Below are 109,928 nucleotides of genomic sequence, written 5' to 3'. Positions count from 1 at the left end.
GGTAACTCATTTCATAAAAATAAATATAATATATTTTATAAAATAACTTTTTATGAAAATAGTTTAGAATTAATTCAGAGAAAATACACATGTTACAAACTTATTTTGTACATAACTATATTCTTTTATTGATAGTGATTATTGATGTCACTAATATGAAACAACCCAAGAGAGTAAGAGAAAAAAATACATTCATTGAATGGGTTTGTAAAAAAAAATATCAACTCAAATAAAATGTCAACGATTGATAAGAATATTATGTTACTAAAATTTACCGGCTTTTGTGACTTTATCAAACATTCTTATATAACCCAAGTGTAAGAATATTTAGGACATGAATATATAAGACATGCATAATCTGTTTCATGCAACATACATCATTACAAATGCAAAATTAGTAAGAAAGAAAAACTCACATTTTCATTTAGTTGAAGAGTAAGACTAATAACTTCAGTATTTCTTTTAGAATTTTTTTCTAGCCAAACACGAATGACCCTTCCTGCAATTTTTTGTTGACAACGTTTCGTCTGTTTTTTTTTGTCAAACCATTTCATTATCTTAAACTTCAAACATACAATAGCTAGAGGAAATTATACATCCTCTTTGATGACAACAATAAAATTTAAAAACAACAGAAATTAAAATAGATAGATTCTCCGGAGAAATTGACAGCGAAAATGGGACACTGCTTAAATGTGTCGGTAAGAGAGTCACCGTAAAACCGGATTCATAGCAACGTTTCGTCTGATTATCTTCAAAATATTTATAACCAGGTTAATGCACATAACCTTTTTTCTTCGCCATTTTAAAAAATTTATGAAAGATTTACAATAAGAAATTTATGGACATGGATTATTTATAATATATCTTGAAAAGATACATCATTAGAAAAAAAAACCATCTATGTACTTGAAAGTATTCATAAAACCAAAATTTTGTATTCCCTGACATCATCTTTTTTATAGGAAAAAAAAGTTTCAATCCAACGGACAAAATTTTCTGTTTTTATAATCCAAAGCATATAAAACTGTCTTGCCTTGAATGAATTACGTCAGCAAGGAAATTGTTTTTGCCAACTCTTCTCTAAGAGCATGTACATCAAAGGTACATGAAGGGTTCATGGGGTAAGGTCACACGTTTGCCAAGAAAAAAATATTAAAATAACCCTTCTCTCATGAACCTGGTCCTCCTGAACTCTCTGCGGTGAACTTTTCTGTGGTGAGTTCATCACTGTTTTGTGGGCTCCACGACACGTGGTGGCCTACAATTGGTCTGTTTTTTTTTTTAAATCAAACAGAAAAAAAAAGTTTTTAATAATAAAAGATTGAAAACTTGAACCCCAAATGGGGGTTCATTGATGTTCATGCTCTAAATAATTTCCTTTGAAACAGTACATCCTCTTTAAAATAACAAAATAAAATAACAAAAGTACATTTTCGTAATCTTTTATTTTATTGTTTTAGGGCAGTCTTCTTCATCTTCATCTTTACCTTTCCTTGAATCCTCCATCTTTTTCCAAATTTAAAAAAAAAAAGGAGAAGCTACCGGAGCTTTGTGTCGTTAGTGCAGTACTTTTTCATAATATTATTGTAATTTTCTTTTTGAAAACAGGAAACGGTTGAGATTAGCAACCTTTTAATCCAAGGGTTTGGTTAAGACACGACTCTATGTCGGTAGTGAAGCATTGTGTGACTTGTGTCCATTAATGAAATTGTGACTCTTGGTTCGCACCTCTTCCTACGTTTATATTTTTGATAACCAGTTTACAAATTCTCTCCATTTTTTCAATTTTCTTTTTCTAGATTCCTGATTTCTGCGTTCTATTCAACGTCTTCGTTCTTCTGCATTGTATTTTCCGTTCATCTCTTAATCATAGATTGTCTTTAGTACTTTTCAGAAGCTTAATAATGGAACTTATCTTCTCCTTCCTCCATGTGGTCATCGGCCTGTCATACGTTACAATCTCTCTATTTTCTCCCTTCCGGTTGAAATCACCGCCACATTATTGGCTTGTTGATCAGTCTTACGAATAAGAGCTTTCAATTAATCTCGGTTACAGCGGCATTGTGCATGACTTAGACAAAACCTATGATTATAGCTATGCTTGGAGCGCACTTCTTCAAGACGCCAAAAGCGCAGACGACAGGAATTATGATCGGGCATACGCTCGCGCTCATCACCGATTTCAAGTTCTGCAGCATCTCTGCATCTGAGCTCCCCCAAAATTTGACACAGAAACAACAATTATAAGACTGATAAGACATACTGGAGAGCTGAGAATGTAACAAAAAGAAATCATGTACGATCGTTATGGAGCTCAGGCTGATAGATAGCCAAGACGTTATGGTAACAAAAAGAAATCATGTACTAACCGGAAAAACTTGGCTCGGCGTGAAGGTGTCCTTCTCTTCTTTAAACGAAGTAGAATAAGATCCCATAGCAGTGGCATCACGCAGCGTCGCCGCAGCAGTTCTGCTGGAGGGCGGTCGTGACGCGACGTAAATGGACGGATTCTTCTGCCTAATAGTAGCACATATAGGCGAGAGAAGAGTTCATCAAATTACGCATTTCGCAGATCAGAAGAACACGACGACTTGACGAATCTGTAAACGTACCTTGGGAGATGAAGTTGGAGAGTTGCGCGATGGACGACGGATCACGCTGCAGAAGCAAATTATAAGAATCGATAACGATTTTTCACGAACCTCTCCAAAATTCTTTATATAGAAAACCAAAAGTTGCAACATTTAATAACCAAACATTGCAACGGTTACATAATACAACAAAATTATAGAAAGACACGAATACATTCATTATAGAAAGACACCTTAAATATTTTTAAAACCTAAATTTTCTTTTACAATAGAAATACATTATTATTTACACTAACTAATAAACAACCCTGGAAACAAATAATGTACAAAGACACTTTTTAGAATATTTTACAACTTTTGAAAACTAATATTTCATTTATGATGAAAAGACACAACCCTTATATCTAATATTTTTTAGAGTCACATGTTTTAAAACACAACCTATCAATTCATAACCTTTGAAATTATTTGGGATTCTTATTATTAGTAGATTATGGTAATAGTTATTAACACAAATTTAACTTATGTAACAAATAGATTTTCATGTATTGTTATAAAATAGATACATATTTACATGTTTCTACTTTTAATCGGTTTTGATCGGTTTATTCGGTTTAATCGGTTATATACCAAACCATATCTAAATCCTACGGTTTTTTAAAATTATATCCATTCAGTTTATATGGTATATACCAAAACCAAACCATATTGTCTATTTCGGTTCGATACGGTTCAGTTTTATCATATTGGACAGCCCTAGCCACACATTAAAAAATATTTATCTATTAATAATAGCAATCCCAATTAATGTGAAAAGTTGTGTTTTTCCATTTTTAAAGGTTGTGAAAAAATATCACTAAAAATTGCATCCTTCGAAAAAATGTCACTAATACCTGCTTGACTTTTAAAAAGTTGCATATTTTACTAATCGTACATTTTCACTTCGAAATGTTATAAAGTCCTACGGTTGCAACTTTACATTATTTTTATATACACCTATTCATTTCTAACCGTTTAATTTTCTAGATGTTGCACACTTTACCATTCGTACCTTTTCAATTTTATTTAAACAATTTTGGTCAAATTTTTTATACACAAAAAAACTAATATTCTATGTATCACATATGCCGTGATCAAGAAATTGTTTCCTTCACTGTTATGAATCTTACTGATAATAAAGTTAAAGCAAAAGCACATAATCATATCTTCCAGAGAAAACTCTACCTCCCAACCATTTTCTCTTTACTTTTTACTGTCCTTGGCTCTCTTTTTTCTCTTTGTCGAAGGTCATAAATACTATGAAAAGTGGACGCATGCATGTAAAAATTTTCCCTTCGTTTTGAACTTCTCATACAGGTGAAATTAACGAAAGATCTCTCTCACCCGAAGAGGGGCGACTGCACGTCGGCTGTACTTTTCTTCCTCGTTTTTGTTCTTCTGCTTTATTCACTTTGATTTCTCTATTTCTCCATTATTACAAAAATATCGTCATCAATGTCTATTTCATCTTAGGGAGGAATCAGTTATGATATTCACGATTTTGTTTCTCCAATCTCCAACTCGAATTTGTTTCGGGTTTCTCGGGACAATTGAATACGATTTGGATTTAGATACAGATTGCGCTTTGTCTCTCCCTCCGGGAGTGTGTTTGTCCAGCGAATATGTTTCGATCTTCTCGTTCTGCCTTCTCCTGTGTTTGTCTGTGCTTTTTGTGTCACAGTGGTCTAGCGGATGGGGTATACATCCTATCTGTCTTTGTTTCGTTTGCATCTGACGATTTGTTTCTTTTCCAGTCAGATGGATTGAAACTTCCATGGCCAGTATTAGATAAGGATAGACATATATTTCAGATAAACATACATTCGTAGTTATCTCCTATCTTTAAGGATCTTACGTCTTGTATAAATACTATCGTTGTAACCTTGAGATGAATATACAGAAACAGAGTTTATATTAGCTTGTTATGGTATCAGAGCCAACCAACTAATTTTTTACAAAGCTAATATATCTTCCGAACCACCAAAACATCTTGTTACGGTGAGATAATTTTAAACCTACCTCGGTTACCATGGCGTTGCAGACAGGAGCTACTGGAGGTGATAAGAATGCTCTTGCCTCTCCCTATTATCTTCATCCTTCAGATAATACGGGGCAAGTCTTAAAACCCATTCTTTTGAATGGAGCAAACTATGAAAGATGGGCAAAGCTAATGCTCAATTCGTTGAAAAGCAAACGAAAAATAGGGTTTGTTGATGGAGCTCTTACAAGGCCGGTGAACAAACCAGAAGAAGAAGAGAAGTGGGATATGGTGAACGCCATGATCATTGGCTGGATTTACAGCAGTGTGGAATCAAAACTGCGACCGTCAATATCTCTGGTTGACAGCGCAAAGATTATGTGGGGAAGCCTTCAACGGAGGTTTTCTATGACTGATGATACAAGAATACATCAACTGCATTCTGAGATTGCATCCTGCAAACAGAATGGTGATGCAGTAGAAGTTTATTTTGGCAAACTGAAAGTCATGTGGGATGATCTCGCTGATTTTGACAAGGGTTTCTCGTGTTGTTGTGGAAATCCTGAGTGTGAAGCTGTGATGAAGTATGAGAAGAAAGAAGAAAAAATACGTGTGCATCAATTCCTTATGGGGTTGGATAATTCACGGTTTGGTACAACACGCTCGAATCTGTTGAGTAGACAAGCTGAACTCAATCTTGAGTCGGTTTACTCGCAAATAATTCAGGAAGAGAGACACTTGAATGTTATGCGGCATGAGGATAAGTCACCTGCAATAGGTTTATCCGCGGTAACACAACCTACCTCATTGCAACAGTCTCAACAGATCATTACCAATGCTCAGGCTGCAGCTGCTCGGTTTGCAAGAAACAATTCAGTTTGTTCTCACTGTGGGAAGCAAGGACATGAAGTAAATCAATGCTTTCAAGTTATTGGATATCCAGAATGGTGGGGTGAGAACAACGCAAAACCAGGAGCAGGTCGAGGCACAGACAAAGGAGGAAGAGGACGAGGAGGAGATTCTCAACGAGGCAGAGGACGTGGTGGTCGTGGATCTGGGTTCCGTGCATACAATACTCAGGCTGACATAACATCTGAAGCTCAGGGTCAAGGCTTTCCAAACTTCACACCGGAACAATGGGCAACCTTAACTCAGTTTGTGAATTCACAAAAATCGACCACCAGTGAAAAGCTTGGTAAGAAAGATAAACTTGTTTTCTTTGGAAAAGACAGTAGATATGATATCATCATTGACTCGGGTGCCTCACACCATATGACTGGAGAAATTAATCTACTCAGTGATGTAGTCACAATCGCACCAGTTCCTATTACAATGCCTAATGGTAGTATAACTTGGGCCACACGACAAGGACAGTTGAATCTTGGTGATCGTCTCATATTGAGACGTGTCTTCTATGCTCCTCATCTCTCTGCAACTCTCATATCTATATCTCAACTGCTCCAAGATATTGCTGGATTCATCCTATTTACTAAAAAGTTTTGTGTGATACAGGACCTCGCCTCGAAGACTTTGATTGGTGCGGGTGAAGAGCATAATGGGGTTTTCAAGTGTATGGGTACCGTTTCTGTTCAAGCAAATCATGTGGAAGCTTTCCAGACACGAGATTTGTGGCACGCACGCATGGGTCATCCATCTTCTGCTGTTCTTTCAGTTTTGTCATCTTCAGCTGGTTTTACCAAAAATATTGGTGTTTTAGAGAGTTCTTGTGGTACTTGTCATCGAGCTAAACAAACTCGAGATGTTTTTCCAGTTAGCATTAATAAAGTTGATGAGTGTTTTGCCTTGATTCACTGTGATTTATGGGGACCATATCATGAACCATCCACAACTGGAGCTCGTTATTTTTTAACCATTGTGGACGATTTCTCTCGAGCCGTATGGACAATACTCTTATTAGAAAAGAAGGAAGCACCACAAGCTTTTAAAACGTTTTGTGCCTATGTTGATCGTCAATTCAACAAGAAAATAAAGATGGTTCGCAGTGACAATGGGTCTGAGTTTATAACTCTTAAAGGCTACTTTGCATCTCAAGGTATTCTTCACCAGACTTCATGTGTTGAGACCCCGCAACAGAATGCACGAGTGGAAAGAAAACATAGACACATACTGAACGTTGCTCGCGCACTTCTCTTCCAAGGACATGTACCAAGGCGTTTTTGGGGAGAAAGCATACTAACGGCGACCTATCTGATTAACCGAACACCATCACAGCTGTTACATAATAAGACGCCGTATGAGATGCTCTATGGCAAAGCACCCTCTTATGACAACCTTAGAGTATTTGGAACTTTGTGTTATGCTCGTCGAATAAAGCGTGGACAAGACAAGTTCGATGAAAGAAGTACTAGATGCGTATTTCTTGGCTACCCCATGGGAAAGAAAGGATGGACGGTCTGTGATCTCAAAACAAGTTAGCCAGCACCATTAAGATTGAGTTGGATCTCTATTGAATGTTCTACATGCGATTGCTGAGTACGAGTGAGACGTCGTTACGTTTGTGGTGGAAAATCTGTTTGGCTAGAGTTTTGAGTTTCTCACTAGTAGCTGGAAAGTCACCATGGTTGTGTTTTGTGGAGGGGCGTACGTCACATTTGCTCGAAAGTTGGTGTCTCCGGTGTATCACCGTGCACGTGTTTTTATGGGGAACAAAGTGGCATTTACCTTAGTGATTTCTCGGTTTAATGGAATTCATTGCAGACTTTTCCTGGTTTTGGACATGTATTGTGTCAACAAAACAATTTTTCAATCGAAGAGTACAAGCGACTGGGTGAAATTGAATTTTTGGGGAAATAGTGGAACATTTATGGGCCATGTTAGAGACCGGGAGGGAAACTTTAAGATAGGTGACAATCACTTGTTAATATCGACAAGGAGTCAACTTCCAGTTTCATCTTCATCAACATTTCGAATAGTTTTATTAGTCAAAGTAATGCATAATGCATTTTGGAGTTTCATCCGTAGCTAATAGAAAATATATGAAGAATGGAGATAACAGATTAATATATGAAGACTGGAGATAACAGATTTTATCTGTTAGTCTAAAAGAGTTCCGACAGAAAATCTTGGTTAGTCTCCACTTCTTCATCTAAATTATTTTAGTTTCCTTTATTTGTGTCAATGGTTGTAATGAATATGTTTATGTATGTTGTAAACTCTTTAGATACATTCTTATAATTAAAAAACAAATCTAAACATTTTCACAACCTTTTCCAATAGTTGTCTATTGAGAAGGCATATAATTATTTTAAATTAATTAAATCTCCTATATATATTATAGAATCACAAATCATTTTGTAGTTTGATAACCTTTTTAAACTAATTTTATTTCTATAAAAAAAAGACACAGCCGATTTTAATGAACAAAAACACAAAACATTTAACACTATAAAGAAAAGACACAAAAGTATAGAAACACAAAGACACAAAATATCACAACCTTTTTTATTGGTTGCATATTGGAAAGACACATAATTATTAACCATTGACACAAATAAAGGAAACTAAAATAATGATTTGATAATATTTTTAAACTAATCTTTTTTTTTGTAATGAAAAGACATAATTGTATAATGAAAAAACACAAATTTTGACATTATAATGAAGAGACACAAAAATACAATTACACAAAGACACAACCTTTCACATTAATTGGAATTGCTATTCTTAATTCCAAAAGTTGTGTACTTTTATTGGAATCTCAATTCTTGTTAAAAGTTATGTTTTTTCATTAATATGTCTTTTGATTAAAGGTTGTGTCTTTTTAATATGGAACTATTGAAAACAATTAATAATGAAAAGTTTTGTTTTTCTAAAAGTTGTGTGCTTTTATAGGAATCTCAATTCTTGTTAAAAGTTGTGTTTGTTCATTAATATGTCTTTTGATTAAAGGTTGTGTCTCTTTAATATGGAACTATTGAAAACAATTAATTATGAAAGGTTGTGTTTTTTCAAGCATGTAACTATTGAAAATAGTTTAGGAAAAATGTTTATATGTTTTGTCATCTAAAAAATATTTTTTTTGAAATCTTAATTAATGTAATAGTCACGGTAAAGACATTAGTTTTTTAAAAAGTTATTAATATGTGTTATTATTGTCTCTATACAATTGGACTGTTTTTAAATATAATGGAAAGACACCATTTTAAAAAAAAACTTAAAAAAATAGATCCTTCTAACAATGTCATGCACTGTTGTGTCCCTTTGCACAAACAATTGCATTGTTTCAGCAATTATATAAGAGACTAACTTCCCACATTTTACTTTTCATCAGAATCTCTAACAGCCGTAACCTTAATTTCTAATCTCTCCCTGCCTGTTACGTACTGATCTCTACACTTTAAATTAAGCATGCCTACTCACACACTTACAATATTTGAAATTAATTTTAAAACAAGTATTGAAAGTAATATAAACATGTACCAATCGCTATTGAAATCAAAAGAGCCAGGTCTCCGGATTGGGAGAAAGCGTAAAACGTGCTGGTAAAAGCTCATGGATTCCTCCACAGATCGACATAAAAGAGATACGTGGTTCAGCGACTTGAGATGAAGGATTTCCTGTATTTTTTTCCATTATTCCCGACAAGCAAACCAAAACCAAGAATGATCAAAAGCAAAATAGAACAGAAGAGTTTATTTCTCTTGAAGATACGTTATGAACGACGATAACTTTTGAAAATTTAAATCCGGAATAATTGGACTTATGCAGTTAATAGACGAAGGGGAGGAATGATCGATTATAACAAAGAGATTGATGTACTATACATGCGTGTGTGTATGTAATTTGTCGTGATCGAGTAACCGATGTAACTTATCTGGTTGAGGCCTATGTTTGTATCTATCAACTCCTTATCCTTCGTCGACCATATCATCATCACGTTTTAATTTACCACTTGAGATTCATAGAATAACACATCCATGATGTCATACCTTCATTCAACTTTGGACCTACAACTCCTCAAATTACTCTACCATTTAAACACGTGTCCTTGTGAATTTTTGATAAAACAACAATTCAAATAAAACATTGTTTGCCTCCTCATTTATCGTCTCAAAGTTTAATGTATTTATTCCCATAATACAAAAAATATTGTTTGATCCAACGAATTGATGTTTTTTCATCCTAAACATTGCATTTGTTTTTAAGTTGTCAAATGTCTGAACATGTTGGTCTTTTTAGTTTTTAAAAATTGCATAGATTTTTAAGGACTAATTTTTTTATGTAAGTATATGCTTTTTCATTTAAAAATTGCATATCTTTTTTAAAGGATTGAAAACATGTTTAAAGATGTGTCTTTTTATCCTATAAATTGCATAAGTTTATGAGCAATTTTCTTTTCATTCATTTACATATCTACTTTTATATACATTTAAAGAATCTTAAAATTTGTTTAATAATATTCAGGTAACTTGATTCTTGAGTAATTTAATTATTTTATAATATTATATATTTATTAATTATTGCTATTCTAAGTGATGATTTTTTTGTGATGAACCATTACAATTACGATAAATCATTGCAACTATTGGTAATGGTAGAGTTTACTGATGAACATTTACATTTTTTAGTGCTAATCCTTGCAACTTTTGGTAATGATAAGTTTTAGTGATGAACCATTGCAACTTTTGATACTAACCATTATATAACTTTTGGTTAACCATTGCAACTCTCAACCTCTTTGTAGAAGTTGTAGAGGTATTGACAAATAGTAATTAAAAACAAATAAGTTGTTGAAATAAAGAGAGAGATATCCATTTTTTTCAAACGATCAACAAAGATCTTGAATAAACATATACAAACACAAGAAATTTATTTGTTATTTATGTTCTTAGCCTAAAATACGATAATTTTATTTGTTAAATACTTTTTTGACCGTACATACATTTTTATATGATTTCAAACAAATCATGAATATGTACTAAAAGATCTCTTGATTTTATAATTGATATTATAAATTTAGAAATGATTAGACATATATCTTATTTGGTCTTGATATAATTGTAATATTCCTACAACTAACTTATAAATAAAATATAGATTTTTAATATTATCAATAAAAGAATATAGTTGTATAGTACAAGATAAAATATGGCATGTTTTTTTCATAAAATGAATTCACGTGCGACATCGCACGGGTTCTTTTCCTATTTAACTAATATAAATCTCAACTATTAATTTTAGTCGTTTGGTATTATCAATTTTAACTAATTTTAGTTTATATTTTTAATCGTATGTTCGTGGTCTTACAACAATATGTTAACGCCTTTAGTAAAACAAAAGAAAATTAATGTTCTTTCGGAATAAATACACATGCTAATTTCAGTTTATAACCCTCGAGCAGACATACTAGACGGTTGATCTTATTGAAAACAACTTGTTTAGTAGTATAATGATTTTAAAACAGAGAATGGCACCACATGAAGGCAAAGTAGTCTTTTGCATTGGATTCTTTTGAGTTTTTCTTTTAAACAGAAAATATGAAACTATTAAAAGATCGCATGTCTTTGATCTTTGCATGTTGACACGTGCGGTCATGCCCTTAGATACCTTGTGTTAATGTGTTGTGTCATGTGTGTGTGTTTTCTCACCAGAAAGATCTATTCTTTCCCGTTTTTCCTTTCGTTCTTTTTAAATTATTTTTTCTCTTTCATGATATTTAAATACACATGTTGCTCCCGAGTTTGGTAGTAGCCTTTTTTTGTGTAGTTAATAAATCATGTAGATAGTTAGATTTACATATCTAGCATGTGCTTATATACAGTATAGAGTTTTAGTAAGCGTCAATGGTACGCCTAAATAAATATTTGCAATCACGTGAACGTATATGGTATCAAAGCATAAGTGGACCGGGAAAATATGTTTCGTAGGCGTCTAGATTCGTCTTCCGCTAATATCATCTTTTGAAACACACGTGAGAAAGAACCAAAATTTAGCAAAATAAAAGATAATATTTGGTAATTTTTAGACTTAAAAGCTATGTTACGCGAAAACGGAAATTGATACGTGACAGCAAAAGCGTATGAAAGCACATAAACGAAATTTTTAATAAAACTAGAAAGCGTATACGTGTTGAAAGATAATTTATTAAAATCTAGAACTACAAAACTAGATGATTTAAATTTAAAATAAAGTATTTATTCACTTATAATAATTTTGAAATGATTTCATATTAAAACTATAAAAATACACATAAATTAAATTTAAAATAAATGATTATATTAATTATTTTTAATATTTATAATTAATTGACATAATATATTTGAATATATGATTTATCTTTAATAAAAATCTCAATGCATGAAGATACTTTATAGTATTAATTTTAATATTTTAATATTTTTATTCTTTCTATTCAATATTACTAAAATTTGGATTTTATATAAATTAAAAGCTATAATTTTATATTTTATTAATATAAAGACATTGTTTAAAAAAAAATAGAAGCGTGATTCAAAAACCGAATCATAAGTTTTCAACGTGTTTTAAAAGAAAATATTTTAAAAGTATTTTGGAAATAAAATTCTATAAGCTTTTACAAAGTTTCAATTCCAATTTTGGTTCCGAAAGAAAAACTAGACGTTTGATGAAGCTTCCGTGCAACGTAGCTTAAAATAAAAATTAAATTATTTACCTAACTACATTAAAAGCAAGAACTAGAGAACCATAAGAGTGGATAATAACGCACGTGGAATCACGTGAGGCCCTCGCGTGCCGGCGTGACTTGCCTTTTACTACAACAAAAATAAGATTGGGTCCAATGGAAAAAGTAGGACCTACGTGGACTAAATCTGAACCCTTCTGTTTTGTAATATTGGCATAATATACGTTTCTTTCTCATACAACAATTAAAAAAACATTAAAAACAATCAAAAACTACAATATGTGTTACAGTAAGAAAATATGAAATTATAAAAAGCTAGTGTCAGGACAAATTGTGTCAGAAAAACGTATTTGTCTTCACTTGGACATGTGAACACTCTCGCCTTCCTCCTTTGCCTCTTGCTTCTTATTCTCTCTGTCCTTGTTCCTCTCAAATTTATATATTACGATTTCGTTCAGATTTGATTGTACTATACTAACTCGTTATGTCAATTTTATTTGAAAAGCTACCATCAGTTTCTGAAATTATAAAAGAAGTTTCATAACGAAAGCATGACATAAACAAACGTCTCTTGCCGAACGTAAAAAGAGAAAAGCTACTCTTCCACCAACTTTTAATATGTCACGATTTGTTTTGCTCAATGAAACTTATCGGTTTGTCATATTATTATTAACTGGTTTAACAGATGGATCGTAAGAATGAGAACATGCAACAAACGCCAATGAAGATATAAAAGATTAGAAAACAAACACCAGTGAACTATGTTCCCAAATTCAAGAAAAGAAACTACGTTGGTTTTACTATGAAAGTAAGTGGGAAAATACATTTATTTGGTGAATTGGTGTGTGAGTGAAGTGTTATGAGGTCAGTAATGTAAAAAAAAGAGAAACGAGAGGGTAAATGTGAAAAAGAGGCGTACTATGAGTAGTCAAATCAAAGATGAGTCACACAAAGCTAAATAACCCTCACCACCCACTTGTTACCACTCACTTTTATGCTTTTACCACTTCTGACACAGGCCAACTGCTTCTCTTTACTCATTATTACCTCTCTCTCTCTCTCTCTCTCTCTCTCTCTCTCTCTCTCTCTCTCTCTCTCTCTCTCTCTCTCTCTCTCTCTCTCTCTCTCTCTCTCTCTCTCTCTCTCTCTCTCTCTCTCTCTCTCTCTCTCTCTCTCTCTCTCTTCACTCCATTGAGTGGTGAATTTTTATTAAACCAAAAGAACTCGAATTGTATAAAAAAATGAATAGAAAACAAATTCAAACCGTTGACATACAAAAATTAAACCAAAACTTCTGCAATTTCTTTTTTTTTTCCCTACAATGTTGGTGGTTCTAAAAATGGCAACTGCATAGAGACTAGCTGTTTTTTTGTTGGACTGCATAAAGAGTAACTCATGACATAATTCAAATAGGAGCCAACGGCTAACAAAACAAATAAGGATTTTTGTTATGATTCACTCCGAACTCAATGCTATTTTATAGGCAATGCTGTATCTTGGAGATCATATAGCGTAGTGTGAAGTATTCCTATTAATGTTCATCGATAGATAATTACAACAAAATATATCAACTTGTTAACAAGTAATTTGGTTGCCCAAATATAATTTCAGTGGCTTTACATTATGGAGATGCATGCTTGGACCCGCAGCAAAATTGTTAAGTTGGTCACGAAAACTACCATGGCCATGCAAATTTATTTATTTTGGTCATGTTGGTACTGAATATGGCCATATGTTATATACTTATATGACATGGAAAGATGGCCTAAACAAACGATCAGTTATTCTGTAAGTGGAAACTGAAAACTGGGTAACTAACACCAAGTATTTGCAGGACTTGAAAATTACATTCGTAGGTTTGCTAGCTATTCAGTATAACCAACATCTTTTATATGACACATACATTCAATCGTTCAAAAAATCCCTAAAATTTTAACATGAATACACCTGTTTCTAGTTGATTTCACAAGCCACATTTTTTTTCTACAAATTCTGTAAATTCATTTTTTTTCCAGCCAATTCTTATTGTGCATACTAAGACCATCTCCAATGGTTCACTCTATTTTTTACTCTAAAATAGAATAACTCTATAATAGAGTATGAGTTTGCTCCAATGGTACTCTATTTTAGAGTAGAAAATAGAGTGATGAACAAAAAAAAAAACAAATTATTCTATATTTGGAATAAACCTATTTTTTACTCTATTATAGAGTGAGAAATAGAGTAACATTGGAGCATTTTTTACTCTAAACTCTATTTTTTACATTGGAGCGTTCATTAAACCAAAAGTATAATTTCAGTGGCTTTACATTATGGAGATGCATGCTTGGACCCGCAGCAAAATTGTTAAGTTGGTCACGAAAACTACCATGGCCATGCAAATTTATTTATTTTGGTCATGTTGGTACTACTGAATATGGCCATATGTTATATACTTATATGACATGGAAAGATGGCCTAAACAAACGATCAGTTATTCTGTAAGTGGAAACTGAAAACTGGGTAACTAACACCAAGTATTTGCAGGACTTGAAAATTACATTCGTAGGTTTGCTAGCTATTCAGTATAACCAACATCTTTTATATGACACATACATTCAATCGTTCAAAAAATCCCTAAAATTTTAACATGAATACACCTGTTTCTAGTTGATTTCACAAGCCACATTTTTTTTCTACAAATTCTGTAAATTCATTTTTTTTCCAGCCAATTCTTATTGTGCATACTAAGACCATCTCCAATGGTTCACTCTATTTTTTACTTTAAAATAGAATAACTCTATAATAGAGTATGAGTTTGCTCCAATGGTACTCTATTTTAGAGTAAAAAATAGAGTGATGAACAAAAAAAAAACAAATTATTCTATATTTGGAATAAACCTATTTTTTACTCTATTATAGAGTGAGAAATAGAGTAACATTGGAGCATTTTTTACTCTAAACTCTATTTTAGAGTGAAAAATAGAGTGAGGTTGAAGATGCTCTAAGGGTATTTAATTTAGCTCATTAATATATTGACGGTTTGTACGTATGAATTATGTCAAAGCTGAACGTTGTATATAAGACATTATTTTGTTACTTTTTTAGCAATAAGAAAACCTGTTTACAGTTTATGTATGTTTTTAACATGCCATTGTAGTTGACAAAAAAAATGCCATTGTAGAACAGAAAACCTAACTTTTAAAGAGTTTTGTGATCTTTACTCTGCTAAAAGAAATTAGGTTTCTGACCATTCTGTGTATCTTTCCATTGGCCATTAGCCATTAGCCATGAAGTAATTATTTTATATTAAACTATGTTTTTAGAATTCTAAACTGACTCCACTTATACAGTTCAACCGATTCCATTGAAATAATGTTTACAGTCTAGAGCATAGTCTAGATAGAAATAGAAGATATGGACGACAGTACACAAGTTGAAGGTCAAACACAGAGAAATGAGAGAGAGAGTTGAAAGTACATTTCAGTTCCGTATATGATTAAATAAGAATTTAACGAACTTTACTAACTCAAATTTAAAGTAATGTTCGCTTCCGTCAAAAAAAGAAAGAAAGTAATGTTCGCTTTGTATCAGGACGTAACGCTCACTCATTAAATAATCTTTCAAACGAATCACTTCTGTAATAAGGACTCTATTATTTTGTCACTAATTAAAATATCTCCTCGCAGCAGGCTTTATGTTTTCTCAATAAACTAATTAAGAGAGTTACTAATTTAAAAAATGTTGATAGTATGCAAGTGATATTTCCAAGGCAGCTAGACAGAAAAACTCCAGGTTATTACCTCTCCACCTTCATCTTGCAGAGAGTGTTCTTTCTGGGTTTCCTGACTTTTTTAATAATATATTATTGATATTAAATTATTAATACAGAAAAGCATTCTTTTAATAATCTTGAGACTAATGAAGATTTGTGAACCCAATTAATACTAAAGTTTTTACTGTATAGTTTCCTCCCCCCATCTGTCTTGTCTCACTGTCTTTTTTCTCCCTAATAAAAACCTCTTTCCCCTTCTCTGTCTACTCTATCTCTCTGACTGCAAAGAACTAAGCTTTTCTCTAAGAGGGAAAAAAGGTTTGTTCTTTTCTTCTTTTGCTCTTCACAACCCCAACAATACTTTGTTCTTGTTTGCCATTGCTATAAAAACAAGACCCTGAAAACAAACACAAAAAGGTTCTCTCTCTCCAATGGATTTGCAACTGAAGCAATGGAGAAGCCAGCAGAAGCAGCAGACAGAGTCAGAAGACCAACCTTCTGCAGCTAAGATACCAAAACATGTCTATGATCAGATTCAGTCCCATACTGCAACTTCTACTGCTCTCCCACTCTTTTCCCCTGAGCCTACCTCTTCTAAACTATCCTCTCTGTCTCAAGATTCCTCTTCCAGGTTCCCTAGTGAGTCTTTCTGAAACTCAGAGATGAACTGTTCACTCAGTATATATATGTGTTGTTGATTTTGATGTGGGTTTTGTCTTATTGTTTTTTGTAGAGATGGGGAGCTTTTTTAGCTGGGCACAGTGGCAAGAGCTTGAACTACAAGCACTGATCTACAGGTACATGTTGGCTGGAGCTGCTGTTCCACAAGAGCTTCTTCTACCCATCAAGAAAAGTCTTCTCCATCTATCTCCTTCCTACTTTCTTCACCACCCTCTTCAACACCTCCCTCACTACCAGCCTGCTTGTGAGTCCATATCTCTCTCTCTCCTTTATTAGTTTCATTCCTTCAAGAGAATATGCTTTTTTTTTTATTGTTTAATAATTTACTTCTTCTTGTTTGAAGAGAAAGTTTAATCTATTTTATAAATGAGATGCATGGGCTCTGTGCTTGTTGTTGTTGAAGTTGTGTTCCCAAGATCCAGACTTTTGATTTAGTATTATCTTGTTTTTGCAAATTCTGAAAAAGCATGTGATGGGTTCTTGCTTTTGTCTAATTTAGTTTTAAATACTTCACTCCTTAAATGGTGTACCCTTATTTGAGTTGGAGTGAGAGTTGTATAGTTTATAGGATCTTTGTTTCTTGATGCTAATCTTTGATATGAATTGGAAAAAACATAGGGTATATGGGGAAGGGGGCGATGGATCCTGAGCCAGGGAGATGCAGGAGGACGGATGGTAAGAAGTGGAGATGTTCAAGGGACGTCTTCCCTGGCCACAAGTATTGCGAGCGCCACATGCACCGTGGCCGCAACCGTTCAAGAAAGCCTGTGGAAACTCCTACCGTCAATGCCACTACCTCAACTCCCATTGCTCCCGCTTCGGCACCCGCCACAACAGCATCTTTGTTTGCTTTTGGCGGTGGTGAGGAAGTGGGTCAGGGAGGAGGATCTTCTTGTTTCTTCTTCTCTGGTTCTGGCTCTTCCAATTCTTCATCTGAACTTCTCCACCTTAGTCAAAGGTAATTAAAAAAAGACACTTGTGTTTGTTCTTTGTCTGTTTTAGATGTTGTTCTTGTTGGTCAAAACATTAAACACATTAACTTTTCTTTCTTCAGTTTTAAGTCAATAAGACTGGTTGAGACTTGAGACGATTGTTTTTTGACTGATAATGAGACGAAATTTATCCAAATCTTCAGTTTAATTTTCACCTTAAAGATTTAGAGGAAAGCAATTCTGATATTTGATAACTATGAAACTGATGATGTACTTTGGGGTAACATAACACATAAGTGAAGCAATGTTGTGGAGAGAGGGGTAATGTTGGAAACTGAGAGACACATCCTTATCATTTTAAGGCTTCTTTTGTTTGTTTTCTTTGTGAAGAAAAATATCTACTACTGAGAGATAATAATGATAACACTGGATTTGATAGAATCTGTTTTTTTCTTCTTCTATAAACTAAGGTGTGAAATTTTTCAAACAGAGAAATAGAAGAGAGAGAGTTTGATACAGTAGTGAAATGGTAGGACCTTAGTGAAAGCTGACCCATAAATGTCTCATATCTTGCAAGAAGTTAAAGCTTTTAGATTCTTCTGCACCCACCTCCCCTATCCACACACACACATCACATGATACAGAACTCATTAATAAACAATAAACTAATCTGTCAGTTATTCAATTCTAAAAACATGCATTAAAAGGTGCTTTTAAAAGCTTAAACAGTATAAAGTGTTTCAAACTATGTTGTTGAGCCTAACTCTGGAATCTGTTTTGACTATTATTTTTTTTGCTTTGTATTCTGTTTCTCTATATGGGGTTGATTGTTTTCACCTACTGTGACTCGAATGATGAGATGTGGATTCTGTTAACAGTTCGGAGTTGAGGCAAGGAAGCAACAACAGCAACAACAAGAGGCCATACGAATCCCATAATGGATTTGGCAACAACATATCAGACGGAGGACACACTTTGAGGCACTTCTTTGACGACTGGCCTCGTTCTGAAGCCGACAATAGTACAACCCCCATGAGCTCAACCACCTGTCTCTCCATCTCCATGCCCTTAAACACTTCCTCGGACGTCTCTCTAAAGCTGTCTACAGGCAACGAAGAGGAGGAAGCTAGGAGCAACAACAATGGGAGGGACCAGCAAAACATGAGCTGGTGGAGCGGTGGAGGGTCGCTTCCCAACCACCACCACATGGGCGGACCATTAGCCGAAGTCCTGAGATCTTCCTCCTCGTCTTCCCCAACCAGTGTTCTCCATCAGCTCGGTGTCTCCACACAAGCCTTTCATTGAACAGTGTATAACCAACACATCATTGCAGTTTTTTCTACTGTTTTGTTTTTATATTCAGATTTTGAAGGTTTTTGTTGTATCTGCTACAGTTCTGAGTTCTCTGCAGATTTTCCTCTCAAATATTTATCTTTTTGGAACTAAGCAAGTGTTCATATCACTAAAGTACAATCTGTGATGAAGCATATATAAAAGCTACTTTTTAAAGTTATTATAATACTGCAAGAAACTAAAGAAGGAGATGAGAAATAAATCTTCGTAGTACAAAGAAGCTTACAATAGGCAAACTTAGACGCTATTCTCTTACTCCTAAACATCGTCAGGCACAAGGCTTATGGGCACCAGAGAAGAATCTTCATCACCATCTACTGCAGCGTAAACTACAGCGGTTCTGCACGGTGCATACACCATTAAGGAGCAAGGCCTGTCATCGTACTTTCCATCCTGCATAGCAAATTGTCAGTTTGGTTTTTATTGAAAATGAGTTTTATCTCTCGTTCTTGTTTAGTTAATGTTCTTACAGAGGTGAAGAACTCAGCGGAGTCATCTAGCCGATTGAACCCACCGAATGAAGAATCATCCGAGTCCAAAACAATCTTGTACTTCCCGGGAACAGAGCAGCCTATACGGTAGTCGGAGTAGCTGTTGGTCCAGTGGAAGTTGAAGACAAAGACCAAGTTACCCTTCTCAAACACAATGACTCTATCTCCTTCATCCTTGCGAGATATGTACTGATGCTCCGAAGTCATGAAACCGTACTTCTCCTCGAGATGTTGCATCGCCCGATCAAACTCTTGCAGTCCATGGTATCTAAGATACTCTGCATCTCCAAGATCAAACCTACGCCGGCATTTATCGTAACTACCGTTGTTCCCGGGGATGACTCTGCCATCAGGAAGGTGCTGGTCAGTCCTCGGGAAGTCGATCCATTCAGGGTGTCCGAACTCGTTTCCCATGAAGTTGAGGTATCCTTCTCCACCTAGTCCCATCGTTATGAGCCGTATCATTTTGTGTAAGGCGATCCCGCGATCTACACGCGGTGTGGCCTGTTTGTCCACCGCCATGAAATCATACATGTCCTACAAAAGACAAAAAGATTGAGTCAAAAGAGTTCCAAGACAGTAAGATAGATGTTAGTTATGGTGTTTGCCGAGTCTTATTACCTTGTCCATGAGCCAGAACGCAATCGTTTTGTCTCCAACAAGGGCTTGATCATGACTTTCCGCATAGACGACACATTTCTCTCCCCACCTTCTGTTGGTAAGCGTGAAAACTATATCACCAACCTGCCAGTCCTCGTCTCTCTTCCTACAGAATATTACAACACACGAAATCAGATCAATTTGATTCATTCCTGCAAAGAAGTCCTGAGGACATACTTGAGAAGCTCAATCCATTTATCAGCTACTGCCATGTGGAGACGGTAGTCAAAACCCACACCACCGTCTTCCACCGGAATACAAAAGGCTGGCATCCCGCTAACCTGTAACGAGAGAATGCAATGGAGGTTTCAGGGATAATTTAGTTTTCACACTAAAACGTTAGTGCATAAGACTTACATCTTCGCCGACAACAATAGCCTCAGGGTATAGCCCATGAATCATATCGTTCACCAGCATTAGATAGACCACAGCGTCAACATCAGTTGAATATCCAAAGTACTCATTGTAATTCCCAGTAAATTCCACCTGCCACAAACAAGGGCAGTTAGATTGCAGAAAGCCATACATTTAGCATCAGCATATTTGTATGACATGCAAAAGTATTACCTGCAGTCCATGATGAGTGTACATCATAGAAGTCACGCCATCAAATCTGAACCCATCGAACTTGTATTCTTCCAGCCACCATCTCGCGTTGGACAGAAGATACCGAAGCACCTTAAATTGACGAGGAAAATAAATTAAATCCGAGACAGACGTATCTATTGCCTATTGCAATATATCGAGTCTAGAGAGAGATACCTCCCAGCTTCCGTAATTGAAAAGACGAGAATCCCACATCCAATGGTAACCCCGCTCTCCAGAGTGGAAGTACTGACCATCAGTGCCATCAAACATGTTCAGACCATCCAGTGTGTTTTTTGAAGCATGGCTGGTTTAATTTAAGACAATTGTGATTATCCATTTTTAATTGATTCGACGACAAAACTAAGTATCTGATGGAAGATGATTCTGGAGAATTGTTAACGAGAGGACAATACCTGTGCACAATATCCATCAGAACAACCAGACCCAGTTCATGAGCTTTGTCTATCAACGATTTAAGGTCATCAGGTGTTCCAAAGCGGCTGCTAGGAGCGAAAAAGTTTGTCACATGATACCTGCATTGCATGTAGCAAAGTCACATTCATTAGCTGAACAAAAGGTTATAACAGGAAGGCGTTGGATGATAGGTAAATAGACGAGCTATATCTGGAATAGGAAGATACCCAAAGCTGGCATAGTAGGAATGCTCTTGAATGGCCATTATCTGAACTGCATTGTAGCCTAGCTTTTTTATACGGGGGAGTACATCATCTCTAAAGTTGGCATATGTATTTATCATTGGTTCCTGCAGATAAAAGATTACATTACCTATTACCATACTGTCAAAAGTGAACTGAAACGAAAAAGAACTCTCAAATATTAATATTTATTTTAGTACTTATTGTAGTGATCATTCCAAGAAAAGAGGAAAAGAACGGACCGTACTACTCATTCCAACATGTGATTCATATATACGCAGTGATGTGGGCTTCCTTGGACGAGGATGTTTGAATACATATTTGTCCTGAAACAATGGAGTACTCTTTAGGCCTTAGCGAAATCACAGGACCAGAATAACGAGAAATATATCAACCACATATATACACATCGTTAAAACAGTTATGAGTTAAATACTAAATATAATGTTCTTTTTTGAACATCTACAACTTGAAGAGTTTAGATCATCTCTACAAAAACACTAAAGGACATGAGAAGGGTATTGGTTTGTACCTCCTCAGCAGGGTCATAATATACTCCATCGTATGGGATCTCCCCTGGTGCCTGAACAGAGTACTTGATCCAAGCTGGAATGGAGTCTTTAATACCAGATGTGGTATCCATGCGAATCTACCAACACATGAAATAAAAAGAGTTACAAAGCTGAAAACTGTGTATGCTACTCCAAAAGGATACATGTAGCACACTACTAATTCTCTTCCAATATATATATAATCGCATGAGATCATTGGAAATGCACTAAAAGTCATCACTCTAAAAGTTCACTCTGGAATATAAGCTGTCTAGTTGTCTGTTGTAAATAAGATGTTTTTCTATATTTTCTCACAACTGCAAATAAATGTGTAGCAGCAGTAAGTTGTAATGGATCAAAAATGTTACACATCTGACCAGTGACTTAAAACTATAAACATGTTACCTTCACGCGGGAGCCATGGGGAATTGCTGGCGAGCCATCAGCATCATTCGGCAGAAATATTTCCCACACACCATACTCGTTCTGCTCAAAATTTCATTGAAAAGACTGTCTTAGATCAAAATTCCAGAAAGGAACAGACCAATAACAGAGTAAAGCATGCATCCAAAAAGACATTTTGTAGTAAAATTTAACTACTAGCTTAACTATCAGCTCAAATGGAAGTTGAAAGTAACAGCATACCCGAGTCATGACATCAGCTTTGGAATTCCAGTTATTAAAATCTCCAATCAGTGATGCTGCCTGGGAAGGAAAAATTAGCCAAACAATTTGTTAGAAACAACAGTAATTAGGGCCCTACTCTACTTTCATTCCTGAGGGGTTGCATGAGTTCCAATCCATGATTCTATTCTTTTCAGGTATGAAAAGTTGCATCTGAAACTCTAATGACCGAAAAAAAAATGTGACAAATTCTTTTACTTTGAGACTTGAGATAAAAAACAAACCTTAGCTCCTGGTGCCCATTCCCGGTAAGTGATACCAGTGGCGCTAGCAAAGCAGTGAATAATAATTAGCAACTGCAATACCAACTATCTGTAGAGTATTTACTAAACTTTTACCGTGCCTAGCGTGCTGAAAATGCAATAGTAGGAACTATTAAAGCTATTGACACAGCACTTGAATATATCAAAACGATGTCTACCTTCGAGTGAAACCAAATATTTCGTAACCACGAGAAAATGCCTCTAGTCCACCTTCATTCTTGTCGATTTCTTCACGCAGTTTTATGTACTGCCCATATCTACAACGATATGCTGTGAAATTAGAATAGAAACACAAGTTTTAAAGCTAGGAGAAGGACTAATATAAACATATGACATGAAAACATGTCCCGTCCATGAAAATTAAATTCAGTGTTTAATAGTTTGGTGAGAAGAACGATGATGGGAGACTTTTGCCCTTTGCAAACAAGTAAAGGTATATAATAGATTATTTACCGATAATCAAGATGACCATCATAACTCTTCAACATAGGATCAATGTCATAGATTTTTTTCCCATCTCCAGGAGGTGGGATCTTCCTCTGTACAACTTCTTGGTCGAGAGAATCTGGCATACTTGCAATATTTTCGTTATAACTCTGGCCTCCAGATGTTGAAAGTGTAGAAGTTTGTTCCTGTCTCTCTGTCTCAGCTTTCTGGGCATCTACATCGTCATGTACCTAATAATAAAAGGTGAGAAATGATAAATGCAAGAAACCATGTAAGTGCACTGAAAGAAGAATATCATCCAAGAGTCAGAGAGATTTTATAAGAGATTCTTGAAATAATATAAGTTATATAACAGATGAATACGTAATGGAGCAGGAAAGATCCTCCAAGTTCGTTTTTGGTTGAATACATATAGCTTCAAATGTGATAATACACAATAACTAGCAGCCAACGGAGAAACTGAAACAGAGAGGATGTTTGATTCATGATCCAGAAAAAAAAAACACAAATTTATGCATCTGAGTACAGTAAACAGAAAGCCAAGCCAAACAGAGCACCAGGACCAAAGACATTAACATCTTAATCCAGTAAAAATGTTTTTTTTTTCTCTCTCTCACACAAAAATGCCATCACCAAGCAAAAACAGAACATGAAATAGAATCTTCACCCAATCACAAATGGTTTATTCATGAAAAATTAAACAAAAGGATAACACAACTACACATAAACAACACAACATAAGTTTAATAAGTACATAGTTAGAAAACCAAGTAGACAGACAAAAACAACAAACCTGAGTTACTTCAGAGAGAGTTTCCTGAGTTTCTGCTGAAGAGCTGTCACTCTGATGGCTACCGAGATTCTCAGACGCAGTGGTAGCTATTGAAGAAGAAGATTCAGAATCATAAGATGGCTTCCGAGCAAAGATTTTACCTACACCAAATCACATTAGGATACCAAATCCACACATTGACTCCATGAAAATCACCAAATCTCGAAACGCGTGCAGTATAAGGAAATAAGAGATGTATGGATGGAGGAAGAGTACCAGAGGAGGAGCGAGTGTCTTTCCTGAGAGAGAAGGTGACGGCGTTGGTTCTCCGATCGTCGTTGAAACTCGGGAGAGACGAGTTCTTCTTGATGGATGGGAGGTGAGGGAAACGTACGCCTGAAATCGTGTAAACCATTGCATTCAACTTTGGGAGAAGAGAGAGTGAGAGGAAGCGAAGAGAAAATGCTTTAAATGGAATAAAATCTAAATAAGGATATAAATTAATTAAATTAAATAAATATCGCACGGAGTTCATTAGGGGACGGAGCGTAGTTCGCCACGTGTAGTGATGTCAGATGTTTCAGTGGGTCCCCCTTCAAGCGTTTCTCGTCCGTCTCCTTCGTATGTATCCACAAAAAGAATGTAGCATCTCTCACTCCGTTTCTCAATAATTGTATCTTTTTACCATAAGTACTCAGGAAAAAATAATACTATTAGAGATCCAAAAATTAAATAAAGGAAGATAAAGATTTTTATAAATAACTCTGTGTTGTCACGTGTCAGATTCAGACTCGAAACTGAAAAAGTTTTTTTTTCTTCTGTTGTTGGGGGATGACTCCAAAACGTTTCACAAATATCCCTTGAGAATCACTAGAGAATATTAGCATATACCAAGAGGCAAGAGTAGTTTCGTAAATGTTTATTGTTGGTGTTATATTATTGCTGCTTACTTACCAAATGAAAACAAAATAATAAGACGGTAATACATTAGAAAATTTGCATGAATACAACCTTCAACACTACTCTACAAAGATTTTCAACTCTATCTAGTCACAGATTCTTCACCTTATTTGAAAGTTGAGGAGCTTGATACAATAAGCGGAGACAAAGACAAAGACAAAAAGCAATATCCACGCGATGTGAACTGCAGCTATAACTGGTAATAAGTCTTATTCGAACCCGGATCCATCTTTGAGCAACTTTTTTAGACCCGTTCTACGAGACCAGTGTTCTGCACTATCGAATCTTGGTCTCCTACTTGAGATGTGATGCTTCCATACAATGTCCAGCTACTGGCGTTGCCTAGTAATTAATATCATCTCCACCATATCACTATTTGCTGCATCCCCCTCCATAAGAAACATAAAACATAAAAGTTAGGTAGCTCTAAAACACTTCTGATCATAACAAAAATTAAGATCTAAACCACACTTGGTGATTACGTAAGTTGGTTCCTAATTTTTTCCAATCTTTGGTATGAGGAACTTGAGAAAAGATTCCAAATAGACTGAGGAAGAAAGACATGCAGATTCAGGAGATTTGATAGTTTGGTGTCAAGGCCACAAAGCATCAAGCTTGTTAACATGTCGTAGTAGTAGAACCAGAAGAACTTGACCACAGTACGGTCGTATCCTATCATTGAGTAAAGGATTATAGTATGTAAACTCTAGTTTGTATGGTGTCATACTACATGATCTAATAACTTTGTCTATATTACCAATTTTCCCAATTAATTATTTCTAACAAAAATATAATGTATAAATATCAATGAATATATTTTGCAAGTTGAAAATAAGGGAGAAATTTTTTTTACCAAAAAGAATAATAAGGGAGAACTACAGTGAATGTTTCGAGTGGGCCTAAAGCAAATGCATTATTGCCTTGCGAAAAAATCATTATCGCCACAGACTAGAAAAAACTCCTATTTTCTTTTTATTCAAAATTAGAACCACAAGATGGCAGTCGTAGACTGATAAGATTGACTTGGAGTCTACTCTTTCAGTGCCACTCATATCTCTTCTTCCAAAGAACCTCTCTAAGCAAGTTGAAGAGCTGTTACATGAAAGGTAAATCATGTTCTTGTATCATTATTTGTCTGTTTAACTTGCTTTGATCTGTCTTTTGGACTCTGTTGTGGTTGAATCTGAATTTAAAAACGAAAATTCGTTAGATTATTACAAATCTTGTTTTACGAATTTAAAGCATTTAATCATCAAATCTTGTTATAAATTGTTTGAATAAAAGTAAGTTAAGTAAAGTTCCTCTGACATGTATCATATTTTATTAGATCAACCAAGGATTATCATAACCGGTTTTAAATCTTACTACAAGTTTGTACATATGTGTTGTGTTGATGGTGGAACAGGAGAATAGTGATGGCTGACGGAGTTGTGTCGTTTGGAGTGGAGAAACTCTGGGATCTCCTGAGTCGAGAATCAGAGAGACTGCAGGGAGTTCATGAGAAAGTTGATGATCTAAAATGTCAGATGAGAATGTTACAGTCGTTGTTGAAAGATGCAGATGCCAGGAAATATGAGAATGAAGCAGTGAGAAACTTCTTGGAAGATGTCAAAGACATTGTATTTGATGCTGAAGATATAATTGAATCCTTTCTTTTGAAAGAACTTAGTGGAAACCAAAAAGGGATCAAGGGGCGTGTGAAAAGACTTTCTTGTTTCTTAGTGGATCGCCGAGGTCTTTCTATGGACATTGAAGGCATAACTAAGAGAATGTCTAAGGTGGTTGCGCAAATGCAGAGCTTTGGTATACAGCATAGCGTTAACAAACCACCGCCTCTACAAAAGAGACAGAGGGAGATCCAACAAACATATCCAAAGAGATCTCAAAAGGATCTTGTGGGGGTGGAACAGAGTGTTAATGAATTGGTTGGTCATTTGGTGGAGAATGATAACATCCAAGTAGTTTCCATATCTGGGATGGGTGGTATTGGGAAAACCACTCTTGCCAGACAAGTTTTTCATCATGACATTGTTCGAAGTCATTTTGATGGATTCGCATGGATCTGCGTTTCGCAAGATTTTAAGCGGAAGGATATTTGGCAAAAGTTATTGCAAGACCTCAGACCACATGATAAGGGCAACAAACATATGAATGAAGAAACACTCCAGGCTGAGCTCTTTCACTTGTTGGAAACATCTAAATATTTAATTGTCATGGATGATGTATGGAAAAAAGAAGACTGGGATGTAATAAAAGACGTTTTCCCCCAAGAAAGAGGTGAGCTCTCTAATTGTACATACATTACTTAAAGTACTCCCCATAGTCACATTTCATAAATGCCTTTGAGTCCCTGAGATGAAAGCAAATACAATTGCAGGTTGGAAGATGATTCTTACTTCACGTGATGAAGGTGTTGGTTTGCATGTAAACCCAAAATCTTTCCTCTTTAAACCAAAAATCCTTACTCCTGAAGAAAGTTGGAAGCTATGTGAGAGCATAGTATTCTCTAGAAGAGAGATAACCGGTACGTTTATATATAAGAATCATATGAATCTCTTACGGCCTCCTATATAAAAAATCATTTTTATTAAATAACATATAAATCTGATATTGATATGTTTGTATTAAAGATATTGTTTTTTATATTAAATTTCTTTTGAGTTATATAAAAGGAATTTTTTTATATTAAATTACATGATATAAAAATGTTATATATTTATTAAAGATATTTCCTTTTTGATAATAAAGTGATTTGAAAACAAATATAAAAATGTTAAATTGAAATATTAATAGTGGTATTTTAACAATAAATTTTATTCATTAAGTTATCACTGTGATTTACCATTCTAAGAATCAACATAAGTGCGACACATAAAAAATTTGACTTATCAAACAATATTATAGAGATAGAGATACTATTATGTTCTACATATTTTTAGATAATTTTTCTTATTTTTTTTTACATTTTTAATGATTTTGACTGATGAGTCAGCAATTTAGATTTATACTATTATATAATATTTTATCTTATTTCGTCATCAATTATTTATTTTATCTTAATTTTAATATATAATAAAATTAATATTTAAAATTAAATAATGTAATCAAATAATAAAATCTAAAACTAATAAAATTTTATTTTAGAATAAAATTTAAATTTTAAAAATTTATTTTTGTACAAGGTGCAGAAAAACACCTATTATAAACTTCATATTGTAAGTGAACGTAAATGTTCAAGACAAAAAAGTGTCAATGATAACGTAAATTATAAATACTAAGGGCATGACAGGTTTTTCCGCTACCATTCGGAAATGCAACTTTTGCGGTTCGTAGGGGTTATTGGTGTTTTGCAACAATCACTCAAACCGATACAAATCTCTTAAATTCAAAAGATGGTTCCACCTAAGCTTCAATTGGTGACTGTGTAAAAAATGAAATGAATGAAAAAAAAGTTGAACAAAATTTCATTTACTGAATTGAATTGAAAAAAAAAAATTGAATAAATAGAAAAAAAAAGAATTGAACAAAAAGTAAACATGAATGGTAAAAAAAAAGAGATGAACATTGTGTTTTCATATTTTAAAGTGGAATATAACTAGTATTAAAATACACGCACAATGAAACCAAGTTTTAAACTTCTAATACAAGTTAACTCCACGTATTGAAAACTGACCTTTGCTCACCATACAGTAAAACACAAACGAATATTTAAACACAATAAAGAATTAACAACTATAGGCGTCGTGTACCACGTCTGTTTGCACGCCATAACTGGTCAGCTATAGAAATTCACTTTTTCTAAAAGAAAATAGAGAGCATAAATCTATTAACTCTGCTTCTGCTTTCGTCAATGAGATTTTCTAAGGAGGAAGGATACTTAAGTATTTATAGAGTTAGTAGAATAATCATAAGATTAAGAAGATAAGTTAAACTTTTTTTTGTTTCCTTCTTTTGGGGTATATGATGCAGTTAATTGATCTTGGATGACGATGAGTTAATACTTTAGTAGTGTCTTGCGCCATTTTTTGAACTATCTACATTTTTTTTTAATTTTTAAAACTTTAGTTATTGTTTTCCATTTGTTCCTCATCAAGATTAGAGGAGAAAATATTTGTTAAAGAATTCCCACGATTATGAGGAAAACAAATGAATATAATGAAACCTATGTATTAACAATTTGACAAAACATTCAACTCAATTGGTAACAATTTGAAGAAATAAAAAATTCATCATTTTTTTTTCTAAAATGGTGTCACCAATTGAAACCCTAGTGTTTGCAGTTGCAGGCGGTTGCAGGAGGCTAGGGTAATTTTTTTTTTTTTAACAATATAAATACAAAAATACAAATAAAAATTTAAATTTAAATTGAAATACTAAAATATATCTATTATATCTAAATTTATATTATGAATTTTTAAAATAAAAATATTTTCAATAATTTTTAAATTTTAAAACTATATATTTCTAATATAATTTTTATATTTATTATAACATTATGATGTTTAATATTTTTATAATTATAGAAAATATAAATATTGTTAATTTATTATTTAACCGTTGTATATTTGGTTGTTAATCTGTCATACGCATCCCGCAAACGAGCCGATTTTTAACCACAGTATCAGTCATACAAATTTCTTAAAACCGCTTAAAATTACAATCAACCGCATCCGCGAAATCTCGCAACCACAACCGCGAATCTCGCAGCCACAACCACTACGGTTACACCAGTCATGTCCTAAGTAAACTATAAAAAGGGCCATCATAAAAACTAACAATTCTCCGGATAGTTATTAAGTTAGACAATATATATAGATTCCTCTTAACTAATAAAATTAATTATTTATTAATAATATCAACGACTTTAACCGATTTTAACATTTAAGGTGAGAGCTAATAAAAAATACTAAATCATTAATAATATAAATTTATTATTTTGAACATTTAAAAGGACTAGACACATATTATTTAGGCTCTAATCTCATAGTACTGTTTTCAGAATTTATTGTTGATGAAGAACTAGAAGCCATGGGAAGGAAAATGGTCAAATATTGTGGAGGACTACCATTAGCTGTTAAAGTGTTGGGAGGTTTGTTAGCTAATAAAATCATGGTTGAAGAGTGGAAAAGAGTAGATGACAATATTAAAACTCAGATAGTTCGCAGAGATGACAAAAATCAAGATTCGGTTTACCGAGTATTGTCTATGAGCTATGAAGATTTGCCAATGCAGTTGAAGAATTGCTTCCTCTACCTAGCTCATTTTCCAGAAGATTACAAGATAGAAGCAGAGCAATTGTATTATTACTGGGAAGCAGAAGGAATAATAACGTCAAGTGTCGATGGAGAAACCACTAGGAAAATTGGAGAAGACTACATAGACGAGCTAGTAAGGAGAAATATGATTATTGGAGTAAAAGAGGATTTGAGTTGCAGATGGGAGTATTGTCAAATGCATGACATGATGAGAGAAGTATGTTTATCTAAAGCCAAAGAAGAGAACTTTCTTCAGTTTATCAAAGTCCCTACTACTTCCACCTCCACCATCAATGCTCATACTCCTACCAGATCTCGCAGACTCGTAGTACACGGTGGTGGTAATGCATTTGATATGCTGGAACGTAAAAACAATCAAAAAGCTAGATCTGTTTTGGGTTTTGGACTCGACAGCAACTTGTGGAAGCAGTCAGGTCAAGGATTCCAAAATTTACTGTTACTTAGGGTCTTAGATTTGAGTTTAGATTATAAAATAGACTCTAAAGGGTGGAGAATACCTTCGAGCATTGGAAAACTCATTCATTTGAGATATTTGAGATTAGAGATGGGTCATGCAACTCATGTACCTTCTTCTTTACGGAATCTAAAGCTTCTAATCTATTTGAGAATTTACTCCTGGAAAAGAGTTCATCTGCCAAGTATCTTTAAAGAGATGGTAGAGTTGAGGTTCCTGATTCTTCCCCGTTCTTTTGACGCTAAAACAAAGTTGGAATTGGGTAATCTAGTGAACCTGGAGTGCTTGACCGGCTTCCGATCAGAATACGGTAGCATCACAGACTTCCTCCGAATGAAAAAGCTCAGGACTCTCGAGATATTTCTCAAAGGCAGGTATACTTCTGAAACTCTAGCGTCATCTCTCTGTGAATTAAGAAACCTGGAGGTGCTTAGGTTGATCGATGAGAACCGATCCGGTGGGGCTTATGATGTGGATTTCGTTTGGAATTTCATTCATCTAAGGTCTTTAAAGCTGGGAATACGTATCAAAAAGCTTCCTGAGCACTCTCGATTTCCTCCCCACCTTGCACATGTATCTCTAAGTGGCTGTAAAATGGAGGAGGATCCACTGCAGATTCTGGAAAAGTTGCTTCATTTAAAGTCAGTTTTATTAGGAATTGATGCTTTCGTGGGGAGGAAGATGGTGTGTTCAAAAGGTGGATTCCCTCAATTATGTAAGCTACTAATATGGTCCCTAGACGACTGGGAAGAGTGGATAGTCGAAGAAGGGTCGATGCCATGTCTTCGTACCTTGTCTATATGGTTATGTGACAAGTTGAAGGAGCTACCGGAAGGGCTCAAGTATATCACTTCTTTAAAGGAACTGGAAATCACACATAAGATCAAGGAGTGGGAGACGAAACTCGTACCAGGTGGGGAAAGTTACCACAAAGTCCAACACATTCCTAGTGTTCAATTACACATTCCAGGTGGCAACGACTCTGATAGCGACGAATAAGGAGAATAAAACTGTCTCAGGTATAATATTCTTTTTGGTATAATGTCAATATTGTTCATTTTGTTTGTTATATATCCTCCTTGAAGTTTAGTGTGAAAGTCTAAACTCTCTGTTATTCGGTTTTCAGGTGAACCTACTCAGGATCAGTACCCACCACTATCGATTGTGTGATATGATAATAAGTCGTTTTTGTTGTATGAAGTTTACATATCTTGTTTGTGATATATTTCGTTTATCTGTTTACATGCTCATTCACTGTAATACTAAGTTTGAAATATATTTTGTATGTTGAACCATATCTTCTTCGATGTCTCCGTTGTGTGTGCTTCGTTGATTTGTTTAGTCCGAACTGGAGATAGAATGGTGCTTTGATAGTGTGATCACTGAACATCATTCTTAACACGATTTTATCATTTGGTTTAACGAAGGTCAAGATATCGAGGGAACCCTGAGTTTTCCAAAAATTTTAACCGGTTAATTCCAATCCAGTTCTGTAATTTGTCTGTCACTACCAAACCGGACCATATTGATGGTTTATAATGAACTCGGTCTGGATTATAATTATCAAAGATCAAACAAAGAGCTTCCTCTTCCGCGGTGATCAATCGCCAAACGTATGCATAACTGGGTTAGAGCTTCCTCATCCGATTTCACCGGAACTCCTCCACAGCCTAGGAGGTAAATTAATTACTTCTTCTCCATTCAATTTCCGATTTTAATTTCAGCTGCTGATTTTTTTAATTCTTAATCAGTGGACATACAGCTGTCAATGTCGGAAAATCCATGGTCGTGGTGTTCGGCGGTCTCGTCGACAAGAAGTTCCTCAACGACATCATTGTCTATGACATTGGTAATAATCATCAATTATATTCAGCCTAGGATTATTGATTCCTTGATCCAAAGAAGATGCTTTTTTTTTTATTAGTTACTACTGTCTTGGCTTGTTCTTCTTGTAATGACTAGTGTTTCTAGTAGAGGATGCTTATATCAAAGATAGTTTCTTTGCAAAAAGTACAGAAAGCTGAAAACTTCACGATTAGATATTCAGTTCGGTGCTGTAGAGGAATCAGATGGATACTCTCTTTTCTTATTTTACTACTTTTGTTTCTGAGCATCTTTTTTTTTTCCCTCTCATTAGCATTGTAAATCATTGTTTTAAGTATCATATATGTGCAGCTTTTTTTATCATGTGATAATCGGTTTGTCTTTGATTTGCTTCTTCTTTAATTCTGTGGACTAGAGAACAAACTCTGGTTTGAGCCAGAATGTACTGGCAGCGTTTCTGAAGGAAAAGTTGGTCCTACACCTCGCGCCTTTCATGTTGCCATCACTATTGATTGTCATATGTTCATCTTTGGTGGACGTTCTGGTGGCAAGAGGTACGCACTACTATTTATTTTCTTGCTACAAGCGTTTTTACATTCTAAAGAGCTCATTTCTATAAATCAATTTCAGGTTGGGTGACTTCTGGGTTCTAGATACTGGTAAGTGTGCAAGTTATAACAATGTCATTGAGACCTGCATAGGGAATTTTTTATACTCTGCTGCTAACATTTTCTGCAGATATATGGCAGTGGTCTGAGCTAACCAGCTTTGGCGACTTACCTACGCCTCGTGATTTTTCTGCTGCCGCTGCTATTGGCAACCAGAAAATCGTGTTGTGAGTATCATAAATTTTAGACGTTCCATCAGGTTGTTGCATGCATTGGCTTAGCCTATGATCATTGGCAGGTGTGGCGGCTGGGATGGTAAAAAATGGCTGTCAGATGTGTATGTTATGGACACAAGTAAAACTTTATCTCTCTCCTCTACTTCAGTTTTGTACTAGACTGATTTTAGTATCTGATAATGTCAGCTTTCTTGGTATCTGTTAGTGTCCCTTGAATGGATGGAGCTGTCGGTTTCGGGGTCGTTGCCACCTCCTAGATGTGGTCATACAGCCACCATGGTTGAGAAACGTTTACTTGTTTTTGGTGGCCGAGGTATAACACCTTGAACCTAAACTTTGTAGCTTCTTGCTCTTGACTTATCACCATTCTCTTAAAAAAGTTAAGGTGTTTGCATATTAAACCAACTTGGCGGACTCATATTATAGATAAAAGTAAAAGACCGAAAATTTATTTACTGTTCCACCTTTTCATTCATCAAACATGTTAAGGATGCTGATGTGTTTGGTTCCACGAATTACACATTCAAATTCAATATAAGTCCATAAAATGCAAATAAAGAAAACAAAAAAATTAGAGGGGAGGGGGGGTCGAACTTCTGTAACTTGAGTGAAATATGAATCAAATATTAATAAATAGCAATTTACACATCGTTGTAAGTTAATAACTTCCAGTCATTAATGAATTGTCCTGAACGGGATAGTATATGTAATGTAGAAACCCTCTTCCAATCTTAAGGATTCATACTTTTAAACAAATCCACTAGTTTGATAGTTCTTTGGTTCTGACATCTGAGGTATAGGTCATGATCACAATTATTTTTTGCTTGATCTGATAACAACTAAGCTAAAACTATGGTGTGTGATATGTTTATCTTTGACAGGAGGCGGTGGCCCTATCATGGGTGATCTGTGGGCTTTGAAGGGTTTAATAGATGAAGGTACATCCTTAATTAAATTACTTCAAAATTGCATTATATGTAATGTTCTGGTTGCTGATCTTATTGTGGTTAACCTTTGTTGTGGAAGAAAGAACGTGAAACACCTGGATGGACGCAACTAAAGCTTCCTGGCCAAGCACCATCAGCTCGATGTGGTCACACTGTCACATCCGGAGGACATTATGTATGTCTTTTTCAGCTTCTGTTTGTTCTTTTGTGTAAGGATAGCTTCGCATGACATACATCACTACTTTCATGTATGAAGCTTCTGTTATTTGGGGGACATGGAACGGGTGGATGGCTGAGTCGTTATGATGTATATTACAATGACACTATAATTTTGGATAGAGGTAGGTTCTTGCTCACTCATCTCATCCAAAATCCACCTAAGTAGTTTATCGAAGTATAATCTAGTGTGATAAAACTGTGATGTAATTCATAACTTTTATTGCTGTGCATTGTCTTCTACGCGCTGTTGCTAAATTTCTATTTTCACATACTAGTAACTGCGCAGTGGAAGCGCTTACCGATAAGCAATGATGAGCCTCCTCCTCCTCGAGCTTACCATACAATGACTAGTATTGGAGCTCGTCATCTTTTAATTGGTGGGTTTGATGGAAAGTCAACCTTCGGTGATCTTTGGTGGCTGGTTCCTGAAGGTATTAAACTCTTATTTGTACTGATGTTTTACTCCAACTTAGCTATCATTCTGTGTACACGCATCATTAGTTACTTATAGTTGGAAAGTCTTAGACGAACTAATCTTGGTAGTTGGTCACAGATTGTAGGCAATTAGAGACACTAAATTTCTAGCATACTCTTTTTTTTCTTCTTTATCAAGTTTGTATTGAAAGTTTTGAAGTTTTACTGAACTGTTTAGCCTTCTGAAAATGTTGTTATTCGTTTTCTTTCTTTTTTTCTTTTCTCAGGTGATCCCATAGCCAAGAGGTCTTCTGTACCTCAACTTAGAAATCCTCCTGAGACTAAAGAGTCAGAGAGAGAACTGGATATGGTAACTGGAGTTCCTGCTAATAATCTTCTGTGTTTCTCGCCAACGCAGTTAACTTAGCTTTTCAACTTGTTTTAACATTGGTCATAGCAGGAAAGGGGACAAGAGGGATCCACCATCGTTGACTTGCAAAAGAAAATGGGAATCTCTGTTTCATCAGGACCACGCCTTCAAATCCCTGAGGAGTCAGAAGATCAAGAGTTCGTTGAGTTAGGAAGCAGATTGATTGAGGGAGATGCAGTTGATAATGGAGCCTCCATGATTCAGGTGAGTTTTTCCTCTTGTCTATTTTAGAATGTGTGATTGTGTTATTCTTGTACTGAAAATGCTTCTCAATGAAAAGATGGCAGCTGAAGCACTTCGTCAACATTGGAAAGAGTCCACTCCAGAGACTTTGCAATTAAAGGAGCTTGGTTCCTTGCTTCGAGATTATCAGCGACTGGTTACCCGAAAATACACGTGAGTTCTTATCCATGCCAACTATTTCAGACTCAGTTCTTGTTTATGTAGATTATCTTTTGTTTCACTAAAAATGGTTGTTCTTTGATTGCGCTTGGAATCACCACATGGCATTAGAATAACTTAGATAAATCTCCTGAGAGTTTAGGAGTCATATAGAGTTAATATGAATATATCATTTTTGTGTCTTGAATAGCCCTCGAGACTTTTTAATCCGAGCATATTGTCAAAACTGATAATGTGTGAATGCATTGTTTTGTGCCCCTACTATTACATGTTATGAAATCTCACATCTGCTTCTTCCTTTCCTTCACACATGTTTGTTTTCATTTGTTGTGGCGGGTTTCTATCAGAGCACAGAGCAGCTTAACATCTGCTGATTTTGGAAAGAAGACCTTTACGTTTTATCATATCAAAACTTCTTCCGAGGTATTGCTGCTCTCTCCTGAATATTTGACACCAATCAATCAAAACATCAGGCTTTCCTCTCTGACATGTCAAGTTTACATTTTGCTATTCTCAGTTGCGGATGGAAGACATTCCGGAGTTGCTGGAAGAATACAAAACCCTTCTAATCTGATTGAGGAGCTCTACCATAAAACTCACAAGGAGAATACAAAAACCCTTTTAAAGTCATCAAGTAGCTGCCAAGAAGATCACCAAGATTGCCATCAGCATTACCATTGCAAACAACAAAGCTAAAAAAAGTCTCGAAGAGAATCATATCTCTGATAGACAACAAGATATGTACAACTTCTTTTTAGCAAGAATAAAAAGATAATAACGTATATGTAAGACTTCCATTATCTCAACTTAATCCATATCTCAGCGTCTGCTCTCTTCTTCTTTTTCTTGTTTAGGCTCTTACCTTTTGCTTTGAAAATAGTTTTGATAACGTACTTAGAAATGGATTACAACAAGAACGTTACTATTGATAACTTAAACCACAGAGTTTCTTTCTGCTTAGCCTCGTATTGTCTTTTCTCTATCCCCTAAAACAACTCGAACTCAAGATGATCTCCCATGGCTTTACATTCAAGATATCCATTACCATTTCCTTTAGGAGAAGTTGCTTCCGTTGCACCATTCTCATATACATCAGGCAGCTCAGGCGGAATGGCGCAGCGGATGAGAGCCCAGTTCAATCCTTCAAAGAATGGATGCCTCTTGATCTCTGCAGCTCCTTTCACTGACCCGAGACGGCTCTCTGGATCCTTCATCACCAACCTTCTGATCAAATCCTTTGCCTGGAAGCTCACAAGCGGGCTATCAGGAAACTTAAGGTTCTGAAACACAACGTTGGACAATGTCTCCTCATTGTCATAACCTTTAAACGGTGTCTTCCCGTATAAAAGCTCATAGAGAAGGACCCCAAAAGTCCACCAGTCTACCGCAGCACCATGCCCTTCTCCTTTTATAATCTCCGGCGCCAAGTACTCGTGCGTTCCTACAAAAGAGTTTGATCTTGCTTCGGTTGGTTCAGCCACAAGCTGAGGCAATGATCTGAACTGTTGGGTCAAAGGATCAGGCCTTCTCTGTTTTCTTGGTTTTGATGAGAGCCTAGGGCTGAAACATGGGACGCGGCACGATGGTTCGATACATAGAGGTTGTATGCAGTTGGATGTGTTGTAATGACCAGACACCCTTGCAGGATCTTTCCCGGCAAGAGAAGTTGTTTTGAGAAGAGTTGGGTTCACCTCACATCTGAGTGAGAGGTCAAAATCTGTAAGCATGATGTGACCATCTTCTCGGACTAGAATGTTCTCTGGTTTCAAATCACGGTATATAACTCCCAGCATGTGTAAGTACTCAAGCGCAAGGAGGACTTCTGCTACATAGAACCTGCGAACAAAATAATCATCATTGTTACACATTATCACTAGGCATGCGGTTATTACTTGAACCGAACCTGCCGAGCTGAACTGAACCAAAAAGTTTGGTTTTCGGTTAGAAGGTTCGGTTCAGTTCGGCAACTAAAAACAATTAGGTTTTTCAGTTCGATTTTCTAAAAAAAAGTTACCAAACAGTATCCCAATATTAACTAAAATTCCGAACTGAACAAACTAAAATCCGACTCAAAATAACTGAATTAACCGACTTTTTTTTTTTAATTTTACTGAATTTAAACCGAAAATTTAACCAAACTAACCGTAAAACCAAAAACTTTGATAAAACCTTATAAAGCCATACTAACCGAAAACCGAACCCAACCAAATTTCTTTTCGATTCACTTTGGTGAAATTTCGGCCGCCCGAACTAATCAAATTCCGAGCTAACCAACCCGAACTAACCAAAGAAACCAAATAAGCAGGCTTAATTATCACCATCAACTTTGCCTATCAGAGATCCTAACAATGTGAAAAGTAATCTTACCTAGCTGCAGGTTCGGAGAAGCACCTACTAAGTTGCTTTTGCCTCAAGACATGAAGATCACCACCGGGACAATACTCCATCACCAGACATGACAAATTATCTGAAATGAACTGCGCATACAAGGTAGGCAGAAAAGGATGGTCCAACATTTTCAAGATCGCACGTTCCGCTTGTGCCCTCGGCGTCTTCTTCCTCCGGGCCAAGAACTCGTTGTCCATGACCTTTATAGCAAACAAGCAACTCGTACCGACCAGCTCAGCGAGATAAACCGTTCCTATATCTCCACAGCCAAGCTTCTTCAAAAGGTTGAAATGTCTGAGTCCCAAAGAGCCACCACACTGCAACTTGACGTGCTTGATCGCTTCCCATCTCACGTCCATAGACATGTGAGGTTTGTTGCCGCAGCTGAACCTGCTCAGGTTGCTCTCCTCGCTCATGCTTGTGCTGCTGCTGTAGTTTCCTATGCTGCTGTTCTTTGAGCTCAGAGAGAATATAATCTTTTCGCTGGAAGTTGGATTCTCTCTTTGTTGTTTATTTTGAATGACAATGTCAGCTTCTATGCTATCAATAACCTCACAAGAATTGGAGGATTCTTTGCTGGTCTCTTTATTAGACTTCACAATGGGAGTGAGATGCGAGCTTGCAACTGATTCTTGATTTGCTTCAACACTGACGTTTTTTGAGATGCTGGTTAAGGAACAGTGGCATTTCTGGCACAGAGTTTGGCTTGCACTAGGCTCTAAGGAAGTATCATCATTCTCAACCGTTTTTGTAGCAGAAGAAGCTACAGCGACTCTCAACTTCTTCTTAACCAAAATCTTCCTCTTTGGTCGTGGTTTGGGACGTGGGATGTTTCTTTTTACCTTGTTTACTAGTTTGATGTTCTCTGCTCCTGAACTAGGTACGTTATCTAGCTCTGAGTGCATAGCTTTAGGCTCACTTTTCACTCTAGCTGATGAGAGGATGCTCTTGTCTAGCTCCTCTTCAGCATCAACTTTGCTGCCAGAACATGAAGGCAGAGAGGTAACATGTTTGTCTATTTCCACTAAACCATCTTCAATGACCATGTGAGGAGGAGGGGATGTGGCGTACTCATCTATCTCTATCTCAAAATCTCCACTACCAAAACTGAGAGAAGATCCAGAGTTGTTGGATTTATACAGCAACACAGTCTCTCCCATTGATCCAGACAAGAACTTAGAAGGCTTTCTCTCAAGGACATCAGGCACACTCTGGGAAGAGCTGGGTATGTCGTCTAAAGGAGTCAAAGATACTTCAACCAACCTCTTACCCTTGTCCACAGGAAGCCCAGACCTTCCCACAGACTCATTCAAAACTTGTCTGTAAAGACTCTTTATCCTGTCTGCTTCAGAAACCCTCGGAGACGCAGCTGCAGACTTTGACAACCGTTTCTGAGCAGCCATCTCTGAGGCCTTTGATATGCAAAGATCTCTCAGGGCCTGCTTTAACGAAACTGAATCAGAAGGACCAACTCTTGGTGATCTTGGGGTTCCTCCCATGGGAAATGGCTTTTTCATAGCGCTTTTCTTGGAAGGGCTTGTGCTCCTGCTCGTTCCAGCGCTTGCGCTAGTCTCAAGATGATGGAAAGAGGAAGAGCCTATGACTCTTCCGGGTGATGGTTTTATGGATATAGACTGGAAAAGCTGATCAATGTCATACTCCATAGAACCTACAGGACGCTCCATATCTTTGCTTGATCCCAATGCTGGCTTATTACAGTATCTGCTAGAATGTTTGGTTAGCCTCACCACGTCCTTCTCCTCAACAATTTCACAAGCACCAACAAACGATCCCATTAGCAATGAGTTACTGTATCAGCACAGCTTCTCATGCTGTTATGAGTCCCAGAGTTGGTCAGACACCAAAACAAGTACTGAGGAAACCAAACCAGTGCTATAGAGAGATCATGTAAGAACTTTGTTCTGAAAGGGTGTGAGAGACTCAGCTTCCTTGATTCATATTGCAACATCCTGTAATAATACAACCATTTGAATCAAACAAGAAGTAACTAGGAGAATATTCTTTTAGATGAAATCAAACAACAATATTCCAGACAAAGAGCAATGTTAAAAAGGAATATGTAACAGAAGAATGCAATGATCAAAGTAAGGAGCTTGAGAAGTAAAGGGGAATGAACAGGTAAAGTAAGTCATCATCATAGTTAATAGACTCAAATAATGAACCCTACAGAAGTAAAGGTAGCTACTTTAACCCACACTTTAATAAACAGAAAGAAGACATTTTTATTTATGGAGATGGAGATGGACCAATCAATTACAAAATCAAGAAACAAACAAACAGAGAGATGAAGAATCAAGAAAACTAAATAAAATAATATTAAACCAAATCTAGCAGTTTCAATCCCAGATCTCATGAAGCTAGAACAGAGTGGTAATAACCGTTACTGAAGTGAAGATTCAACTTCAAACATAACATGGCAAGAGACTTAAAGTGATTCACGTGAAAACCAAACTGTATAACAACAAATGAAAAAGCTCAAAGCTCACACACTATACATTGCACAAGCTCAAGTAAAGGATCTAAGAGAAGAAAGGCTTACCCAAGAAGAACATTAGGAGGCAGGATAGGTTCCAGAGACTCATGGAGACTGCCCCTCAAAAGAACCCTAGTGGCTTGAGCTTGAAGAGATTCCACAAAGAGTGTAAAAATGTAGTTTATTTGTTTTGGTGTTTAGCGTTCAGTGAAGAAAATGTTTGTTTGTGTGACTGATGATAAATTAAAGTTGAGAGGCGTAATGTGGGTCCCCAAAGCATATGTGTTTGCGGGTCTCATGTTACTATGCTGAAAATCACGTTTCTTGTTTTATTTTTTTCTTACTTGTCTTTATTTGCATTTCACATCAAAACTCTCTTTTCCATAATTATTTTTCGCATTTTTGTTTTGTTTTTTGCCGACCAAATTACCTAAAAGGAAGTTACATTTTCCCTATTTTACGTGATTTTTTAAAAAACCATCCACAAGGTTTCTTACAAAAAAAATGCCACATGGATAAACTATAGAAAAAACATGTTTCTTAAGAGCATTTTATAAGATATTATTTTACAATTAACTCTTTTTAATCTAAAACAGAAATTGCTATTTGAATTTATGCTTAAGATAAGAAATATAATTTATTTATTTCAGTTTAATTATATTTAAGATTATCTATTGGTTTTCGTGACAAAAAAAAAGATTATCTATCGGTTTTAGTAATTAAGCCAAGTGGTTACTAAGAACATGTAAATCCATAAACCAATAATAAACCTAAGTAGCAAAAGCTACAACTTCCAATCCTAAAGATGGATTAAACGACCAAACCGATGATTAACACTATTGAGTTGTTGTTATGTTATGTATTTGGCTAGGGCTCTTTTACATCCCGTCCACATTGTGTCTGATCCACACTTGGGAACTCTTTGAATTTCTTTCTTGTATCTATCTCTCCATATTCCATACACAACATCATCAACAGTACATCTATACGCGCCACACGTTAGATTTTTGTTTTATAAATGCCAAAAATCTATCAATTATTGGGGAACAAAACTGTCAGAAATTAGACGAGTGCCTGATATGTGCCTTCTTGATTTGATGTGTGTTTGTTGTTTTTATCTTTGTAATCTTTGTGGTGAGCCTAACTATACGAAGCTTTGCATTCCTTTTTGTGAAGAATCGATTCCGGTTTACAGAAAGACTGTGGTCTGAGTTGAGGCCCATCGGGAGAAAGATTAGCTTATTATAACAGTAAAGCCCAAAGCTAGTCAATGCCAAAGAGTAAAGACAAGGGAACAGAAGTTTCTTAACTTCAACTCATCTTCTTCTTGGAACTTTCTTTGATCAGTCTATACTGTGCAAGTCTGTCTGTAAAGAAGTTTCTCTATACTCTTTTATTGGTTTCATAGTATGTTCATATTCTCCCCCTTAGTCAAATACCACACATCACTTTATTGCCTTAGTATAAGAACTAAATGATCCATTACTAGCAACACACAGGGTCACTGATTAACACGAAACCAGTCACATCTTAAAGCCACAACCCTTTTCAAAAGATGGCTTGAACACAACACAATCATTACTAGCAAGAACCAAGAAACATCTAATTAACAATCATACGGCTCAAGATATGTTGTTTTAAAGGTTTTAAAACCAGCCACAACCCTTTTAAGATATGTTGTTTTAAGGTTTTGTAACGTTTTTAAACAACAAAATAAAAAAGGTCTCGAAGCCTCTCTCATTAACCTCAAAATATTACACAGTTTCCTGGAACTCTTTTATGTCTACAAAAATCCATAAATAATGTAATAACTATAATAATTCTATAAAAGACGTATTGATCTTTTATTTCTCAAATATATATTGTGACACAAGGAGTGTGTGTTCTTGGCTCTTAACTATACAAAAAAAAGTGAGGGAGGAGGATCAGAGAGAGTCTTGGTTGAAGAGGTTATACCCTGATATGAGGGAACTGCAAGCAAAGGCAAGGAAGGCCAAGAATGACATAGCAATAGAGGCACTCGCCATCTCGGTGAAATCATCTTTCCCCCAGTTAGAAACCCAATCATCAACACGAGTGACTGCAGCTGTTGATGCTGATATAAGCATATACGCAAGTACCTGAATAGCCAAACACACAAAAATAAAAAACAACCATTCTCCTTCAGAAAGCAAACCTTTTCTTGTTCATAAGTATACGTGAATAGCAATATGAATTTGAACTACATAGGAGACAGGGTAACAACACTAGCTGAAACTAAGTTAGTGATGACTCGCCTGATCTAAGATGAACTCAAAGAGAGGTCGAAGGTGGTTGTTGATAAAGTGCTTCTCTCTGACAAGATGGTATGCCAAGTCACATGCTTGAAAAGCAGAATATACAAAAGCCACCACGTTCACAGACAGACAAAACCTGTCACAACCAAGTTTGGTAATAATCAAAATCAAATGACATCAATAAGACTCATCTTGAACCAATTCAAGAACACGAGAGCATACCTGTACTCCTTGTAACGATCAAAAGAATCGCCACTCCACCCTTTAGTCTTATCAGCAGCCATAACCGAGAACGAGATCAAAGCCAACACGACCTCACTTAGCCTAAACCCTAAAGCTGAATACTTTACAACCTCTTCCCTCTTCGACCTCTTCAGAATCGCCAACACAGCTCCAGATCGCTGCCCACCACCGCCGTTTCTTCTCCCGGAGCCGACGCGAGCACTCTTCCTCGTCGTCGCCACAGGAGGAGGAACGAACTCTTTCACTGAAGGGTTGTGAACGACCACGATCGGAGACGGAGTTTGATGAGCCAGAGAAGCGAAAGGTTCTTCCTTTACCGGAGTTTTGCTTCTCCTGCTGCTACGTCTCTCTTCTTCATCTGATTCGCTGAGAGCATGTGGAGGCGAAGGAGAGGAAGAAGAGTAGTGAGTTGTGGAGTTATCGAAAGCCACTATGGCCATTGAAGTATCTGCCGGAGGTGGAGATTTCACCGTTGAGATGGAAGACGGTGACATCGACGGCGGAGATCTCATCGGAGAGACGAGTTTGAGGATGAGGAAGTGATGATGATGATCAAACAGGCAACGCAATCGAATTTAGGGGAAAAAAGGGTGAAAAGAAACAAAAGTGAAGAAGCCAGCAAAGAATCAAAGTATCGAACAAAAGAAAGCAGAAGAAGACTTTTTGAAGTCTCTTGTCTTTTTTAGTTTACTGTCCTTGGTTATGTTTTTTTCTTATTTAATAACCCGCACCAATACTTTTGGTCTTTTGTGTTCTGACCCCTATAGTTTCGATTTTGTAATTATGCCCCTTTTGGTTTGGTTCCTCTAGCTAATAAATGGATGCTGAGAATCCAACGTTAAAATGCGTCTCAAACTACAATGCGTTTCAGATTACAAAAACATGGAACAAACAACAGGAGGAAAATTATGAAGACCAAGAGGATCTACATAAGCGAGCAACCGCAAAAAAAAAGAGATTCACGACCTCTTCTTTTCAAGTTTGACGTGTTTGTTATACTTGCATGGTTTTATAAATACTGTGAAGAGAATGTGGGAGTTTCTACTAGGAGTGAAACAAGTCTGTTTTTTAATATATGTGATCAATGAATTTTGCAGAATGCTAGATTTCTTGATAAAACTACAAATTCCCCAATGAAAGTAAGGAGTCACATGAGTGTACAACAACTTAAAAATATGTTTTGGGCCTTTTGGCACACCTTCTTCTATTGGTTGTGTGGCTTGTGCCAAGAAATAAGAAGAGAAAGATATTACACAACCACAAGTTGATTATAGGCATGCAATGAAGCCTACTCCTTGAAGCTCAATATCTGTCTGCTCTCACTATTTGTCTTGAATCACTAAAGGGCACATTCATCCATTTCAGTCAGTAGGCTAATGAAACATCATTTGCGTACTATATGGAATGAGAAGACATTATGGTCAAATACTAGATATAGAGGAGCCGGAAGATAGAGAAATGCTTACAAGACATGAAACTTATCCACCTCATTGTTTTCACAAGTTAAATTTTCATATGCAAGTCTTTTTTTTTTGACAACTATGCAAGTCTTTCAAAACTGACTTCTCTACATTTTTCTTTAAAATCATAATACAAATCTACAATGAATTAAACTTTGGATGTGACTTTTACTTCCTCTACAATTTCACTTTTTTCAACAAAACTGATGGAAAAAGATTTCCATTCATTATACAGAAGAAAAATAATAGTAAAACATACTTATAAGAAAATATTTCGCTACTAGAAAGGAAAAATAATAATGGAAGAAAATTTTTCTTTTAGTATTTCATATATCATTCAATTATTTTTGATTTTTTTTTTTAATTTTATATATTCTCCACATGACAATCATTTGAAGCTAAATTTTGTATGTTTTTTCAAATTGTACAAAGGTTGAACTACAAATATTTTTTTTTCTCAATACAAAATTGTATCTCTATAATTTTATTTGACAAGTCACATTTCTATGTATCACGTTTACATTAACTCTCATGATAGTATATTACATTTACACCCTTAATAAGTGGAGTTATTAAGCAACATACCAACAGAAGAATATAGAGAATATAATACACTTAATCTTCAACATCATTTTAACAGTAACAATACTTACAAAGAGTACAGAGTTGCACAACTCATGTTTAAGCTCAAATATCTCATATGAACTTTCCAATGCTAGAAGGTATTCTCCCTCCTCTATGGCAGTTTATACCATGTAACTGTAAACTCAGATCTAAGACCCTATGTAATTGTAAATTTTGGAATCCTTGAGCTGACTTCTTCCACAAGTTGATGTCGAGTCCAAAACTCAAAACATGTATAGCTTTTTGTCAACTTATATAGTGGACATTGGCATACAAAAATATTCAAATTGATAAAAGTACAATTTATATAGAATAACTCAAGTAACCATGAAGCATCAGATCATTCAATCCATTAATCAACATATGTAAAAATCCATAATTCATATATTGACATTTTGTGCTCGGTTCAAGATTTCTGCTTTGTTATTCTCATCATCCGGTAACCACAGGATGATCCACAAGAAAGGTGGCAAGATTTGAACCTATGGTCGCCCCTCCCAAACGCTTGAATACTAATTTTCAGTTCACTTCATTCTCATCATCACCCACAACACACTACTATTTTGGATGATGTAAAACAAGTACTTAAAAACAAAATCATGCGAACTCACTGTCTTTGTAGCTATAAAGACTATAGGCCTGTTCTTTTTGGAGACACCGCGGCCGCGTCAGGTTTCAAAAATATAGAGCAAATAACTATCATCGTTGTCCTGGGTTTTGTAAAAACAACCGCATCCTCCATTTTTTCCAGTCGATGTGTCAACTTCAACCCAGCAAATACGACGCTCGAAATTTCAGCAGCAGCGGCGATTTCGTTTTCATGTCTCCAATTGTCTGTTGCAGCTGTTTTTAATCAGAACATCAAAGAATTTCCTCCTGCCTTACCTTTATTTTATGCGGCTGCCGCTAGTCGTGGTGTTTATAAAACGAACAGGCTTTATATGAACCCTCTTGGAAGCTACAAGTGTTCATTGGGTAATACACACAATCTTAGGCTAAAATAGTGTACCTCTATGGTTTTATATACTAGAAAACACTAGACTCAGATCATGAACCTCAAAGACCTAGCTCCATTTTTGATTAATGGATTAATCTCAGGCCATAAACATCTTGTCCAAACTCCATTTTGTATAAATTTGATAACCAAACTCTTTTTGATCTTATTATACACAACATTTGGACCTTATGTCATTGACTTTAATGTCCTACCAAAAGCTAACCCGTCCAATGGTGATGAAACTATCTTTTCCTTTTCTTTTATAATTTGACAACCAAACCGTCTTTCTGCTGTATAAAATTCCCAAACAAAAATAAAAATAAAAAAAAACCGAGAGACACAACTTTTTTATCTTTTTTTCCCCGAAAAGAAAATTTTATTTTTCCACAAGCAAAAAGCCACACAATTATAAAAACATAAATTCTTTCGGAAGAAAAGGAAAATAATTGAAAGGTGAATATTGTAACAACCATCTCAACCTCTAATCACGTAACACGTGTTGTCCGTATATATTTTTAATACAGTGAACGGCTGAGATACAATGTCGGAGATTGTCTCGGTAAAACGCGGGAGAGAGAAGAAAGTCAACGGCTCAGATCATATCTTCTGGAGCTTCGCGGCAATGACCAAAGGATTAGCCTTAGCGATCTCTTCGCGTCCCGCCGATTTGAAATCGAACGTGCATCCGTGAACCTCCGGATACCTGTGGGTCCCACAGAAAGTCGTCCCGCACCGGCACATGAATCCGGTCAACCCGACCCGTTTCCTGCACACGGTGCACCGGTTAGGCCGTTGCGGTGGCTGCTTCTGCTCCGTCGACGTCTGAATCAGCGGGATTTGTTTCTCCGCCGTTGATGAAGAAGATGAGATGGATTCGATCTCCAAAGACGACGGAGGAGATGCGGCGGAGAGAGAGGATTCGACGGTTGATTTGGTGGAGGCTTGTTGTTGTTGTTGGTTGAGGCAGAGATCGCCGTAGCAATTGGAGCAGAGGTTCATGGTGGCTGAGCTGCCGGAGAAACCGCAGTTGTTAACGCAGAGACGGTGGCCTTCCGGCGTTTGACATCTATGTTCTTCCGCCATTGATTATAATAATAAGCTTTGGACAGAACAGATCAAGTTTGGTCGAAAATCTGAGGAAAAAAAACAGACAATCAACGATGTTATTAATTAGTTATGTAATAACGGGTCACCGAGTTATGCAAGAATGTTTTTTTCCTGCGTTTTTTTTTTCTCGGCAACCATTATAAAAAGAAGAATGGAGAGAGAAGTTAGTTAGTTTGTTAACCTGTTTTTGGAGAAGAAGAAGGATGATGATGATGATGATGATGATTCACTGGTTCTTTTCTATAAAGGGTGAAACGCGCAGAGAGAAAGAGAATGATTTATAGATCAATACTTTACTATAGAGTATAGAGAGAAAACAACGGCGAAATGACGAAGATGATGCACACAAATTAATAGTTCTATGATGTATAGTACTGTAGCATTTTAAAATGTTTATTACTCCACATTTTGTTTAGTGGTAACAATATATATATTTATCTAAACCGTGTTGGTATATTTTCTTTCGATTGGGTCAATTAAAAAGTAATTTTGACAATTGCAGAGTTCTAAGATTTGTAAGAGATCGGATGACTGGTGGGAAGATTTCAATCATATACTTTTTTTTGTTAATTGTAAACATTATTATGAAAAATTAATCAAGAAATGAAAATGAAGTGATATCCAGACAAATATGAATGTGTGTAAACTATTTTTATATTATGAAATGTGTATGGATGATGATCACAGAAGTGAAAATACAGGTTGGAAGAGGAGCCAAATTGGCTTTCTACCTCTCCGTCCACTAGCTCACACTTGTCTCTATCTTATCCCCCTCTCTCTTTCTCTCCTTTTTCCTCACACTTTATATTATATTCAGATATACACATACCCTCCAACGGGGACGTCTCCATATGGGTACAAACAATAAATTTTCCGAAAACTGTAGTATGATATTTATTTTTGTTTATTTTCAATTCATGGAGTTATTATTATAACAGTGATAGCAACTTGCATTTTATCCAAATCTTTGTCATCGTGACTAGAATCTTTATCACTAGCTCAATCATCATTTTTAATAAACTTAATTCTTCATGTGTATTTTTCCTCCAACATTGTTAGACAACAACATAATATATGCTGCTACAAGCCTACAAGAATCTCTAGCATAATTGTTGTTGGTGAATGATTTTTGGTTTGCGTCCATGGGTTCCTTTTTTAAATCAATGGACGCATCATGGTTAGTATCACCTAAGACATTGGTATGGTGCATAATGAGAATCAGAGAACCTTACGATGCCCAAGTCCAAGTCAAAATGGATCCTGACTCCTAAGCGTCTCTTAGAAAAGGTTATTGAATGATTTACTCTGTTGGAATACTTACATTTAAAAAGCTTCGGATGATATATCTTGTCTTCTCCTTTTTTTTGTATTCATGTTGAACGGATGAGCATGCATATTTACTAAAAGTGCACACACATGTCTCATTTGAAAACCGAGATCAGATCATTATAGAAAAAAAACATGTAAAGGTGAATTACATTTTCCTGACAAGCCTTCCGTCTCTTACAAAGCAATGCTATTTTGACAGCTGAGTAGGCGAGTTCGTGTGGAACTCAGGTTCAGAGAAGAATGTTTGATTAAATGAAAATTTCCGGTTCAACGCATCAAATGATCGGAACGTTGTTTATATGTACATATATGATGATAAAATGGGTAAAATAATAATAGAGATAGTGGAGAAGGTTGGTTGGGCTAAACAATAGGCATACAACCCCATTTTCGGCCGCCAAGATTCTCTCGTCTATCCCATCCCATGTTGGCATGTTCCCACTTTACTTTCAAACTAGGTGATAACCCGCGCCTTGCGCGGGGTGAATTGACTCGGTGATTTAATGTTTGACATCCAAAATAAAGTCTGTATTTGCAATATATGATTGATAAAGTAACACCGGAAGAAAGTTTCAAGAACGGTAAAAACATATTTAAACAATAAAATAAGTCTTTTATAACTTAAAAGCTCATTTATTATTAAGATGCATAATTAAAGAATTTATCATAATAGTTCTTAAGTAAGATATTGAAAGCCAAAACAAAAATATAAATGTGAATAGAATACTAATAAAACGAAAAAATCTCCAGTGTGGAGCTGCGCACCTTAGCGAGCTTGGTCATGTCTCGGTTCTAAGATACAGAGTGTACTCTGCTTCAAAGTGTTCTCGTCGAGATGAATAGTCATGTCTCTCTTCTAAAAGAAAAGAGTGGGTTATATAGTTCATACAATATATACACGTTCAAGAACCATTATGCAGTGTGGATGAAAAATGCTTAGCGAGCTCGGTGATGTATCATTTCTAAGATTCAGAGTGTTCTCTTCTTGAAAGTGTTCATGCTGAGTTCTTCGCCGATATGAATGTTTATATCTCCCGTATAAGAGAAAAGTTAATTACGTCTTCATCTTCTCGATTCTGTGTTTCTAACTTACATGTGTTACTATCTAGTGCTTCGTGATATGCACTGACAGAGCACACCCGTATTTGTTCTGGAAAGTCTTCATGATGAGAAATAATCTTTACGATGGTACGGTGATGTCGTAGCTTAAGCTTTACGTGATAACTCATTCCACGAGTGGTTTTTTTAATTTTCTAGATCAATGAAACGTTTCCAAAAATTCTGTAATAGCAAAACTAATTAAGGCAACTAATTTGTGAGAGTCTCTGTACAATGGACACGTGTCATACATAGTGTGAAAGCATTAACTCCAATGCTCCTCTTTTAATATATAAGGGATTGTATATTGATTTATGCTTTTTCTCATTATTGATCTCTTTTGCCGGCAAGAAACCATTACATTTTATTTTTAGTAAACTATATTCTCTTATTTAATCCATCAACAAACAAGTCATTAAATCTAACGAATATTTGTAGTGTTTATCTATGATGCAAGTTGTAACAGGGAAAAGTTTGTAAAGAAAATAAATTAATACCCCTGAAAGATATGCATACACACTAATCTACTTGCAGAATTTTGAACTGATTTTCAATGAACCATGAATTAGCTAACGTCTATTTATCATGAAACTTAAATGTTAAAACCCAAAAAAGAAGCTTATGTACGTTTGAGTTTCATGTTATAGGCCCATTAAATATTGGGCTTTAGTTTACGAAATAAAAAATGGGTAAATGCATGAACAAACTGCGTTTTGGTTTTGGACTGTAGTCAATGCGTCTTCGTTGGTGACATATAATTGGCTTAGTTGGCATTTGACAAAAAAGGTTACTTCCTTCCAACTTCCAAACACAAACACCAATAATTTTCATATTTTCCAACTTATTTTTATTATTCTATGGGGATCAGTATTTTATTATTTTGATTCCTTCTAATTAATAAAACGTTTTTACCAACCAACATGTCCAAACCCACATTTTAATCAAGAAAATAACTCTTGTTAACTTTTCTAAAAATATATCATTTCATAATTCCAAAAATTCAAAAAAAAATTACAAATTACAAAATTGGCCAAATATTATATTAAAAAATAGAAAATAGTTTGTTATCCTATCAAAACCGGAAAGATAAACCGAAATAAGAAACAATTTGAAATCGGATAATTATTAAGTACAGTGTGGTAGGTTAAAAATAAAATAAAAACGTGGCTTAAAATAAGATTTAGCATAAAATAAAGTAATCTTTCTGTCACCACAAAAATAGGGAGAATAAAAATAAAAAATAAGAAAAGCTTAGCTGGACGTTTCTCCCTCTCCCTCTCTCTCCATAAATCTTGAGATTCCAGAGCTGATCCACTTCCGATTTACCAATAAGAAAAGCTTACCTGGACGTCTCTCTCTATCTTTCTCGAAAGTTTATACCTTTTTGAGGTATCTTTCTCGTGAAAGCTCACCTCTTTCTCATCTTTGTATATATACACACATCAGGAAACAAACTCTTCTTTACCACGACAAGATCGTTTCCACTCGGGTTTTAACATTTACTTTGCTGAGAAAACCAAGTTATATGGATTCTGCTATGGAGATTTGCAACGGTGGGATCTCAAACGGTGACGTTTCGGGTCTATCTTCTAAGCGTGAGAAGCTCATTATCGATACAGACCCAGGCATAGGTGAGGAGGCTTCTTTCATTTGTTTTGAGGTTTGACTTTGATCAACCAACACCCTTTGTGCTTAAGACTTCTTGAATCTGTTTATTTGAAGTCAATATGTGGTAAAGTTTTGATTTTTAAACTTTCTTAATAGCAGCTAGAAGAGGTTCTTTTTTAGTTTTTTGCTTATGGAAACAAGTTTCCTTTCAAAATGTAAAGATCAATAGGAGAATCTGATAGTTATGTATTGTTGGTTTTTTAGATGATAGCATGGCGATAATGATGGCGTTTCAAACACCTGAGCTGGATATATTAGGATTGACTACTGTCTTTGGTAATGTCCAAACACAAGACGCTACACGCAACGCCTTGCTCCTCGTATGTAACAAAACCATCACTTAACTCTGTATAGTTCTCCTTGTGTGATCTCTTTGTGTTTTGATCGTTTGTGCAAAAGAACAGTGTGAGATTGGTGGCTTCCCTGATCTCCCCGTCGCTGAAGGAAGTTCTGAACCCTTGAAGGTACATACACTCTTTCTCTCTTCTCTTCTCTGCTCCGTGGAACTCGTTGTGACATTAGCTTCTGTTGTGTTGTTGACTCTTAGGGTGGGATTCCACGAGTTGCTGATTTCGTGCACGGTAAAAATGGGCTTGGAGACGTATCTGTTCCTTCTCCTTGTAGAAAGAAATGTGACAAGAGTGCAGCTGAGTTCTTAGTTGAGAAAGTCTCTCAATACCCCGGTGAAGTCACCGTTCTCGCCCTTGGACCTCTGACCAACTTAGCAATAGTAAGAAGACTCGTAACCAATCTCAATTCTTTAAATCTTATGATCCGGTTTGTGTTTCTGACACCATGACTCGTGTGTTTAGGCCATTAAACGTGATAGTTCATTTGCGAGTAAGGTGAAGAAGATTGTTATACTTGGTGGAGCTTTCTTCTCTTTAGGGAATGTTAATCCTGCAGCTGAGGCTAATGTAAAGAAACATCCATTAAACCTCTTCTTTAATCTTCTGCTAATGAAAACAATTTATGAGTTTGTTTCTCTGTATGCAGATATATAATGACCCGGAAGCAGCTGATGTGGTGTTCACGTGTGGAGCTGATATCACTGTCGTTGGGATAAACATCACAACCCAACTTAAACTATCAGGTGAATAAACTTTTCTCCTCCCTGTTGTCTCCTTTTAACATTCATCTAAAACCATGTGTATGTGTTTTCTCAGATGATGATCTCTTAGCCCTGCGTGAGTCCAAGGGGAAACACGCTAAGTTACTAAGCGACATGTGCAAATTCTACAGAGATTGGCATGTCAAATCTGATGGTGTTTATGGTAAAAAGAAGAAACTGTGATCATACCAAGGTTATGAAGTTTGCATGTTTTTTATTCAAAATGTTTATTGTTGCTGGTTTTCAGGAGTGTACCTTCATGACCCGGTCAGCTTTGTGGCTGTAGTACGGCCTGATCTATTCACATACAAGAAAGGTGTTGTTCGTGTGGAGACTCAAGGAATATGTGTTGGCCACACACTCATGGATCAAGGCCTCAAGAGGTTTTACTAATTATAACTTTATTATTTCACTCTTTTTATATATGTAGACATTTCCTCTAAATGTTGGTTTTGATTTGATTGCAGATGGAATGGGAGCAATCCATGGGTGGGATACTCACCAGTATCAGTGGCGTGGACGGTAGATGTAGATGGAGTTTTGGAATACATCAAAGGCATGCTGATGAAGCCATAAAAAGAATGTTAATATTTCATTTGAAAATGTCATTGTCACATTCATCATGTGTTCTGGTTCTAACCTGAATCTCAATTCAACATTTGTATTTGAACTGTATAATTGCTAAAATTTGGTAAGAAAAAATAAAAGTTAATGAATGGAAACTATCTATCTTCTTCTTCTCGGTTGTCTCCATTGTTGTAAATATTAAAGATAGAAAACCGACCAGAATATTGGTTTGTAGATATATAGGTCCAAAAGCTCCAAAACGAATAATCCGACCCGAATACTCAGCCCTATTGCTAAGTTGATAGCCGGATGTTGTAGTTGAGATGATTTAATTTAAGAGTTGTCTATGGCCTTGATTGTTTGCGTTTACTTATAAGTTTACACCTAATAACTACTATTTATTTCATATGAACCCATATGTGTGATGACAAAAAGAAAAAGAAAAAAGTGAGCCCATGAAAGCGTAAATGCACTAATGACCAGTAGGGATGAGACGTAAGTTGAGATAGGGAAACAGGTGGGTCACGTAAGAATAATCATAGCCAATGATCATAACAAACAAGTAACCGAGCGATCATAGAAAAATCGTTAAAAGTCGTTCATACTACATCTTCACACGAGTGAGAGACTTGACATCTCCCCACCAGATATCTACTGTGATCTGCTAAAACACTCTTCTTCAACATACACAGACACAAACACGAAACAGCTAAACTAAACTGTAAATAGAGAACCTTTGTTGTGTAGGTAACTAACGTGATTCAAGCCCATTATGCCCAGTATGATGCGAAAAAGCATTTTGATGTTGTCAAAAAGTGCGGAACAAAAGCTTTATGATATCAGTGTATTGGCAAAAACTTGACCTTAATTTTTTTTTCTATTTTTTTTTAACTTAACCTTAATTTTGGCATGGGTTCATTACTGGTTTTTTTTTTTGAAGTTTTATTTGTCAGATTATATTTCAAATAACTGGATGTGTTTTTTGTTTTTTTATACAATGCAATCTATCAATTGTTTTTTACTATCGCTTTTGATAAACTTCACTGAATAAACGAAGTTTCATACGAAAATGATAGTGTAAATTTTTAACTCATTATCTAGCTAAATATTTTACTAAATGACATATGTTAATTTTTTTATAGAAATTGTAATCACGCTAATAGGTTTCAATACTTCTTATTATGATTAAAAGTTGAAGGGTAGAGTGGGAACATGTGAAGAGGGTAGAGTAAGGATTCAATGAGATGGTTGTAACAGGTTGGGCTCACTTTGCATAATTGTATCTACAGGCAGAAATGGTGGATGATGCTGATCATCATCATGATGAAGTTGGGAGGAGTACTCATGAGTACTTCTGCTACCACTTTTTATTCTTAACCTGTAAGTAAGAAATTATATTTTGAATTTATTTATTACATCCAAACTATATACAGTAAATGTGTGTATATAAATGCATTATCCATCAGGGGGGCATGATTTGCCAGATGTATAGAGTTGTGCAAACTGTTTTATTTAACCAAACCATTTAAAGCAAATTATTATAGTTGGACTTGGGGTCCTTTTTTTTTTTCTTATAGTTGGACATGTTTAGGCTTTGATTAGTAACAATGATATATGCAAATTAGAAAATTCAATTAGCTACTTAAAACAAATTTTAGAGATTGCAATTATATAATTTCAATTAATTGGCATAATAGGCTATTATTGTTTCTAAAATTCTAGAGTGATTTGAAGACCACATGTGTATACATAATCTTCCTCGAATTATTTTTTCCTGATTTTGAGAGGTAATTTATTTACTTTATGGGAAAACTATACACGAAAGACATTCTGCATCTTTAAACTAGTTTGTTGGGACGATTGAGTGTTAGCAATAAACATTGCAGTTTGGTTGCGTTCTATACTGATAAATATTAAATGTCAAATTGAATAAGTCTGTCCTTGTTGGCTTTTTTAATGAACTCAGTAACTTCTCTTTTTACTTTGTTGTCCATGACAATAACTTCCTTAAATCATTAGGTCAGATTATCTTTTTCTTTTCCCCTTTGCACTAATTTTCAGTAACTGGTATTTAAGATACGCTGAAAAAGTTAATATGAAAAGAACAATTGGATAATTGCACTAGCTAAAAAAGGAAAAGCAGAAAAAGATAGAATTAAAGTTTTTTTATATAATTAGAGGAGCTTGGTCATCATTGGATGTTACAGAAGAAGAGAGTTTATTATGAGACTGGCTACTCCTACTTCAAATTCGTGAGTACCCTAAGACCCATTTTGTCTCCCATCTCTTATAGGCTTTTATCTATTACTGCTGAAGTAACTCTATGTGTTACATTCCAACATTTAAAATTTTAGTCGAGCAGATTATATATGAAGTTGAAGGTTCTATTCGCTTAGATATATTAAGAACTGGACTAGAACCGTTCTCAAATTTAAGAAGTTTTCAGTTTTAGAGCCTATAGATTTTGATGATTTTTTCCCTGGTAGTCATCATATTTTCTGCTTTTCTTTATCTTTTGTGTACAAGCTTTACCTTTTTAATTTGTTCAAACATTCGGTATGATTCAGATAGACCGAGTACTAGTTAGCTAACCAAACTGAAAAAAGTCCTCTAACTTGAACTATACCGTCCACTTGACCGCTCGCTCGCTATATGCAAATCAATCTCAAATTTGTTTTGATGATTTTAACAATTTCTTAAGTTTGTTTTAACATTTAAGCATAGGGAAGCATTCTCGTTTGGTTTATTTTCAAGTTTACATTTATAACATCTCCAGTGCCTTCATGTTTTATATTCCACCTTTTCTAATTGTGAACATTATACGGAATATAACTTTAATTTCAAAGGTCTAGAAATCGTACATTTTATAACCATTTAAGATGTTTATAATACTGTTAAGAAATACGGTGTGTGCAGATTATCAAACTTGATTCTCAACTTTTAACTCACATAAAGTTGCGAACCAAATAGAGGATCATGAGAAAAAAAATATTTTTTTGGTTGCATAAACCTCATTAAAGAAAAAATATCATAACATATTTACATATTTATAAAATTACCAGTAAAATGATTTTATCATCATATAAATATGAATGGGTCTACTTTTATTTTGTAGTGAATATTATTGAACTGATATTCATTTCTTATTATTTAATGTACTTATTGATTTTCACTTGAATTAATATTTGATATATGGATCAAGATGTACTTTGGTTGGGATCAATTTGAAATATTTAGCAAAAAAATTAAATTCTATTTTCTAATATTTTAGCTCCTAATACTTTCCTCCGCCCATGTCCATTCGAACACTTTACCCACTTAGACACATCACTTGATCATACGCTTTCAGTTATCTTTTGTTTTTAACACTGGATCTTATTAAGCCATATCGGCAATCAAAGTTGTGAAGTTTCAACAACGGTCAAACTCAAAAGGAATAATGATGAAAATAAAGGGATCACAACCCAAAAGGGACAGAAAAAATGCAAACCAGGATGCTTGTAGAGGACTGAAACACATCGGTTAAAAAACCAGACTATGTGTTTCTTAGTAAAGGCAGACGGATGTTCCATACATTTTGAGTTGGATATGACGTTCGCTAAGCGAGTTTAAAACGAAAAGAATATTCATCGTGGGACAAAATTCGTTGTAATATTTATGAATCCACAAAATATGGAAATAAAGATAAAATGGTTACACCTATTGGTTTGTAAATTAATATAAAGTAGCGCATGTGCATAAAGATACAATTTTGCACGATAGTGTAACACCCAGAGAGCAAAGCTAACACGGTGCTTCCTCTTTATATAACTTTTGGTTGCCTTTTATGAGATTAAATATCAGTAACAGAAGATTTGTGTAGATAAAACAAAACAAAGCAAAACAAAACAAAGTGGAACCCCAAAATGCAGGCGAATGCATGGAAAATTAAAAACAAACTAATTTTAAGAATGAGTTAAAACTTTGATAGCTTATAATAAGTTGGCTGAGCATTTTTGTTTTTCCGAAAATTGAGTCATTGTTGCAATTTCAAGTTTTATATGAGGTAGATAATTAACTTCCGTTGTACATACTGATCGGAAGACAAAAAAAAAAGACTACATACTGTGGTTATTAATTACTTTTCTAATAATAAATATTACTCCCTCCGCTTTTTAATATAAGTCGTTTTAGAAAAAAAAATTTGTTCCAAATTATATGTCGTTTTCGGTTTTCTATGTAAAATTTATTAATAATTAATGTTGTATGACCAATGATAATATATTTTTTATTTTTCTATTGGTTGAATTGTGGTTAGGTAAATAATTAATGATATTTTTGTTTAAAAAACATAAGAAATTAATGGGTTTTTTAATCTACATGCATAGCTGTAAAATGATTTATATTAAAAAACAGAGAGAGTATATAATATATATTAAAATTTACTGCATGGAAAATCCACAACGCCATGCAAAAACATTACATAATGTGTATAACCTAACATCAACTTTAGTGGGCTAGCTAGTTGCAAACTTGCAATGATCACAATGTCTAAAAATGTGCAAGACATTAGACCATCTCCAATGGGATTCTATTTTTTCTTCTGTAATTTATGCTAAAATAGAGTAAATCTATTATAATGTAACTTTTGCTTAAATAGTGTTACTCTATAATAGAATTACTCTATTATAGAGTGAAATATAGAGGGATGTCACTTTTTCACTCTAAATATAGAGTAAAATATGACATTCCTATATATTTTACTTTATAATAGAGTAACTCTATTATAGAGTAACATCATTGGAGCAAAAGTTATAATATAATAGAATTACTCTATTTTAATGTAAATTATAAAGGAAAAAATAGAGTACTATTGGAAATGCTCTTAGATGGTGTCACAAGTTTTGGAACTACTAAACCAAAGAAGTTTAGAAACTTCACAAAGACTAGATGATTAACAAGGTACGAATTTTAGTTCAAAAAAATTAAACAAGGTTCAAATTTTAACATTTGCACAAAAAACAAAGTACGAATTACAAGAATGGTAGATTCGTCGAACAAGAACATACACAGAGATATGTACGTGGGATTATCATTATAGGAAACAAAATCTCATAAATAATTGATATTGGTTGAGTTGCTGAATAACTAAAGGAAAACAGAGTTTATGATAATTCCGTTCTTTTTTAATAAAATACAAATACATATGTAGAAGATGAGCATTTCCACCCCAATTTTCTTATAAATGAATTATATTATAGATGAGTTTTGATCCAATGTATGTCTTTATAATAGATCTTCTCTATTATAAATAGTTAAATATCTACATTGAATAGAACTCATCTATTAATATATTTTAGAAAAATATAGTACTGGATCGGAAATAGTAAACAATATTTTCATGACCATGTGTACTATTCTACAGATTACATTTTTCTTGAAAACAATTCAATTAAAAAAAATGACATCATTGAAGAAGAAAACGGAAAAACAAAGTTTTTACTTAAACAACTAAATAGATAAATCACAATGGTGGTATATCGGTCATAATATGATCTTTATCACACCAAATACGAATCTAACAACGTTCCTTATAGGGGTGGGCACTTTACCCGATATCCGAAGTGGCACCCGAACCCGATCCGAAAAAACCGAACCGAAATCCGAACCGAAGTAGCAAAATACCCGAACGGGTATTGAATAAGGAGAGATTGGATACCCGAACCCGAACGGATAATACCCGAACCCGAATGGATATCCGAATATAACCGAACATATGTATAATTAACCTTATGTTTCTAGTTTATATCTCTCATTTTATATAAAATATTTATATTGATACTACACATAATTTAAGTTCATATGATATACATACAATTACGGAAAAATGATTTGCTACTCACTTAAAATGCATGTCAAGTTTTTTATTTCAAAAATTAACAAAAAGTTATATCCAAAATTAAAAAAAATAACTAAATTAGTGTTTTTTTAGTTTTAAAATGTTATGTCCAAATCTATTAACCATTCAATCTATTAAATATAAAAAATTAGTTAACTAAAAGTTATATTTTTAAATACAATAAACTTGAGAAATGAAAATTTTAATTTTTTTTTTTTCAAAATCTAAATATCCGAACCCGATCCGAAATAACCGAATCCGAACTAAAAATACCCGAACCCGACCCGAAGTACAGAAATACCCGAACGGGTTCTAGACCTCTATACCGAAATACCCGAAAATCCGAAATACCCGATCCGAACCCGAACGGGTACCCGAACGCCCACCCCTAGTTCCTTATGAATTATATGCAATTGAGGTCTGTTTGATAGAAGTTAGAACTAGAGTGTCTCGAATTGTTTTGTTCTTCAAAATTTAAAGAAATGTCGACCCTAAATCAAGGACATTGTAAAAAACGAAGAAAATATTCATAGAGAGCGCGTTTGGTATATCTGTTGCAAGTTGGAAGGTTTTGTAAACATCATATGAAAATATAACTAGAAAGTGCATAAATTAATGGCTTCCCAGCGTGTGTATAATATGTAGTTTTATCTCTGTGATTTGTATCAGCTGCAAAAAAAACCCTTTTTTCTTAATTAATACTATATTTCAGACCCATGCATATCATTAGTGCTCCCACCCCACAAAATCTTCATTAACAATTCGTTGTATGTTTTAAAAGTTAGGAGATGTTATGATAATGTTTCCATGCAATGCAATATGGACGCACTTTATACCTTATGGAGACCCAAAACATAAAAAGAAATAAAGCTCTAAAGGGACGAAATGATGACAAATTATAATGATTAAAAGTGGGAAATATATAGTTTCATACTCACACGATCTAACATACTATAGAGCATACATTTTGATGTCCTGCATATACAACCAATCAATATAGCATTTATTCTAATATTCAAGGGTGTTTATATCACTAAGACCAACACATAAGTGATTATTGGCTAAATGCAGACTATATATTTGCTTAGAAATTTTTAAGAAAAGCAATCTGTTAAATTAGCATATAATTAAATATTTTATTATAATGAGAAAGAGACCCAAACCATTCGGGGCTGAGATATCATTTCAAATTCTCCTAACAATAACATGGATGACTCACACATACACCTCCCTACTTATTAATTATCATTGCCTTTGATGTAAGCAAGAAGTGCAACCACTATTTAATTTTCACTTCCATTTTTATTTATTTATAGTTCCATTTCAAGACACACAATAATTAATGGGTTCGAACTTGTGTGTTTGAAACTTTAAAACCGATGGCAAAAAAAAAGAAACTTTAAACCATTGTCATTTTGGAACTCTTAGCGCAACAACAGCACACCAACTAATCATTCACCCTTCACAACGTATGCATTCAACGATTTCCGAATTTATTCCGTGAATAAAATGCAAAATCCAAAAAAAAATCACAAAATTTGCTAAAGTAAACAGTAATTATAAACGTGAAAGTGTAATAATTCGTATTGTTGTGCAACCAAACGAGGTCCATGAGGGACGCTGGTTAGTGAAGCTAAACGATGAAGCGACGAAAGAGCCCATAAAAGATTAAACAAATCCAACTTGTAATGTAATCTACTTAGCTATATGTTATTTTCACACAGTGACACACGCATAAACACATAACAGAGTTATTGATTCTCTTAACCTCATTCTTCATAATTTCTCTCTTTTTCTTTTCCTTTTAATTATATCAATCTTTATCTAAATAAAGGATGGTGAAAGAAGAAAAGGGTCATGAAGAAAAATCGGACACGAACACCCTGTAACATGTGTTATTATCGCTGATGATGACTAGTGTTGACTAAACCAACATTGACCAAACCGTGTAATGAAATAAGTAAAGAGAGTAATGAAAATGGTCCAACCTAAAATTTAAATTGAATCATGAATGATGATGGTTCGAACCAATCCCAAACCATCATTGCGAATCTTTAAGGGACGACGGCCTATAGAGACCCTCCTCTTCATCATCATCATCATCATTCATCATCATCATTTTCACTCAAATACTCGTTTCAACCGTTTTGTAATATTAATTTTATACTATCTAAGTATGGAACCAAGCCGGTCTACATACTAGTACTTGTTTGAAACATTGTGATGACATCTATAAATTTCTGTTGGCCTATGATGATATCATAATAAACTGTAAACGGGAATGATTACTTGGCGGGTGAGGAAATGAACATGTTATAACGGTTATCTAATACCAAACCAAAATGTGAAGATGCAAGTAAAAGACGAGAATAACCCTATGCTATTGAGAAAATTCAAATGAAGCAAAGAAAGTAAAACCCTCCTCCAAGTACTTTTTTTCCTCTAATTTTCTTCTTTATTTCGATCATCATTCACATGACGCAACACAAATCTTTTTCTCACTTTTGCCTCGCAAGTTATTATTAAAGTATTTAGAAAAGAAACAAAAACAAAATACAGAGAGCTGCGAATTCGGCTGCCATGTAAGCATAAACACAACACAAAGCATGATTGTTGTGTCAGGAGACTAGCTTTTGTGGCTCTATATAAGAGACACTATCTTCGTTTTGTTCTCTTTGTCCCTCTCTACCTTTCATACAAATCTCTCTCTCTTACAAACATATAAACACACTTCACTTCTTCTCACCCCATTCGAACACTCTTACCTAAAGGTAATATCTCTCCCCTCACGTACAAGCAACGTGAATATCATTCACATAACCACCCAACTATTTTTTTTCGTTCTTTATTTTTATATAACACACCTTTAAATTAATGGAAAAAAACTTAAAGCTTTAAATCCTTTTCTTTCAGACAAAGCCAACCGAATAAACCCTATTTGTTTGTCTTTTTCGATTTTTTTGCTGTTTCGAAACTTCTTTTATAATAAAGATCATTTTGGCTCTGTTTTTTGCTTGTACCTGCTTGGTTTGCGTCGGTTTCATTTCTTTTATCTTCTGTAAATGTGTTTTGTATTTTCGTTTTCAAACTTCATCATTATACTTACTGCATCATCATTACTTTATTTTTGTTTTCATTGTTGTGGTGGCTTTATCTTTTCTACTCTGGAAACCAAAAAAGAGTATGATTCTTCTTCTGTTTGGGCATTGATTTTTATTTACAAGAAAATTGACATTTTTGGTTGACAACGAAATAAATGCAGTCATAATTTTTGCTTAATTTAATTCCACATAAAACGTGTGAAGCTGCACAACCCATGTGGTGCTGCAATGATTTAACCTCAACTATAATCATAGCATAGAGCTTTAATAAATCAAACCTTCATATTCTTGTTCTTTTAGCTTTCACAGAGCAAGGTTTATCGAAATGGAGAGGCTAAACTCGAAGCTATACCTGCAAAACTGTTTTATGATAAAGGAGAATGAAAGGTTGAGGAAGAAAGCTCAGATTCTGAACCAGGAGAATCAACAGCTTCTCTTGGAGCTCAAACAGAAGCTCTCCAAAACCAAGAACTCTAATGGATCAAATCAAGGAAGCAACAGCAATCTCTCTTCGTCAAGTTCTGCTTCTGGACAATCCTGATTATGCAGCAAAACTCTTAGGACAAGAATTGGATATGGTAGACCGGAAAATCATCATGACCCTCCCAGCTCAATTAGAAGAACCCATATTATCTTATTTCTTTTCTTTATTAGTGTAATATTAGAAAATGGTTAGTGGTGTTATTAAGGTTATCAACTAGTTTTATTGTTGTTTAATTTTATTTTAATTTGTGGGTTCTTCTAGTTTATTTACTACAAAAAGGACAAAAGTGTAGTGTCTCTCTGTCTATCTTCTCAGAGGGATATTTTACTTTTGTTTCCATTTATATGTTAATTAGATTTTCTTTGTTGCCTTTTTCATGTGGGGTTGGTTTTTTAGGATTTGGTGGATTCTGGGACTACATTGTACTACCTTCTGATCTTCTCTTAAACAACCAGTATCTTTATTATTTATATTATTCTACATTTTCCTTTGTTTATTCAAGAATTTTGTTCACTACTTTATACATATTAGCTAAGAGATTTTTCGCACAATAAAAAAGCTAAGAGATTTATGACCTCAACCAGGTTTGTTGTCAAAGCAATATGTAATTGATAAGGAAGTATTGATAATGTAATTTACATGAGGATAAGTATTGATAGTAACGATATAAGAAGATACTCAAGAAAAGGGTTCAGTTAAAACATACGTGGTACTTACTCGTTGCTGGTACCATTTTTAATCACGTGGTCAATAGCTCGGGCTGATGTCTCAAAGCCTTTCTATATTTTATTATTTTGGAGTTTCTTTTTAAAACTTGTACAATTGTACCGAAGCTGTCATTTTCTTCTTTTAATTATTCATAATTATATTTTGTTACACCATAAAAAAAAATCAAGTGTTTATGAGAAATTTACAGAGAGAGCTACGAATCTCGATGATACATAAATAGTCCTCTAAGTAAATCATCATCATTCATCATAAACTCAGACTTGAAAAGTCAACTTTGAGATATACTATAACTTTCAGAAAACTATTCCCATTTTATCATTATCCCGAAAATCTCTTTGGAAGATCATTGCACATCATCATCTTCTCACGTACAATTTGTTCAATTTCTATAATCATTACTCCTCTATTTTAAAAGAAAACAAAATAAAAATTCAATGCTCACTGGGCTGGCGGTGAGACCCATTGGGCCTTGACCAAAACTACTTAAAACTTATAAAGAGGCCATTATAGTAATTTCAAGTAGGTGATACACGATGCATAGTATTTTATGAATTGACGAAACTACCCTCAGGCACCTTCTTCTTTGTACGCGAAGTCGTCTAATGAAAAATTGAACCCTAATTTCGATTTCGAGATCTCGAAGATGACGAAGGACTTCGCGATTCCACCAGTGGTCTTCCCCTCCGGCGGATCCACCGCCAACCCCAACGTCCAGCAACGACGCTTCCCCGCCGCTCCCTTCCAACCTCCCCGCCCCTCCTCCTCCGCGATCCCTTTCATGTCCTTCGACATCGGATCCGCCGCCGCCTCCTCCGCCGCCCCCGCGGGACCGTTCACCGGGACCTTAAACTCATCCGCATCCTTCGGAGGAGGAGGCTCCTCCTCCTTCGAAGACGAGGAGCCGCTCCTCGACGAGCTCGGGATCCACCCCGATCAGATCTGGAAGAAGACCAGATCCATCCTCAACCCGTTCCGGATCAACCAAACCGTCCACCACGACTCGGATCTATCCGGCCCGATCTTCCTCTACCTCGCGCTCTGCCTATTCCAGCTCCTCGCGGGGAAGATCCAGTTCGGGGTGATCCTCGGGTGGATCGTGGTGTCGTCGATCTTCCTCTACGCGGTGTTCAACATGCTCGCGGGGAGGAATGGGAATCTGAATCTGCACACGTGTACGAGTTTGGTTGGGTACTGTTTGCTTCCGGTGGTGATTTTGTCTGCTGTGTCGTTGTTTGTGCCGCAGGGAGCTGGGGCGGTTAGGTTTGTGGTTGCGGGGGTGTTTGTGTTGTGGTCGACGAGGGCGTGCTCGGCGTTGGTTGTGTCTTTGGCTGATGGTGGGGAGGAGCATCGTGGGTTGATCTCTTACGCTTGTTTCTTGATCTATACGCTCTTCTCTCTTCTTGTTATATTTTGATGATTTTATGGAGTATTGATAGTTTTTTTTTTAATCTAAAGTTTGTTTGATTTTGTGGTGGGAATAGTGGAGCGATGTGTAAAGGCTTCATGTTTTAATTTTAATTCAATGTTTGTATCTTTTGACTTCAGGATTTTATATTTACAGAGTTTATTATCAATGTGTTTGTGAAAGTGTATCTGAGTGAATGATCATCGGGATTTTACATGCGGTGAACTAATGGAGAAGAAGCTGTGTATTGAGAAGAGCTTATCTGCTTCTGTTTTAGTGTTTCTTTTGCCTTTTTGATTTCCGGTTAGGATGTTGTGGAGATGTGGTTTTAGATCCGATTAGGAATGCTTGACACTGTTAGGAGAGGATTTGCCTATTTGATTATGGTTTTAGGTAAGCAAAAATAAAATAAAAATGAGTTGGTTTAAGCATTTTGGCTGTTTGGAACTAAGGCTTAGTCGAATGAAATGCTCTGATCATCCTCTGGATTGGTCTGTTCTCCGATTAGGTGTCTATAGGGAAGTAGAAGGAAAAATATTCTTGGCTTCAACATATTCTACTACTGTCAATCCCAGATTCTTGCCCTCCCTAAGAGTATTCGCTGTGTCATAAAACGAGTTTTCTACTCAATCATGTTCTTTTGATGGAAATTGCATTAAACAGCATATTGGTTAGCTTGACATCCGCGCAGAGATCAGAGTAAGGCAGGAGATCTTATCTTAACTTGTGTTTGGTCTGAACAGAGGGAGAGGGTTTAGTCGAAAACTTCATATAATATATAGATCAAAAGAGAAAGAAGGAACATAAAAAGGGTTCGAGACCCATATATATTCTTAAAGCGTCTCTTTTGTATCTCTTCCAACAAAAAAATTTTCCAGAAGAAGTCATGAGAGCTGAAGATCAGACAAATCTTAAGTAGTGAAGGATATGTCCAAATCTAATCAACAACTGATCATATTGATCATCATCGTGACACATGAATCCCTTAATCCTCCTCTTGCCACGAAGAGAAACCTGTAATATGATTAAATAACTAAGTTTAATAGATCACTGAATTAAACCCTATTAAGAAACTAAACATGTTTACAGCGTATCATCTTCTTGATTTGTTTTATTTTCAATCTTGATATACAAACATGCATGCGTTCTACATACTAGATCTTTCAAAGGATTCATTATCAATATCACAAATTTTGTTTGATTACTTCTAAGTTCTATCTCTACAGACCAGAAGCCGAGGTCATAGCTCTATTTCAAAAACACCAGAATCTACAGCTTCACCGTCGAGCACAATCTCCCATGGAAACTAAAAAGCAGAGGACGAGCAAATAAGTAAGAAAACGAGTATATGTGGGTCCAGAGAAGAGTTGTGTTCTTCACTATCGCACAAGTGAATTAGGTGACCTTACTTCTTTGCTCGGAAACATGGGGAGAAGAAGTGGAAGTGCGAGAAATACTCCAAGAGATGTTGCCTTTATTAGGCATCCAACCTAAACCTATTTTTTACTTTATTATAAAGTCAACCATCAAAACTTACTCTATAATAGAATTACACTATTTTAGTGAAAATTATAGAAAAAAAATATGTGATAACCTGTCCCGTGGATTCCACTCGTTCCGTGAATTGCATGTTGGCCCTGCAGAGCACCGACTCTAACCTTTCATCTATGAACCTTTACTGACTCCCCCAAATAAGTTATTAGTGTGCTTGACGTTACTCGAACCCAACACTTTACTCTTTAACAACTCTCCCACATGACAAGTTGTCACCAATTGATCAATTAGATTGTTGCAGATCAACTGGTGACAATTTGTCCTCTGGGAGGATTGTGAAAGGATGAAGTCTTGGTTCGAGGAACACCAAGCGCACCAATAACTTACGTGGAGAATTTGTGAGGGCTCACAAAAAAAGGGTTAGGATCAGTGTTCTGTAAGGCCAGCATGGAATCCACATAATGGGTGAGATCCACGAGATAGGTTGTTACAAAATAGGTTTGAGTTGGAAATGATCTTAGACTTGGTTTATTTTGGAGTTATTGTTATGTTTTCTACACTGAGAAAATATTAGCGGGTCTATGACATGCAGACAGAAGCTACATAACTGATTTAAGTTCCATGCTGCTAGTGTTTCTCTTTGTGAGCCAAGAAGCTGTGTAATTGATTTTAAGTTTCATACATCAAGTGTTTCTTTGTGTAATTTCAAGAAGCTGCAAGTATTCGTTTTTGCAAAATTTGTTTACTTGTGCAAAGACCCCTCAGCTTGCTTCCTAGCTAATATTATAGAGATATATTTGGTTGTGGGTAAAGGGTTTAAGTACTGACTTAATCTTCCAAAAGGGTCTAAGTCCAACAAGAGAAGTCATCCAATGGACATGTTTCACGCTCAGAAAGATACTCAACTTTTGTTGTTTGCTTAGTTGTTAATTTATCACCAATGTAGCTCTGGTCTTATACCATATTTTGGCATGGATCATTGTATTTGTAATGATTGTATTCAGTTCCATAACTATATAGGCAGGCCCTAACCTTAGAGTTTGTGGAGGAGTAAAAAGAAAGGAGCTGACTCTTTTGGAAAGTTGGTTGTGCTCTCCCAGTTTGCTGGTTTAGATGTTTTGATAATGTTCTTGGTTTCTTATAACACAACTTCACTTGTAGGTTTGAAAACTATAAAATTTCTCACTGATGATTTGAAAATAGCCGAAGAGCGTTGAATCGTCCAACATACCCAATATACTCATAGGATATAACAAAAATGAGTCCCAAGAATGGATAGTACTACTGACTCAATATAAGAAGATATCCCAAATCCAAAGATATTCATAAGGAACAAAAGAGCTATGTCTCAAACTAATACTTGTGTTTTTTTTTCACTATATGAGCTTCCCAAAGCCTAACTCGGAATGATATAATGTCAATGATTTGTATCGTTTATTCTTATATTTGTCTCCAATGCATTCATATCTCCCATGTTTCCAAGATGTGCACTTAAACTGGGCTAAGTGTACAATGTGGCTAGAAATTCAACGCTTAGATGGGAGACATGTGTTTTCATTCACTTCTTTTTGATCTAGTAACTCCATCAAGCTTTCCACTCTCAGAAAATGCTCTTATAAAAGACAAAATTGTTTGTTAGTTTTGACAAGAAATATAATAATGTAACATGCGACACGATTAGTTGAGTAAAATATGTAGTCAATCAAACATGTGTAAAATAGGTAATCATGACATGTTGAGAGATCCTTGGTAGAGATGGTAAACAATGATTAAGTAGAGTCTATTCTCGTCTTGTGTGTATCCAATTCTACACCATTTTGAGTCTTGAAAAGGCAGAGTAGGCACTCACCTTTTAGTACATTCAGTCTCATTTTCTTTGTCCTAGTACTAGAAATAAGTGGAGGCTAAGAGCTTGAATATGTATTTACTTGAAAAAATTGTCAATTTGTGATCAAACTTTGTGCAAGATTCCCAAAGGATCATTAATAGACCACGTCATCAATAGTATATAACTCATGGAAGTCAATTAGATGGAAATAATCAGAGAATTCTTGTGAGTTTCTCTATGTACTTTCTAGAAAAATTTCCCATAGTTTTTCATTGTTGCTGGATTGATTCATATCAATCTTATCTAGTGAGAAGTAGATTGTTGTTTTATGAACATTTGATCCAATTTTATCAATTCTATGAAAATATACGGTTTATATGTATTATGGTGCAATGAGTTGATCTTCCTCCTTACATCAAGTGAATGAGAATCATTGTTTTGCAAAGGAAAAGTTTAACAATATATAACATTTGATGTATTTGTCTCAACATAGGTAAGTGTGAGTCAGTCATACCTCTCAAGAACCATGTTGAAACCGCCACACATGATGATAGGCAGATCTTTTGAAGTCTCATCAATTTTTATATCCTTTTTTATAGTTTGTGAACATGGCAGAACATCACATCCTTCAACTCTTGTTCAACATCCAAACATGTGTTTGCCTGATCACAAACCAAACTAATGGTTAAATTTTAAAAGTTACAAGCAAGTAGAATAAAGAAACCAACAATGTTCCATGAGGAAGCCAAATAACTCTCACCACACATATTAGTTGGTGTGGACCAACTGGTTGCTTATTACCAGAATTTTGTTGTAAATGTACTATTTTGGCAACACTATCTTGAATGATAAGAAGAAAAAAACTGGAGTTAGCTACTCAAATCAAGAAAGTAACTTTAATATTCTCAAAATACCTTGACCAATCACTTAGTAACATCGGAATCATAATCATGCAGAGGCTTGTTGAACTCACTATGTATTTATTATACATCCAGTAAGTTAGTATGAGGGCCAAAGAAACATAATGCAGTTGGCTGTGACATGTAGAAAAGATGAAACTAAGGTAAAATGTCCCACGCATGTGGAATCTGTCCCGACTGCAAAAGGTTGCACAACCATCAATCATGTTCTCTTCTCAGCTCAGAGCCTCATTAGTCTTTCTCTTGTAGCAAACACCACATCCATACAAAATTTTCAATTTTTTTTTGTTTGTAAAAAATACAAAACTCATGGTACAAACACTATACCATCCACTCAATGTACTCATTCATGTTTCAATACATATGACTTCAAGGTTCAAGACCATCATCAACCCTTGTTCAAAAAAAAAAAGACTCTAAACAAACACTTTTTCGATGATAAGATTATAATGATTATTAGTTGTTTTTTCTAGAATATTCATTTGAGTTTTACAGTGTCTTTAGAAACCAGAATAATAGTGTTTTAACATAATTTATACTATTTATTCAATTCGAGTAACGTGTTGGTTCCCCAACCCCAACACGGCTAGATTTATATTTTAGAATTTGGTTGCTACACTTTCTAAACTGAAAATTTTAAAGATCTGAAGGTCACAAAATTTAATGAACTCAACTGAATCTGAACTAGACGAAACCTAGTTAGTCCGGATTCAACTAGTCATGAAGAATTAGTTCGAAATTAAATACGATTGCATTGAATTTCAAATGTTAAACTCCAATTCCTGGTGAAAGTGTAGCCTGTGTTATAATTCATAATTTGTCATTATCGAAACTAAATTATTAGTTATTTGGATTGTTAGTATAAAGATTTCATGGTGATGGTCGTGGAGAAGGTACACCTAACACGATTCATTGTATAAAGCATGTTCATTCGTAAAGTATGTTAATTAAATAACTAAATTTAACACTATTACTATTTTATTAGAATTTAGTTATTTTAATTATATTTAATATTTTAAATGTTTTGAACCAATTATAAACAAACACAAGAGTTATAAATCAACACTCTTCTTTTTCTAAGTCCTATATTTGTGTTACCAAAATTGTGTTTTTGTGTGTGTGAAAAAAAAGTGATTTCACCTCTTTGCTGAGAATCTAAATATTGTAAATAATTTTTCACAACAAAAATTAAATTCGAATGGTGGAGTGTCTACTAGATATTCATTTACTACTAGGCTAATGAAAATTGTTAGCTTATATATCTTAGGTACACCACACCAATAACATATAATTTATAATTTATTAGTTAATTACTATATAATCTTTTATATTATAAAAGCTGTCACGGGAACTCACACATGTATTTTTGTAAAAATATAAACGAACACTATACCACACATATTTGAAACTGATATGTACCTAACCATATTCATGTTTGAGTTTGGTAACTTTGCACATTTTTTTTACACATTTTACAGTTTTTGGGGTCTTATTTTCTATTTACAAAATTTGTTTAACTGTAGGGATGATGGTAACTATTTTTTATCTAGAATCGCGGCAATAGCAATCAACGGATGACGTGGATTAAGCAGATTCACATCTCATTCCTATTACAGTGGGTTAACCAAACAACCAAGAAACGACCAAATCTGCTAAAGTTGAAAGTAAACTTGCGTTTATTACAGGACCCAAACTACTTCTTTCACTTACCAGCTACTTTTCTCTCTCCCTCTGTTTCTCTCTGCTTCTCTCTATCTGGCCAATGGCTACTGGATCGACAGACTCCGCCAGCTCCCGCTCCTCAGGTTCGACATCTTCTTCTTCTTCCATAATATTTCGATTTTTCTACTTTGCAGCAATCAGATAAAGGTTCCAGAATAGGGTCAGGCTGATGAAATGAATTGATGATTAAGATTGTTGAATTTAAGACGATGCATTTAATGATAGCTTTTTACTTAATCTGGAAATTTCGTTTCATGAATGTTCCTCCTATACAAAAGGAAAGAATCTCTCCAAAAAAATGAAGGCAAAACATAAGCAAATAGTAAATCTAACGATGAAGATTCGTTTGATATTTTTTTACAGTGGGTCCTGCCCATTTTTGTGAATTTTGATTGATTATTATTTTTAGTTCATCATTTGCCAATTATTTACACAGGGATATTAGTTTTATATTCCAAGAATACTTGTTTAATGTGTCCTTAATAAATGCCCATGAGTGAGTTTTCAACAATTTTAGTCATAAAAAACTTTACTCTTTCCACATCATTGTTTCTTGCCCTTTAAGATTCATTGAGAAACAATTGTCTGTTTTGTCTGAATCTTTGATGTACAGGTGTTCTCTACAAGCTGTTGGTCGTGTTCTCTGTCTGTATAGCTACTTCCACTTACCAAGCACTCCAACCTCCTCCTCCAAAGCTATGCGGCTCTCCTGGTGGTCCATCTGTCACAGCACCAAGAATTAAACTTAGAGACGGAAGACACTTGGCTTACAAGGAGCACGGTGTTCCCAGAGATCAAGCTGCCCGTAAAATCGTCTTTGTCCATGGATCCGATAGTTGCAGGCACGACAATGCCTTTGCAGCTCTATTGTCACCGGTACTACTACACATCTTTTACTAGTTTCTGTTTCTTGCAATCAGTTTAAAGAGCTAAAACTTAAGAAAAACATATGAATGTTTGTAGGATATTAAGGAGGGACTAGGTGTATATATGGTTTCATTTGATAGACCTGGTTACGGAGAGAGTGATGCTGACCCAAACCGTACTCCCAAAAGCTTGGCTTTGGACATAGAGGAGCTTGCTGATCAGTTGAGTCTAGGGACTAAGTTCTATATAATAGGGTACTCTATGGGTGGACAAGCTACATGGGCATGCCTTAAATACATTCCTCACAGGTAATACACATTGTTTAATGATGGCATTATTGAAAGGGAATGATTTTGAGATGATGTGTTTGGTTCTTTAGGTTAGCTGGAGCAGCTCTTGTAACTCCAGTGGTGAACTATTGGTGGAAGAGCTTTCCATCAGACATCTCAAAGGAAGCTTATAATCTACAACCGAGAAACGACCAATGGGCGGTTCGTGTTGCACACTATGCTCCTTGGCTTACTCACTGGTGGAACTCTCAGAAGTGGTTTCTTGGGTCAAGTGTTGTGACCAGAAACCTCGGTTTGTTGTCTAACTCTGACAAAGAGATCCTCTTCAAGATTGGTGCTGCAGGGAGGCCACATGAGGTGTAATAGATATTAACATTCTTCATCACTTTTTTCTTATTCACGCAACTTGACCTAATCAAACTATCTCATGCAGGGAGAAATAAGGCAGCAAGGAACACATGAGACAGTGATCCGTGACATGATTGTTGGGTTTGGAAAATGGGAGTTCGATCCAATGGAGCTGGAGAACTTGTTCCCTAACAAGGAGGGATCAGTGCACTTGTGGCAGGGAGATGATGACGCTTTAGTACCTGTGACTCTACAACGTTACGTTGCTAAGAAGCTGCCATGGATTCATTACCATGAGATTCCTGGAGCAGGGCATATGTTTCCTCTTTTTCCGGGTATGGTTGATAACATCGTTAAGACGCTCTTAACCAACGAAGAAGTCAAGAACTAAACGAAAGATTCATCTTCTCTCTCAGAACAATGGGCTGATTTGTTTTGTGACATGAGTTGCTATGAAGTACTTTGAAACGACTAGAGAGATTCATGAATATCTCAAATTTCTTAGTAGATCTTTTGATTACTACTAATATACTTTGTTGGTGATCTTTTTACTAATTTTAGTGTGATTTATTGATGAATACTACTTACATATGTCACAATAATATTAGTCTTAAGCTATACAACGTGGAATATGACGGTAGAAAACAAGGTGCATTGATAGTAGTATTAGTTTAGTTAGAGCAGAAGCTATGTGTAATCTTTTACTTTTACAAATAGAAAAGAAGTCGTATTCATTTTTGTAAGCAAAGGTGAAAATATCAAAATAATAGTTAATTCTGTGAGCCCAAAACGAATTGGACCTTGTATCTTGATTTTTGTTTTTACTGTTAAGGGCATAGAATGTAGTGTTCACTAACGTTTAATATGGACAATGGCCCAGACTGAACTATGTTTAAGTATATGAATGGTTAAATAGGAAGTAAAATCAACATCCGACCTTAGCTCAGTTGGTAGAGCGGAAGACTGTAGTAGTTGCTGTAATCTTTAGGTCGCTGGTTCGATTCCGGCAGGTCGGATTTTTTGTCCGAAATATTTTTTTCTTAATTCTGAACAAATAATTCATGTGCGCTCGCAAGCGGATGTTCGAAATGGAAACATGTTTTTTTTTTTTGTTAATAAGCTCTTATTACGTGTTGTTGGATATATACTTTTATATCAGTTTCTTAACTCGTAATCCAGTTTCCTCACGTGCTATGCTGACAAAAGAATCAAGAGAGAGTTTTGACGTAAATCAACATTTTGTAGCAGAGAGTCACACGTGTCATGCTCTACCGAAGACACTCCAAGAAGCAGTAAGACAACACGTGTATCATACGTGTCGACGTAGCCGAACCGATTCTTTGCCTCTGATCTTGGGCCTGGACCTGGACTTCTCTATGTTTCCATCTCTTTGAAATCTCATTGGTCAAAGAGATAACTTTAGACAAAAGATGTTTAACTTCACGCCACTGCTCGTAGGTCCCACGCGCCACCCTTACTCACGGTGAATATAAATATATCATCTAACCTCTTTTACCGCCTCCCTCAACAATTTATCTCTCTCTCTCTCTCCTCTTTCCAACACCAAACACACAAGTTTCTCAGTAAAAAAAATCTCTGAAGTCTTTGAATCTATGTGAAGGAGGAGAACCTCCGAGAAACAGAAAAAAAAAGTAGTTTCTCATCTTTTTTCGGTGGTGGAGGAACAGTGAGCCACCGCTTTTGGGAGACAGATTTAATTTGCAGGTTCTCTTTCAGTTTTTGTAGTTATTTTTGTCCTCAAGATCTTGAGGAATATGTCCTGGATTAAAAAAATTAGAGAGCAATTACTTAATTAGTTTTAGCTAATTTAGCTAAATATCTTTGATTTAACAGATTATATAAGATTGTTTAGGTGTTTGTTTGCTTTACGGTTCTTCTCTGCGAATAAAAAATATTTTTTATTTATTTATAAAGTGGATAATCATGAAAGAAAGTGGTACTCACACTCAGTAATAATTGTTTCATTTTTAGGATTGTATTAGATTAAGCTCTAAACAAATATCAACGTTTTAAAAGAAATAAACCAAAACTCATGTGTTGTCTTGTTGATAAGTTGGCTTAATGATGTGGGTGTATATTTTCCTCTTTCGGAAACGGAACCTTTATTGAAATGAGAAATTATTAGTTTGTTTATTGCTAAATTTAGTAGTCGCTTGTCGCTGTCATGATGTAGACCGTTCTTCTTTATTTCACGTGGACCGTCTTCAATACCATAGAGATTCTTTTTTATATTAGACCTTTTTTCATGTAACATTGAAGTGATTCGCATCTGTATAAATCTCCACTACTTTACTAGATGTACCCGTTCAAAACTTAAAACAAATATCTCAGGAAATTAATTTTTTTTTAACTTTTTCATTAAATTGTGGTCCTTTGAGCATTAATATAGCATAAAAAGATTGTAATATCCATATGCGAAATCTTGACGTTGTTTGTCTGCAGCTGGTAGATGGTGGGCAGAGAAACAGAGATGATGTCTGAACGAGAAGTAGAAACATCGACGGCGCAAGCAAGACAAAATGGAGGAGCTGGTGGAGGAGGAGGAGAGAATCATCCATTTTCTTCTTTGGGAAGACAATCCTCCATCTACTCATTGACACTCGACGAGTTCCAACACGCTCTCTGCGAGAACGGCAAGAACTTCGGGTCCATGAACATGGACGAGTTCCTCGTCTCTATTTGGAACGCTGAGGAGAATAACAACAACAATCACCAAACAGCCGCAGCAGCTTCACATCCCGTTCCACCGAATCATAACGGTTTCAACAACAACAACAACGGTGGAACCGAGAGCGGCGTCTTTAGTGGTGGTGGTGGCTCCTCAGGTAACCAAGGGGTTAATAAGAAGCCAGGGATAGCTAAGCAGCCGAGTCTTCCACGACAAGGCTCGTTGACACTTCCAGCTCCTCTTTGTAGGAAGACTGTTGAAGAGGTTTGGTCTGAGATACATAGAGGTGGCGGTAGTGGGGGTGCAGACAACAGCAACGGACGTAGTACTAGTAGTAGTAACGGTCAAAACAATGCTAATAACGGCGGTGGTGAGAGTGCAGCTAGGCAACCAACGTTTGGGGAGATGACGCTTGAGGATTTCCTGGTGAAGGCTGGTGTAGTTAGAGAGCACCCTACTAACCCTAAACCTATGTTAAACCCGACCCCGACTAGTGTTATACCGGCATCTACTCAGCAGCAACAGCTTTACGGTGTGTTTTCAGGAGGTGGTGATCCTTCTTTCCCGGTGGGTGTAGGTGATTATGGTAAAAGGACAGGAGGAGGAGGAGGGTATCAGCAGGCACCACCGGTTCAGCCAGGTGTTTGTTACGGCGGTGGTGGCGGGTTTGGAGCAGGTGGACAGCAGATGGGGATGGTGGGACCGTTAAGCCCTGTGTCGTCTGATGGGTTAGGACATGGGCAAGTGGATAACATAGGAGGTCAGTATGGAGTTGATATGGGAGGGTTAAGAGGGAGGAAGAGAGTAGTGGATGGTCCGGTGGAGAAAGTAGTGGAGAGAAGGCAGAGGAGGATGATCAAGAACCGTGAGTCTGCTGCCAGGTCTAGAGCAAGAAAGCAGGTTAATATTGTAATCATTTATGTCTATGAATGTTCATATTAGCATAAAAGCTAATTTGTTGTTATGATTGTTATGAAGGCATATACGGTGGAGTTGGAAGCAGAACTGAACCAGTTGAAAGAAGAGAACGCTCAGCTAAAACATGCATTGGTATTTATTAATCTTTGAAACACTAATTCTTTTTTTGTGAAAGGGATTGTAACAATTGGTCTTTGTTTTGGTTTTGTTTCAACAGGGAGAGTTGGAGAGGAAGAGGAAGCAACAGGTAGTAGCTTTTGCATTTCTTGGAACCAAATATGTACTTGTGTCTGAGAAGCACTACAATCATTGTTCGTTTTATGGTTGCAGTATTTTGAAAGTTTGAAGACAAGAGCACAACCTAAAGTGCCAAAAGTGAGCGGGAGATTACGGACATTGATGAGGAACCCTAGTTGCCCTCTCTGAAACAAACAAACAAGCAGTAAAAGATGAAGACGGTGTTGGTAGGTTGGTTTGTTTTGTCCTTTTGAGGAATGAGATAATAAAATTATCTTTTACTTTGATGCTTTTATGTGTTGAGAGCTGTTCCTTTGTCAACAAGAAAGTGATTCTCTGTTTCAACATCATAAAATCTTTAGAGAATATGACAAGTGTTATGTCACTAGATTTATTACAATCCTTCCCAAGCAACTGTTTCTGTTTGTATTTTTATCTGGTTAGTACTCGAATGTGACAACTACTCTTGGTCCAAAAAATCAATGATTACTCCTTGGTCAGCACTCAAATTCCCACACGCGATACTTACATCTACTTGAAAACAACAAACACGCTCAGATACAACAGAACAAGTGCAGCAGTGGTTACTGCAGTAACTGGAACCGCAACAGTAATACTTCCGCGGGAGAGTTTCCGGGATATCACTTTGCATAACTTGTCAGCTTCTTTGTAAAGAGAAGCTTTCTCTTTCAGTGATGCCTTTTTTGTTCTGAGAAAACGTGCACAAGTGAAGATCAGAGATGAAATCAAGAGTGGAGTTAGACGACTAATAGGCATTACCTTTAGCCTGAAGCTCTTCATAGTGTGACGGAGAATGACAATATCACTCGGTGATGATGGTAGTTTAAGGGAATGATCCTTCCAACTTTTATATTCTGCTTTATAAACACTATCCCAGTGCCTCCAGCAATCAACGTTTCCCATCAGACACCAGATAGCGATTGCTCTAGCATCCTTGGCTAAAACAACAGGCATTCCTTCTCCAGCTAATAATGTCAAAGAAACCATGAACAACTGTTGAATGAATTGTTTCATTGCATCGGTTGATGATATTAATATTGAATGATCGATCCAACGGTGTACAAGCTGTTGAAGAAGATAAACACTAGCGTTTGGATTCATTTTATTGATATAGCGCCAACACTTCCAGCAAACAGCATTTTCGGTCAGAAAACCCAAAGCGATTGTTTCGGATTCCTTGGCCAGAACAGGATTTCGTGAAGCAACATATTCAAGAAATCGCTAGATGGTAGCTAGACGCTTTATTTGAGATTATTGATTAGGCTACATATAAATCATTCTGAAAAAAAAAATGTTTTATTTATGTATGATTTGCTGACTAGACTAAAAATCAAGGTTTTGTTTTTGTTACTAAAAGTAATAATACCTTTTTACCAGTTTTGAATGAATCTGTCCTTTGCATGGGTTGATGGTAGGGGGGGGGGGGGGGGGGGGGGGGGGGGGTGATATTCCTCTACAAGTGTCCTGAGAAGATCAAGACTAGCTTTCATATATTTTTTTAAGAGACAGTGCCAGTGCTGGAAGACGAAATCCTTGTTTTTGGTCAGATACCAGATAGTAGTGTCCATTACAAGTTTCCAGCAAGTTATTAATTCGCCATAACTACTATATGTTTGGCCAAAAAACCCACTAAAAAGCAACTAGAAAAAAATTGAAATTGTCAACCTATTCATTTTGGACAAGAAAGATTTTATTCAGTTCAGTTCGCATTGTTGATATTCTTCTTCGCGCAGAAAGATGACGCTTTTTCATGAGAACAATTGCGACAACGTAACCCTTGATTGCCTCACGCGAGTACCAATCCAATACCACCGGACCGACGCTTTTACTTCACGTGGTCTTGATTTCATTCTTTGATCGGAAATTATCTTCAAGAGGCGGTCAGAAGAAGGTCTGAAGGAGCTGATGGTGTACATATGTTTAGGCGACAACAACTCTACTAAGCCTACGCATAGTAGTTGGTTTTGTTCGGAGAAGAAACCTGAGAAGACCACTATTTTGTCAGGTTCTGGCTGATGAATTACTCTGGTTTGATGATGAAGCTGGTGAATGGAGAAATGTTATAGGAGGAGAAGAAATGTTTCTGCTAACATATTTGATTTCAGAGTCAAGAGGTTCCCACTAAGTGTGGTTGATTCTGGTGCTACACAGGTAGTTTTTACTCTTTGATGTTCTATAGTTTTTATAAAAGTATTGGTTTTATCATATATAGTTTGCTGCACAAATGTCGACCAACAATAAAATTGATTTATCAAATCTTCGTTTACGTTGCATATTTTCCGATTGTATATCTAATCAAGTGTATGCCTACCTTCACCTTCATTTTGACTCTCGATTTGGAGATTCCTTGTATGATGTGTCTTTTGCCATTTATATGTTTTCAATCATTTTTTTCTATATGTTTAGTTATTGTTGTCTTTAATTTTTTTCTTATTTATGTGTGTGTTTTATTTACTTATGTTTAGTTATTGTTGTTTCACTTCAAGTCTTTGGTTTTGTAACTTGCATGTGGCAATCTTATAATGTTGTAGGTTTCTACAGATAACTAAGCCATACGTTCATTCATATGACCAGTCAAGTCAACGTGAAGGTTGGAATGAGATGGGTTTGTGTATGTGTGATTTTGCTAAGAAAGACTTAATTATGCGTACGTATAAAAAAAAGGTTGGTAGTGTGTAATCCAGATGGGGTTAGCTTTATATCTATGATAGTATCTAAATAAAACAAATGCGCACATTTGCTTTCAGAACCAGCGAGACATGTCACGCCTTTTTAACCCTCTATGGCTCTATTTAGTATTTATAGTAGTGAGTTTATGTTTTCCATCACCTGAGTCCAGAAGTTGCAGCCCAAGAAATAACAGAACCAATGGGACCACAAGTTCATATATTTATATCAACCAAGCCTTTCCCTTGATCTGGATGTTCCAAGAGAAAAGTTGTGGATGCCACGGTTTGTACAATGGCTACATCTTTCTAGTTGCTATCAAAATCACGAAATACTCGGCAACCCAAATTTATCTGTAAACGACACAGCAAAAATAAAAATTGACTCAAGTGACCCAATATTTTTTTTTTAAACTGACATTGATTAGTATAGATAAGGAATCAGACAAGAGTAAAGTGAATCATTTACTAGTTTCGTGTAACTTTAAATGTTGTAGACAAAGCAAAGTAATGTCTCATATTTACATGAACAAGAAAAATTACAGTTTTTTTTTCTATTAAAAACTCTAATAAAAGGAGATTTTCTCTACAAAGCAAAAAAAAAAAAAAGAAAAAAGAGTGAGACTTTGCTTTTCGTAACAAAAGTGAGCCTCCTTGTCTGAATTGGTTTTGGCTTTTGGAGATTGTTATCGTTACAATTCATACCTAATCTCTCTCTAGTCACAATTAAATATTATGAGACCTCTACTATATAACTTGGTTTCCATTTCATATCTCATTTTCTTCAAAATCAAATGTGTTTGACATATTCCTTTGGCCGAAGAAGTCTCACTGGTTAATCTAACCGGACTTGCTTCTTTGAAAATTTTCCACCTGTGGACAAACCATCCATCAATCTATTATATGTAAAGATATCAGACAACATGTCTTTATCCAACATCTCATTCACCAAAACCTCTCCTTCCTTCCTTCTCCCTTCTTTCGAGAACCCCGAAACCAAAACACGGTACGTCGTCTCATCAGCCTCAAACCCTTTGCCTGTTGCCAACACTCTCAACCTGTTTGCATCCATCGAACGACCAGAATCACAGAGATCCCGAAGAAGCAAGTTAAACGTCACACTATCAGGAACCAAGCCTACATTCATAATCATCTTCTCCATAAACTCTGAAGCTTTCTCCGCTCTCCCTGATCTCCTCAACCCTTCGACGAGTGTAGTACAAGCAATCAAACACGGAGCTCCACCCTTATTCTTCCACACCTCCTCCACCATCTCCACCGCTCTATCCACTTTCTTATCTCTACAAAGCTTCTCAACTAAACTCCCATAATCAAACCCTTTAGGTAAAACCCTCTTCGCCGTCAGATCCATCACCAACCTTGTAGCATCATCAACCAAACCTTCTCTACACAACCCATCAACAAGAATCTCGCAAGTAGCTTCAGAGACTCCACAACCTAACTCAATCATCTCGTAAGCCATTCTAACACCTTCCTCAACCTTCCCCTTCCCTAAAAACCCTCTTATAATAGTATTGAAGCTAACCACATTAGGCTCACAACCTCTCTCCCTCATCTCCTTAAACACACCCAACGCCATCTCAAACTCACCGCTCCTGCAATAACCGTTGATGAGAATATTAAACGTACACGCATCGACCTTCACCATCCTCTTGTAAAACCCCAACGCCTTCTCCATATCACAACCCTTCTTCTTCACATACCCATTCAACACAGTGTTGTAAACTCCAACGCTTATCTTCCCATCGATCAATCTCTTCATTGTCTCAAACGCTAACAGAGCGTAATCCATCTTCCCAGCTCTGCAGAAGGCGTCGATCCCGGAACTGAATAAAGATTCGAGCTTTGGGCAAGAGAAGATCCCTGATGCGCAAGGGCAGGGGTTCGAGGCGATGAAAAGGAGGAGACGGTGGAGATCGGAGAAGCGGTGGGTGGCGGCGAGGGAACGCGACATCCAGAGGAAGGAGTCGTGGTCGTGGCGGAAGGCGTCGAGGGTGGAGGCCCAGGTGAAGACGGCGAAGTCGTGGTGGGCGAAGAGAGGGTGGTGGCGGAGGTGGGATCGGAGGAATTGGGTGAGGGATTTGGGGGTTAGGGATTGGTGGTGGGGGAGGTTGGATTCGAGGAAGGTGAGGAAGTGGGAGTGACGTGGAGATGGAGAGAGAGTGAGAGTGGGAGGGATTGGGGTGTTGTTGTTGGGAGGTTTGGGTGGAGGATGGGGTAAGCGGTAGATCTCGGGTGGCGGCGGGGATAGAGGGGCAGGGAGGTGTGTGGAGTTGGAGACGAGGTTGATGACGTTCTTCTTGTTCCACCGCATCACTCTGTTTTGTCGGAGAATTCCTAAAGATCGGAACTTTTTCGCCGAGTCCAGTTTAATCAAATCATCTCTGGTTATTGATAAAACCGGAATAAACCGAATTTCTAAGTTTGGGTATGTGATTCAGGTATTTGGTTAAGTTTAGGTCTGTTGTTTTGGCCTTTTGGGTATACATAGGATATGTTTTGATTTTGATAATAATTTAAATAAATATCGAGTTATTCATGCACAATATTAAATAATTTAAATATTTTTTTGCAAAACAGAATAATTTAAAATACAATTCTCTCATTTATGATAAAAAAATCACTGATAGTTTTTTTTAATGTTACCTTAAGAAATTTTTCTAATTTAAATTATTTTGACGAATAACTATTTTTCATATAAAATTAGATTTATAAATTGTATTTACAAAACTTGGATATTTCGATTTAGATATTTAAGATATGTAAAAATAGAAAATATTCTGTTATTTATAATTGTTCAGTTTGGTTCTGTTCCTAATATTTGAATTTGGTTAATTATTTTGGTTGGGTTAGTTTACCCATGCCACACGGCCCACACCTAATCACCAGAAGTAGAACCAGAAATTGCATAAATCTTCTTCACCTAATCCAAAGATGAGAACTTACAGCTCTCAGTTCTACTCCAATGGTGGCATCCCTTGTTTCCAGAAGAACCAGAGCTCTCTGTTCAACAAACATCCCAAACTCTCCGTACCACTGCTTTCCAAAAAGAAAAAACGTACGAACCTGGTTCTGGTTTATTTTATTTTATTTTTTTACGCAGTTTCTCAAATCTTTGATTATGTCTTGTAGGACCCTTGAGGGTGCAAGTAGTATCCGCTGTTCAGTTCAGACCTTGCATCGACATCCACAAGGTACTAAAAGCTGAATCCTTTTTTATAAAGCTCTCTGCTTGATTTTCATATCATTGTTCTTGAAGGGGAAAGTGAAACAAATAGTTGGATCCACTCTAAGTGACTCAAAAGAAGACGGTTCTGTTCTCGTTACGAACTTCGAGTCAGACAAATCCGCTGAGGAGTACGCAAAGATGTACAAAGAAGATGGGCTTACTGGTGGTCATGTTATAATGCTTGGAGCAGACCCTTTAAGCCAAGCTGCAGCTCTTGGAGCGTTACATGCTTATCCCGGTAATGCCTTTTTGGTGTGGGGTTTTGTTCTTACTGTTTGGTTTGATACAAGACGATGATGATTCTAGGCGGTTTGCAAGTTGGAGGTGGAATCAGTTCAGAGAATTGTTTGAGTTATAGAGGAAGGAGCAAGTCATGTTATTGTCACTTCGGTAATAGCTCTCTTTTTTAATTTGTTATCATAGGGGATTGTGTTAGTTGTAATAATCATGTTTACTACTGTTGATGTTTTTTTTCAGTATGTGTTTAACAATGGTAAGCTTGATCTTGAAAGACTGAAAGATCTTGTGAAGATTGTTGGGAAACAGAGATTGATATTGGACCTTAGCTGCAGAAAGAAGGTGATTGATTCTCCGGCATGTTTCATCTTCAGTTTGATGTTTTTATGACAAGTTTCATCCCGTTTTATAACAGGATGGAAGATACGCGATTGTTACTGATAGGTGGCAGAAGTTTAGCGACGTCTTGCTTGATGAGAAATCATTGGAGTTTCTTGGAGGGTTTGCAGATGAGTTTCTGGTGCATGGTGTTGATGTTGAAGGAAAGAAGTAAGCTTTTGTGTGTTTTCAGTGTCTTAAGAGTGGACTCATTTTGAATTAGTCAGTCAGTAACTGATCCTAATACTTGTTTTCTTAAGGCTGGGGATTGATGAAGAGCTTGTTGCATTGCTGGGCAACTATTCTCCGGTGAGTAACAAACACACATGGACGTGCTAGAAAGTCAGAGTCTTGATTGAAAATTTGATGTCTTTAGCTTTGGATTAGGGAGCTTAGATGTAGTTTTGACTTTATGACAGATTCCAGTAACTTATGCGGGAGGCGTGACGGTGATGGATGATGTAGAGAGGATCAAAGAAGCAGGAAAGGGACGTGTGGATGTAACAGTGGGAAGTGCCTTGGACATTTTTGGTGGTAATCTACCTTACAAAGATGTTGTTGCTTGGCATCATCAGCAACAAGAATCCTCTTCAGCACTGCATTGAAACCTCCATTTTAATCTGTTGATTTGTTTTATTTGTATAAGAGTATCAATTTTCAACTAATCTTTCTGAAAGAGTCAAGAATCCAATGATGATGAATACTTTTCATGAATTTTTCCATTGCTAATTTGACTTTGTTCAAATAGTATACTTGAAAAAAAAACTGAACTGTAATAGAAATAAATAGCCATAAATATGTGAATGGTTTTTTTCCTTGAAACATTTCAAATATCTAAAATCTTGTACAAATATCCGACTATCTAACTAGTTTGACTTTGCCTTCCAACTAGTTTGGTCTAGAGCTTAATCAATTTGGTTCTGAATATCTAAAATACAATAATATAGGTTGAAACAAAAATATAAATATAATTATATTTGAAATAATTAATTTAAATTATATGTAGATCAAATAACCTTCATCAATTTAATATTTTCTAAAAAGAATAACCCAAGACAATTTCGTTTATCTAAGAATAAATTATATGTAGATAAAAATACTTGACTGTTGCATAAATACCAAGGAAAAAAAAATCTACATTAAATACTAAACTCAAAACAAAGGCTCCCCATATAAACAATATACAAAACAGACACTTAGTTAGCACACAGTGTGGTGGGTAGGATTCACACCGCCTACGCGGTGCCGTGTTCCTGAAAAACGTTAACCACTTGCCACGTCAGCGCCAACGACTTTTCAAAACACACAACTAAAACGCTAAAACACAGGTCCCACCAAAACCAGGACAAAACAACCAATCACTAACATTACACTTGTCAACATCCACCCAACAAATCCCCTCTCCTTCCAGAAGCAAACCGGTTCATCCCACCCAAACCGGGCACCACAACCGGTTCAACCTCTTCCACCGGAAGCCGGCTCCTGATGTCGTCGCGTGCCATAATTGGCGCCGCGTGGGCCCCGTCTTTGCAGCCACCTCTGCTCCTGAAGATGGCTCTGAAACTCGCTAATAAACCGGGTTTCTTGACCCGGTTCGCCTTCTCCGGTCGAACCGATTTCTGACGGCGCATACGTCGGCTTCTTTCTCGTCTGGACCTCACCCTACCGGTGCAAGAGACTTTAGGAGAAGACGGTTCGAGCTGCGAAGGATCCGACTTCATTCTCGACCCGACCCGTTTCAAGAAGACTATGTTGTTCTTTTCCTTTTTGCCGCCGTTTCTCCGCTGCTTCGCCTCCTTTAAACAAGTGTTCTGCGGCTTCGGCAAACCGATGATGGACGCTTTGGAGCTGAGTAGAAACCGCTGAGAGCTCGGGTTCGAGTTGGGGTTGGAACTGATGTGTGCTGAGCTTCCTCTCTGTGATTCTTTGCGGTCGAAGAAGGCGTTGTCGGTGAGCCACTCGAGCTGAGCATCTTTGGTTATGTAATAAGATTCCGGTGGAAAATCAGCCGGACTCGCGGTGGAGTTTTTGTTGTAGTAAGGTTGAGTGTCCGGGTCATCGACGTAGGTGGACTCGCATGCGATCTTCCGGTCGGAACCACCGGCGCATACTGAAGAAACAAAAGCTTCGAGATCGACTTGGGGCATTGAGCTTGTAGAGACTAGAGAGAGATATATTGATTTTTAAAAGAGGTGAAGAGACAATAGATGAGTATGGGGGCCTTTTATATTTACGAACAAGACACGATAGGCTCTACTTCATATTTTTTTTTTGTATTCTTATTAAAATGATTGTTCTTTTTCTTTGAGAAACCTGGGGCCTGAAATGTCGACGGAAAAATACAATAATTAATGATAGAATTGAGTAAAGATAATTAATTGTAAATTTTCGATATATTGGAATTGTTATTTGATAGGTCAATTCAAACGTATTTAAATCCTCCAAGTGTTTATACATGACTAGATATAAAATAATTGTAAGAAAAGAATATTTAAAATACTTCTAAATATCACTATAATTCTTTCAGTAATCCATGTTTATAATTAAACATCCATGTCAAATCAGTGACAGTGTTAATCTTTTTTCTTTTATCGAAATATTATTTATGCTGTTAATATAACTGATACATATTTTTTTAAAAATAAATGTTAAATTTATTCAACCAAATTTTCTTTTTACAAATAATGCATCTTGTATCTAAATGTACTTATAATTGATCCATGTTCTTTGTCAACAAAAAAATAAATCTAACCAATTCAAGTTAAAATGTAAAAGAAACCAGCTTAATATTTTTTTTAAATGCTCACGGTTTTTATTATATATTTTCTTGCTTTTTATATGTATAGATCACGATAAAGTTATCATTAGTTTTTTTTTGGTCCCATAAGCTTTTTAAGTCTAAAAACTAATCTCACGAAATCTATAAAAATTTAGATTTTTTTGTCACTTAAATCATCTACGAGTGGTCAATACTACTACGAAACCTATAAAAAATTGAATTTTTTTTGTCACTTAAAACATCTACGAGTGGTCAATGCTATTCTAATCCAGGGCAAAAACTCCCGTTAGAGCGTCTTTATCACTAGGCCAAGGAGATTTGTTTTTTTTTGGTGCGATGATCATTGGTTGTCTTAAAAGAAGTGTGTATACATGCATAGTCTAGCATGATGAATGTTCGTACTTTTGAAGGGGTTGGATCCAGATAGCTGACGACTCCTATGATGCCCCATATCTCCTTCTTTTAGTGAATTGAAGTGGCATCAAATCATTTGGAAGCTTCTATACCAATTCCTTAATTATTTTCATATGTAATATCAGTATCAAAGTTTTAAGTGTATAAACTTAAAAAAAAACTTTTTAAATAGTGTCAATAAGAAGCAGAAACCTATCCATATTAGGAAATCATTTTACTGTAAATAAACATTTTCGTAGATATATGTGTTTTTTTCTGTTTACTAGACAGAGATATTTATAAGATAAGTAGCTAAAATCAGTAGACCAACCAAAGATCTCCGCATTGGTATCTCTTCTAGATACAACGTATGTCTTCATGTGTCTATTAGAATCATGTCTTTTCTTTTTCCATGAAATGCAGACAAGACAACCTTCAATAATATTGTATTTGTTATACATAAAACTGAGTTGATCCAATCGAACATTTTAACTTATTCTGTGCATTCCGACATATCACGTCCCATTGTATACACGTCGACTTATTTTGACATTTCATCCTTTTCATTGATATCTAGCCTAAGAAAAAATAATACTTTGTAGCATGAAAATAAATATATAGTTTAGTGCGATAGGTTTCTAGAAGATAAATTTCTCTCTTAGCTTTACCATCTTCGGCATCGCATTTGGAAAATGAAATATCCACCCACCAATGAAGTAACTTGTTGACGATTATTTTTTATATCGCATCATTTGATAAAATATAGACTAATGTAATTGGCTTTGTGGAACTTTACATAAAGCATAAGAATCAATACGCTAACTATTCTTATTGTTTTCTAGTTTTCAACTCTTGTGTTAGCTTTTAATTAACTTTTCTTTCCATTTTATCCGAAGTACTAGTCAAAGTTTAAGAATTAATTAGTGTTCCTTTCGTATGAACAGAATTAGTTAGATAGAATATTTAATGTTCTTTATTAGGATAACTATGTTATTATGATAAGGATAACTCTTGTATTAGAGATAAGTCCTATACGAGATAAGGATGACCAATGTATATCATCTCCTATAATCTCTCCTTGTAAACTCTATATATAGAGTACGTATTGTGATCAATAATACTTAAGCAATTGCAATACATCTTATATGGTATCAGAGCACCTTTCGATCCATTATTTTTTTTTACATCAACAGATGTCTTCAGAATCGTCAAACTCAGGCTTTATGCCCTCAACAGCAACACGCACGGCAGTCTATGATCCAGCCAACCCGGCAACCAACCTACTTGCCGTCAACATGTCAAACATCACACGTTTGACCAATGTCAATTACCTCATGTGGAGCAGACAAATTCAAGCTCTACTTGAAGGACATGAACTACACAGCTTCCTTGAGAAACAAACTCAACACCAGAGGCTGTCATCAACAACAATGGGCTTGTGGAACCAAACCCGGCCTACGCACCATGGCGTCGTCAAGACAGACTCTTGTACAGTGCCATTATTGGAGCCATATCTCTTCCAGTCCAACCCTTGGTCGCGAGTGCTACCACAACTCATGAGGTTTGGAGCACACTCAACCTAATCTTTGGAACACCAACTCGCGGACACATCAAACAACTCAAGTATCAAATCAAGAGTTGTACCAAAGGAACCAAAACGATCAGTGAATATATGCGCACCATCAAAACCAAATCTGATGAACTTGCGCTTCTTGGCAAACCTCTTGATGCTGAAGATCTGATCGAACAAATCCTAGCTGGACTTCCAGAAGAGTACAAATCAGAGATCGATGCTGTCAATGGCAGAGATAGCCTGATCTCATTCTCTGAACTCACAGAGAAGTTACTCAACCGAGAAGCGGTGATTGTGTGTGAAGGGATAAATATCCCACATCGGATATTGGAAGGGATCATAATCAATATATAAGATATAGATGAGTCACTCCACTTATCACCAATTGGTTTTAGGTTGGAAGCCCATCTAGTTTAACATGGTATCAGAGCCCGATCCATGCAGTCCAATCCGATCCATTATCGATTCAGCCCAAAGTCGGTCCATCGATCCTTGCCCGAACATTCCGAAATTGACGCTCAAAGAGCCATCATCTCGAGGGGCGTATTAGGGATAAATATCCCACATCGGATATTGGAAGGGATCCTAATCAATATATAAGATATAGATGAGTCACTCCACTTATCACCAATTGGTTTTAGGTTGGAAGCCCATCTAGTTTAACATTCTTTTATCTGTCTACAGATTAATATTCAGTGCTCCATAAACAATAAAGGTGAATTTTCAAAATAAAATATTTTAATTTCTTGTCAATATTTTGCCGTTTTCTTGTCATATGAAAAAGGGACATTGCTTAATCTTGGAAATTAGGTTAAGAAATACTTTAGAGGGCTGGCTATAGACGGCTAAGGGGTGATCCCATTGATCAGTCATTGACTAATCTCACGTAATCTGTGATGAGAATGTAAGGTAAGCGTCAAGGGCTTTGAAACTTTTTTTTCGGTCAAATGTCCAGCCCATAGACTAATTAAAACACATCAACAAATAATAATAAAATAATAAACGAGTATATGCTCCTTTCTACTATAATGTTTTTCCACAACGGTTTCTAGAATCTCTCTTTGTCCTTAATAACTACGAACAAGAAAATTCAGACTTGGTGAGTAGTAATTTCTTTGTTCTTCAATTTTCTGTCGATTGAATTAATCAGAAGATCTGGCAAAGATGACAGCTTCTGAGCTTCATATATCCACTTCAATCAGCTGTAGCATGTATGCTCGGTTAATTGCTAGTTACAAGATTGTTAAGCTAGATGTCATCGGTTAGGCATTCAGTTTTATATTAGATTAACAATTTTAAAGTTATAAAATTATATTACAGATCCTAAAAATATGTTCATTTCAACTCGCGACTCGGGTATCTCTCATAGGATTAAAATGTAATATGTTCTAGAAACTCAGAAATGAGAAAAAGAAGAACATTTCGAATTTTCTAGTAAAATCGTAATTTTAGGCAAGGTAGAGCTCTGCACACTCCACAACTCTAGAAGCTAAACTAGTTATTGCCTTTTGTTTTCGTCACCTCACCTCACGAATGACATATTTGACTATTTAATTTTCGGTCCCCCCTTAAAGATATTAGTTAATTTGCAACATATATCCGAATACGATCTCAATCAATTGTCTGCGTTTTTTCGTATTAAGTTTACTTCAAGAAAACTAGACATCAAATGGATAACTATCTAACCATTAGCGTTTTGAAGCGTCTATATTATTCTTGTTAATTAATAACCCCAGAAAGTATACGAGTTAATAGAAGAGAGAATATATATGGACAGTGATCTATTATTATCAACGTTCTTTTGTATCTCTACCCCATGCAATAACTTAACGTAACATAGGCTATTATAATTCATAGTCGCACTTATTCTCTTTTCTTTTCTTTTTTTTTTGCTAAACATTTTGTCAAACTTGTTGACAGTTGACGCCTTAGCCAGCTAGACGTTTAGTCGGTAGAAGTTTATTGTGATGGAATAGCCACAATCTGTCAACTATCTTGATATATTAGAAGAAATCTATGTTATCACTTATCAGTATTGATCTAGCAATGTAACGAACTAACGAATATGTCACTGTTTCACTCAAAAACGACAATAACAGTTTATATGTTATGTCCATCGCCGCGTTGATAAATATATGTATCCGGACTGAATCCAGACCTGTTTTTTAGTCGATTCAAATTCAGATTTTCGGGTCTCGATAAAATGTCTAGTCTAGCGAAAACACAAGGAAACTTGGGAAAAGTCCAAATTGCATACTCTTAAAGATAATCAACCAGGCACTAAATTTAGAATTGGCTGGGCCGGGCCTGTGAGAATGCATTGATTTTGTGGCATGATTGATTACCACAAACATTTGGTTTCCGTATCCAATCAACTATGAGATTTCATCATAATTGATGTTGATGTTCAATAAAACATGCGATGATTTTACGAGACAATATAGATGACGTGCATTTGCATCCATCGCCGAATTAGAACTCAACAGGTTGGCATGTTGAAAATAAGGCAAATAAGGTTGTACAGATACAACATTTCAAATGGTGATAATGTATATATGGAAACACACATGAAGCAATGAAATTGTGACAAATAACGTATACGTTAAAGGCGTACGTTGTTTTATAATTGACGTTTTGTTCATGCTTTACTAATCATCCCTTCTAATCTTAGTGGATCATACAGTGGCAGCTCTAAATCACTGTTTTTTTTTTGTTTCTTCTTCGCAAAGGTCTCAAAATAGTAGTATTCTTTGTTATTCATTGAATCATCACTTGTCATGTGAATATGATTTGATTGATTAATGATTACATGTTTGATGTTGCCACGCTTGCAGTGAAAGATTCATGAATAAAATGTGCACATTCCCTTGAACTATTTGATAGATTCCATCACCAGATTAACATACGTTCATGCATGTACCATTGTCAAGAATGGCGTATCTTGTTTTTCTTTTTCTTTTGCTTAAGCCATCTTCAATCAAGACACCAAAACACTAAATTTGGTGTAATTTCATCTCGAACAAAACACTAAATTTGACATTATCTCACTAAATTTGGTGAAATGTAAATACTATTACACCAAATTTAGTGTAATACTATTTATCACACCAAATATTTAAAATATATATTTTATTTAATAATATAGTTCCATTGCTATCAAATTTTTCATTAAACATAAATATATTATGTGATTTGTATTTTTAATTGATTTTCACATGATTAAATTTTTTTTTTCAAAATAAATCACTAAATGATTATTATTATTATTTATCACTTAGAAATAATGAAATGTAAATAATAATCTAATTGTGAAAAAAAAATTATTTATCCATTACAAATAAAAAAAATATAGAACTTTAAAAACTGAAAACATCAAATAATATATAATATTACATTTGGTGTAAAATTTGGTGTCTTTGTAGGAAATGACAAAAAGATCGTGACACCAAAACACTAAATTTAATGTAGTTTCTAGACCAACTTTGGTGTCATTGTTAGAGATGCCCTAAAAAACTACTTGTTTGATTCGCATATTGATATATATTGTCGGACTTGTGCACTAACACGGATAAACATGTGTTTTTTGTTTGATATATTCCGTCGATTGATCAGCCAAATGACAATAAATTTAGTAGTGACTGTAGTGTTCTAGTGTAATTTTTTTTCTCAAAAATCAGTAGATTACATAATCTAAATTTGGAATATTTTTGACTAATATCAATAGGTAACCAGATCATCTATCATAACATATCTAATTGTTTAGGCTGAAACTCAAATCTAAACTTTTCACATAATTGTAATTTTGTTTAATGAAAGTCCAAACCTCTAAGAAAATATTGTATCACATTTTCAAGTCCTGTCTACCGCTTGACTACGTACAGAAGGCAGATATAACATACAAATCATCATACTATATCAAACTCTATAAGCTCAAAACAATGTACTTATAGAAATATAAAATTATGCCATCAAGTCATATAATCATTTTTAATGATATGTGTTAGTGATCCGCATCGAAATTGTGAAGAAACCAACATTAGAATATGAATGATATATGCCTCTTTACTCAGTGACATAACATTTAGTTTTGATTTAAAGCTTATTACGGTTCTTGAAAACATTTGAACCAAATATTGTTCTATATCTATCCATATAAACAAGTGTTTCATAATGCTGAATGGTTGCTAGGACGACTCGATCGTTTACCTTGACTACAACTCTATCTATCAGTGATCATCCATTGAAAAATGGCATTTAGTAAAAATGCACGTTATAATAATAATCTCGTCTCATATTTTTAAAAAAAAAAAAAACTCAATACGATCGTAAATAAAATACATATATATCAATATTGATACAAATGATACTCATTTGTTTGACCGTACTAACTTCTTCATATTTGCTTTATCATTTGTAATTATATGTAATCTAGTATAAATAAACCCCTTCATATTTGCTTTATCATTGTAATTGTATGTAATCTAGTAATACACTTCTTCATATTTGCTTTATCATTTCTAGCTATATGTATTCTAGTAATAAACTGCTTCATATTTTCTTATCATTTGCAATTATATGTAGTCTAGTAATAACACTACAAGAAAACAGTCTATTAAGGACGAAAATTAACGACATCAACGTAAGTCGTAAATTAGTGACATCTTAATGACACACGGACGACAAAGATATACATACGTCGTTAAACGTCGGTAATTAACGACACACACAAACGTCGGTTTTTAATGACATTTTAACTACACTATAATGTCAGCAAAGAAACTTATGTCGCTAAACCATCACTAAAGCATGGCTACAGTATACGTCATTACATTGTTGTTATTTAACGACATATTAACGACATCAAAACAATGTCGTAAACTATCCGTCGTTAATTCCAGTCAAAACACACAACACAAGTGCATAACCCTGTGTAAATTACCAACGACATGTATATGACGCAAATTAGCATCCGGTTAACGACTATTCATGGTGTTCCGTCGTTAGTTCGTTAGTAATTAGCGACATAGTAACGATAATTTCAATCCCTAAACCACAAATGTTTGTCTTAAACCTCCAAATCTAAAATTCATGGTATACTATGTTTATTGTACAAAATTATTTGTTATAATATTATATAGCCTACTATTATATATCCAATATTATCACTTTTTCCTTCATTGAAAAAATCAAATATCACTAGCTATTCCAAGATTTCTATAAGACATACGATATATGATTACGTTTATTTATACGATTATTAGCAACAACTTGGTGTAAAAGATATTGCATACTATCAATATTATTAAAACAGGATCATTACTAACATTTACCCCTATAACTCCATGGAATATTACTTATTTTGCCACTGGTCCTATTCTAAATATAAATCAATTTTTATAACTGTAATTAAAGAATAACTACTTCTAAACCGTGTATTTTGTAACCTCACAGCTTTAACTTTTAAATACTAGGAACCCACTACTTTTCAATTAAAACTGTCGACTCCTTTGATTCTAAAGCTTATAAGTCCACTAAATAAAAATTATGTCGTTTAGAAACAAATATTGATACTATACTTTCATAAATAATATCTCCACTAGAAAAATTAATGGGAACTTGGACAATAAAATTATAAGAAAATATAAAAAAGTAAATATATGTTTTAAACACAATCACAACGTTGAATCGGACTGTTTGGTTATAGGGTTATTGGATTGATCATAGATAAACCATAATGAGTAATTTAATTAATTTAATATATAATAAATATATCAGTATTAAAAATACAAGAAAAAATATGTTTAAAAATGTAGTAAACTCTAGAATCTATTTTTTATTTTTTATTTTTATTTCATATACAATATAATTTGAACAATTTTTATAACGTGTTGGAGTTAAGACATTATAATGATATTAAGCGAGTGCAAAAATGTTTTTATGTGATCCCACTAAACTAATTGTATGTGATGATCCGATCTTATCTTGCCATGTAATTACTTTTAACATTTAAAGACTAATTGTAATAGCTATTGTCACTTTCTTGCATATTAGAAATTTCTGACTTGAGTTTTATAGTTAGTGACCGATCGGTCATGTACGAAGACAAAAACAGTAAAACGTAGCTAGGAAACAAATACATATTCAAAAAAGGGACGGAGCTACATAGAATAATAAATAGAGATAACCGAAGTCAACTATACATAGAAGTCGCCAATACATGTCGGAATGTAATCTGAAACTTGATTTATGTAAGGAAAACACCATAGTCCATAGATTTCTTTGAATAGATCACTTGAGTTTAATGGGGCCATTAGAAGAATTTTGAGAAGCTCTAAACCTTTGACTATGGACAAAGTCAAAAGTATGGTGGCCCAATGTATGGTCCAATGATTCTTCCACTTGTGTCCCTTCTCAACACTTCCCCTTCAAAGTTCAAACCATCCTTTTCACCTTTGTTGTCCCTTCCCACAATATTTCCATTACAAGCTGAGATTGATCGTTGAATAAAAGAAAAAAGATACAGTTATCATAGTAGGCTAATTAATATAAATACTACTCAGTAGCATATGTTTCTACACAATTAAAGCCTTTTTGGGTTTAAACTCTACACAACTAAAGCCTTGCCTTTTTTTGTTTTCCTCTTTTAAAAAAAAAGAGTGTACATGGTAAAAAAATGTGTACATGGTAAATAATATCGTTTTTTTTATAGAAATCAAAAGTTTTACTATTTCTATCAATCATCTTTTGTAATTAACGTAAACGCAAACATAAGTATCTACATGCGAACAAAAACGTATTCATTCTCATTGTAGACCTATGCTTAGCAAGTAAACGCAAACAAAAGAATTACTACATTTACTCGAGTGATCCATAAACAACGAAAATCACTTTTTCTTTACCCATTTTCTGACGAGCGGGAACTATAGCTTTTATTCTCTGTTGTCAGTTCACATCTTATAAACTTACGCTGCAGATGCCCTAACACATCTACTCGTTTCTTTCACTGTAAATAAAAAGAGATTAAACTTTTATATGAATTATAAATGTTCATAAGCAAGCAACTACAAGGTGACCTCTTTCTTATTCATCAGCGATCACCTAGTTTTCGAAGCCACCCGAAAAAAGTTTGGTGCCTAAACAAAAAGTTTATTGACAATACAAAACTCGGTCCTGAGCATAAGCTATACGGTGGTCTTCTAGTTGCTCAAAAAAAAAAAACATATACGGTGGTCTTCTAAAGCTACATGTTTATAAATCGTAACTATTTTGGTTTATTTAACATACATATTTTTCTTTAAATAACATGGAAACAAACATATATATACGAACTATGAGTCTTGATGACATGTGAAACTATCATTGAAGACCAACACAGCCGGAATTGCTTGGATCATTGAAGACCCCCCCCCCCCCCCCCCCGATCCATCGACTCGCGGGGAGCGAGGATTCATCAAAACGTCTCCTCTCCTCTTGTGGTTGAAGCTCTAGCGGTGAGGGAAGCTCTCCAGATGGCGTCCTCCTTGAACGTGACACACCTTCGGATGTTCTCCGACAACCAAACCCTGATCAGGGCCATTAACGACAAACGTTTGAAAGAGATCTATGACATCTTGAAGGATATCGAAGCTTTTTTTCTCTGTTTGTCGATCTATACTTTTTCTATCTTCCAAGGGCTGAGAATGGGCAAGCTGATGCCTTAGCCAAATACATTCTCAGAAATCCAAACCATATAATGGGCCAGCCTATGAGCTAAACCCCTATTTTTCTTTTTAGTCATGCAAATTTCGTTGACCAAAAAAAAAAAAAGGTGAAACTATCACTGGCTCATTTTTATTTTTGTTATTTAAAAGTTTACATATATAATTAAATAACAATAAATATAATAATAAAATACCTAAATGGGCATTTAACCACCAATGATGCTCTTAGGTTTCTTTACTATTTCATTATCAAGAAAATAATAGCAATACAAATACTTATGATTGTAGCAGGTTCTGCGAATAATATTTTATTTAAGTCAATAATTTTTTACAAATCAAATGATGTCTCTAATTTTTTTTTTTTTCAACGTATGTCACTCGCCCTCCGTTTTTGGTTGACCGGTCTTTAAGTTGTTTGGTTTGGTTTAATATTACTTTCTTTTTTATTAATTTTTCCTACATTTATATTAATTTCCGCTGTTTTGTATTTTTATTTTTGCTAAAAACTGATTTGTAATTTTAAAACAAAACTCAAAAAATTAATATGAAGAATTGAAGACTAAAAAAACCTATGCTAGCAGGTTGGTGTACAACATTTTCAATCCAATCATTAATTGGCTAATAACTAAAAAATAAGAAGTTATAAAACGATTTGAAAAATTGGATATAAAGTTTAATCAATTTTTTTTTCTTCGTCATGCTGACCATTGTGGTCAGCAGGATACATATTGTACTATAATTATCAATAATTACAACAAATGTTTTAATAGTTTAGAAGTCGTTATAGGCGCTCGCTGTATAGGAGCAGCCGTGATAAAGAGCCGTCTTGATAATATACTTCTTTCTTACATTAGTACAATCCCTACAAATCACACACAATTTTTTATGTTTAACACACATCATTTTCTACATATTCAAACCCTGCAAATCACAATTTCTTATTTTAAAGACATCAATACACTTCCGATATAAAACTAAAATACTTTTTTATAGTATTGATTTGATAATTATGAAATAGTTTCCATTATATACAACCACTCAAACTAGCTACTTCAAAAACTTGAATGATTTCCTATTTATTTATGAGATATTCACAAGTTAGCCAACAATTCATGCATAATTGCATATATGTCAACAAGCTATTATATTACTCCGGCTGACATTATTATATATCATTACAATATATAAATCTTATATACTACAGTACGACATTACTTATGACATCTTACCTACTACCAAATACTATATGTACATGGTTAGATGCACATGCACATATATAAGAAACATCACTTTAAAATATTAAAGTTTATGTCAAAATTTTTTTTTTATGTCAGATTACCTATTGCTTATCGGATTCGACGCTTTTTATTTTCTTTCACTAAAAAGTAATTAATATTCGTCTTATAGTTGTGTTTATATAAGGTGTTAGATGATCACCAGCTCCTTATTTGGATTTGAATATTTGGTCATTAGAAAACCATTAATTAGTCCTGATTGGTTATTTTTTGTGATTCAAGCAATCATCTAGTTGAATATAGGGCCACATTATATACAGTCCTGAATCAAGCATGACGTTTTATATATTAGTTAAATGCCACGGACCGCATGTACGAATACGAACCTCCGTGATAACCTATCGCTTGCGTAATGATCTAGGTATATAAATAATAAGTGGTGCCATATTTATTCATTTATAGACTCCAAAGACATGAATCACGTAACCACGATTTGCGACGAGATATATGCATTTTTATTATCATAATATTTAAAGTGCAATTCTCTCCGCCAAGAAATGCACCCCACTATTAGAAGTCAACACAGACAAAAAAAATCGAAAAATAATAATATAAAAGTCAATAACTCGCCAGTTCTCATCTTACTATATTCTTATATATATATATGCTAATCTAATCTTGATATAGAATCACCAACCATCTTCTTCTCCTAGTTTCTTCATCTTCACAATCTTAACTCTTGTACATATATCTTAAGAGCTTCCGTGGACAAAAAAAATTATATATGTAAAAAAATGCTGGGAAAAAGAATAGCTTCTTTCAAGAATCTAGCCAAGAAAGTGAAGAGCATTAACACGAGAGAAGGCGGCTCCGAGTCAACTCAGAGCATGTCTCTTCTGATGGGTGAGGCGGAGGACACGTCTCCGGCGGCAACAAAGACGCCTACGGGAACGTTTGCGGTGTACGTAGGGGAAGAGCGCGTGAGGCGGGTAGTGCCGACGAGCTATTTGAAGCATCCTCTCTTCAGGATGCTCCTCGACAAGTCACATGACGAGTTACACTGTCTCCAGCAGAAGGTTATGTTGGTTATCCCTTGTAGCCTCTCTGTCTTTCAAGATGTCGTTAACGCCATCGAGTCTTGTCACGGCAACTTCGATTTCGGAGATTTTGTGGAGGAGTTTCTTTGATTTTAATTAATCCAAAGAACATTTCCAAGACGTCGTTAACGTTCTTGTTGATCATTTTGTTTTCGTTTTGATATAAAAAATAGATTATTGCTTAGGTCTTTTTAGGAAAATATATAATCGTTTATAGGACTGATAGTGAAATTTGTGATTGTATACATTAATCCAACACCCCTTTCGTTGCGTGGTGTGGATTTATTTTTTATCGTGGATATAATTGTATTTATATATCAATACATAATTATCTCTTTTTTGGGCATATTTGTTTGGTTTCCTTTTAGAATGCTTGGTCAGAACATGTCGGGATGTTTGTGTGAAGACATGTTGGTGAGCTGAGTCAGAAAATTGTCTGAAAACATCGACAGACTGAGACTGCGAGCGAATCTGTGACATTGAGAGGGTAATGAGAGAGAGCAATCGCAGTCCTCTTTTAAAACATCACAGTGGTTTCTCACCAAACCTTTTAAAATTAAAAATACAAAAATAATAAAGAGAAACTGTCTCTAGACTTAACATTGTCTTCATTAAATCAGCATTAACTAATAAATTGCCTTAAATAGAAGACTTCCACTTGGTACCTTAATTTGTTTCTTTTTTTCACATATAAACATTTACATTAGCTTGATACGTTGACAACATTGACAAAGAACTGCCTGAAAAAAAAGAAGCAAAATCACACTATTATCTCGATGCGATAACAAATCTAGCTCCCTAACAAAGCAATTAATCTATATATCACTTTCTTTCTTGTAATTGTTCTTAAGATAGCAAGCAACATCATAGCCTAGGCCACATCTTTATTTCTTCTAAATATCTTGTAGTTGTAACACTGAACTCCCATATAATAGCCGTTTGGGCCTTAAATGGGCTGATTAATAACTTGTGGACCTCGATTTTGGGAGGAAGGCCACGATATAAAAAACGCAATTATTGTAATTTTCGGTAGTATGAAATTTAATTAAATTTAAAAAGAGGAGCGCGTCTTCAAAATAATTCAAATCTCAAATCCCACCACTAACGCTCTCTCTCTCTCTACACTCGTCGCCGGCGAGAAGAGGATTTGAAATCTTCCCGGAGTCAGTCGCATCAGATTTGAAATCAGCATCTCTGGATTCACCGTCCCTCCGCCGCTTAAAAATGTCAGGCCGTCACGACAAAGAGAAAGGCGTCAACGTTCAAGTCCTTCTCCGATGCAGGTATATTCAATTTCTCGAAATTGATTCTAGGGTTTAGCTTTTTTTAGGGTCTAAATCGCACTTTGCCAATTGAATTGTTTGACAGGCCATTTAGCGATGATGAGTTGAGGAACAATGCTCCTCAGGTTCTTACTTGTAACGATTTGCAGAGAGAAGTTGCTGTCTCCCAGAACATCGCTGGGAAGCATATTGATAGGGTTTTCACTTTCGATAAGGTACCGAAAAAAAAAAGATTTTCTGATTCTGGTGGCTCCTTAATAACATGTGAAGTTTGTTTGAGTGTGTGTAGCTAGTCAAAGTGTATGCTTTGGATCTAATCACTGTGTTTTAGGAGAGACTTAAGTGTACTTTGATGTATTTTAGAGTATAGTGAAAGGTGTGAAGTTCATTTGTTAGCCTTTTTGCTTTTGTGAAGGTTGATGGACTTTAGTGATTTTCAAAATGCTGAATGTGTGTTTTTATATGTTGAGCGCAGGTGTTTGGACCATCGGCACAGCAGAAGGATTTGTATGACCAGGCTGTTGTTCCCATCGTGAATGAAGTTCTTGAAGGTTTTAATTGTACTATATTTGCGTATGGTCAGACTGGTACAGGGAAAACATACACAATGGAAGGAGAGTGTAGAAGGTCCAAGGTATGTGTTTGCTTTATAAGTTTTTGCTGGTAGTGTTTTCCTAATCTTAGCTAAGCTGTTTACCTTCATTTTAATTGGCATAGGGCGGGCCTAGTGGAGGTCTTCCAGCAGAAGCAGGTGTTATCCCTAGAGCTGTGAAGCAAATCTTCGATACGCTTGAGGGTCAGCAAGCTGAGTACAGTGTTAAAGTCACGTTTTTGGAACTCTACAATGAAGAGATTACTGATTTGCTCGCTCCTGAAGATATATCCAGAGTTGTTTCCGAGGATAAACAAAAGAAACCCTTACCTCTCATGGAGGATGGCAAAGGTGGTGTTCTTGTTCGAGGATTGGAAGAGGAGATCGTGACGAGTGCCAATGAAATCTTCACTTTGCTCGAGAGAGGTTCCTCTAAACGGCGAACTGCAGAAACATTCTTGAATAAACAATCAAGGTAAGGTCTTTGATGTTTTGTGTTCATTGCAGTTTTGATGTCAAGGTCTCTGTAACATAACGGAGTTCTTTGCTTTCAGTCGGTCACATTCTCTCTTCTCAATAACGATACATATCAAAGAAGCTACTCCGGAAGGTGAAGAGTTAATCAAGTGTGGCAAGCTGAACTTGGTTGACTTGGCAGGATCAGAAAATATATCACGTTCTGGTGCTAGGGATGTAAGTAGTTTTGTTTCCTCTCAATTTCTAGATTTCATGTCTGTTTATATGTCGGATTTACTCAATAGACTTTCTCTATATAGGGCCGCGCTCGAGAAGCTGGTGAAATTAACAAAAGTCTTCTTACATTAGGGAGAGTTATCAGTGCTTTGGTAGAACATCTTGGACACATTCCTTACAGGTTTAGACTCGTTTTCTGGGGTTTTTTCTTTATGTCAGTGATCATGTAGCAGTCTTTTAAGCTATGCTGAATCCTGTAATTATATCTTGCATTGAATTTTAGGGATAGCAAGCTCACCCGCTTACTACGTGATTCACTTGGTGGGAGAACGAAGACTTGTATCATAGCCACAGTTTCACCTGCTGTTCACTGTCTCGAGGAAACCTTAAGTACTCTAGATTATGCACACAGGGCAAAGCATATTAGGAACAAACCAGAGGTATTTTTCATTCATTAATTTCAAGCCTCATTTTTATTTTCTTCTTTCCATTTAGACCAACCTTTGAAAAACCAGAACTCATCTTCGTACCCTTCTATATTTCGCTGTTGTAGGTTAATCAGAAAATGATGAAATCTACTTTGATAAAGGACCTTTATGGTGAAATAGAACGACTAAAGGCGGGTAAGACGCATTCTCATTGTAGCCGTGGATAGAAATAATTGGAGGGGTGACTGTAACTTAGCTCAATAAATTTATTCGCTACAAAGTCTTCTGCTCTGACTCCTCTATTACTCATATGTTTTCTTTGCTTATGTTTATAGAGGTCTATGCTTCCCGTGAAAAAAATGGTGTTTATATGCCAAAAGAGAGATACTATCAAGAGGAGAGTGAAAGAAAGGTACTCAGTTTCTGAGCCTAATTGTACCTCTAACTTTTCATAGAATGAAGTAACACAATCTATGAAAAGGAAATGGTAACCTCATCACCTTCTTACGCATCTACTAATGTAATCTTTTTTGCTCTTTTCGTAGGCAATGGCTGAACAGATTGAGCAGATGAGTGGTCAGATAGAGAATTATCAAAAGGTTTGTTTCTTCTTACTCAATATAGATCAAATTGTTTCTTACGTTTTACATTGGAAATTTGTTTATTTACATACTTTTCTGACCAGAAAGTTGAGGAGTTGCAAGACAAGTACACTGGTCAAGTGCGGGAGTGCTCTGATCTGACTAGCAGACTTGATAGCACCGAGGTATTGGTTACTTCCTTTTGATGGGAGATGTTGTTTATAACTATCTCAATATAGTCTAAGACTTCTATTGTGCTGTCTAGAAAAACTTGAGCCAAACGAGCAAAATGCTTGCTTCCACAAACGAGGAATTGAAGAAATCTCAATATGCCATGAAGGAGAAAGATTTCATCATTTCAGAGCAGAAACAATCTGGTACTTTCTAAATCATTACTTTGATCAAGTTCTTGAAAAGTTTTCTCTAACATGCTTATGCATTTTGCCAGAAAATGTACTGGTTCAACAAGCTTGTACCTTACAATCCAACTTGGAGAAGGCTACTAAAGAAAATGCTTCATTACACCAAAAAATTGGTATGCATTTTTACTATTCTGTCTGTCCTTTCCATTAGCAATATCATAAGAATTGTTAATATATGATCATTTGGTGATGTGCAGGTAGAGAGGATAAGCTCAGTGCGGATAACAGAAAAGTGGTAGACAATTATCAAGCAGAACTTTCTGAACAAATTTCGAGTTTGTTCAATATGGTTGCTTCATGTCTGTCCCAGCAAAACGCACACCTTCAGGGCGTTAACAAACTGTCCCAATCTCGTTTAGAGGCACACAACAAGGTATCAACTGTTTTATTCTTTGGTTTTCTAAAACTCAATAAGTAGTTTCTTGTCTTTATTATCTTTTCAAGGGCTTTGTAACAGTATTTGCAAATTTGTTTTTCCAGGCCATACTCGAAATGAAAAAGAAGGTTCGAGCGTCTAGGGATATATATAGTTCTCACTTGGAGGAATTGCAGAATGTAGTCCGCTTGCACAAGGCAAACTCGAATGCTTGTCTTGAGGAAGTTTCGGCATTGACGACTTCAAGTGCATGTTCCATTGATGAGGCAGGCCTTTGTTAATTTCTCTCATTTTCTTCTAGTTACTATGGCTTGTTCTAAATGTAGTTGTCTTGTGGATTTCAGTTTCTTGCTTCAGGAAGTGAGACAACATCATCGGTATTTGATGAACTTCACAATGCTCTTACGTCCCACCAGGGAGAAATGGCTCTCTTTGCGAGGGAACTGAGACAGGTTAGTTCTCTGAGATGTATCAACATTTTGTCAACTTACACATTGGCCTTGGAAATTACAAAAGCTGTAAGCTGGATTGTTTTCCTAATACGCAGAAGTTCCACACAACGATGGAGCAAACGCAGGAGATGTCTGAATACACAAGTACGTTCTTTCAGAAGCTTATGCAAGAGTCTAAGAATGCTGAGAATCGTGCTGCAGAGGCAAATGATAGCCAAATAAACAGCATCATCGATTTCCAGAAGACTTACGAGGTTATATTACTACATCTCTACAAGTTTGGTGCTAAACATGTTTGCTTGAGCTCATCTATAACTGGCATGTGTCGTGCAGGCTCAGTCAAAATCTGATACGGAGAAACTTATAGCGGATCTAACTAACCTAGTCTCAAGTCATGTTCGTCGCCAACACGAATTGGTTCGTTGTTTCTTCTTTCATTAGTCTCTTTTTGTCTTCCACTTCATTATATGTATAAAACTGTATCGTCTTTTTTCCTGGCAGGTGGATTCAAGACTCCATAACTTCAAAGATGCCGTCTCTTCTAACAAAACTTTCTTGGATGAACACGTCTCAGCCGTAAACAATCTGGCTAAAGACGCAAAAAGAAAGTGGGAGACATTTTCCATGCAAGCTGAGAATGATGCCAAGGAAGGTGCTGATTTCTCGGCTGCAAAGCATTGTCGAATGGAGTTACTGCTTCAGCAATCGTAAGATAATTGCTATGGTTTTTGAAATTCCTTGAGCTACCGTTGTTCAGTTAATGTATCTTAACCATCTTTATCCTTGAATGCGTTAGTGTGGGACATGCGGAATCAGCTTTTAAGCACTGCAAGACGACTCATGAATCATTAAAGGAGATGAACAGTAAGCAAGTCGCAGATGTGTCTTCACTTGTTAAGTCTGCTTGTGATAATAACGAGGAGCACGACGCCGAAGTGGATTCTGCAAGGACTGCGGCTGAGAAAGATGTAGCCAAAAACAGCGATGAGATAATCCAGCAAATTGATCGTGAGTTCTCTTTCTTACCATGACTGTTCCTCTGGTTAAAAGACATCTCTTAGGTCTAAATGGACATTATTGTGATCTTTCAGGCATGTCAGAGGACGAGAAAGTGTCTGTGTCACAAATCTTGGAGAATGTCAAGACACATGAAAAATCTCTTGAAAGTTTCCAACAGGATCATTGTTGCCAAGCCAGATGCATTGAGGATAAAGCTCAAGAAACTTTTCAACAAAGATACATGGTAAGTTGTTTTCTCATACAGCTATTGTCTTCACTTTTAGAAGATTTTTTATTCACAAGCTCTCATTTGGTTAATCGCACAGGAGTATGAGCCCACAGGGACAACTCCGTGTAAGAGTGAACCGGAGGTCCCAACCAAAGCCACTATTGAATCACTACGAGCAAAGCCAGTGGAGTCCTTGGTTGAAGCTTTCCGCGAAAACAACTCGTATGAATCCTTTGCGGCCAAAGAATCAAAACCGCAACAGCTAACACGGTCGCCTCTCTCACAAGTCAACTAAGGAACCATCTCTGTTCCATTTTATGCTCATTTAGTTTTTGAAAGCAGTGTCTGTATAACTATACTATCTGTATGCACGTTTGTGAAAGTGTGGGATCAACGAATCAAAGAAGAGTCAGAGATTCTTATGTCTTTTGACACATTGAAATATATGCTTCTTATTTCAGTTGTGGCGTTACTTACAATAGTCTAAGATCTCAAAAAGGGTTGTTCTAAAGCATCAACAAAATGCAGAATCTTCGACCCTTTTTGCTCGTCTTGTTTACCCTTTGATCACTTTCTATATATGACTCAAACAAGAAGATGCTTTCAAATCCCAACGATGGACATTTTCAGTGGGAAATCAAGTAGCATTTGTGAAATCAAAGTCATTGTGCCACTTGAAAGAGTTATCTTTCTCACAATACCATGAGATTTTCTGGATATCATGAGCAGAGGAGATTCCGATGGAATCCTCTATAACCATTTGAGAGTGTAATTATGAACATCTTTTTGTTCGTGCTAGTTTTTCAAAGTTTTATAACTGAGCAACTATTCACTTGGGGGTGGGTTTTCTTACAATCTCGTTTGCAACTATAAAGCTTAAAATAACATCTTATGATACTGGTAGTGATTTGGTCATTCATTTAGAAAGTGGAACCATCAACAAAGCATAACTAGAAGCAACACGAGACTTGGAAGTTGTAGCGTGGAAGTCCAAGGCATTTTTCCATCGATCCTTGTCTTCAGTGTTCTTCTGGTGGTCTTGTAGTCGTTATCAGGTTTGTTGTGTGGCCTTGTTCTTTGGAGTTGGTCTCTTCAAAGTAGTTGTGGCGTAGCTTCTGTTACGTAGATGTACATGATTGGGTTATGTATATTGTGGGGCATGGCTCGTCTTCATATTTATGATGAGTTATTACTGCAAGAGCATCTACTTCCTCTTCTTTGAGAATGACACTGGTATTAGGTGTTGGAGTGGTATTAGCTTCGTTTGGGATTAGTTTTACTTTCATTATTTTTCTATTTAGACGATTTCATAACATCGTTCTAAGTACAACAAGTTGGTCTACTATTGTTGGAACTAAACACCTAATGCTTATTTTGAGACGAGACCATTAGTATAGCCACGTGTTATCAATGATATTCCGGTGCCCCAAAACCCCCATTAATTTCTTATTATTGTGATGTCAAATTCTCTTCTTTTGAGACGAGACCATTAGTATAGACAGGTGTTAAATAAGATGATAAAAAGTTGGAATCTGTAAAGAAAAAAAAAAGCCAAAGACAATTCAGATTTACTACTGAAAACCTTGTAGGATTAAAATCCAATGAAACGAGTTTGTGTCAAAACACTAAAGAGATGTCTTTCAAGGAAAAACAACACACACAGATAAATAAGCTTGTTGTGAACAAACAAAACAGATCACTTGATCTTCTTCTTCGGCCTCAACTGCAAAAAGATCCAGAAATCATAAATTAATTAACTAATCACACAATAAAAAAACTCTATGAAGTAACAGAAATTAAAAGAGAAAGAAGCAAAACCTGGTTGCTGTGGCCACACTTCTTCTTCCTGCAGTTGACAGCCCTTGGGTGAAGACGAGCGTAACACCTAAACATCAAATTAAATTACTCAACATGAGACACAAAAGACACTCGTATCACATAAAGTAAAACACACACTTCATCCACAAGAACATTATTGTATAGGATTAACATAATAACATAGTGTTAATATAACAAGGACATGATAATTTGTCTTAACGCTTCTCAAATTACAATCCATGATTCGACAAAATGAACAAGTAACACATAAGAGAATGAGATGCTATAGAAACTCTAACCATTACTCTAATACTAAACTAGATTCACCAATCAAGTTCGGAAACAAAGAAGAAAAGAGACTGGAGTGAGAGAAGCTTACTTGCGGCAGATCATCTTGTCTTGATTGTACTTGCGAGCCAAAGCCATCAAAGACGGCTCGATGATACCTCCCCTAAGCCTCAGGACAAGATGCAGAGTCGACTCTGTTTCAAACCAAAAAACAGAGCACTTAATAAAATAAAATTCATTTTCGAGAGAGAGAGATTAAAAGAATCGTTTTAACCTTTCTGGATGTTGTAGTCAGCCAAGGTACGACCATCTTCAAGCTGTTTTCCGGCGAAGATCAACCTCTGCTGATCCGGAGGGATCCCTGAAACAGAGAAGAAAAACAGATTAGACCACAAGTTCACAGCTTTTAACAAGACAGAGCTGGGTGTTGTTACCTTCTTTGTCCTGGATCTTGGCCTTGACATTGTCGATGGTGTCACTGCTCTCCACCTCGAGGGTGATGGTCTTGCCCGTCAGCGTCTTCACGAATATCTGCATCTTCTTCTTCTCCGCCGCAAAAGTATCAGAAAAGGTTACGAAGAGAAGAGAAGAGAAGAGAAGAGAAGAGAAATGTATTTAAAGTCCCCTCCTCCATTTTTAGGGTTTTTGATGTGGGCTGGGCTATTGATTCTTAAGCCCACTAACTTATGTACATGTGAAATGTCAAACCATGTTGAGCGGACTCGTTTAACTCACAACAACATTTGATTATTTTTCTTTACTTTTGCCAAAATCTTTTGCTTTTTGGATATTAATCTAAAGCCCAGCTCTACACGTCGAGATGAATGGAGCATATAATGAAGAGTTCTCTATAATGAACGTCTAAAAGTAAACTGTAAACATCAACTTTGTTCAATTGTTCCACTTGATATTGAAAGTAACTATGCCTATGAATCTTTCCCTTTGTAATATGATAAAAGAAAAAACTGTTGATGTTCTTTATGTACTGGGGGTGATTGGTACGTGGTTTGAGTAATTTTCACACCTCATTTTCTTTCTAGAGCCACTTTAGTTTATAAATTGTGTGTTTAAAAGATAATAATTTAAACCTACAACCCAGCTCATAAGTTAAAATAGAAAACATCTTTATATATAAAATAGGCTTTGGATCCCTCCCAGCTATGCCACATAGGATGCCAGCGCACAAATTGAGTTCAGGAGCGTCCGACACGTGTCCATTTTAACTTATGGTCTGCGTTTCATTAATACAGCCGTATCTGTATTTGTTTTTGTATGATGGGTTGGAAAAGTGTTGGGCTACGATTTATTTAATATCGGCCCGTAACCTGATAAAAAAAACCTAAAATTTTGGCGTTGTCGTCTTCTTCTTCATTGTACAGAGACTTTTCATCTTCGTCGAATGCATCCGTTTCTTTCTTCTCCGTGTTTACTCCCCCTTAATTCAATCACCACGATATAGTCTTGAATGCGTGCTTTGATTAGGAGTCGGTGAATATGAGAGTATAAATAGGTGAGCATTCTTTCTCTTACGATCATCTTATCGGCGGCGGAGAAGGCTATGTCTGTCTGCGAGCTTAAACAGCATCACACCGACGCTGCATAGACGGTTAACAACCTCTGTAATAAGCTTAGACAGAGACGCCTCCAGCTCCTTAATACAGATGGTTTTGTGCTTCTCTTCTTCTTCTTCCCAATCTATATGTAGTGGTTTGGGATTGTTTGTTCTTAGACCTGTTTTGATTTCTGTAAAAATGAATTTTGATAGTGGCCAAAGACTCGGTGGTGCAGATTGGTACCTTCTAACTCCAACTCTTATCTGGAAAGTCTCAAAACCGAACCTGGTGAGACAGATTCATCTCAGCGTTTGGTTTCTGAGCGCGGGAGCTAGCAAGAACAATCGGTCTCGCAAGATAAAAGAGCTCGACAAGAAGGTGGGACACAAGTTGTGAGATACAAATTATGTTTTGTTGACATGTGATCAAGCCAGTGATTGATGAATCCTTGACACATATCACTAACATTATCTATAGGCTAAAAGCTCAACGAAGAAGAAGAATAAAAGCTTGGAATAGAATGAGAAGCTTTCATATGTTCATGTTAGAGCTCGAGTAACTTAGCATCCACAACTCTTTTTTTTATCTTAATCAGTTGATTAAATTGCTAATTCACTACTAATTTTCAGATTATAAGAAAAAAGGGAGAAGATTAGTGCACAGATGAAGCTGCTACAGGAACTGGTCCCAGACTGTGATAAGGTTTGTCTCTCAGATAATGACTTATGATCAATATGCCAATTAATCTTTATGTCTTCGTTTGTGCTTAACGACATAATATTTTCTGAATAGACACCCTAAAAGTAAGAATATTGGTTTGATGATATAGTTTCTTTTTGTTAATTAATCAAATTTTTTTGTGGATTTCTTAATTACTTTTTATGAAGAAGAGTGGTTTCTGGTGTGCCAAAGAGGCCTTAAAGATTTTAACTATGTTGTTTCTGTGTTAGTGTGTTGGGAGAAGTATCCTCACAGGAAAACTTCAGGCTTGAAATCAGAATGCTGCCTTCGTCAAGAAGATAGTAATAAAAGTTCTGGAAATGACTTAAGAGACAATTTGAGTAGGGAAAGATTAATCCTTTCGCACATGCTCTGTTTTTTTTTCGTAAAAAGAGAGTCCTTCTGTCTTTCTTTCTTAATCCCTTCGTTCGTGTATTTTCCTAATATGTTATCAAATTGTTCAAGAAGAGAACGTCTTTCCCATCCAGTGACCAAATATTTGATGTTTCAAGAAAGTGGCACTAGAGTATTCTCCTATGAATTTTTTTTATTGCACTCTTTTCCCCATGACAACAATGAAAATTAAAGATAAATATATGGAATATGATTAGATTATGTGTATCTGGTAATGTGATGTGCATATACCAAAACCGAAACCGGTTGCAGTTTATACACCAAAACCAAAAACGGTTGCATTTTACTTTTTTGGTGTGCGCTTTCATCCACTCCATGTGGAGTACTATTCAAAAGTAATTGTCAGTATGATCATTTGCTCATTTGTGTAATAAATTTCACAGTAAAACCAATATTAAACAAGGAAAAGCATCATCATCCATATATATGTTAGATCATTTTTATTAATTTCATTATTTATTGATATTGATACAAATAAGATTGAAATTAATATAATTTTTTTTAAGCAATTTAAGTGATCATAAAAGATATGAAAAAGATTATTTGTTATTATATACCATAAACAAAAAGAAACATTATTTATTAAAACTAATAGGATTACTAAATTTGGGAGTAATATTATATTTACATATTCATATTTTTAATGTTAATTATTTATAATTTGGTAAATAAATATTATTTAATTTCATTTCCACTATTTTATAAACCTTCACAAAAAGATACAATAGTATTTGAAAAATCTCATTCTCTTTTGATCGATTTCGATTGTTTATGTATTTTATAGTGTTATAATACTACAAAGATTATAAAATCTGCCAACTCTGAATTAAATCAGCAACAATATTAAGAATTCGGTCATATTAACTGTATAAACAAATGTTAGAAATAATATAAATTCTTAAAAAAAATAATGCTTATTAAATGTATACTATAACTGTCGAAATTATTTTTAAAGACAAATCCCGCCCGTAGGGCGGGCCGACCCTAGTATTAAATATGAAAATCAATCTAACAATACTAAAAGGGACATATCCTGTGTCCAGGGAATGCCACGTCATCAAAAAAATTCGCCCAATCAGAAAGAGTTATTCATCCACGTCAGAAGCGCGCGTCCAGAATCGACCATTTAATAAGGTGGGCTTCTATGGGCTTTCTCTGTTCTATTTTCGGTCCGGTTTGGACCATCTCGCAGGAACCCATCTCGCAGGAACCGAAGTCGAGAGATATGATTCTCCACGCCGCTTACGCTTCGTCTTCTGAGAGAGAATCAGATCAAAGAGCAAAGAAAAAAGAAACTGATAATTGATCGAGCAATTTACTTTCGCTTTGATCAATCACTACGTTCTTAATGGTTCCCTTCCATCTCCCTCATCCTCTCCTTCTTTATATACTTAGATTCTCTCCTCTCTCAAACCAAAACCCTAGAACACTCAAACCTCAAGACATGGCGATGAAACGAAATGGAAGGCCCCGTCTCCTCCGATTCTGATGAGAAAGTCGTGTTCTTCAATGATGTCTCTTTAGGCCCCCATGAATCTCAGTTGCGATTCCGACTCATCCACTTCTGGGAGGCTCGGAACCCGGTGAAGAAGACAGTCATTGGTCTGGAGATGCTCCTCATCGACGAACAGGTCTGGAGATTCAT

At 35.6% G+C, this 109,928-nt stretch overlaps 17 protein-coding genes, 1 long non-coding RNA gene, 1 other non-coding gene and 1 pseudogene across 22 annotated transcripts; 12 read left to right on the top strand and 8 right to left on the bottom strand.

The window, feature by feature from the left end:
* Positions 1-1,468: 1,468 nt before the first annotated feature.
* LOC111215558 lies at positions 1,469-2,813 on the bottom strand. Its single transcript, XR_002664452.2, has 3 exons — positions 2,616-2,813; positions 2,373-2,520; positions 1,469-2,209 (listed from the first exon to the last, which is right to left on the bottom strand). It is a non-coding gene; the product is annotated as an uncharacterized LOC111215558 (long non-coding RNA).
* A 13,224-nt stretch (positions 2,814-16,037) lies between these two features.
* LOC125609293 (growth-regulating factor 3-like) lies at positions 16,038-19,045 on the top strand. The gene is made up of 4 exons (XM_048780584.1): positions 16,038-16,625; positions 16,720-16,911; positions 17,286-17,625; positions 18,478-19,045. The coding sequence occupies exons 1-4, from the start codon at positions 16,418-16,420 to the stop codon at positions 18,902-18,904; spliced, it is 1,167 nt and encodes a 388-aa protein (XP_048636541.1). The 5' UTR covers positions 16,038-16,417; the 3' UTR covers positions 18,905-19,045.
* Positions 19,001-24,558, bottom strand: LOC125609292 (1,4-alpha-glucan-branching enzyme 2-1, chloroplastic/amyloplastic). The gene is made up of 18 exons (XM_048780583.1): positions 24,341-24,558; positions 24,086-24,225; positions 23,299-23,522; positions 23,004-23,102; positions 22,807-22,849; positions 22,544-22,603; positions 22,304-22,384; positions 21,880-21,996; positions 21,590-21,673; positions 21,333-21,454; positions 21,105-21,224; positions 20,866-20,995; positions 20,671-20,781; positions 20,461-20,589; positions 20,281-20,384; positions 20,065-20,209; positions 19,423-19,980; positions 19,001-19,345 (listed from the first exon to the last, which is right to left on the bottom strand). The coding sequence occupies exons 1-18, from the start codon at positions 24,477-24,479 to the stop codon at positions 19,211-19,213; spliced, it is 2,541 nt and encodes an 846-aa protein (XP_048636540.1). The 5' UTR covers positions 24,480-24,558; the 3' UTR covers positions 19,001-19,210.
* A 1,410-nt stretch (positions 24,559-25,968) lies between these two features.
* On the top strand, positions 25,969-32,049 carry LOC106453457 (probable disease resistance RPP8-like protein 2). Its single transcript, XM_048780581.1, has 5 exons — positions 25,969-26,130; positions 26,430-27,301; positions 27,402-27,548; positions 30,024-31,773; positions 31,881-32,049. Exons 2-4 carry the CDS (start codon positions 26,440-26,442, stop codon positions 31,751-31,753), a joined length of 2,739 nt encoding a protein of 912 aa, XP_048636538.1. The 5' UTR covers positions 25,969-26,130; positions 26,430-26,439; the 3' UTR covers positions 31,754-31,773; positions 31,881-32,049.
* Positions 32,050-32,300: 251 nt separating this feature from the next.
* LOC106451119 (protein GLUTELIN PRECURSOR ACCUMULATION 3) lies at positions 32,301-36,670 on the top strand. 2 transcript variants are annotated; one of them, XM_013892985.3, is made up of 16 exons: positions 32,301-32,431; positions 32,506-32,603; positions 32,994-33,132; positions 33,209-33,237; positions 33,317-33,413; positions 33,485-33,540; positions 33,628-33,735; positions 34,304-34,360; positions 34,453-34,544; positions 34,626-34,710; positions 34,864-35,019; positions 35,290-35,372; positions 35,463-35,636; positions 35,713-35,828; positions 36,182-36,257; positions 36,352-36,670. In XM_013892985.3, exons 1-16 carry the CDS (start codon positions 32,370-32,372, stop codon positions 36,406-36,408), a joined length of 1,485 nt encoding a protein of 494 aa, XP_013748439.1. In that variant the 5' UTR covers positions 32,301-32,369; the 3' UTR covers positions 36,409-36,670. The 2 variants fall into 2 exon arrangements, with proteins under 2 accessions (XP_013748439.1, XP_013748438.1); XM_013892984.3 differs by having other exon boundaries at positions 35,460-35,636.
* Positions 36,671-36,735: 65 nt separating this feature from the next.
* LOC106451118 (serine/threonine-protein kinase KIPK2-like) lies at positions 36,736-40,948 on the bottom strand. The gene is made up of 3 exons (XM_013892982.3): positions 40,783-40,948; positions 38,202-40,192; positions 36,736-37,670 (listed from the first exon to the last, which is right to left on the bottom strand). Exons 2-3 carry the CDS (start codon positions 40,016-40,018, stop codon positions 36,821-36,823), a joined length of 2,667 nt encoding a protein of 888 aa, XP_013748436.1. The 5' UTR covers positions 40,019-40,192; positions 40,783-40,948; the 3' UTR covers positions 36,736-36,820.
* Positions 40,949-42,430: 1,482 nt separating this feature from the next.
* Positions 42,431-44,018, bottom strand: LOC106451120 (CASP-like protein 4A3). Its single transcript, XM_013892986.3, has 3 exons — positions 43,215-44,018; positions 42,993-43,128; positions 42,431-42,836 (listed from the first exon to the last, which is right to left on the bottom strand). Exons 1-3 carry the CDS (start codon positions 43,745-43,747, stop codon positions 42,642-42,644), a joined length of 864 nt encoding a protein of 287 aa, XP_013748440.1. The 5' UTR covers positions 43,748-44,018; the 3' UTR covers positions 42,431-42,641.
* A 2,529-nt stretch (positions 44,019-46,547) lies between these two features.
* On the bottom strand, positions 46,548-48,079 carry LOC106451124 (zinc finger A20 and AN1 domain-containing stress-associated protein 4-like). The gene is made up of 2 exons (XM_013892991.3): positions 47,605-48,079; positions 46,548-47,449 (listed from the first exon to the last, which is right to left on the bottom strand). The coding sequence occupies exon 2, from the start codon at positions 47,397-47,399 to the stop codon at positions 46,914-46,916; it is 486 nt and encodes a 161-aa protein (XP_013748445.1). The 5' UTR covers positions 47,400-47,449; positions 47,605-48,079; the 3' UTR covers positions 46,548-46,913.
* Positions 48,080-51,112: 3,033 nt separating this feature from the next.
* Positions 51,113-53,370, top strand: LOC125575031 (uridine nucleosidase 1-like). The gene is made up of 9 exons (XM_048780580.1): positions 51,113-51,481; positions 51,723-51,838; positions 51,923-51,982; positions 52,066-52,248; positions 52,331-52,435; positions 52,515-52,611; positions 52,685-52,792; positions 52,877-53,012; positions 53,097-53,370. The coding sequence occupies exons 1-9, from the start codon at positions 51,376-51,378 to the stop codon at positions 53,203-53,205; spliced, it is 1,020 nt and encodes a 339-aa protein (XP_048636537.1). The 5' UTR covers positions 51,113-51,375; the 3' UTR covers positions 53,206-53,370.
* Positions 53,371-61,375: 8,005 nt separating this feature from the next.
* On the top strand, positions 61,376-63,129 carry LOC125609291 (protein LITTLE ZIPPER 4-like). 2 transcript variants are annotated; one of them, XM_048780579.1, is made up of 2 exons: positions 61,376-61,845; positions 62,485-63,129. In XM_048780579.1, the coding sequence occupies exon 2, from the start codon at positions 62,501-62,503 to the stop codon at positions 62,714-62,716; it is 216 nt and encodes a 71-aa protein (XP_048636536.1). In that variant the 5' UTR covers positions 61,376-61,845; positions 62,485-62,500; the 3' UTR covers positions 62,717-63,129. The 2 variants fall into 2 exon arrangements, with proteins under 2 accessions (XP_048636536.1, XP_048636535.1); XM_048780578.1 differs by having other exon boundaries at positions 61,575-61,845; positions 62,476-63,129.
* An 811-nt stretch (positions 63,130-63,940) lies between these two features.
* LOC125609290 (protein YIPF5 homolog) lies at positions 63,941-64,962 on the top strand. Its single transcript, XM_048780577.1, has one exon. It carries the CDS (start codon positions 64,032-64,034, stop codon positions 64,800-64,802), a length of 771 nt encoding a protein of 256 aa, XP_048636534.1. The 5' UTR covers positions 63,941-64,031; the 3' UTR covers positions 64,803-64,962.
* A 5,670-nt stretch (positions 64,963-70,632) lies between these two features.
* Positions 70,633-72,850, top strand: LOC125609289. The gene is made up of 5 exons (XM_048780576.1): positions 70,633-70,840; positions 71,371-71,633; positions 71,721-71,932; positions 72,004-72,271; positions 72,348-72,850. Exons 1-5 carry the CDS (start codon positions 70,798-70,800, stop codon positions 72,651-72,653), a joined length of 1,092 nt encoding a protein of 363 aa, XP_048636533.1. The 5' UTR covers positions 70,633-70,797; the 3' UTR covers positions 72,654-72,850.
* A 344-nt stretch (positions 72,851-73,194) lies between these two features.
* Positions 73,195-73,278, top strand: TRNAY-GUA. The gene is given in 2 exon segments: positions 73,195-73,231; positions 73,243-73,278. It is a non-coding gene; the product is annotated as a tRNA-Tyr (tRNA).
* Positions 73,279-73,771: 493 nt separating this feature from the next.
* LOC106451127 (protein ABSCISIC ACID-INSENSITIVE 5) lies at positions 73,772-76,569 on the top strand. Of its 2 annotated transcripts, XM_013892995.3 has the most exons (5): positions 73,772-73,987; positions 74,726-75,851; positions 75,930-76,001; positions 76,087-76,116; positions 76,200-76,569. In XM_013892995.3, the coding sequence occupies exons 2-5, from the start codon at positions 74,733-74,735 to the stop codon at positions 76,293-76,295; spliced, it is 1,317 nt and encodes a 438-aa protein (XP_013748449.1). In that variant the 5' UTR covers positions 73,772-73,987; positions 74,726-74,732; the 3' UTR covers positions 76,296-76,569.
* A 2,972-nt stretch (positions 76,570-79,541) lies between these two features.
* On the bottom strand, positions 79,542-81,204 carry LOC125609286 (pentatricopeptide repeat-containing protein At2g36240-like). Its single transcript, XM_048780574.1, has one exon. The coding sequence runs from the start codon at positions 81,126-81,128 to the stop codon at positions 79,629-79,631; it is 1,500 nt and encodes a 499-aa protein (XP_048636531.1). The 5' UTR covers positions 81,129-81,204; the 3' UTR covers positions 79,542-79,628.
* A 441-nt stretch (positions 81,205-81,645) lies between these two features.
* On the top strand, positions 81,646-83,372 carry LOC125609287 (annotated as a pseudogene).
* Positions 83,373-83,774: 402 nt separating this feature from the next.
* On the bottom strand, positions 83,775-84,853 carry LOC125609288. Its single transcript, XM_048780575.1, has one exon. The coding sequence runs from the start codon at positions 84,803-84,805 to the stop codon at positions 84,035-84,037; it is 771 nt and encodes a 256-aa protein (XP_048636532.1). The 5' UTR covers positions 84,806-84,853; the 3' UTR covers positions 83,775-84,034.
* A 12,177-nt stretch (positions 84,854-97,030) lies between these two features.
* LOC106454706 (auxin-induced protein 15A-like) lies at positions 97,031-97,756 on the top strand. The gene has a single exon (XM_013896821.3). It carries the CDS (start codon positions 97,133-97,135, stop codon positions 97,523-97,525), a length of 393 nt encoding a protein of 130 aa, XP_013752275.2. The 5' UTR covers positions 97,031-97,132; the 3' UTR covers positions 97,526-97,756.
* A 739-nt stretch (positions 97,757-98,495) lies between these two features.
* Positions 98,496-103,950, top strand: LOC106451131 (kinesin-like protein KIN-5C). The gene is made up of 22 exons (XM_048780573.1): positions 98,496-98,718; positions 98,804-98,933; positions 99,194-99,352; positions 99,436-99,785; positions 99,865-100,003; positions 100,087-100,184; positions 100,287-100,443; positions 100,557-100,626; positions 100,767-100,843; positions 100,977-101,030; positions 101,117-101,197; positions 101,278-101,389; positions 101,461-101,547; positions 101,632-101,807; positions 101,915-102,076; positions 102,155-102,262; positions 102,358-102,516; positions 102,596-102,679; positions 102,764-102,969; positions 103,059-103,270; positions 103,354-103,505; positions 103,588-103,950. The coding sequence occupies exons 1-22, from the start codon at positions 98,660-98,662 to the stop codon at positions 103,783-103,785; spliced, it is 3,030 nt and encodes a 1,009-aa protein (XP_048636530.1). The 5' UTR covers positions 98,496-98,659; the 3' UTR covers positions 103,786-103,950.
* Positions 103,951-105,057: 1,107 nt separating this feature from the next.
* On the bottom strand, positions 105,058-106,207 carry LOC106451132 (ubiquitin-60S ribosomal protein L40). The gene is made up of 5 exons (XM_013893000.3): positions 106,031-106,207; positions 105,871-105,957; positions 105,688-105,790; positions 105,309-105,375; positions 105,058-105,213 (listed from the first exon to the last, which is right to left on the bottom strand). The coding sequence occupies exons 1-5, from the start codon at positions 106,131-106,133 to the stop codon at positions 105,187-105,189; spliced, it is 387 nt and encodes a 128-aa protein (XP_013748454.1). The 5' UTR covers positions 106,134-106,207; the 3' UTR covers positions 105,058-105,186.
* Between the last annotated feature and the right edge of the window lie 3,721 nt (positions 106,208-109,928).

The sequence above is a fragment of the Brassica napus genome, chromosome A5 (genome assembly GCF_020379485.1).
Source record: "Brassica napus cultivar Da-Ae chromosome A5, Da-Ae, whole genome shotgun sequence".
NCBI lineage: Eukaryota > Viridiplantae > Streptophyta > Magnoliopsida > Brassicales > Brassicaceae > Brassica > Brassica napus.
This window is presented reverse-complemented; position numbering and strand designations above follow the sequence as displayed.

Excerpts from the sequence above, each read along its gene's own strand:
- LOC125609293 (XM_048780584.1), top strand. The coding sequence starts at position 16,418 with ATGGATTTGCAACTGAAGCAATGGAGAAGCCAGCAGAAGCAGCAGACA. Across the intron at positions 16,626-16,719 it reads TTCCTCTTCCAGGTTCCCTA|AGATGGGGAGCTTTTTTAGC; the intron begins GTGAGTCTTTCT and ends TGTTTTTTGTAG. Across the intron at positions 16,912-17,285 it reads CCCTCACTACCAGCCTGCTT|GGTATATGGGGAAGGGGGCG; the intron begins GTGAGTCCATAT and ends GAAAAAACATAG.
- LOC125609292 (XM_048780583.1), bottom strand. The coding sequence starts at position 24,479 with ATGGTTTACACGATTTCAGGCGTACGTTTCCCTCACCTCCCATCCATC. Across the intron at positions 22,850-23,003 it reads ATATTTGGTTTCACTCGAAG|CGCCACTGGTATCACTTACC; the intron begins GTAGACATCGTT and ends CTGCTTTGCTAG. Across the intron at positions 20,210-20,280 it reads AAATGGATTGAGCTTCTCAA|GAAGAGAGACGAGGACTGGC; the intron begins GTATGTCCTCAG and ends AATATTCTGTAG.
- LOC106453457 (XM_048780581.1), top strand. The coding sequence starts at position 26,440 with ATGGCTGACGGAGTTGTGTCGTTTGGAGTGGAGAAACTCTGGGATCTC. Across the intron at positions 27,302-27,401 it reads CGTTTTCCCCCAAGAAAGAG|GTTGGAAGATGATTCTTACT; the intron begins GTGAGCTCTCTA and ends ATACAATTGCAG. Across the intron at positions 27,549-30,023 it reads CTCTAGAAGAGAGATAACCG|AATTTATTGTTGATGAAGAA; the intron begins GTACGTTTATAT and ends TACTGTTTTCAG.
- LOC106451119 (XM_013892984.3), top strand. The coding sequence starts at position 32,370 with ATGCATAACTGGGTTAGAGCTTCCTCATCCGATTTCACCGGAACTCCT. Across the intron at positions 33,414-33,484 it reads GGCAACCAGAAAATCGTGTT|GTGTGGCGGCTGGGATGGTA; the intron begins GTGAGTATCATA and ends GATCATTGGCAG. Across the intron at positions 33,541-33,627 it reads TGTGTATGTTATGGACACAA|TGTCCCTTGAATGGATGGAG; the intron begins GTAAAACTTTAT and ends GGTATCTGTTAG.
- LOC106451118 (XM_013892982.3), bottom strand. The coding sequence starts at position 40,018 with ATGGGATCGTTTGTTGGTGCTTGTGAAATTGTTGAGGAGAAGGACGTG. Across the intron at positions 37,671-38,201 it reads TTCTCCGAACCTGCAGCTAG|GTTCTATGTAGCAGAAGTCC; the intron begins GTAAGATTACTT and ends TTTTGTTCGCAG.
- LOC106451120 (XM_013892986.3), bottom strand. The coding sequence starts at position 43,747 with ATGAGATCTCCGCCGTCGATGTCACCGTCTTCCATCTCAACGGTGAAA. Across the intron at positions 43,129-43,214 it reads GATCGTTACAAGGAGTACAG|GTTTTGTCTGTCTGTGAACG; the intron begins GTATGCTCTCGT and ends TGGTTGTGACAG. Across the intron at positions 42,837-42,992 it reads TTGAGTTCATCTTAGATCAG|GTACTTGCGTATATGCTTAT; the intron begins GCGAGTCATCAC and ends TTGGCTATTCAG.
- LOC106451124 (XM_013892991.3), bottom strand. The coding sequence starts at position 47,399 with ATGGCGGAAGAACATAGATGTCAAACGCCGGAAGGCCACCGTCTCTGC.
- LOC125575031 (XM_048780580.1), top strand. The coding sequence starts at position 51,376 with ATGGATTCTGCTATGGAGATTTGCAACGGTGGGATCTCAAACGGTGAC. Across the intron at positions 51,839-51,922 it reads CACGCAACGCCTTGCTCCTC|TGTGAGATTGGTGGCTTCCC; the intron begins GTATGTAACAAA and ends GCAAAAGAACAG. Across the intron at positions 52,436-52,514 it reads ATCCTGCAGCTGAGGCTAAT|ATATATAATGACCCGGAAGC; the intron begins GTAAAGAAACAT and ends CTCTGTATGCAG.
- LOC125609291 (XM_048780579.1), top strand. The coding sequence starts at position 62,501 with ATGGAGAGGCTAAACTCGAAGCTATACCTGCAAAACTGTTTTATGATA.
- LOC125609290 (XM_048780577.1), top strand. The coding sequence starts at position 64,032 with ATGACGAAGGACTTCGCGATTCCACCAGTGGTCTTCCCCTCCGGCGGA.
- LOC125609289 (XM_048780576.1), top strand. The coding sequence starts at position 70,798 with ATGGCTACTGGATCGACAGACTCCGCCAGCTCCCGCTCCTCAG. Across the intron at positions 70,841-71,370 it reads CGCCAGCTCCCGCTCCTCAG|GTGTTCTCTACAAGCTGTTG; the intron begins GTTCGACATCTT and ends TTTGATGTACAG. Across the intron at positions 71,634-71,720 it reads TTGCAGCTCTATTGTCACCG|GATATTAAGGAGGGACTAGG; the intron begins GTACTACTACAC and ends GAATGTTTGTAG.
- LOC106451127 (XM_013892995.3), top strand. The coding sequence starts at position 74,733 with ATGGTGGGCAGAGAAACAGAGATGATGTCTGAACGAGAAGTAGAAACA. Across the intron at positions 75,852-75,929 it reads GGTCTAGAGCAAGAAAGCAG|GCATATACGGTGGAGTTGGA; the intron begins GTTAATATTGTA and ends ATTGTTATGAAG. Across the intron at positions 76,117-76,199 it reads AGAGGAAGAGGAAGCAACAG|TATTTTGAAAGTTTGAAGAC; the intron begins GTAGTAGCTTTT and ends TTATGGTTGCAG.
- LOC125609286 (XM_048780574.1), bottom strand. The coding sequence starts at position 81,128 with ATGCGGTGGAACAAGAAGAACGTCATCAACCTCGTCTCCAACTCCACA.
- LOC125609288 (XM_048780575.1), bottom strand. The coding sequence starts at position 84,805 with ATGCCCCAAGTCGATCTCGAAGCTTTTGTTTCTTCAGTATGCGCCGGT.
- LOC106454706 (XM_013896821.3), top strand. The coding sequence starts at position 97,133 with ATGCTGGGAAAAAGAATAGCTTCTTTCAAGAATCTAGCCAAGAAAGTG.
- LOC106451131 (XM_048780573.1), top strand. The coding sequence starts at position 98,660 with ATGTCAGGCCGTCACGACAAAGAGAAAGGCGTCAACGTTCAAGTCCTT. Across the intron at positions 100,444-100,556 it reads ATATTAGGAACAAACCAGAG|GTTAATCAGAAAATGATGAA; the intron begins GTATTTTTCATT and ends TCGCTGTTGTAG. Across the intron at positions 101,390-101,460 it reads TTCAGAGCAGAAACAATCTG|AAAATGTACTGGTTCAACAA; the intron begins GTACTTTCTAAA and ends GCATTTTGCCAG.
- LOC106451132 (XM_013893000.3), bottom strand. The coding sequence starts at position 106,133 with ATGCAGATATTCGTGAAGACGCTGACGGGCAAGACCATCACCCTCGAG. Across the intron at positions 105,791-105,870 it reads TGACTACAACATCCAGAAAG|AGTCGACTCTGCATCTTGTC; the intron begins GTTAAAACGATT and ends GGTTTGAAACAG. Across the intron at positions 105,376-105,687 it reads GACAAGATGATCTGCCGCAA|GTGTTACGCTCGTCTTCACC; the intron begins GTAAGCTTCTCT and ends TTTGATGTTTAG.